Below are 144,179 nucleotides of genomic sequence, written 5' to 3' on the forward strand. Positions count from 1 at the left end.
CAATACACCAAAATATCATAAAACTTCACGGTGTGATGCGGTATTGATTCTATGAAGTGTCAATAAATCTGGGATTTTCTTGACAATGGTCTTCCCTTTTCTTCTCACTAAACAAAGCCAACTCTATATAGTGTATGCATATTATAACATTGTTATTTTAATTATGAGAGACGACTCGTCTGCAGTACAACTAGTATCTTTCAGTACTTAAAGGTGCATTATGTAATAAATCTAAATCAACTGGCCATAAAATCCTCCTAATATGTCACAGATAGTCAGGAATAATGTTCATATAACAAACTGAACTCACCAACAACAACAGTACAGACAAAATATTTGCATTAAAAAAAATATTTTGCAGACTGCAAATCATGTTTATGTTTTGAAATCATGTTTTGGCATGTGGCGCCACCTACCGCCGTCTACCAATCATTGCAGTGAGTAGAGTCTCGGCATGGGTTGCCAGTTATGTCAGAAAACAAAAAACCTAAAAGACCTCTGTATTTTGAATTTGAATGTAGTAACCGTTTTTGGCCACATTCTTACATACGGCACCTTTAAAATACATCCTGTGTATCAGGACATGTGGTGGATTTCCAGATTCTTGCCAATATACAGCCCTAGTTTGCTATAATTTCGAATATTTTCAGAGGTTTGCCATTCTGTCAGACAGACCATCCATCTTCTACCACTGTATCCTCCACATGTGCCAATCTCAGCTGACGTAGGGCAATAGGCGTGATCACACCCTGGACAGGTCGCCAGTCCATCACAGGGACACAAAGAGACAAAAAAACCATCCACTCTCACACTCACATTCAGAAGAGCAGCTGGTTATATCAGGCTTCTGCAGATCTTGATGACGAGCTGACATGCAGGGCAGTTTTCCCTGAGGACCAGGGTTGGAAAAACACTGATTTAGAGTGTCCAATTTACCTAATCCCCATATTGCATGTTTTTGGACTGCGGGGAGGAAGCCAGAGAATCCCAAAAAAAACCCACGCACACACGGGAAGACCCTTTTTTTTTCCGACCGGGTCACAGATCCAGGTCTTCTCGCTGCAAAGGCAAGAGCGTTTGTCAGACGGACCATTTATTACAATTATTTTCCAAATTCTACACAAAGTGCAACACCGTAGAGCATGGGTGTCAAACTCTGGCCCGCGGGCCAAATTTGGCCCGCCGTGTAATTTCATTTGGCCCTTGAGGCAATATCAAATTAACATTAGAGCTGGCCCGCCGGTATTATACAGCGGTATTATAACACTGCATTCACCGCTAATACTACAAATCCCATAATGCTCTGCCGTTGTTTTGTATTCATTGTTATTTTATTTTCAAATTTATTAGCTTGTGGAAAAAGTTAATGTTGATATTTTCCTCAGAAGGCTGCAAATAGAAAAGAGGCATTCAATGTTTTATTTAAATTTTATTTAATATGCCATTGATGTTTTTTCGTTAGTTTTTTGAAAGTTGATTTTGCACTATTAAGTTATATAAGCGTTGCTTGTTCCATATTCAGTGTTAAAGCAAATCAGTGTAGCAAACTGAGCAATAATTAACGTTTTATTCATGCACTTTCTCTTGCTACTTCAAGGCTTGAATGTTTGATTCATTCATTATTGTTATTTTATTTTCAAATGTATTATTAGCCTGTGGAAAAAGTTTATTTTGATATTTACCTCAGAAGGCTGCAAATAGAAAAGAGGCATTAAATTTTTATCCATCCATTATCTACCACTTATCCTGTATTTAAGGTGCATTCAATTTTTATTTAAATTTTATTTGATATGCCATTGATATTTTTTAATTATTATTATTATTATTTGAAACTCGATTTTGCATGTCACTATAAAGTTATATAAGCCTTGTGTGTTCAATATTCAATGCAAAACTTGTTTCGGTCCCTATTAAAAGGTTAATTTGTTGAACCTTGGCCCGCGGCTTTGTTCAGTTTTAAATTTTGGCCCACTCTGTATTTGAGTTTGACACCCCTGCCGTAGAGGCTGTGTTACCATGTGGCAGAGTAGCTGTTTGGGTTATACCTTTAGAGGGCTGGAAAACCACTTAAAGTGCATTATATTACACACTTGACAATAATGTCCCAACCAGTCGACCACTCAAATATTGCAAAAGGTTCTCGTGATCATACTCGGTCTCCCAATCCGTCCATAATAATCAATAAATCATCTAAATTTCTTCTGCATTCTTTTTCTATACTGTATAGTTGCTCAAGCGACAGAGAGGTCAACGCTGTTTTGAACACCACACGTAACTCATGCTTAGAAAGGGGAAGGAAGTCGGTAAGCATTCGTTATTGTATTTTCTCTCCTGACGGGAAACTCGAGGACGAAAAACAGTTACTCAGAGTTTGCTGTTAAATATTAACGCTGCCATTAATGTTGCAGTTGTTCCCCACAAACCTGTGACTTCACCTTTTAACCTTTTCACGAACCTGACAGTTGATCATCTTTACATTCCCCCCCCCCCCCCGACCTCAGAATCCTGCTGGCCTCTCTTTTACCTCCCACCCTTCCATTCCACCCAATATTATCTTACCATCAATGAGTTTAGAAGGGGCGTACTTTGGCGCAGAGAGGGAAAAACATGATGTATTTGGCAGCTGCAGCTACGTTGAGGGGGAGCCTCCCCACAATAAAAACAACCAGCTGAGTTTTGTTCATGATCCCGCATTCCAGCGCATGTACACAGTAATCTTGGCTGGACGGAGGAGCCGAGGGGTGGAGAACCTCAGAGCTGGATAGGAGGGGAGCAGCCTGGGGATTTATATGACGCTCAAGAGAAGCTGTGAAGATTTGAAATACACTGTCGGGGTAACGGGGGCAGACGGGTGGAAAACATAAACGGGTCGATAGAATTGAATAGAAAACTAGGACGTGAAAAGGGCCCTAGCGTCGCCCAAACAGCGGGATTTCTGCATGTTCACTGACCCTCACCGTCTCCATCAACAGCCTTCACTTGTATTTCGTTAATCCCCTCACAAAACATGACCGCAAAGCTGTCAGAATAATACTACTGTACTACGGAATAATAATAACATAAGGGGCAACATAATGTAAGAGGGCACTTGTTGTTTCACGGCTAAATGGCGGGTTAAATTCAAAACGTCCGACTTGCTGTTGGGTCAAGTTTGTCTCCGTAAACGCGCTCAGGGTCGGTCTCTTGTGTCACGTGTGAAGTTTTGTGGCGATCGGTCAATGTATGGCGAAGTTATAGGTGCACTTCCTGTTATTTGTTTTTTTTCTGTGTCAAAATTCCCCAAATTCCCAATGGTCTCCGTGGCCACGCCCTTTTTGAATCCGCGAAACCTTTCGCTAACTTTTTGCCTTTGACGTGTCCAGGGATATTTTTTTTTTTGTTTACGTTGGGACGATAAACACGCTCAGTTTATCGAGTTTGTTCATTTACGAAAGCGTGCGAATGTCCAAGGTGGACGCCAAATTCCAAAACGGCCGACTTCCTGTTGCGTTGAGGTCAAAATGACCGACTTCCTGTTGTGTTGAGGCAGTGGTCCCAATGGACTTTTTTGTCCGTCTTGGGCTGTTACAAGTTCCCTCTAAGTTTCGTAAAATTCAGTCCAACTTACATTTTAGCTCGCAGCATTACGCACGTTAACCCGCTCACTTGTTCCAGGTCCCATTGCGGTCATTTCCACATCCGCGACTTTTCGAGTTATGTTGCGGAGGTCAATAATCTGTAGGATAAAAATAGGTTTCTCGCACAAATTTGTGCCAGGAGCCGGCCCCTGACATTCGTGGCGTATAACATCACCAACAACAACAAAAACCACCAAAAGTTACACACTGTAGCTTTAACTCTCTTCTGACCATCATGATAACTAGGCCACCTGGATTTATTTAGATGTTCTGGCTGTAGAATTGTCAGACTGAGGAGAGGGTTTGAGTAACAGCAGACACTGGACTTGTTCATGTTCTCACATGGGCAGAGTTTGTTGCATTTAATTGAGACACGGAGTTAAAGGTACAATATGTAGTATTTATGGGTTTATATAACCCAAAATCCACTTTTTTTATACATATTATGTGCTCCTGCATTGTCTAGTCGCTGTATAATAGTTTTTGTTTCATTTTCGTAGTGTTTCAAAAAGTCATGTAAAATAACATGGTCGCGGGCCGCGGTTGCATAGCCACTGTTAGCAGCGAGACGCCATGTTTCTACCGGAGCCTGAAAGGACAAACGCGAGAGAACAAAACAAGCGTCTCTTTACTTGTAGCAGAAGTCCCGCCTCCTCTCTCTCCGCTTCGTCTGCTACGGCCGCGGTAGCTCCGCCCTCTCCCTCGCCTCACGAACCTCATCTACTGACACGGAGAAAGACGACGAGGACGACATTTGACCGGCTGCGGATACCGTAGCGCTCAGGGAAGGGAGGGGGTGAGCAGAGGAGCAGTTCTTTGTTGTAAATTTCAGCCTCTCCTCGAGATGGCACTATAAACTACTTACTTCACCTTTAAGTAAAACGATCACGGCACGGATTTACACCCTTTAAACTTCACCAGTCTCAGATCATACACGACGACATTCTGTTCTGTATATTTTGGTCTGCGTTTTACGTGCTTCCCCGTGTTGCCTTTACTGCGGTGGTATAATGTGACAACAGGACAGGACGCACGTTGCTGCTAAAGCGGCCTTGAGGGAATATTTTCCTTCCCAGGGTGTGGAAGGGGACAGAGCAGGGCAGGGTGGGAGTTTTCTCACGGCGCCTGAATTTGTGATGATGGGGCGAAAAAAAATAAATAAAAGGGGTGTGAATAGATGAGAAATAAACTTCCTCTCACTGGCTTGTGCAGTTGGATGGCGACAGACACCGAATTACAAATGATGGATGGAGAGCAGACGCTGGACATGACATGAGCGCTGCCCAAGAACACGTGCGGTTTAGAAAAAAAAAAACAACAGCTGCGGGATCTTTTTCGCTGCCCCACCCCGAAAAAACTGTGAAAGACAAAACAGTGTGAAGTGATGTCATTACTACTGCTTATAGAAACCAGCTGTGTGACCTTAGTAGAACACAGATGTGCGTACAGGTATAGATGTACATACACACATATGCACGACTCTTTCCACTCATATAGGGTGAAAAAAGAAAAAGACGATCCATCTAAGCTTGTTTCCTTTTTTTTTTATTTTTGTTTCATGTTAGATCCAATTTAAACTGCAGAATGAAACACTGGAATGTTAGACATGAAAATATGGAACAAAATTGGAACTGAAAGAAAAAAAAAAAAAAAAACCTCCAACATGAGAAATCTGATTCATCTCTTATCATTAATTTTTCTTTGTTCAAGTTCAACAAAAGTCAAATGCATTTTCTTCTTTTTTTTTTTTTTTCGCGTCACCTCCGCCATGTCAGTAAAAAACCGACTCCGCGTGGACACGCAAACCAAAGTAAAGGAAGAAAAATGATTTCCAACAGTCACAGTCCTTTCCGTATCAAACTCTGTGAACATATTTTAGTACAGCTCAAAATGAACACTGCAAGTGTATGCACGACAATAAGAAACTATATATAAAAAGAAAAAGCCACCATATTATACACACTGCTCAAAAGAATACTGATAGTAAAGAGCTTATAGAGAATATTGAAAAGAGAATAACACTGACAAATGGATGGAGTTTGTGTTGACTTTGGGATTCGTCTCACTTCAGTTCACAGCAGCAGAGAGGGGAACTCCTTACATCACCCCCCCCTCCCCCCCCCCCCTGCTCAAGAAAATGGTGAAACAATGATTCAAACTTCAGTATTCCTTCAAGGTCGTCGCGGGGAACTGACTGTAACTCAGTGAGACGTCACTCGGTCAACGTAACATACACAAAATTCATGGCTAATGTCACATGCACATTCAGACTTATCGCTCAATCAACGTCATAAAAAAAAAAAAATCTCTCACTCAAACCAAACATGCATACAGTACAAACAAAAATAAGCAGAAAAAAAAGCTTTAAACAGTCCATGCACAGTACACGCTAACCCACACATGCAGGATCTGACAGCTACACACACACACACACACACACTCAATAACTCAATCAGACACACAGGATGAGAGCCCAGTGGAGTTTCTCTCTTTCAGAAAATGTGTAAACAGATTTCAAGGCAGTCATTGGTTTCCCCGTCTACCCGTCTGTCGTGTCTTATCGTTAAACCGAGGAACAATTTCATTTTGCGTGCTTACGCGCTACGTTTTTTCTAATCAAAGCTTTGGCAGAGACTTTAAACCTGACGTGGCTGTTGACAGCACACACACACACACACACACACACACACACACACACACACACAGCTGCGACTCCACAAACTGCAGTCGTCACGGGAGCCAGTGCCGACGAGTGCCAGCGAGCGCTCGTCCCCCTCCCTGTCGTCTCCAGCCGTCTGACTGCCGTCAACAACCCGGGGACTAAACCTTCATCATAACCACCCCCGCCACCACCACCAGTTATTGTTGTCGTCAGACTAGCTTTCCTGGTGTTTGCTGAGGCTCGTGGTCAAAAGGAGGAGGCAAAGGGTAAACCATGACAAGAGGAGTGTTGATGTAAGAGACACTTTTAGTCCCTAAAGTGTCCACTGTGCTGTGTGGTCGGGCAACAGAGGATTCAGAAAGCCAGGCGGGTTTTCATCGGCATGTGTGTGTGTGTGAATGGGGGGGCAGGGTGGGTGGTTGGGAGGGGGGGGGGTATGTTTGTGGGGGGTAGTTCCTGGGCTGAAATTTGTTGTTAGACTATTTCACAGCTCTGTGTCTGCTGTCTTGGCAGCGGAGTGGCCATTGTTGGGAGGAGGTGGCTCGGTCTTGGCCGCTTCGGGGGACTCTCCATTTACGCTGGGTTTCTCCTGGGTTTCCGGAGGGGGGTTGAGGGGGGCCTCGGACGCAAGGGTGTTCCCCTGGTTCTCCTGGTCTACTGGGTAGGCCTCCTCTGCCTACAAAACACAGCACACAAATCAATTGAAGTCGTTATCTTAAAAGAACTCATATCATACCCTATTTCTACACATTAACCTAGTTCCCTGGTGTCCTAACGCACATGTCTGTGACATGCTTTGGTCAAAATACCTTAAGGATGAAGCACCACAGCAGTTCAATCACCCTGACAACAGAACGTTTGGTTTTGAGTGCCCGTCTCTTTAAATGCAAAATGAGACACAGGAAACTATTTCAGCGTCACTGAGGCTCCGGCAGCTAACAGCAGTTAGCATTTGGAGAAGCCATCATTGGCCGACTCTAGCCGGCACATTGCCGTCATATACACAATGTAAATCTTGTGAGGCTGGAAGTTTGTGTAGAACTCTGTGCTGCACTGTGCAGACAAGAAGAGAACACTTTGCGGACTTCCGCTCTTCCGGATACCATTACCCTCGCCTGCACTCTCGCATTTTTAGGGACAAAGTGGAGCGCCGCGAGACAACAATTCCAGGAATTTGCACAATGTGACGTCAGATTGAGTGCGGGAGTCAACATCGCGCGTTTTATCTCCTGTACTTAGACTGAGATGGACCACGAAAACATGAGTCAGTCAGAGTCCCAAATATAAGTATTAAAATGCATACAAAGTTGATTTTGCATAATATGTCGCCCTTTAATATCAAGATGAAAAACAACCAGCTGCTTATCAAGATATTTACTGCTCTTACGCAGAGCACAAATGTTGCGATTGCACCAATACAAGAAATGTACACAGCTGTACATTGAGGTGAGACAGAGACACTACATACATACATTTTTGAACGTATGACAACTTTTAAATCAGTCGAAACCGAAAGTTTATGTGCTTGAAGTAGCAGCATGAAGTACTAAGTATGTTTGTTGTCAGCACCAGTATTGATACAAAGCTCTCTCCTACACAACATATCACACGTTAAATTCTCCGTTGCATAATCTCTGATTGGCTTAGTAATAAACGTTTTGTGATATAATTTGATGATCGTCGACACTAGGGATGGGAATTTCACACGTTTTTAGAGTCGATTGTCGAGGTCCACGTGTCGAATTTTTTGTCGACTTTTTTTTTTTTTTTTTTTTACAGCAGCAGTAACAGCAGTAATGCGGGGGTGGAAATTATTCTACAATGTACTGCTTCATTTTAGGCTCAAAAACATGGCTGTAATGTCCATTATTGACCATCAGAACAGCGGCAATAAATATGAGGGGCAAGGTTTTTGAACCTGCGCTCGTTAGGTGTCCACCAGAGTGAAGTACAGTGATCCTGACTGGGTGAGATGCCGTCTTCATTTGTGTAGCGCTCGGGTTACGTCCCCCCACTCCCGTCCTACAACCTCGCAACCTCGTTCGCACTGCACGCACGCACGCACACACGTGCTTGGACGCACACAGCCAGCGAGCGCAGGGAGCCTGGACGGCAGGATCACCTTTTCGTGCACAGCTTCTTTAACCTCCGTGATTGTGAAATTTACGTGTTTGTGACACTTCGACTTTTTGATTTACTTTTCATTTTTTTGTCGAGGTGCGCGCGTGCCGATTGTCGGTCGATTCGTCGACAAAAAAAGTCCCATCCCTAGTCGACACAAAACTCATACGCACATACGTGTCCTCCAACCCCCAAAAACCTTCCCTCTGTTGATATTGTGAATGGTACAGAGAAACAGCTGTGTGTCTGGCGACGACATGAAACGGCAGATGAAACCAGCGGCAGAGAGAAGGGCGTGGGTCTTTGGGATAAAGCACACTCTCTCTTTTTTTTTTTTTTCCCCCTGCGTCTTCCCTCTGATAGCTGTCCAATAACTTTCCCTGATTAAAATGCTGGCAGCAGCTGATTCAAAAGTCAGGAAATGTTTTGATTTAGATGCAATGAGATGTACAGCGTGGCCAAGAATATCTAAAGCACAAACGGTTACACAATCTATTACAACAGCTGTTACACACCCACGACATAAGGCGTAAAAAAAACACCGTATTTAATATTTATGGTATTTCAATAAAACACACCTGCAGATCATGTCAAGGGTCAAAGCAAATCGTCGTGCACTATAAGAAGCTACATCTATGTACTGGCTCTGTGCTGCTGAACGACACCAACTCATTCAAACGTGTGAGCCAGAGGGTCGTAAATCTGCACACACTCTAGTGTGCAACAGAGCAGCCGTGCATTGACAGTTGATTCATAGGAAAAGCAAATGCTCACCAGCCTCACGCCCTTGCTTTGGGGCTTGCGTTGGCATTTCAAGTAACCTATAGTGATTGCGAGGGCGGCGAGCAGACCGGTGACCAGAATTCCGGCAAACACCGAGGAACCTGAAGACGACGGGGTCTCGACCTTTGTGACGCCCAGCTGAAAACAAACAGAAAACACAAACCATGTGATAGTGCTCAAAGGATTTCAGTTGAGCCTCAGTGGAGTCATGTTAGGGCTGGGCGATATATGGACCAAAAGTCATATCCCGATATATTTAGGCTGAATATCGATATATATTTTTCCCCCCTAGCTTTCGAGCTGCTGTTCAGAGGAGTGGCGAGACCTGCTAGTGACGTCACTAGCAAGCACTTTTCAGATCCGCTTCGGAGAGCTCAGGAAAACAATAAAACCCTGCGTTCTCAGCAGTGGCTGAACTGTTTGTTATGAAACTTTGGGGCTTCATCGATGAGGTAACGACGCAGCTACGCACCCAAAAGCAGCGTCAATTGGAACTTCTGGTCTACGTCCCCTTTAATGTCAGGGCAGGGGTGTCAAAACATACGGCCAGTGGGCTCCAGAACCGGCCCGCTAGAGGGTCCAATCCAGCCCGCAGGATGAATTTCACACAATTTAATTGTAATGTGAAATCCTATATTTGTCTTGTTCTTGTCGTCTATAGGTTATTAAGCTATCGTTTTATGGGTCCGGCACACTTGAGATAAAATTGCACTGTATGTGGCCCCTGAACTACGATGTGTTTGACATCCCCCCCGAGTTACCTCCACATAACAATGGAGGTCATCGTCTCTGTCATGGAACAGGGAATCTTTAGCGCTTTGGCGACCATTTCTTCTCGACTCACCTGCATACGTCTAGCTACTTTCTCTGCTTCAGTAGTATACGGGGCTGTTTACATGCAGCGTCTACAAATGCAATGCGCATCACAACTGCGTTGCTCGTGTCGGACACTCTTAATAATGAAAATAATAATGTATTTGTGCAATTGCGTTTGGTGCATTTCTTACCTTGTCTTTCAAACTGTCGCTCTGGAGCGCTTCAGCCAAAGTACCCAACTTAGCTGGAAGGGAAATGGATATTTGAAATTGTATCACTGCACAAGACTTGCATTATCGCCCTTTAAGTGGTGCGAGTTATTACAATGTTCCGTGAATACCCACAATCTCCACTGGCCACGAGCATCGTCTTGTCATCTTGGAAGATTTGTAGACTACAGTTGACTGAGTGGCACCAGAGTGCAGGATTCTCCTGAATGATGACTTTAGTTGCCTCCTGTAAGAAAGGATTGGTATATGAAAGAGATATCTTCAATACAGTGCTACTACGTAAGGGAAATCCATTCCCTGACTGGGGGAAAACAAGTGATTTTTTTTGTGTACAGCTTTGTATAGTGTACAACATGTTTGGGAGGAATAATTAAAATGGGATTTCTTGAACTTTCTCAGCATACCATCAAATCCACATATGCCTCCGTGTGCGCAATGGGGACAAAAAGTTGGAGGGAAATCTCGCCGACCGCACCTTCTTCTCCCACCTTAACCCAGAGCTATGATATCACCTCGTTGCACAACATTACGCTTCGTGCTCTGGGAACACTGTACTGTGGTCCAGACAGCTCTCAGTGCTCCCAGAAGGCCACTGTGAGCAAACCCTAAATCCTCAGTTTAGGTGGGAGTTGGTCCACAGCTGGACTCTGCTGTAGCATCCAGTCGACAATGAGAAAAGGCTGGAAAACCTCTTCGCTTCAACACCTGTCTGTTTCACTTATGAGCCTTAATACTGTACGCTACTCATGTCTCTCTGAGGAATCCTACATCCTCTTGTACTCGTTTGACCTTACTCAGCATCCAATACCGAGGATTTGCATTAAAATTAAGACGTTTTGATCCTCAAAAGGTTTATGAGAATGAGGGAAGATGTGTCTTTTACAGTTTGTCATATTAGACAACGGAATAAAATATCTTTTAATGATGTTATCTGCTTTACTGACTACGGGTATCATCACATTAAAGGTCTTTTGTTATTGTTTTGATTGAGAGTCCCCTTTTTTCGCAGACATTACATACAGTGCATTTAAATTTGTTTCGTTGATGCAGGCCGTTCTTTCTTCAGGTCTTTTACGCCATTCACTCCCTCTTGCCCGCATTTTGAATGAATCAACAGTTGGCTAAAGCCTCTGGCTCCTCTGGAGTCGATGTTTAGATTCAGGCGGAGTTGGACAGATGGCTTCTGCAGCTGGTCTTAGCTCTGATGTTACAGTAACAACCCAAATGGAGGCTAATGTAAGTTTGTGGGCTGGGATCTGACCTGCTGCTCCAGCTACATGCGCCGCCATAATGAGCCGTGTTTGAACATTACATCTTTGTTGGGCTTTAACACATTAACTGTCAACTGGACACATAAATATTAACAATGTGAGAGAAAACTATTATTGTGCGGCAGCACGCCTCCATGTTCCTCTCTTGAGAAAACCTGAAAAGCACCTCTCTGCACATTTTTTTTTTTTATGCCATAAAAAAACCCCCCACAAAACGAAGCCACACCCTTGCAATTCCTCATCTTGCCCTGCGGACCTACGAGCAAAAGAGGAAACATTAGCCGGTCCCCATCATTTATCCTCTGCCAGGAACACAGTCTCGAGATTTACAACACCTGAGGAATGTCTGAGAAAAGATCGGCCTTTATCTGGGGCTGCTTTTACAACTGCAGCACTTAAAAACACATTCGTCTTTTTTCTGCTACATAAAGTGAGCCGCTCGCTCTTGATGCAAGGTGCAGAGGGGGTGGGGATAAAGGTCCTCTTAAAAAGAAGTGTCAGTCGATGAGGTCGGATCATTTTTGGATCAGCGGATCACTTTGGCATGGAGGAGATCAGAGCGAGTAGAAAGGCTGGATCATATTTTCCAACGTACAATTCGTTATCCACCCATTTCCGTGGACGTCCGTATGGGCCCTACATCAATGACTGTGAGCACACTACGTTGATAATAGGATTTTTTCATTCGTTTTAGTGTTTATTAAGTTTTGAGTTTTTGTTTTTAAAGTTAGTTAATTTTAACTAGTTTTAAAGGGACAATGTGTAGTATTTATGGGTTTATATAACCCAAAATCCACTTTTTTATGCGGTTATGCCTGCATTGTCTAGTCTCTGTATAATATTCTTTGTTTCATTTTTGTAGTGTTTCAAAAAGTCATTTAAAATAACATGGTCGGGGGCCGCGGTTGCATAGCCACTGTTAGCAGCGAGACGCCATGTTTCTACCGGAGCCTGTAAGGACAAACGCGAGAGAACAAATCAAGCGTCTCTTTACTTGTAGCGGAAGTCCCGCCTCCTCTCTCTCCGCTTCGTCTGCTACGGCCGCGGTAGCTCGCCCTCTCCCTCGCCTAACGAACCTCATCTGCTGACACGGAGAAAGACGACGAGGACGACATTTGACCAGTTGCGGATACCGTAGCGCTCAGGGAAGGGAGGGGGTGAGCAGAGCAGCAGGTCTTTGTTGTAAATTTCAGCCTCTCCTCTAGATGGCACTATAAACTACTTACTTCCCCTTTAAGAGTTTTTATTTTTTGTAAATGCTTAGTTTTTATTAGTTTTAGTCTTAGTTTTTTGTAATATGGCATATTTCCCAGGTGCAAGATGCAAAGAGTTCATCATAAGTACTGTGTCATAAAAACCCAACAAAAGATGCCATTTTAAAAATGTATTAGGACAAATCCCTGAATCAAGAAATAAGAAATTAGCCTGAAATGCAAAATGTGCACAATACTGCTGAGGTTGGGTGCAGTTAGTGCGAAAGGAAAAAAATCGATAACAGACAAAAGAAACACATGAACATAGCATAATAATAATCAGAAAAGCACTCGGAGAGCACAGACCTCGACCAAGGCAGCTCAGCCCCCCACCCACCCCTCAGCTCTAGACACATCTACTAACTACATAACAAATGTTATCTTTAATTTGCATAGCTTTATGTCCCACATTGTAAACAAAAACAAATGGATTTCATATGAACCCAAAAGGAATATTAATGTATAAAATAAATGTACAAAGACGAAAAACTGAGCACATTTTTGCTACAATTTTAGTTGGTTTTAGTTTTGTAAACACACAATTCAATGTCAGTTATTTTTCTTTTTTTTTTTTCAATTTTAATTTTCGTTATTTTGTTAGTTTTCTTTCACGATTATAACCTTGGGGCACACCTCCAGTTTGAGTCCATGCTGACCGTTACCGATAGTACAACAGTTTACAGTTCAGTCTGAGATGGAGTGAAATGCTAGCCTGACGTAGACCCTCGTCTCTCCATGAGCGCAAAACATGTTAAGTGTGACCCAGTCCCCCAAGATGTTAGTAGTATCTACCGTAGCCCTTGCTGAAGTGCCATTAGGCAGATATGTTTAATATGATAATGCCTTGTACTCACACAATCAACCGTTTTTTCTACCACGGCGGTTACGGCATTGCTTTCTTGGATGTCTTCTTTTCCAACACATACCACTTCAGGCTGTGGAGAGAGTAAGGCAGGTCAGACAGATACATGACGTCAGGAGAAGACAGCATACTGTTAAAAAAAACATTTCCCTTCAAAATAAATCCACAAAAATAATTGAAAAGTTGAAAGAATAGTGACACAAAAGACACACAAATAAAAATGGTACAGGCTGGTACTAACCGCAATTTTTATGGCAGGAGAGTCATCTACAACAGCAGCACCTGCAGCAGCAGTGGTCCCTAAGGCGTCTCCACTAGGGAAATTAACACTAATAATAGTTGCTGGGAACGGGCTATCTCCTGGAGTTGAAGAAGCAGCAGAGCCTGCATCACCGGCAGTCGGAGAGGCTCCGGCATCGGGGGAACCTGTAACACCTGAAGCTGCAGAGTCTGTTGCTAAGAGCAGAGTGCAAGGAGAATGCCGTTATACACACGCACACTGGTAGTATTGTATAGATCGGGTAACTTCATGTGTCCAGATGTTTGTGACACAGCACGATAGATTCTGAGGTGGATACCCTCTTAGAAATAAAAGTGCTAAGTTGAACCATATAAGGGTCTTCGGCTTGTCCTCATAGGAGAACCCATTTTGGCTCCAGTCCTTTTGGAGGGTTCCACCAAGAACCATTTTAAAACCCTTTATTCAGGAAAGGGGTTTTAAATGGTTCTCTGGGTCGAAATGGATCTTACTGGAACCATTAGTGTTAAAAAACCCTTTCTTCGGGAAAAGGTTTTTCAGAAGCAAATGGTTCCAGGCAGAACCTCAGTCCTTGTAGGGGGACCCTTTTGGAACCCTTATTTCTAAGGGTGTATCGCAAAAAAATTAATGTGCAAAAATGTGGAATTGTAATCAGGATCTGGATTCCTACCTGCATCGGCGTCTGCGGCTGGACCGGGAGATGTCGCCACGGGAGCTACTGTTGCATCGTCTTGACATATCACCTCATCTGTAAAAGAATGGAGAGCAAGTGAGTGTGAGAGAAAGTAATGAGTGAAAGGAGTGACAGAGAGAAACACTGATGAATCATCTGATTAATCAATGCTCTTTGATGCTGGAAGGAAAGAAAGCATCTGCTCTGTATACAGTATACATTACAGATGAATTCAGACACTGAGACAAAAGTAGCCCAAAAAATATTGTTTTCCTTCAAGTTTGAGGATAACCACGCTTCATACTTGCTATAACTTTGGCTACAGCATTGGACGCGTGATTTATTTATCCTTTATTTGTTGACAATTAGGCACTTTTACGGTGTACTTATTTGTAAAAGACTATCAATAACTTTGTCTGATACTTCGAAGAGTGTCTGAAGTCTGACGTGTCTTTATTCCATGATTTTCTAAGCCACTGACATTTATTCTCAATGCGCATTGGTGATAAAATAGTCTAGTAAGTCACACGAGGTCAAAATTGTGTCATCTTTATGGGTTTCCTCATGTGACTGAGTTGTGAATGAGTATATCAACTCTAAAATAAGTTGCAGCAACTTGCCCAAGTGACTCAGTTTTAAATCATACCTTTTTCCACTGATCTAATGTTAAAATATATGATATTCTTGGAAGAAGTTTCAAGCACACAATGAGTCAATGAGGTCGGGGCAGAGAGTTGGTTTGAACAGCTTGGCCATGCCCATCCCAAAAATGCCAAATCTATTTGTGCTCTGGGCTCAAAACTAATTAGTAGTCACACATGGGCTAATACTCACTGTCTGCACCTTATGCAAATAAACTGCTCAGTCAAAAGGTCACGGCCTCTCGACTACACATCCGTCCTCTGGGAGAAGAAAAATCTGATTTCTGCAATAACATAGGGATTGAACTGGGTGGTACTTAAACCAAAATAGGAAGTCATTTCCTAAACCCGTGCAAGGTTTCCTGAGATAAATGGAGTGCTAAATTGCCTTGGTTGAATCGGATCGTTCTCGAAAATACTATCTGCTGATTCATCTAACTGGATAATGTGACTGAACTGGTCAAGAACGAGTCTTATTACACTTAAACACAGATATGAACGACTCACAACGGAGTCCATCGGACTTGATCCCACAGCCATGAACATGAGAAGTATGAGTGTGTCTTCAGATCCAATCAGGGATTATCATACAGACCTACCAATCCAAATGAAATCGTTGAACCTTTCATCAATCAGAGGCAAACAAGGACAACAGCGTTGCAAACTACTGCATCCTGCTCCCTCCTCTCTAAACATTCCCCTCGGCATAACAGGAAACCAAAACAGCATGTAAACAGTTTAACATTTCACCAAAACTATGCTGAAATCAGAGGGGGGATGTGTTTAGTGCACCACTATCAACCAGATACAGTGAATTCACATGTTTTAATGTCATGTCCTCCTGCTATGAAGTGTGGACTGAAGCTGGCTTCATTGCCACATTCTGAATTTTAACCGTTAGAACACAGAGCATTTTGGCTGCTTTTTTCCCCATTACTATGTTAAAACATACAGTATATACGGAGGCAATAAGGATGTGCAATATAGAGTGGCTTATATCCTTTTTTCAGCAAACTTTTTTTTTTATTTTCACCAACTCAATAAACACACCTGAGCAGAAAGTACTCAAAAAGTTTAAGTTCACTTTGAAATACAGTCTATTTTGTGACTTCTGCACAATTATTGCGATTAAAAGGTTCACTACTAAAAATGCGACATAAAATGAATAATATCTTTGACTCAACAACACATAAGAAGACCAAAAAAAGCCTGAATATGTGACCTATAAACACACACCACCAGGATGTCCATATAAGGAGTAGTGCATTTTATATATATTATATATATATTATATTATATTCCCGCGGTAATTTACCATAGGTGCACCTGCGGCACAGATCTGTGCCGCGTGAGCACTAAGGCTTAACTGGACATAAACCCAAAAGTCAAAGCAGTTTATTTTATTCAGCCTTTATTTTAGTAGGAAGACAATTTTAATTAATAAGAAGGCAACATTTGTCAGTTAATTAAAACAATTGCAGCTTCACATTATCTTTTTATTCTACATGAATGATGTTTTCTAGGGTTACGATGCATCTCGTCTAAACACATATTACATGCATAGAGTCTGCATACGCACCAATCTAACAAACTGACACAAGCTTGTGTGCACTGTGCGAATAAAACCCAAACCGAACCCCTGTGGACACAGACTCTTCATACAGCCGTGTCAGAAATCCCAGCATCATCTCCGAAGCCTCTGGACCTCTCGTCTCAACACAAACACGGACCAACGACCTTGGGTCTCTCCCTCTGGAGAGAGTGTTTGACGGGTTCAGAAAGCACATGGCCAAGGCAACAGACTGCATGTACAACCTCTGGGTTCAAGTAAATCCTCATTCTTCTACTTTTTTTTCCTCCACTACTGTGCTACATCAAGTGGATTTCCTTCCCAGGCTGTCCTCCTCAAATATCTACACCTGGGTGTTCCAGTCTTTGACGTGTTGTGTGGTGTGAAGCCTGCCAGACCTAAAGAGCTAAATCATAGGTTAAGGAGGAGATATGATACGGGCTCAGGATTGTGAGTAAAAAAATTGCCGCTCAAATGCTGCATTCTTTTACTTGGAGTTCAATGAAGTGGCGACAATTATGAGGCAGGACAAAGGCAGATATTTCACCGGCAAATAACAACTGTACGTGTTCCACGCAGCTCATGGAAAAAGCCTTTTCCTGTCCAGGAAAATTCCACAACAGGTATTAATGAAGTGTTGCTGGAATGTTTTGGAGCTTCTGAGTTGCTGACCCAACTATAGTCCATGTACACGCTTTAATCGATTGTCAAGAATCTTACAACCGACTGTGGAAGACAATATGTATGGAGGAAGGCATTATAAGTCACTGCTGAATTAACAATGCTGTGTACTGCACATTATCATCCTCTGCTTAAATTCCTGAGTATCATATGTGGTGGTCCACACTAAGAATAAATCAAATTTCAAGGCCAAGTGAGACACACTCAGATGTGAGGTTTCCTGGGTTGAGCTCTGCCGCAGGTGGTAAACCATATATTTCCAGATCATTCAGACTAAAGTGGCCTCAGGGGAGAGCAGGAAACGGAGATGATAAGGTGAAGGGGGGGGGGAAACTGGTTCTCATCATCAATTTACATACGGAACTTGTTATGAAAGCCAGAACCTACATTCTACATTCCGTTTCCTTCTAGACAATTTGCTCATAACTCAACTGTCTTCCCCACTGAGGAAAAGCCCGCCAACTCCCTTTATTCACTATCAGACACACCCACACAAGCTCATGAACGCACACACACACACACATACACATACACATACACATACACACAACCCTAACACAGAGCTAGAGAATGTAGACTACAGAAATCTCTCTGGACGGAGAGTATATGATCAGTGAAAGAAGCTGATTCTGAGACAGGGTTTAACATAGACACACATTTGTGAACGCCAGATATCTTAGTGAGGACGCTAGTAGACATAATGCACTCCCTAGGGCCTTACGCTAACCTTAATCATCACAACACATATGAACATGCACACATAGTAGACACGGCCAATAAAAGGCAAAAAAACACACACACAAGCGTTCTAGGAAAATTCCAGAAAAAGGAACATTTAATTTGGCTGATGCTCCAGAGTTCGAGTTTCTAGTTTGATTTCTGCATCTTACGCCGACACATCTCCACTGTTCAACAGCTGCTTTTCCTTTTCTTGGCACATAAAGCACTAGACGTTGCTTAGGGGTCGCTAGAGATCACAAAAACAAAACTTCTTACATCTGCGATTCTTACGATCATCAGACTGCTTTTGTTTCTTGACCTATTGGACTGAGCAAAGTGTTATCATAACCAACTGAGCAAATGGACAAAGCTATAAAAATATGACTTATTTTTCTTCATGTACAGCCGTTAAAAGGATTGTCCATGCCAGGTTCAAGAACTCTGTGGGAGTGGACAACGTATTGATGCACTTTAAGTCAGTAAGCACACCTCCATTTACAGCAGAGGCTTCAGCCATGGCATGTGGAATAACTGCACACAATATTGTGGCCGTCTTTATCACAACCAAACAGGCAGTGTCGGTGTTTATATGTGTGTACTTCAGATACCATCTATGTCATTCATGACTAGCTGCCATTGTAATAGCTTATTCCCGCACTCGAGATTTATGGTATGGAAGCGCGAGGAAAGTGCCGTAAAAAACAAATACTGTCACACCCGATTAAACGGGTGCAGTCAGCGAGTATGAACAGGGGACAACAGTCCTTTAACTTGTGGAATTTAAAGGACGAGGCCTGCTTCCTCTCTGGGGACACGAGGGAGGAGCTCCAAAGAGCTGGAGAGAGCGGGTGCAGCTGCAGCACATCTCCCTTCAGGGAACTCCGTCCCTCCCCGCATGTGTGTGCTCTACTGTCAGGGAGCTGTGAGATCGCTGACATCATGCATAAGTGGAAAAGCATCCACGATGAATCTTGAGACTTGCATGTGACTTCCACCCAGTCCACTGAGACAACAACTTGGCTGTCCTAACGAGTCACGCCCTGCTGTCGTCACTTCCTCTGAACTAGCAGATGTCCACGGACAACTCTAAGGTCTCATCTGAGGTGTCACCTCAGCTCAGATAAAGTCAATAGTTCTTCAGTCCCGCAGACAGAGAAATGGATGTAGTCGACTGCAACACGAGATTTTTCATTATCTATTGTATTCTGTGTAAAAGTGGATTTTCCAAATTCAATTTGCGAAGAGCTGAGAATGCAATTCTTGCTTAAAGCTGCAGTGCTTAACTCCTGGTGATTTTGTTGTTGTTTGTTCTTTGTGGCCAAGTTTGGCGAAGGTATCAGAACGGAGAAAATGTGTGTGTATACAGCGAAGAGGAGCAGGTGGAGGAAAAGAAATGTTAATTTTCCGATGCACTATTTTGTGTTTTCTGTTTGCAGCAGCCGTCTCACTTTACGAGCGCAAGGTGGCTGTTGTCCCCGTCTGCCTCAACATTAAGCAAATAACTTCCTGTGAATAGCACAGCGATGTGACTAAACATTGTCGTGTGGAGCTGATATAATTAATCAACATTGTGTGAACTCATATAATGGTCTGAAAGTAACACGAAGCTCGCTTTATAAATGTAACAAGCATTTCATTTGTTACGCAGTTATAGCTGTAAGACGCTGGGAGCACTACGAGTTTGGCATTTTGACTACTTAATGATTTATCCATTAAATTAATTTACTGGCAACTGACTAATCTGACAGATGACACATGGTCTCCCCTTAAACAAGAAAACCAGTACATAAAGCAATTGCATAAGACCTGGTCTCAGAACATAAGAGAACAAAATCATCAACATTATGTCGTCTGACTTCAGAGGCTATATAAAAAAAATAAAAAAACAACATTACTATAATAAACTGAACCACCAAGTCAAGCCACGGAAAAACAAATACAGGCCACTTTACTACTACTTACTACTCCAGGGACAATCTGGGAAAAAGTAAATCCCACAAATACACCGCTCGGGTCCCTGAACGTGAGAACTATTTTTGTTTCTGTGCAGACGGGTGGTAAAAGTTGACTTATTCCACCCTGCCCACACCCTTGGTGTTTTTTAACAAAACACATGATAGTTTTGAGAAAAAAAAAAGAAAAAGGAATTAACAACAGATTTGGAACGTTATCCATGCACATCCTATAACAGGATGTGGCTGTCAAAGCACACGGCATGCAGTGACCTCTGCTAGCTGCAGAGGTGAACATGCTGGGCGTTGCAGATAACATGCACCAGTATGGGAGATACAATAAAGAAACCGTCCACTGTTTTTTGATGTTTTAACATCTCACAAGGTCATGCAAAGTTAAATTCTTCGGTTTCCTTTAGGTACTCTGATATTGGAACACTTTTGAAAAATCTGTGATGATAGCAGCGACTGACCATTGTTGTTTTTCAACCACTAATTTACCCGTTCAAATAGTTTCAGTAGGGCAGTGAAACCTAAAACCTGTTTCCAAAACAGTCCATCCATTTGGTTAGTGGATTCAAAACTGGAGCTGCTCCCTTCCGTGTGTCAGAACCAGGACTGGACTTTAGTAGGAGATGTGCATGGACTCATCCCAGCTGCTGTTTTAACACGAGTCCTTGTGGGGAGAGGTCGTGAAAAGATGCCCAGACCAAGAGCCAGAAACAATCTGGTTCTGATATGAGTGAAGCTCAGCAGAGTGGGAGAGGAATATTGAGAAATAACACCAATAATCACATCAAAACAGTAATCCTTGTAGATATCTCTAACTCACACCCACATCCACATCCACACACATGCCAGTGAATGTAGTGTCAAAACATTCTTGTGTTTTCAATTAAAAAAGCTTGGCTTCAATGGCATGGGTTATACTAAACAAAATTACCAGGAACAATTATTGTAGCAGTCAAAAGGCCTCAGTCAGGGCTCATTAAGTGCTTTTATTCCACAAAGTGAGCACTATTCTCTTCCAACAAGTAAAGCCCTGCCTGGTTATTCAACATGAACTTGATTTGTGCTTTTTGCATCAAATTCTTTCTAAAAAAAAAAAAAAAATCCTTGGATCAATCAAGGATTGCTGAGTTTGTTGAGGAAGTTTCAGTTCTCAACCAAGTGTGAAAACTTAACGATGAGGTGAAAAGCAAAGGGAGGGAGTTGGACCTGAGCAGGGGCATTTGTAGTTTCTCTGCCTCAGAGAGAGCTGATTATGACGCCAAATTTTTCGGAAAATAAAGGCGAAAGGAGAAGCCCCCCCACCGCCACACTCAACCTCTGCTGGTAAAACCCAGCAGCTGTAAAATTGCAGCAGGGTGCCAGGGGAACAAGGAACAATAAGCTCACCAGAACAGCAGTAATTGGAAAAGAGATTTGAATGCTAGCGCAGTGTCTGCTTTTCATTAAGATTGTTTCGCTAGGTAAATATTGTTGCTAGACGATCCATTTCTCCAAGTTAACTCCTTTTCCTGGATGATTTACTTAGCAGTGACATTGGTGGTGTTTTCTTATCTTTAATATGTTGTCTTTGGAATAGAGTCGGCTTCAGAGGAAGATCTTTCAGACAGAAAAAAAGAAGAAAGACTTCAAATTGTCCTCCACTTAATCACAGTGTTTATGCTGATGAGGGCTGGCAGACGAGGCAACGGTACAATCACTTGTGACGGTCTTTGTTTTTTAGAATGTCTGACTGATTTCAGTTATCGACCGATCTGGATCTCTTCTATGTGTTTAGACAGAACACAGAGTCCAGGTTCAATTAAGAGTGAGGTCTCAAGAGGCACCTCAGCCATAACCTTGGGCCTCAGCGGACACACACCCAAGCTGACATAAGACCACTATCTGCCAAGGCTTACATAAAAGACCCACACCCTCTAGCTGATGACGTGAGTCAGACTTCATCACAACTTGGGAAAGAAAGAATGCTGGTCAATAGCTGAGGGCCTTGAGAGAAAGATTTGCAATATTCTGCTCGTGTTTATGTTGGCAGGAGCAAAAATCGGTCTGAGAATCAAAGCTCTTTACATTTGTCTGCAGGGAGAGACCTGCACTCTGTGAAGACTGTGCTGCCCTTTAGTTCATTTTGTCACATCCCTGAAGGAATCCAGGATTCTCTTACTCCAGGGGGCGGTTGCTGGTCTTTGAAGCTCATTTCAGGCCCAGTTATTTATACATAAACTCTGCAAATGAACAACTACAACAAGGAAAGGCGATGATTACGTAAAACTGAAACACTAGTGTTTTTATTTACATATCACCGAGCAAATAACACAACACAACCAGCTATTTGTCCACAGACAAAATCCACACAGGGGCTGACGCAGCCTCTCCAGTGACCGTTCCTCCAATCATCATGCAGAAGCCGCGCCCACTGCTCCACTGACTCCAAGAGAAGCTGAGCTTCCCTGGAAGCTGTGACCCCCTTTTGCTGCATTTGTTCAATCACCGCCGAGCTCAACGCAGTGGGAAAAAAATATTCTGTGCCTTCCAATCCTTTCATTCAGCCTTCAGGTTTGTAATGTATAAGCAAGGCCACTTACAGATTAAATATGTAACATTTTTATATTTAAAATGACCAAAAATGACAAAAGTTAATGTTATATATTTTGTTGAGTAGTGTACTAACATTAGCCAAACTTTTTACAACACTCTTTGAACCGATATAAGTCAGTTTTTTTTTATCAAGGTAAAGGACTTTTTCATTTTGGTCACCTTTTAATGATGTAATTAATATACAAACGACAATTCCCATGGTCCTATGCTGCTTCCCAACTCAATACAACTAGATATCTTGCCTTGATCGTGAAACCCCTAGCTGCAGAAATGACATACAATGTGTTTCAATGTCTTGTAATCAAAGAGCACATGCATACGCAATTTTGCAATCTCAATCATGAGCAGATCTAGATTGAAAGCAGTTTATTCTAACAGGGATTGTAGTCTGAGGTTTTAACTTAACAGAGGAAAGTCATTGCAGATGACAAGCTGAAGAAGTGAGGGACCAGAGATGTTTTCCCCCTTTCTACAGAGAAGATTTAAAGCTTGGGTTTTCCCCCTCAAATCTGGAGAGCAAGAGAGCGTCTACCGTGCTCCAAGAAAATATCGGATGACATCATCTAACACTGCAGTGCATGCCCATTTCAGCGCTACATTTTTGCGCGATTGCATAACCACTGAAAGACAGCCATGGGAAGTGGGGCCTTAAACTAAATATGTGTATGAATTAGAGTCTGATTGGTTTGCTCATATAAGATAGGGAGGATTGCTCTGATGAACACAATCCCTTGCTGAGTGTATCCAAGGCTTTCACTCACTCTTGCTTTTATTCAGTGGGTTTTTTAACTTTGAATCTGGACTAGAAAGCACTGCAACTGCAAATGTTGATGTTGCACTTTATACTTTAAAGTCACATCACCTTTGGCTTCGCATAATTCTTGATTATTTTTTACATTTGTTCACCAAAAGCAACACATGGAACATTTGCATAAGTAGCAAGTCCTAAAGATATTGAGTTTAGGCTGTGTGATAGAGCAATGCTTATTTTCTTGTGCTCCATACACATAACAAAGGAAGAGAGTGAAAGTGACTCAAATAAGCCAAGACAAAATGAGAAGCTAATATCTAGAAGACTAATTCTGTCACTTTGTCATGTCTGAATCTAAAACATGGACCAGAATACTGCACTTATTCTGCAGGCCGGTCCTGACAACAGAACCAAGAACACAAACAATAATGTCAAGAATCATAACAACGCATCATCGAAGAAATGGGTCCCAAATTGTTTGGGAGTGTTTGCCCAAACTTTTACTTCCCTTTACTGAAAAGGCTTGTTTTCTGGGAAATTTACATGGTCGTTTTTTTAACCTTGTTTACTTTTGCAGCATTAACGTTAAACCCATTTAATCGAGACCGGCTTGACAAAGAGTCTTCTTTATTTTAGCATTCCAGTCATAATGGAGCATGAAACATTACAACTGTTTGTGTCCTTGTTTGAGAATATTGACGTCACCACAGACAGACCTCTGACCCATATACCACCGCAGTCACATAGCTCTATATTGTAAAAAGGGTCAGTGAGGAGACCAAATGTCTCTTGTGACTTGGCTGGAGGTGCAAAATAACCAAAAACAGGAAAAAAAAAACGCCATGGTATGCAGGCCAAAAAACTCAGACTGATAAAACTGGCATGATCTAGATGAAAGAGATGATTACATACTGGGGGTTTTTTCAGAGCAAAATGTGACCATGTCCCTGTAATGCCGTATTGCTCGTTGGACACAAGCGATGACAGTGTTGCTGGATTGTGTCAACTACGGGCCGATTGAGTGGTAAAGAATTGAGAACGGGTCAGCAGATCTGAGACAACAACATACATGACATTCTTCACGTATGAATCAGAAGCAGCATGCTAAAATCCAAAATGGGTGTGACGCTGGTGCCAATGACGGCTCCCACTTCAAACAGGCATGTGAATGTTTCAGAAGGTAATCAGGGAATTGATGTAATAATGTACTAAATGTCTTAATAACAGACTCCTACATGTACACATTTCAAGGCAAACATTTTGCTTTGCTACTACAAGTCTCCCTGGATTCATCTCTTGGTTGGGATTGCCTGAAGTAAAAAGTAATTAGATTTACAAGGAAATCTAATTACTTTTAAGCTGCCGATGCACACAATTATGCACATTGCCTTCATGTTGTGCATACTACAATCTACTTTTCATGGTCTTTTACCCCCTTTGTAGCAAACCTTTGGTTATTTTCATCAGTGTGGAACACTCCTCCGAGTTCTCCCAAGGTCACCCCTAACATTCACCACACCTCTGCCCATGGACGGAGAACCGAAAGCTCTGCAGAAGTCGTTATGCTGGTCCGAACAAGAACCGGTCGGGCTTTTTACAACCAGCAAGGCAGCACTATCCAAGCCATGCATCATCACCCTGCAATTAGCATCGGGCCTCAAACTGATTTGAAGTGCACTGCCCAGTGAGTCCACACACATCCATAAGGTTTTAGACACATAACACACAGACACACCCACACACAGATACACGCACACTGTGTTTTCTATCTGCAGAGAGAAGATCCTGCAGTCACGAGTGCTTGAAGTATCTTTATAACTTGCAGAGACAAACTCATACACATAAGTCCGTGTAATTTATGTAAACATTGTGATCCTAGTCTTAATATATGACTTTTAAAACAATGGTTGGTTTTTGGTCTTATTATTATTACTCTCTTAGGTCTTTTACATGCATTCTACCACATATTAGCTCCACTCTGTTGCACTGCAGGATGTACGTTTCCTCCGCTGCAACTTTCCACTCCTGAACATGCTCTTTGTGTCTGCAGCTGCACCACTGCTAACCATACATGCATCCTCAAAGCCAACCGCCCACAACCAGTGTGTTTCAAGCCACAGTAGATGTTACACATACTGTGAAACTTAAATTTGACAATGATCGTCTTCAAGTTGTGTTGTGAATTAGCTTTAGCCAAAAACACTATGATGCATGCATCAGATGACTGTTCAAAATTGTCTATGATTTTGTATCTGTCCCTATCTAAATAAACCTTAATAATAATAAAAGTTTGTTTAAACAAAAAGGAACTAAAAAAGTCCACATGCAGTTTAAGACACCGTAAAGTGAATATAACAATAACAATAGTGCAAATCAACTATATACAGTGATTGAGAGAGTACTCACTGCTGAGCAACAGGGTGCAGAGCACCAGAACTGCAGCCACCCTTCTCCAGAGCCCATTCATTCTCCACATGGACACAGCCATCATCTTCTCTGGTCACTCAGTGCAGTCGGCGGGACTGTGTGTGGAAACAAAACGTGCGGTAAGTAATGGTGAGCGAGTGTCAGGGCACAGTGTGTTGGTAGTTTGAGCGGGACAGACGCGCAGGATAAAGCCTGGCATGTGTTCTTTTGCTCTTTATATGGCCCCACTCCTTCAGCCTCTCTCTCTCCCTCTCTCTGTCTCTGTCCACACCCCCTTTTCTAACAGCCTGCTGTAAACCCATTTCCCCCCAAAGCTTCCTCCGTTGTCCTTGTGTGCGGACACATCTGGGCACCATGATGAGATAATGAGGTGGTGGTGGTGGTGGTGGTGGGTGAAACGACACATCTGGCTGAGCCTTATCTTCATTGCAGTTTTGCTTCCTGGTGAAACAGTTGGCAGACGTTTTCACAGTTTGTGCTCAACTGCCTCTACATTGTGGGCAACGTGGGTGCACTTCAGGAAGTTTCAAGGGACGCCGTTTTAGACGTGGTACAGATACAGTATAAGGTGTTTCTCCACTATGTTCAAATGCTTAATATGTAAACACACTATTTTAAATGGACAAATGTTACATAAAGTCTTTTAAGTGCATCTACATTAGCCAAAAATGTTTCCAAAGCTCTTGAAATCCATAAAAATCCAAATGAAAACAGGCGGACCATTTATTATAGGTCGCCTTTTAATGATGTCATCCCCTTTACTCTTCTCTTACTCTGCTTTAACCACCAGAGCAAACCCTCTGTAAAGGATCAGAGTGAGGAAGAATATACATATTTGGTACCATTAGTTAGCCATTTGTCAATAATGAATCACGACTATTAATTGCTAAATGAGACAATTCCCACAATCCCTCGTCACTTCCCGTCATCCAACCATCGTTTTTTATTAATTAATTTAATTATTTTGATTGGGAGATACCTAGCTGCAGAAATGACATACTGTACATTCAATTTATTTGTAGAGAGGTGTTGAAAATATAACATAATTGTCATTTCTGTAATCGGTAAGCACGACGCACTGCTCCTGCCTCCTTCATGCTGTGCACGCAGCGGATAGGCTTGTAAAAGCACATGGTGTAACGCACACAAAACTTGGAATCTGTGTTTGTGTGTCCCTGCTGGACAAATGACTAACATATTGGACTGACTCATCCACTGAACCACACAAGTACACACATGCAAGCTTAAAGAGCTGTATACGCCTTTTTTGAAATGCTTTAACAGACACACAAACGCACACAATTACATCATAGTCAAAAACACACGTGCTATTTTGTGACTTGCGGCACATCAGCAGAAAAGTGACAAACCTTTGCCCTGGCGTGAATGCGTTCACGTGCGATATAAGAGTGCGATATTGGGTGTTTCCAAATTCGTGTTTGCACAGCGATACACTCTTCCAGAGATGCAGGCAGACCACATCTGGAAGCACTGCAGTCCCAATGCTGGGTTTTCAAGGACTGCCTAGAGGGTTACTTGTCAAACAATGCAACCATATGAGCGTGAGCTGAGCCAAGAGCAGACTGGTGTCTGGGAACAGGATGCCCCTGCTGGTCACTTTGTGTGTTTTAAAGTTTGTTGAGGGCCACCTGAGGTCAACTTCACAATTAACAAAAGCAGAAATCATAACTTAACAGGACTGAAGTAAGTTTTGAATGCTCAATCTGTGTGAATTACACTATTTGAAAAAAAAAAAATGTGAATCTATAGATACTGCAGGTTTTCGTAGATCAGTACATTATAAATATTTAAAGGTCCAGTGTGTAATAATTACTGACTTCATGATGAGACTGCTCACCCATTCTTTACCAAAGTGTGTCAGGGAACTACAGTGGCCTTCACATATTTAATGTTCTTGATTTGCATAGTAAGCTTGCACTTCAAACACCGTTTGTTTAGGCTGCTGTAGAAATACGGCAAAGCAAGATGAAGGAAGTGTTTTGCCTTAAGTTTTTAGAAAAATAGCAGTTGGGGTTGCTTGAACACCACAGTACAGAGAAAGAGGTCTTAAGAGTGACACACATCCGTTAGGACTGCAGATGCTGGTAAATGCTGCCAGATCTGAATGGAGATCATTATCACCCTCATGATGCTCCTGGATTTTCCGTCACCCTGAGTCTGCATTTCTGGCAACACACTACACTGTTTCCAGTCTAATTTTACATATTTATTTCATGTGGTGTTCCACAGGGATCCATTTTGAGTCTACTTCTTTTCTCTCTCTACATGCTGCCCATGTAACTCGATTACACAAATCGTCCAAGATATTTTGTTGGCTCATGATATTCTTCGGTTAAATGGAGACTCTCTCCTTGTATAAACTTGCCATCTACATGAGACGAGACTCTCAGAACATGAGCGTCACATTTGAAGACAATCAAAGCTTCAGCAGGCAAATCATTTCAGTTTTAAGATCAAATCTCTTCCAACTCCAAACCATCTCCAAGATGAAGCATTTCATATCACCCTCTGATGTCATTCATCATTCTAATATCATCCAGGCAGGCTGGACTGCAACTCCCGCTACGTGGCATTGCTCAGGCCATTAGTTGTAAACAAAAGATTTTGTTAACCATTTCAAATCTTAACCCTCTGTCAGGGACAGATCCACTTTTTTTTTTTCTTTATTTTTATATCAACATCTGTTTTCTTGTCTTTGTGAAGCACTTTTGTGCAAACCCTGATATCTATTTTAACTTAGGTCGTGTATGACTTGATTTGTTTGTTCACAAATGTGAAGCATGTGTCAGTTTAAATCTGAAGAAAATCTTGCTCGTCCTACTCCCTATTTTTGTTTGCACTAGTCCATTTCAACATTTCACCTATTTTGGATTAAAAGCACAAAGAACGTTGTCACAGTGAGAGGGGGGGGGGGTGGGCATCGTCAGAGGACATCACGAGGATCAGCACAAGGCAAGCAGAGAATCTGACCCTCGGGGACTGGGGAGGTTTATCAGTTTTGTGAGTCTTGGAGCCAGCTGGGTGGACTCATCATATGAGCATGACTGATGTGTGACTGTGTTGGCTAAGAGGCATTAATATGCTGGGTAATATTGGGTATGCTATAAAAGCTCATATTTTCCTAAAGTGCATGAATTTGAGAAGACCCGGTGGCTCAGTTGTCACAGATCCCAATATTAGTCTTGCTTGTGGCCTTATTTACCCTCTCCTATCACTCTCTCCAAGGTGCCATCTTTCCTCTATTCTGAGGCACGTCATAAAACCATAGGCAGAATAAAATTTGATAGAAATAAGATTGGTTTTCCAATAAACTGCAGTAAAAATCAAGTTTTTGTGGATGTACTCTTTATTATTTATAGGCAGTCTGCTATTAGTTTAAAACCTTGTGACCAAAGCTTTTCACCATCTCACCCAGCTGAAGAGGTTATGGATTTACTTGTCTCTATGTGCTGTTTTGGTCATTTGTTTATTGAATTAAGTGCGTTCGATCCTCAGCTAAGCTAGTCTACATGCTGATGTGTACCTGGGCGAGACACTTGATGGTGTGAAACGGAAGTGTAAAGCTCTTGTGAGCGGTCATCGAGCATCAAGACGAGAAAAACGCTATATATATATATGTATATAAATACAGACCTTTTATCATTTGAGCAAAAAGCATTGAACTGATTTGTAACAGATTTCTCAGTCAATAAGCAAAAAAACCCAGTCATATTTAGGACTGTTCTGTTTTCAACTGCATGACTTTCTAATTATTGACAATTGAGAGGAAGCTGAAAATGTAATGACACACTGTAAATACAGTTCAGTTTGGGGCAATATAATCAAAGATAATCAAATCTGTTTCAGATAAAGAAGACTCTCTGTTTTCTTTTTCATTAGTGAGACTGGGGGGGGTTGAAAGTGCAGGTTTTCCTGACATTGGAGTCTATGATGATTCGATCGATAAGAGTGGTGGAAACAGTGAGAAATTCCTCTGTCTCTGTGCAACAACACTGCTTCTCAGCTCAGTCTGGTGGGCTCTTCTCCTCTCTTGTCATCCTGTTGACCTACCCATCTATCGGCACTCCTGCATCTAATTTCCTCTTCTGTTTCCTGCCATTTTCCGCGTGCATGACGTGTCCTGAGAGGCAGGCCGTCCATCTGCCCTGCGTGTCCAGGAGTGTGTCGACAGACCCAGAGATGACCCTTAAGCATAAACATGGAAGATGTATTTATATTCAACCTTAACCCCGCAGCCTGTGCTATTTCAATGGCCTGCCGTCCATGTGCGTTACACAAGACCGTGTGAAACGGGACAGACCTGGCCGAGAGTTTCCGCATTATGATGGCGGAGCAGAACCAGAATCCACTTTCTCACCAAAGGGAAACTCTGTGGAAAGAGAATCACAGGAAGACATGAGTGTAACACAACAGCCAGACATCTAGCAAAAAATACTCTGGAGAGCTGATCCCTGTGAAGAGCACACCGGTCTGGGGTAGCTCAAATCACTGGAAATTCAAAACACTGCAGGCTGTAAACATTCGAGTAAAGAAACTCGATCCTCAGCCACCAAGAAACCTAAAGAAAACAAACCAGATAAAACAAACAAACAAAGGCAACTGTCGGGACATGATGACATCAATGTTATCTTGATACCAGCGGTGACAGGTCCCGCTGCGGGGAACAGACTGCCAGAGGAGTCGGAAGCAAACAGGAAATTTAACAGAGGCCTCAATAATGTCTTTTGTTATTACATCATGTTCCGAGAGACTCAAAGAATGCTTCTGTATGACCACGAGCTTCAAAATATTGTTGGACATGTGCTGCAGGAGTAAACACAACATTTGAATATTGTGTAGATAATCTTGTGTGGAGTCACCGAAATTCCCCCCTCTGATTCGTTTAGTTCCGATATGCATGACGTGCTTAGTTAAATGAGAGGGCTGCGTTGTTAAACTGCATTGCCAAAATCCTGCCTTTCCTTCTCTCTCTCCGCCCCCCCCCCACCCCCTTAAATCGCCTTCATTCTCTCCTTTGACTTGATCCCTTACAGATGTTCTTCTTTAGCACTCCCCTTTGGTGGAAGCCTACTCCTATTGTTCATGAAATCAGTCCCATGTCACAGAGCCGCCACAGCCCAATGTGCACAACAGGCATGAACTGTGTTTCAGACTTTCACGAACACTCGGTCTTGAAGGCATAAGATCGAATACCCGCAGCAACGCGATGAAAACAATCAACCTAGCGACCAAAATCCAAGCTCATGTTAACAAAATAGATGTTGTCTGCTCAAACACATAACCCAAATCCCCCACACTTTCCTCCTGACTCTCCTTCTGTCTCTTCACAATTTTGTCCTCTCTGTCCCAGGCTTCCTCTTTTTTGAAAAGGGCAAACTCTACAGGCCTGTTACTATCCCTAATTGGCTCTGATTGGGTGACTCTGCAGACATCTTGAAGTGATTTATTCTCAAGGTTGAGAGGGTGGTGTCGGCTGGTCATGCTTTAAGTCTCTGAGGTATTCACTCACAACTCCTGGAGGATTTGAACCTACGATCAGGCTTTCATTGATTGCATCTATTCTCTTCTATGCATGTTGATGCACAGGGTAGCCCATGCAGAGGTGGAGACCATCACATTTAGTACTACTTTAGTACTTTTTTTTTTGCTATTTCACAATCACAATCCAATAAAGCAATCCTTTATTAGGCTTTACTGTCCAAGTTATGCAACTACTCGTTGCATGAGTTGTTTTGGCCTCAGTGGAGGCTTACAGCAATAACGTAACATACAAACATACGTTTTTAATTTGCTCGGGTATCCATTAGAACCATCATTTTTTTCGTATAAAATGACACAGGAGCTTCGGTGTCCTGAAAGTACAACTGCGTGTGTTCTGGGAGCACATGGCCAGATAAGGTCTGCAGGATTAATTAATTAGCGTGCAGGCTGCCCAGATGGCTCTCATTACATGCATCTCTTCAATTCATCTCTGGAGTACGTTCACATACAGACAAACCGTCAGCGGCAACAGGGGTCTTTCAGTACAACACTTGGTAATTCAAGCCATTTGCAGCCTTTGTTGCCAAAGACTGTATCAACTAATGTTACAGTTTCTTGGGAATCTAATAAAATCTACAAAAGGATCAAGCAAAATTGTTAAACATATTTTATAACTATTTTTCCACAGATATAAGGTTTCAGGAACTTTTTTTTTTTCCCCTATTGTTCAAACAATAAATAATAGCCTTCTAATACAGCTGTATAAAGTGGGTTTGGGCTTCTTTTGGGCGGTGTGTTTTACATTTTACAAGGAAAATCTGTCCACAACATGATTTCACATGTAAACCATGAGATGGCGCTGTAAGACCAGGGTTTGAAAAGAAAAAAAACATTCCATGTCCATCACAAAAGGAAAATTGTTTCCTGAATGACTCAACTCTGCCCTCTTGCGGCAATAGTAGAGACTACAAATCTGTTATTATTTCTCAATGCTTGCCATAGAAAACATGGTGTTGATTGTTGTAAAGCTATGCTGTAAAGCTATAAACATGTCATGTCTCAAAGTCAAAATGAGAGAAAAAAATATGAGAGCAGCTCAGATGCGTGTATAAAAAAAGGAGAAGAGTAAACTTAGGTGTTGCAAAAAAAAAAAAAACAACAGTCATACAAAATAGGATCAGACAACCTCCAGATTTTATGATAGAGACCTTTTCTTTCAGTAACGCGCCAACATAAAACCTTTTTCGGGGCTATGGCGGTGAGTGGATGAGAGCCTGTGTATGTTTTGAAGCGAGGAGCTGCACACCTCACCGCGCTCCTTCTCTGAAGTCTTGCTCTGGGCTCGTCAGGAGACGCTCAGGTCCTGCACATCAAATATTAATTTCACAGAAACTCCTAAGCCTTGAATAATTCTCAAAGAAGTGTGCCGAAAGCAAAGCCTTGCTATCCCAGGCACGTTTCTATCTGGACAATGGATTCAAGGGAGCACGGGAAGAAAGAAAGAAAGAAAGAAGAAGAAGTGTGTGTGTGTGTGTGTGTGGGGGGGGGGGGGCGTGGGCAAGATAGAGAGGCAGCAAGACGGTGAGAATGAATTGGATCTATTGTATTGGCCTTGTAACAGATGGGTTGCTTTAAGAGGTATCATTTGATGTATCGTGTGCAACAGGCAATATTTATTGTCAGCAGATTATATTTACAAGTGAAAAAAACATGTAAAATAATAATAATAAAGATCTTTTTGATAATGACTGATGTATATTCTCTATTGATTGCGTTTACTCGGCTCTAATTAAAAAAAAAAAATATATATACATATATACACACACACGCAGTATATAAAAACCTACTTTCATTTTGCTGAACTGGCCAGGCATTTTTGTCACTCCATGTGCTAACCACCATCACCTGATCTCATCTGATCTGACCCCGCTCTCATCCAATGCCTTTATTACAACCACAATTACACGATACCGGATGGATGATCTCACACTCATTACCCCTCCATATCCAAAGGCCCTGACTGAACGACTCTGTCCCCTCTGGTGAGCATGTGGCAGGTGCTGTGCCGACTTGGCCCCCGCCCTGGTCCTCAGCCCTGGTGTGCTGATAAGAGCTCAGCGTGGAAAATCAGGCACCGGTGCTCTGGCCTTTCAGAAGCAAGCCGGAGAAAATGAGCCATGAAGGAAATCGGTGGTGATTATCTTTATTATCAGCCGGGGGAGTAACCGTGGAAACGGCGACCTGTGGGGGTAAGAGAGCAATGCGCAACCTGTTCCAGCAGCCTGCCGATTGGCCCATACAAGTTCCACTGGTAATTAACATCTGCATATATGCAAATGAATGCTCTAGCTGGGGAAATTTGGCAGGCATTTCTCACCTGCACTCTGCACCTGAAAGCAACAGCGTAGTCAAGTTTGTGTCACTCTGTGTGTGTGTGTGTGTGTGTACACATGATGCACAAAATCACACCAAATCAAATGATTTATAGAGGTTGACTCTGAAGATCTCTGAAAAGAAATTGGGGAACCCGGTGGCCACAAAATGAATAATACACAAAACGTCTCGTCTTAAATCAGCAATTATTAAATAACACTTCAGGTCAGTTTCCCACATCTTCATTTTCTGCCCGCACTGCAGTGCTCATATATATATTAAATAGCAATAACGTATATAGTAGTTCTGTGCTGAAAAAAAAAAAAATCAATACAGCAGAATATTGTCAGGAACACTTTGCCAATGCAAGTATTGATTCAGATTTTACTCAATCGATTCAGCCACCTAAAGCGCAATGTGGTATAAAGCCAATGGGTGGCAGCAGAGGTCAGTTGACACGTTCATTGGCAGCTGTCGTAATAAATTCTGCGTCGATAGGATACGGTCATTTTTAAAAATAATAAAAATAAGTGAGTATCGCAATATGCATTGTACCGTGGCCTCTCTATCATGGTAAGTATCATATCATGAGGATGAAAAAAAACTCAATCAAATGATTAATTAAAATAAAAATTAACCAGTTCATCCGTCTTCTTGCTATTGTCCCAGTGCCTTTGGATAGCTGAAAAATACTTAAACATGCACTTTTTGTTAGCAAGCACAGTTGGTAGGGGTGGACTGGGGGCCACTGGGTCGAATGGATGCCACCCACCTCTACGTTTTTTTTTTGTTGCGCTGTGCTAAAAGAGATAAGGTCACACAACAGGACGCTGACAGCGGTCCTGCTGGGAGTGCATTATTAGCATCTCAGGGAGCAGGGACGAGTCTCATCCACAGAAAGACACTGATTGTCAGCCACTCTTGTCAATGGAGACTCTGGCAGTGTCGCCACAAATGTCAGCGGGAAACGTCTCACACATCTACGCATGGTTAGACACTGCAGATACTGTTTTACATGCACGGATTATCTAGATTATCTGCTGCAATCTATCATGTCTTCTTTTAGACGAGTGCAAAGGAAACAACCAAAATACAGATACGGGTGTTCTTCTTTCTTCTTCTCGCTTTAGGGGTCGCCACAGTAACCCATCCTGTTCTCGTACAGATTTTTAATTACAATACAGATATTTTGTTCGTATCTGCGTAAACATTGGCTGTTTTCCCAAAATATTTTTTTTTCGCCACATAGTCTTGGCTAGAAATCTTCACTTCAGTAGCAACCATGTAACCATGGCAGATATTGATTTTTCCTTTATAGCTGTTGTAGCAGTCGTCAACGATGTATCAAGTGGTAGAGATATTCAAAAACACATTTCACTCTGTAAAAAGGCTCTGTGCCAAGAAAATGAAATACATATTTTGATCCTGCTTCATCCAATGTTCAGATTATTTCCAGAAAAATGAAAATACCGTTTCATTAAAATGTCCTTCAGTGCCTCATTTTCATTTTCATATGACATGTGCAGTATGTAATTTAGGTTTCCATAATGGCCAGCATTCTGGGTTGTGCCTTTTTTCATGCGTGTGTGCGCGTGCATACGTGTGACGTGTGTGCATGTGCGACATGTCTCTGCGAGTGTGCGATTAACACATGCTCCTGAATGACTCTCTAACCTGTGAATTATGCAGAGCACCCACAGACGTAGCCAGCGTGAGTTGTGCTGTGGAGTTCTAATGAGAGAGCGGCTAGCAGGCGCCAGGCGAGAGAGGCTGCAGAGCACGCTGTGAGTGACAGCTCCAACAGCAGGGAGCCACACTATAAATAGAGCCCGTTCCGAGCGCTCATGACACCTGGATTCACATTCATTTGCAATTTTGTCCAGCCAACATCCACCATCTTTTACTTGTGCTTTGCTTAGCTTGAGCACTGCGTCCTGTATCTTATCTTGCATCAGCAGCATTTCTCTTTTCTGTCACACCCTACTGCTCAGATGGTCACCTGTGTTAAATTACATCACCCCTGCTTTCTCAATCATTTCATCCACTACCTCCAGAAAATTCAATTTAAACGCCACGTTAAAGCTCCATTGTGTAGCTCGTATCCCCCCCCGAGGCGAGGTTCCAAACGCACTGAGTAGGTACGATGCGTGACTTCGCCAGACTGCCGGACACTGATTGGCCCGAGTGCGGTCACAGGAAGAGACGTGCGACATAAGAATCGAGCTGAACAGTGCCAACCTGTAGATCTGTTAAAAAGACTCAACAATCCTAAAAAAACGTGGGTCAATCTCCAGCAATTACCAAAGAAACGTCTAAAATCTCAATATTTAACGGCGTATTTAGCAACAACACTGCTGATTAGTCTCCCAGACTCCGTACAGGAATCTTGGAGCTACACGGTGCCGGAACAGCAGCAGCTGTGTTGTGTTTGACACAGACGAGTCAAACATAACACAGTTGTTTCGGAAGTGCTTGATTTGCTTTGTGTATGTGAATCATCGTATATTCACTTTCGCAAGGGGCCAAAAATTGTGATCAAGATTAAAATACAATAGTATTAAAAGTCCATGTTTATTTTAAGCACTATAATGAAAAAAATGTCTTTCTGCTATTTGGTGTTTTCCCACCAAGTGTATGAAGCCATCTTTCTCTACTCGCGATGTGTGCTTCTTTCGACGCACTTCTTCGGTCTTGACGATAAATGCGTCACTCGTGCAGCGAGGGAGTGACACCACAGACGTAAAAAAAACATTTAAAAAAGCTATACTCAAGATCGGTCATTCCCAGAGAGCGGTAAGGTACCACAGATGTCAGCAGAATATTTCTAGCACATGGGCAATATGAAGGTACGCTTTAATTATCAAAACATACTCAGGCCATTACATACTTGATTTATCGTGATACAAAATATACAGTAATCATTATTATCATTTTGAAAATATCAGTCAATATGACTCTTAGCTATTCTAGTATAAAAACTGATATTTAGTGGGGGTTTTTTTTATTTAGTCTTGAGAATGAAGTACAGGAGATCTAGACTAGATTAATGGAGCATGACGGGTGTTTTTGTTTGAGGACAATTTGAGTCTATAAATATAATGAGCGCTTGTCAGCTACAAATGAACAACTCTCCAAATGCAGCTACAGTAAAAAATAACAAACAAAAAAAAGAAGAAGCTAATAATCGCTGACATGGTTAAATAGTGACAGGGTTGACTCACAAATCCCTGATGATGTTGAAAAAACAAGTTAATTGTGGTTTTTAACTTCTCACGTGACATCTCGGGGGGAAAACATTCACAGCTATGTGTTTTTGTGTTTGCTCTAAGGATAAACATTATGTAAATCTATACTGAACATGTATTATATTGATGTTGCTATCAAATGAAAAACAAAAGCCATCAAGAATGAGAAACACAGAGGTCCAACTTTTTGAAATAAATATGACCATTCTCTGAAATGGAGATGAAATCACCCCTGGTATCCTCCTGTAGCCAAAACACATTAATTATTTCAGAATCTGTCTTGTAATCCAGGCTGAGAATCCTACCCTGAACGAATGGGATGTCAGCTTTACTACTTGTAAAGGCATTACAGGGCGTTAAATCCCACGTGAATTTGAATTGGTCCCAGCAGTACAGGATTAGAGGCAGCGGGGATTAGACCTTCCCCAAAGGAAATACAGCAGGGGGGGGGGGGGGGGCAACCAAGGGACTCAAGATATAGAATACCGCTTAATGTACTGATGGCACCAGGAAGTTGAGCAGCGATGTTTCCATCAGTACTCAATCTCAGTAAACACTTCGGGTTGCACGGGGGGGGGGGGGGAACCCCTGTGAATTTCAATAAACTTTCCACTGGAACTTTCATTCAGGAACTTTGAAAATACTCCAAATAGGAAAATCAAGAATGTGCAGGAAATTTTGGATAATTTAAGGAAACTGTGGCATATTATACATTCATTGATTGATTCATTCATCATCTACCACTTTGTCCTCAACGTGAGGGTTGAGTTATCTACTTCTGCAAAAGTTAGATATATGAGATGATATAATATAATCCGATTGTAAACATGTCTTAGATGCATGCTCCACCTGCCTCATTGTTTTGGTAGTGCTGGTAGTGTTGCAGTGCTTCTACTCTGCTTCTTTCCACTGTTTACTCTCTGACAGAAATATAAACAGGTGGATCCAAATGGTGGACAGTTATAAGAAAGTATGGGCACATCTACTTGTGCACCAGTGGTCGTCCACACTCATCCCCAGTGGAATCACTGACCTCAGGGCCATTTCATTCCAGCTAAACTAACTGAGCCAAACCTCCAGTGGCACTAATGTGATTGCAGCGCCTGAGGTAGTGTAGAGAAGCAGAGTCCAGTCTGAACTAATGGACTTGCATGAAGACAAATGAGCACAATTCAGCATGTTACAACAGTGTGCGATTGTATTAGCTGCTGGCCAGGAAGTGAGTGGGAAACGGAGACTCTCAGGATGAACTCTGAGCTACAGTATGCAGGTGAAGAGAGAGAGGACAGTCACGAACCAGTCATTTCAAAAGGAACCTGGAAGATATTTCCAATCCTTTTACTTATTCAGTCATTCATTTTTCCATCCATTTACGCTCCACATGAGGGTCACTGGTGCCAATCCCAGCTGACATAGGGTGAAAGGCGGGGTACAGGTCGCCAGTCCATCACAGGACCACATAGAGACAAACAACCATCCACACTCCCACACAAAAACCTACGGTCAATGTATATCTGCAGTATACCTCTGAGCCACATGAGGGGGCTGATTTATTTTCTACCACAGTCATAGCTTCCGCCATAATAATCCATATGATTCAGCAGACAGCAACAAGAAATGGATGTTAGGCTCATTATCAAAGGCTCAGCTAAAGAAAATACTACAGCTGTGTATGTGAGGTAGACCAACAGGAAGATAGAGGGTAACTACAGTTGGACAATATGGCTCAGTCAATTTTTATTTATTATTAATATTACAATAATTTGAAATAATAACGACATATCCTTGTGTGTGCATGTCACAAACACACTGCGTTTGAAACACAAAATCACTTTTCCCCCAGATTTGTGAAATATTTATAATATATATTCAAAGTTTATTTTTTGTTTTTTTCTTCTCTTTAAAGACGTTTAAAACTACAACTAACTGGTTTACACAACTTTAACTCAGGGGCAAAACGCATACTTAAGTTAATGAAACTACTGTCCAGGCTGCACGGTATTAAAAGTGCTACAATCAAGTGCAAAGTGAGATTGTCTGTTTTTTCTTAAATCATATAAAGTCGAAAGAGAGAATAAGAAAAAGCCGATATACGTGTTCTCTTCTTGTCCACGAGACTGGGATGCAATACTTAAAAGCAAGCAGGACCCCATTAGACAATTGCAGGGTGTGCGTAATATTAAAATGCACAATGCCTCAACAATGAACTATCTTGTTCACTTTGCCCACATTCATTTAATAGTCTCATTTACAAAGTGTGTATCAGCTTTAAATAATACATGCTTAAAATTATCTTTTGAAAAAATCTGGATAAAAAGATGTCTGTTCACTTGTCAGAAACAATATATTATGCACAAATTCCCTTGAGCCATGATTTATTTTAAGAATTAGGTCACAATGTTTTAGTTATTTTTTTTCCATTATTTAAAATGTGGACCCCCACTTTAAAAAGTTTGGGAGGCCCTGTGATAGGAGTTTGAGAATGTGCAAAACATTCACTTTGGGACAGAGGTTTTTAAAATGTAATGTACTCCTCCATGAACATTTTTCAGAGGCCCAAACAAACCTTAAATCATAACTCTAATCATTACGGGATCAAGTATTCCAAGTATAATTGGGACTTTGAAATTAACTTCTGTAAGTAATCGGGCAAATATCTAAAGGCACATGATTAGTTTAGCCTTCTATTAACAACGCACACATTGTCAGCATCAGATCATCATGCTTATGAGAAGCAAAAACACACAAGCTAGATTATTAAAGTACAATTATGAATTCCAACTGAACTTCAATGTTTATTTTTAGCAGTAGAACCCACTCCCTGGTTCCCAACACAGCCATCTCGCTTTTTTTCGCACAGCATAGTTAAAAATAAATAGTGCAAAATGCATAATTATTACGAATGCTCATTTTTTGCAGCCAACTGGTAAATAAAACACACACCTATACTAGGCTTAAATCATCATCGTGTGACCTCATTTGACAATCTGAATGTAGAAGATACTTGTTTATATTTAAAAAGTTATGCACAAGAGCTTTAATTAGCCAACTAAAAATTGAGAAAACTTTCCATTACTTTATTATTCTGACCTGCGACAGGCTTTTTGTGTTCACTGATATGAGGAAAGAATGATAGGCATAAACCCTAAACATATACACATAGTAAAAAAAAAAACAGAAACACTTTTAGTAAACTTATCAACATAGTCAGCACCTGCATCAAAATAACATCATTCAATCAACCCTCCACATACAGACACACACAAAACACGCATTGCAGTATTCACTGTGACTTACATGCTTCATTGGTAGCTTTCTTTCTGATGTCCGCTGCGATGTAAATGTCCATAAATCCGGAAAAAAACCCGGCGCCCAACAAGCTCCACGTCTTGCCTGAAAAACCACAACGTTTTCTTCTCTTGGTTAAAAATCCATGAATAGTTTGCAGCCAGGAAGTGCTAATGGCTAATTCGGCGCCATCTTGGTCGCGCTAGCTTGCGAAAAAGATCCAGAAACGTAGGCTACAAACGAAAAGTTACAGACAAAACGGACTGTTTCTGGTCAGACTTTCAAATCGAGTGGAATGACAATTTAATCTATTACCAAAAGTGTAGCCACTTGCATGTTGTAAACGAAGTATTACTTTGAGTATACCACACACACTGGATTGGCCATGAATCTTACCCACAATTCCTTGCGGCAGGAATGTAAATAAACAGTGTGGCTCATATCTTCCTTATAATTGTTTCCAGTCATCTCTATCTACATGTTTTATTTCATATTACTACCCTATACATTGTTATTCGTCTAATTTTTGTATAAGGGACTAACATTTTAATATTATTGTGCCCCAAATCCATAACTAAAATAAAATAAATCAAATTTTACAAAATTTGGTTGCCACAGGTTTGTGTCTGTGATATTGTTAATTTGCATACAACTGGACCTTTTAATTAATAATTAATGGACCTTGCAATTTTAATATGAAAACTGCTTTTTTCATGCTACACTGTCTTAATTTCTTAAAAACAAACAGTATCAGTTATATTTTCAACCATATGCATTTTGTTTATTTGAGAATGTGTGGTTCTTATTTGGACAGAAAATATATTAAAAAACGTTTGATTACAGGCCGACAGCACATGGTTTGTCAACGCTCATATCTTCCGTCTTCCGAGCACCAGAATTTAATTTTCTCCAGTCCATATTAACTATATTAATTATCCGTCATGTGTTTAAAAGCTAATGTTTCTGACCAACAGTGACAGTGACAGTAACTTCCGTCTTAGTCAAGAAACGCCAACATAAATGGTTTGGTCTCAACAAAAAGACGTGAATCCAGTTTTCATCATTATGCAATTTTTAACCAGCAAAGTTTATTTATATATAACAACAGTACAAAGTGAATCCTTGGCTTGCAAAATAGGTGTGCTTCATATTTACAATAGGTACACAATAATATATTATCATAACAAAACCAAAGCAAATAAAAAGCAAGAGAACAAACCTTTTTTTTAAATACTTTAAGTTTCTTACAATTTTCACAACACTTTTATAAAACAAGAACAGACAGCCATTATTATTATTATCATCATCATCATCATCATCATCATCTTGCCATTAATTACTATTTTACAGAACTCCAGTGTCTACAAAAGGTTTGCTTACAATGTGGATTTAAAATGTAAGGATACTCATTTTATACTTGGTGATATTTTGAGATTATTACATTGATCTGGATTTCAGTTCCTCTGGCTGACGTCATGAATAAAAGAAGCTAATTAAATGTTTTCTTTCATATATGGAATGATGACATGTGCCAGTCAGAACCACAACATCATCTATCTGGCAACACATCACACCAAAAGCAAAAAAAAAAAGTGCACATAACATCTTCCATCTGCAATCAGCTTGAACTGAACTGAGGTTGTGTTTAGGAGCATCTAAACTCACAACTGGTAGTCAAACGGTATTTCTGCGCTGCAGAAAGAGTAAACAAACGGCCCTTTCCTCAGTTCAAACCGAGTTCAAAAGGTTTCCAGAAACAAACTATAAGTAACCAAAACAAAAGTGAACAAACAAAAAATCTCTTTCACAAAAAAAAAAAGGTGCTTTCTGCTGCGATTTAAGACATTTACAAATGGACTTTCAGGAAGCATTGCAGTCAGACTCATGATGGCACAGCTCGACATGGATACATCACACACAACTAAATCGTGAATTAAAACGCATGCAAAACAGTCTCACAAAAAGACAAAAAAGGAAAACCATGTCCTGATAAAAATGATCTTTGAGAGAAAGACCAAAAGACACTCTAGAGGAGGAGCTCATCTAAGAGTTGGGAAGGACTCTAATGAACCTACATTTCATCCCTTGGAACAGGAAAAGGCATTTAGGTCCTGTTAAAAATGACTCAAAAAAAAAAAAAAAAAAGCATTACTCCAAACAAGCAATGTGAGGTATGAAGGAGGATACAATTCTATTTGCTGACATTGGGAAGACACCTTAATCAAAAAGGAAGAAGCTTTATGTTTTGTGTGTGGGATCTGTGTGTGCCATTGTGTACCTAGATGTTAGGGAGTGAAAAGGTGCTTTTTCATATGAGGGAGTAAAGTCTGGCTTACCCGCTTCTGCCCCCACTGGCCCGACTCAGTAATAGCATGTCAAAAATCACCCCATCTTACATTTCTCCTTGCCTTGAATTTCTTCTTTCTTTCTTTCCATCTCCTGATCACACGACCGACTCAGATCAAAGAGGAGCTTCAAAGCTGGAGCAGGGGAAACTAGAGCTAAAGGGGTTTCTTCTCTTTCTACCTCTTCCTTTCTCAACACTTCTCTTCAAACAGCGGCGGCAAACCGAGTGCCGAGGCAGACGGGTGTGTCTGACCGAGTCAGGCCGTGCACCGCTTCACCTTTTCCTCACACTTATCTCACTGCAGAGAGCCTGCAACAGGCATTGCTGAATTAAAAAAAACCAAAAAAAACAAAAGAACTACTGGGCTGCGAAGCACTGAAAGAATTGTGCCCCAGTTGACGACTAATAAGATCAGCAACAGTGAGCAGGTGGGTATGTAAGGCCACGGAGAAAAGAAGCACCTTTCACCCACTCATGGTGTTTATCATCACACACACACACACACACACACACACACACACACTTGTAGTATTCTGTACAAAACGTTAATACGACATATTTTCAAGTACTTGATGTAAACAACAAGCAAATATATATATATATATATATATATATATCTCAGAGGGAAATGAAATCACCTATTCAGAAGATGGAATCTATCATTTGGAGGAGGGGCGGGGGTAGGGTGGGGTGGGTGGGTCCACATCAGCTTTTTAGCCGTGCGACTGTTTGGTTAAAGTCACGAGACGCATTCAAGTAACAAACAAACTATTTCTCTTTTGCTCTTGAATTCTTCCTCCAAATATCCCTTTTCTTCTTCTTCTTCTTCTTCTTCTTCTTCTTCATTTGCTTGCGTTTCGTACCTTTTTGTGATTTCTTTTAAACTCCTTCCAGTTATTCAAGGATCCACTCGAGCAGCTCTACACTCCAAACATGACACCTTTGCTCTCGCTGTAAAGCATAAACCGTTTTTTTTTTGTGTGTGTGACACATTGGCAAAGAATCTGACATGACAGGATTTTTTTTTTTTTTTTTTTTGGCACTAGGTCGAAGTAGACCGACGCAGATTGGCTTCTTATTGTCTGCGTCAACAAGACATGGGTGGCAGTCAGGTAAAAATCTTCCATCAGCTGACTCATTGGCACTTGATAAAATCAAAGATAAGGACCTTAATTAAACGTGTGTGATGTTCGATTGCATGCATGGACACATGAAGTGGATCAAGTTTCCCACAGAGATACAAACGGGTGGGGATATAATCGAGAGTGTTAAGTGTGCGGAAACCGGGTTGTTCTCGCCCCACAAATGCGGACGATACGCACTCTCCCTCTCGTAGAAGAGTGATTCAGGGGTGAATGGTGTTTGGGGAAGTAGCTTGGTGGGCCAGGTGAAATCAGGACACACAAATGCAACCGTTCACTTGACGAAGTGCTGAAAATATCAAAGGGAGCTCAGTTCAACTGAGCCCAGCCTTTTTGTGTTTGCAAAACTCAAATAGACATACATATTTAAAAAAAAAACAAAAAAACAAAAAAAAACATTTTGTACATTCACATACACTGATTGGCAAGTATTGACCAGTACATACACAGATGACTTAACTGCCCCGAAGAAAGACCTTGGACACCAGAGCAGATGCTGATTTAAGGTCTTCTTCTAAATACACGGTAGACTCTCATCTCCGTCACCCTCAGTCTCAGGTGCAAGCATGCTGGCTGAACTGTGAGCATCACGAGCGGACGAGTCCGTTCGACGATGATGATGAGCACAGGTGTCGCGATTCTCCTGTACACGTCTGATCGGATACAGAGCAGACTCTCAGTCCGTGTCATGTGAAGCATTGGTCCGACGAGGAGGCGAGAAGTGAGAGAAGACGAGGACCATGGCTCGTTTCAACGACCGCACCACTCTGCTGTAGCCTTTTACACACCCCTCGTGTCTTTTTATACAGCAACACCTACAGCGCAGCGGGCAGCTATATCAAACGCTGAAACTGATGATATTCAAATGTACAAGTACAAAAATAAAAATCTGAGGAATCTGAATCGCAAACTCAGCAGTCCAACGTGAGATTTGCTCCTGTGCTTCTCGCTTCTCTTTTTTTTCCATCTCACGCTTGGGCGCGAGGTTTTTTCCGAGCAATTGGAGAAAGAATCCGTTTCTTCATTTTGCTCTCTCAAGTCTTTCACAGGAGCCTTCATTTTATAACGAGAAAAAAAAAAACACTCTCAAGCGCACACGCACGCACACACACTCACACACACACAATTTAAAGAAACCAAAAGGAAAATAAATACAAGCCATGTTGCCGTCTTCTCTGCTGATGTTCCTTCCTTATGCTATTGTCCGCTCCAGCTGCAGGGCCCGTGTCTCTGTCTGTGGACCCTCAGCTGATGTTTTCATGAAAGGAAAGAGGGAGTTTTACAAAAGAATTGTAGGTGTATGGGTGTCTGGCTGTGGACAGGTCTGTTTTTGGGGGGGGCCTGTAACCCCCACAATGAGAGGTAAGTGATGCAGGACCATTTCAGGAGGTCCAGTACAGACTATGGTCCTTTCTCTCTCTCTCTCTCTCTCTCTCTCTCTCTCTCTCTCTCTCTCTCTGTCAGCAGGGGTCAGTCTCAGCTCTCGAGGGACATAGCAGAAATGAGTTGGTCCACTTTGTAGGCCAGCCTCTGCTTCCTCGCCTGTTCGTCCTGATCCAGAGCTGCTGTGATCTGTGCAGGAACAGGAGAAAAAAAAAACAAAAAAAAACGGTCAAACACAAATGGAGGAGAGGTATTTTTAGGTTTCCATACACATGAAAGAAAAATAGAAGAATTACATCACTGCTTTGGTCTTCGGAAACACGGGGAAATATTTGTTTATCAGCCTTTGCCGTTTTATCTTCCGAAACCCCCAATCCTGTAAATTTGGCATTTGTCAAACAGGGCGGGAAAGGGATTCAGACATGTCTCTCCTCTTATCTCTGTCACGGAAGCGTCTGCCTCATCAGGGCGAATCTGTGTCAGAGTGACACCAACATGCACGGCGAAGCAAGGGCCTTTAATGTTAAGTGTCTATATCCTTTTTGTAGCAGCCATTATCTAAAATAGACGGTTTACGACTTTATCAGTCGACACGGCAGTGTTTGACTCAATATTTCGTCATTTGAACAACACGATTAAATGGTTGTGCTCATGCACTATGTAATTTAAATTATCACGAGGTGGGGGGGTGGGGGGGGGGGGGGTATGAATGAATATGTATCGTTTTCCTTGTTGGGTAGATTTTTAGATTACAAAAAATGATTTTACTTTCACTTGTTTTAGTCCCCGAAGCCTCTTTTCCACCAAGGAGAACAGTGAAGTTAAGTTTGCCACAGTGTGGGTTAGAAAAGTACACACTGATCACACATAACAAAAGTAAACAAAGGGTGACAATAGAGGACATCCATCGTTTCATGTTTTTGGTGCTTATGATGATTCTCAATGAGCAGAGTCTGTAGGGGCCCTAAGCAAAAATTCCCAGGGGGGCCTTCCAACCAGTGTTCATCACCATTATGTTATAAACAATCTGATACCAACAAAAAATGTATGAGTTCAAAATATTTTTTTTCAAAATGAATGAAATAACATGGCAAAACCTTGTAATTAAAAAGTATGTGAAAATATACATGTAAAGAACAATCAAATACAGTAAAAACGTAAATAGCTTTTAAAAAAACTATATAAACTTAGTAAAAAAAAAGATATGCATTACACTGTAAATAATCCTCTTCATTTTCCAACTTGCAGAACGATAACTTCACACAGGTTAACGTGCGGTGGGGCCCATTTAGGGAGGTTTCCTACTGAGATGTCATTGCAAATTGCTCATTTTTGCTTGAGGGGGACGGGGAGGCGGCTGGTCGCTGCACATTTCAGTAAAAACAGCCCTCAGGCTCCGAGTGTCGGGGGGGCCCCCTATCAGCTCTGGGCCCCAAGCAGTTGCCTGCCTTGCCTGTTCACAAACTGCACCTCTGCCAATGAGTCAACCAATCAATGGACTGCAGTGTGTCGAGCTCTACCTTTTAGGAGCTGGACTACTTTACTTTTTCGTACCGCAGTGTTTAAAGTGCCAAAAAACTATTTTTGTGCTTTCTAACATTTTATGAGGTGTATCAGGTCTAATTTGAGTCTTTCTGTACTGCAGCGAGGCAGTATCAGAATAGAAAGTTGCTTTCTGCCAGGCAGTGATGGCCTCTACCTATTATCCTGTAATTAACAAAGACATTTGTGTCTGGAAAACATCCATCAGCGATGTTCTCGTTGTCTTTTTACACACAAGCCTTTGTTTGCTGCCTGTCCTCGTGCAGAACAACTGCCTACCCACCTACCATCTTCCACTCATCTGCTTAAGTGCTCTTAAAGGCTGGCAGCTACAAGCAGAGCCTTTCCTCCTCCTCATCGGGCCAGATAGCAATCTATTATTAATCTGTAGCATTGTATGCAGGTGCAGCTCCCACTTCCATCACCGAAATCCATTTAAGTCGGCTGCGGCTACGGCCTTCCCGGTTAGCCCCCCCCCCCCCCGACACACGGCCCTTTGTGAAGGGCGGAGTAAGATTGAACAACTGTTAATGGCGCAAGATGAAGTTTTACGCGTTGCGCGCGCGCGTTGACAGGCGGCAAACAACGCAGGAGCGATGAGATCTACATGGAGATTGTATCTGTGCGCGTATATTTCTGTGTGTAAAAGTCACAGAAGCAAGTGTGCGAAACTCACAGAGAGCACAAACAAGCTGAGTGGATAATGGGGGAGAAAAAAGGGCAAGGCAGAGCGAAAGAGAGAGAGACAGACAGAGAGAAAGAGAGAGAGGTCCAATATAAAGGTCAGGCTAATGCTTCTCAAAGGAGGAGCTGACATTCGAAAACAGAATGCTCTCCATGAATGCTCTCTTTCATTCTTTCCTTCCCCATCTGCCTCCCTCCCTCCTTTTTTTTTATGTTTCTTGTGATCTCTCGGTGTGTATTTTTTTTTTTTATTTGTTTGTGTGTTGCTTATGATTCTGCTCATGGGAGGGAGCCCTACAGTATATACCAGGTAGATCACTCTCACTGAGCAGGACTGAGAGCTTGTAGACATCCACTTTCTACTCCACAGATCAGACACACCGCCTTGTTAGGCTCAGGTCTCACTAAACCTCTGGGCTTTTGGGGAAGTCTACGCTGAAAACCTCGCTCACCTTTGCCAGATATTAATCGTCTCCAAACACCACTGGCAAAATATACATACATTAAAGAGTGAGGCTAAATTTGCCGTTTTTTACCCTCCAGGTAAAATCTGCATGCAGTTTGTAGTTCAGACGAGGAACATGTCTGAGATCACCACACACTCAAAAATTAATTATATGTGTGCTGTGTAATGGGTACGGTTCCACAACGGTTTCTCCACAATAAATAATAATAATAAAATAACCTATCTGCAGGAATATATGTTTGCTATGCACCAGGACTTATTACACACGGAAATGATAGAGAGGAAGACAGTCAATAACAAATTGAGATAATAAAGGAGAACGGAGCACAAACAGATATCAGAGGAGCAGGTGGCAGATGGAGACGGAAACAAAAACACCACATTTTCCCTTTGTTTTCGTAATTCAAACACATCCATTCATTCAATTCAAAGCACTCTATCCCCCAGAGAGATGGATCCAATTCCAGCCGACACAGGGCAAAAAGGCAGGGTATACACCGTGGACAAGATCGCCTGTGCATCGCAGGGCCAACGCACAAAGACAAACAACCACTCCCACAATCCCACCTATGGTCATTTAATCTGCGATTAATCCGAGCGTCCACTTAATCTAATCCCCGGTCTGCATTGAGAGAAAACACACACACACACACACACACACACACACACACACACACACACACACACACACGCCCACATGGTAAGAACATGCAAACTCCACACAGAAAGGCCCTCATAATAACAGTCAGATGTTGCAGTTGACAATTATGTTTTCATTATAATACTTATTCTACTTCTGCTGTCTGCGCCTGCTCAGAATGTGTCTTTGTAGATTGTGTGAACCATCATGAGTCCTGCAGAATGCATCCAGACTTAAAAATCCGTGCCATACGAAAGCCCCAAATATGGAGAAACATAGAAACTCTACAGTCTCCAGTTTCGTTTGAAAAATCCAGGGCTGCGTTTTTAGTATGGACGGGAAGATCGAAAGACCTCTGGAAACTTTGATTGGTTTCTTTAAGCCGTGACTCAACTATCAACAAAAGTGAAAGAAACAGCTCTGTTAAATCACTTTCTGCAGAGGAGAGAATCTACTGTGCATGTGCAATCCCATATACTATAGATTGTTGGTGCATTAGGGTGCATTCACACTGGCCCTCCTTAATCAAACCCAAGGTCTTTTGCATGGGTGTGAATATGCAAACAAACTCTGCTAAGCTAACTCTGGTCTGCCTAAAAACATAGGTCTCAAATGCAGATGCAGGAAGTGGACTACAACACAGGGCATTGTGGGTAAACACAACCGAAACATACGGACGAGTCGAACGATAGCCGGGAGAAATGGTCCGTGGTCAGACGTGGAGAGAGAACGAGGTCAGAAATATGGTCAGACGGAAATATATCACAACTGCTAGTAAGCACCCACAGGAACAACAAAGTTTTTAAGCTAATTAGTTCGAGGTTTTGTCTTATGTTGTTAAGTTATCCTGCATTAAAGGTCCCATATTATATCCTATTTCTCCAAGTTAACCTAGTTCCCCGGTGGCCTAAGTAAAACGAAACTTAAGGGACAGGAAATTACATCAGCCGCAGAGGCAACTGGGTGCTAACAGCAGTTAGCATTAGGAAAAGTGATGTAACCACTGGACAGATAAATCCTCTGAGGCTGAAAGTTTGTGTAGAACTCAGTGTGCTGCACTGTGGAGCCAAGAATAGAACTTTCTGCAGACTTCCGCCATTTTTTATGGACGAAGCGGAGCTCAGCGAGACAACATTCCTGAAATTTAGCGCATTGTGGCGTCCCAAGAAGCGTGGAAGTCAACAACGCGTGTTTCATCTCCTATACTTAGACTGAGGAGGACCACAAAAACATGAGTGAGTCATCTTTTTTCACACTTTGGCGACGGGTAGGGCCTCCAGAGTCCCAAAGATAAGGATTTAAATGATTAAAAAGTTAATTTTGCATAATATGGAACCTTTAACCAATAGATGAGTGAGTTTTCTTGTTCACTGTTTGTCTCGTCTTCTCCTTCAGTAATTCTTGATGCAGCGCCATCTCAGACGAGGAGGGGAATATGTTATTCAAAAGGTTTTTTTTACCGTTTTACTTAAGTGCAGCAGTGTGAAAGCAAGCTTGGCCCGTCTGGATATCGAGTCTGTAATCATACTGAGTCTAGCAGACTATTAAGTGTGAAAAGGACCACAGTATGGCAGCAGATCACTTCTGAAACAAGCTAAACTGCTCGTCCGTATAAAGGCAAATTAATAGTATGGATGTAGCCTCAGACTGCTCAATAAAACAGCTGTGTTCGTGTGAGCAAATAATACCACTCACCTCCTCACTGTACTTTCTGACGTAAGAGTAGATCTCATTGAGCGCGCTGAGCATGTTGAACTCTGTGGAGTGGAGTCTGGCCTGTTCTGCCAAATAGGCATTCATGTCCTGGTCACTAATAGATGGCAGCCGGTTGATGTCGGCGTAGTACCTAAGAACAGAGACAAAAGGCAAACGTGTGTCATCGCTGATAAAAATTCAGCACAGTCAGTCACCTTCGCTAACAACGCACGGCTGCCAACAGTCACTCACGAAAAAAGATGTTTTACAGAATCTGTTTCAAAAGTGAAGGCAAGCATTATTAATACATTTCCCCCCCCAAAGATCACAGGTTTTTTATTTTAAAAGGCTTCAAAAAGATGTGGCAGACGGGATCAGACCGGTGCATAAAGTCAATGCGTCATGTCCTACCTTTCTACCCAGCTCTTGTAATTTGGGATATCTTTAGCGTAGAGCAGCTTATTGGACGGGGAGTCCTTGCCGAGACGGTGCTCTGACGTGGAGCAAGAATCCATAAACGTCTGAGCCACCACAGACAGACAGGCGTCTGTGATGCTGCTCTTATGGATGTCGAACACAAACTGTGGGTTTTTGATCACGTTCACCCAGAAACGCAGTGGAAGGCTGGAGGACGGAGACAAAGAGAATGAGTAAGAGACGCAAAGAAGGAGTATGTGTGTGTGTGTGTGTGTGTGTGTGTGTGAGAATTTACTTTTGTGTCTCAAAAGGAAGGTCCCTTACCAGTTGCTTTTCCACGTGTGACGTACGTCCGTGTCGTGAATGGCGTGTTTGTCCGCCTGCTCGTCCAGGAAGTCAAACATGTATTTGATGGCCAAGGGCAGAGAGCTCCCCCTGTGCACTGTGCTGAACAACGTCTCGAATAGATCGTCAACAAATTTTTGCAGTGTACCCTAGGAGGAGAAGAAGAAGAAGAAGCATGCACAGACTGAGAACGAGCACGGAACGGGTAATAACAGTCAAAACATGCCTCCCAAAACAAAGCCGGAATAAAATAATAATGTCATAAATAATGCAAGATAAGTGAGCATTTGCTAATTTGACTAGAAATGTGTCTGATACCACATTTGCACTGTTAAAAACAGTGTTTAAAGTGGTTTTCGACAGTGGAAATGTGTGTGTGTTTTTTTTTTTTTTTTAATAACAGCATCTGTGAGAATACAAGACCCAGGTTAAGATCTCCTTCCTCTGTTTTAATTTAAGCAGCAATGAAAATGACACTTTTTATTTCACCTGACTTCATTTTATTAGCACCTTAAAAGTATTCACTTGTCACTGAGTTTAAAACAACGGAACGCAAGATACAAAACAATAATTGATTTTCATTGAATGTCATTGTATTGTTCCAATCTCGGGCAATTGTCTTTTTCTTGCAAGATTCCCCAGGTTAAAAAAACCCCCAGTTATACCTTAGGGTATATTCTATTCTTATTCAAAATCGATTCTCGGTTCAAAAATTGATACAATGCATAGTGTGTAAAGGCAAATTATGGCATCAAAACAATACAGTTTGTATAAGATAATGGGATTTTTAAATAAACTGATTCTAATGATGTAATCACACAAAGGCAAATGTTAACATTTATTCATTCAAAACAAATAAAAACTTACTTACTGTACAAAAAAATAACTTGAGCATGAATAAAAGCTTAGGTTAGCTGCTTTTTTTCTCCCAGAAGTTACAAAAATAAACTGTACACAAATAACACAAACTGGTGTTTTGTGTAGTTTTTAAAAATAAAAACTTTAAAGAAAAGATTTTTGGAGTTTATGAATCGATTCAGAATTGTGGATGATTAGAATCGCGATTCTTATGTGAACCGATCCCCCCCCCCCCCCCACCCCTCAATACGTGCTCATTACAATGCGAAAAAGAGGTTTGAGAACAGTGACGTACCTTAGTTGCGAGTAGCCTGGTCAGATAAATCTCAGAGACCATTTTGCTTCCACGGTCGCCTTCCTTCTGGTCTCCATGTTCGTGGTTCTTCACCAGGTGCCACACCTTCACGCCACTCTCTAGGTCAGGGGTGATCATGGGAGCACGAGAGCGGAGGCTGTCGGGGCTGCCCGTGTAGCGGAATGAAGAGTCTGTTCAGAACAAAAGGAAAAAAAAATACAATAAAATGACTGCGATTTTAAGAGCTGCTCTTTGTGTAAATTGAGCGTACGCGTAAAAACAGCACACCCACGTAGACGCGCAGCAGCGTACGTGCAGCATACACATTACCTCTTTCCCATTTCCATCTCTCCTTTGTTACTCATTACAAAGCGAAATTGTGCTCTAAGCCAGGCTGTGAGGGAAATTGCAGTGGTGGATAATTTCATAGAACAGCAAAGTAATGAAATGGGAGGGGGAAGCGGAGAGGCCCCTGGCAGTGCATTGATTAGTGATATCCCTCTTGAAATTGCAAAACCTAGGTAATACACAAGATAGATGAAATCCTACATCAAACACTGAGTCCAGGACAGAAGTGTGAATTGTTTATTGTCTGTCATGAATTATCTGACTTTCTTTTTCCACCCCCCCCCCCCCCCCACTCTGCATTCCTTTAATGTGTGTTTCACTGCTTATAAACATCTCTGTCACTGTCACAGACACTGACTGTGTCTGGCTCCTCCTAAAAGCATCCATAATTGGCTGTTCCGTGCAACAATGTGCCAGCACCGTGTTTGAAAATGTCCCCATGACACTCTAAGCGATGCATCAGAAGATTGTTAATTTGTTGGGCTCTGAAGCTGCCCTCCTTCATCCATGTGTACTCCCAGTCTCTGCTCTTGTGTTCCAGGCCTCTTTTTTTGCTCTTCACTCACTCAGAATGATGCTGGTTTCAGTTTTTTCTTTTCTTCCCCTAATTAGCCTGTATCTACTCCTGGCAGCAGGTTTCTCCAGAGATTCAGGATCTGAGGATCCTCGACAAGATTTCTCACCTGGCTTCAAAAGCTGAGCTGCACAACAAAGCTTTTTGCTGCCATTACAGCTACATACACCTTTTCAAATAAGACCGACTCGCACCTCTGGAGTGGCACCTTGGGATCAAGCCCTGAGTGGGGGGGCTTTAAATATGCGGGGCTGTACGCAGCGTGGATTAAGGTCCAAAATCCCATCCTAATCCAGTCACTGGTTTTTTTTTCTTCACTCCATCTTTCATGCACCTCTAGCCGTTTCACAATTTCACTAACACATTGGCCTGCAGCCCTTCTCGCTGCAGTCCCCAGCTCCTGGGCACAGACAGGCAGCAGGGGCTTGTGTGTGTTTGTGTGTGTGTGTGTGTTTAGGCTGATTTTAAAGCTAGAGAGAGAGAGAGAGGGGGGGGGGGGGTTGACGTGGCGTAAATTGAGTCAAGATGCTAAGTGTTGAACGTTAAATTGGTATGAATCCATCAGCAGGTGTCGAGGTGCAGCTGTGCCTGCTGCGTCAGTCTATGATTGATGAGGGACGGCTCATGCCAGCAGAGCTTCTGCTTTCTCCGCCATGCATAACCAACTCCACTGGCTGAGCAACGGCTTAAAAAAGTGGAAAAACAAAAAGTTTTAAAAACATAGGAGAAAAGTGAACTTCTCAGTGGCTCAGTTCACCCAGATGTCCCTCACGCCTGAGATATTTAAAATAATTCCACATAACCTCCAGGTTAAAGCAAACGTGACATTTTATAGCGAATTTAACATCATAATTGCGCCGAACGACAACCATCCCAACCCCCCCCCCCCCTCTGTTTTGTGACACTGGCAGTTATTGCTGTAGCACATCAATAATCTCCATGTCTCTTTCCACAACATGATGGTGTTTTATTTCACAGAGTAACGACTGAGAGCTCTGTGATATTTTAAAGGTCACTGTAGATATTCTTCATCAGCTCGACTGCAAATGTCACTCCACATTATTTGACAGCGCATAAAACGGAGATAAAAATCTTTTCCGCTGAGAGGCCTCGGGTATTTACAGCATTTTTAAATAAGACTACTGACTGCTGAGGAAACGAGTAAAGGATGCTGTTTTCTCTCTTTCTTTTTTTTTTGTTACTGGCAGGCACTTGAAGTCCGAATCGTGATAATTGGCCTTGCCCACTTATCGTTTTGTGTTTGTGTGAAGTATCATTCATAGAGAATAATTAGCAATCACAACTTGCCCGGGTACTGCTGTGTCTGTCTGTCTGGCTTAGGACCAAAGTTGGCACTCAGCAGCACAGACAACAAGCTCATCTGATGCGCTGCTCTGTTCCAGTGACTGCCTATAACGACGGACAATGTGTCTTCATCTTCTACCAAACAATATCCCTGATTTGGTGCACTGTCGTTTTGCACTGATGACATTTGTGGAGCTCAATCAACGGGCTCCAGCCAATCACGATAACTAAGTTTGTATAGCTTCCAATAACCAATTTACACCAAAATATCGAAATACTTGAATTGACTCACATATCAGAATGCATACTTGGGAACTTTGACTAATAATTTTCACCTACGTTGCATCTATTAACAAGGAGGAGTTTGGGTTTTATGTTGATGGTGTCCACTCATATTTGCTATGAGATTTTCCTCTCAATGGGAACATGGTTTACAGAATTGGCATCAAATGAGATGGAAGAAGACGTTAAACTAACGATGGAGATCATTGACTTCTCAGGAGAATGTCCATTGACCATATTAATCAAGTCAAAATTAGATGTATTTTCCCATTGGGAAAAACAACATTTTAACCCTTTAACACCAAAACTTCAAAATGTGTATCTGGACATTTTGACCATAAAACACAAATTTTAACCAATTTTTCAGAATAACCTTCAATATCTGGCAGTTTTACTGCATGTTAAAATAGTGTATTAACACATTTAAAATGAAAATGTGAAAAAGAGAACACTGTAGTCCACCAGATTTTGAAATTTGAACAGTATTAGTATAACACATATTTAAAGGTGCGTTATGTAATAAATATAAATCAACTGGCCATAAAATCCTTCAAATATGTCACAGAGACTCAGGAATAATATTCATATCATAAACTGAACTCACAAACAACAACAGTACAGCCAAACTATTTGATTTAAAAAAATATATATTTTGCAGACTGCAAATCATGTTTATGCTTTGAAATCATGTTTTGGCATCTACCAATCATTGCAGTCAGTAGAGTCTCAGCTGCCAAACGACCACGGGTTGCCAGTTACATCAGAAAACAAAACCCCAAAGACCTCTGTATTTTGAATTTGAATGTAGTAACCGTTTTTGGCCACATTCTTACATATGGCGCCTTTAAAATAACATTTTGTTTGAGTGTCGAAATGTGCAAAAACAGGCCAAAAAATGGAAACTAGTTACAGGTGTTTTTCCAACTCTCTCATCTCTGGTGACAAAGACGCTGATTTGCCCGGCTTCCTGCAACAGCGCGAGTCAAATTACTTTAAAAATTTAAATTAAAAGGGCTTTAACATACCGTCTATGTCTACAACACGGCAAGCCACCACAAGGCAAGCAAGGCACGTTTGCTTCAATTTTCAGAGCTGTCATGACAACCATCTTTACAGTCACTGGTGAAACGACTGCACGAACTGTGTCTCACGCAGAATGAGCATTCATTTCAAATTAACATGTTGTGTCATTCCAACAGAGTTTAAACCTGATGCGTAACGCAAACTGTGGAACGCAGAGAAGCAAAACCGCCCACCATCCTCTGCAGCAAAAAAAGAAGAAGAAGAAGAAGAGCACCTTCTGACCCTTGCCTTGAGAAGAGAGGATTTGGCTTTCATCATAACTGGAAAAAAAACAACCCAGCTGATATAAAAAGCACGATGATGTCTTTGTGCAGCAAAACGAGCAGTGCAGTGAATTAACTGTTGATTACCTGCAGATGAGTCCATCCTTAATTATGGGCCTAATGCGTTTTTTTTCTGCATTTTTGCAATCAATATAATTTGGTGAAAAACAATAGGGGCATTTAAAGAGCAATCAGGTTCTCTCGCTCACCATATCTGCTGATGGAAGTGCGTGATATGCTGGCTGAGGAGGGGATGTTGTACGATGAGGTCTGTTTCGGCACCAAAGCCACGACACAGCGGTCCGACACCTGCGAGAGAAGACAGACACACAACAAATGAATTAGTGAGTATTGCATTACAGCCCAAACCCTTCCTGTCATAGACAGGAGCATGATACCTGTGCTCCATGGGACTGTCACTGTCATATCCCTCAACAACATCAAAACTATGATGCAAGAGTGGATAGTGGAAGGTAAGAGTGTCAGAAAGAGAGAGTTTGAATGCTGGAAGATGTGCACAAGACAATGGTATGGAAGCCCACTTCCGCAAGTGTAAAAAAAAAGTGAATTAGTATCTCAATAGATTGAGATAGTATCTCAATATAGTGACTTAGTATCTCAATATATTGATATTGAGATACTAAGTCACTTTATTGAGATACTATCTCAATATAATGACTTAGTATCTCAATATGAGATAGTATCTCAATATAATGAGATGGTATCTCAATATAATGAGATAGTATATCAATATAGTGACTTAGTTTCTCAATATAATGAGATAGTATCTCAATATATTGACTTAGTATCTCAATATCAATATATTATAGGAAACATGTTCAATTGACTTCACTGATAACAACTGTACAGCCCATTTATTCACAATTTAAATTTCCATTTGCTCTGCGCACACTGTTTATAAAATAATGCAACTCATAGCACATTAACATGCAGGTTGCCAGCTATGGTTTGGAGATGCAGAATGTTAATACAATACAATAAAAAGCCTCACGACCACTCTCAAGCCACTCTCAAGCTTCTCAACCAACGAAGAAAAACGAGTGCAGTGGAGATGAATTAAAATATGGACTGCAGGAAGTGTAGAGGAGGTTGAAGACAGATATGGCAGTGTGGACTTTTCTTCTAGAGAAACCAAGGTTAGCTATCTCTCTTTCTCTGATACACGGTCGATATTTAACAAATATAAAGCCCATTACTGTTATCTTGTCTTCTCCTCTCATCGTGTATCAGCTGCTGCTGCTCACGAAAGACACCTAGCCTGTCACTGACATGAAAAAATGTACTAAAATGAAAAGTTACAGTATGTATGTGTATGTATATGTATATGTGTGTGACACTGTAATGTCAAGTATATGTGAGGCTCAGTGTTTCTGTGTATTAGAAACTTTGGCAACCACACTGCATCATAATTGTATTTGTCACTGCAGTAACCATTTTAAACACTAAAGGTCACTGTTGCACATATTTCACAAATACATCTCGATTAATTAATCATGAAATGAGTACTTGTACTGTTAATACACCAGTGCATCACATTTTATAAAAAACATAAGAAGAAAAATAAACTTTTTTGACAGCCAAAACAAAGCAAACAGCTTGTTGGCTGGCATTTACAACCAGTGAAGGAAAAACCGACGGGCCTCCAGTGGAGAAATAAACCAGACTCCGAAAAGAAAACCACAAAAAAATCTTAAGACAATGACAAGATTCATTTTTTTTTTCATATGCTTTTGCAAGAATGTTTTTTGTCGGAAAATACGCTGCTGGATGTTGTTACACAATTCCTCCTTCCTCGAGAGAGAGAGAGATAATCACCTCTTATTATACCCTAATCTTGTCTTCACTCCTTTCTACCACTCTTCTCAAACCTATCTTGTCTGTGTTTTTTCTTCCCAACCATAACTAAGGTCACCGACCCTTCTCTCTCCTTGCCAATTTTCTCTGCTTTCCAAAACCTAATTTCTATGGCCTCTCCATCATGACAATACACAGACCTACTCTAATACACCAACAATGTGGACTTCCGTGAAGTTTCTATGATACGTTTTTCCTGGAGAGCATGAAATAGCTTCTCCGCTCCTCTTCCCTTTCACACCTCCTCCCTTTCTCTCTCTCTCTCTCTCTCACTCCCTCCATCTCTCTCTCTCTCTCTGCTTTTTATGGCTGACAGTGAGGCTAGAGCAGAGATGGGTCCTTGTGATAGAGTAAATGATTGAAGGCGTGCAGATTCGCCCTTCAGGGATAATCCAGTGTGGGGCTGATAGTAGGCAGGTATGATAACAGCTGTGTGCCCCGTCTGTGATAAACCCTTCCATTAGAAAGTATAGAGCTGACCAGACAGCAGAGTGTGGTCAGTAGTCTCTAGCGTTCATTTCTCAGCCTCACCAACACAAGATACAGCTGGATTCCACTTGGTGTCCCATCTCCCCATGAACTCATGCCTTTCTCTAATCCTGATGCTTATTATACCGGTCAACCCAGTAACTTGGACACTCAACTACTGTCAACAATTTTTTTCCTATAGTGGGAGTCGAAGAAGACTTTTCAGTTGGTAATGCATGATAAGAATCGTAAAGGCTAACATAGCCACACCAGTGGTTGACAGTCACAACAGCTAGCTATGCTAATGCTAATCAATAATGAAAACATTTGCGTTGTGCCTAACGAGGTTGCACTGTTTTTTTATTACGTTAGCCCTACGCTAATGCTAATCGTAGCCTCGCTAGCTTACCTTTGGAAACAGGTTCGCCAAGTTAGCCGCAAAGTAGTAGCATGCTAACGCAAAATAAATATGTGTATTGGTGAATGGTCAACTCTTCGTTTCAGTGCAACACCATGTTCTGCGGTGAACCGTGTGAAAATGTCTCACCCACCGTGTGGACAGCCTCTTCACTACCACCTACTCCCCTCCAGACAGCGCAGCTGCTGCTGATGAGCCGCTGCCTGCCTGATAAATCGGCGAAAAGTTAAAATTACTCCAAAAATGTGTAATTCAAGGATGCACACCATCGGGCCATGCTCAACCCACAGCCAAAGTCTTAGGGCGATCTGACTGACGGTCAGCAAGCTATGTTTATCACAGACAGACAGACACACAGACGCAACTTGCTTTATAGATAGAAGCTATTGCATGTGAATCTGACTCTCTCAGGTGTCAGTATTCATTGGCAGCTACTGAATAAACTACCCATAAGTATTTTGTTTATGAACAAGTGCATAATCACTTTAACAGTTGGCAATCAGAGCCTGCGAATAAGTGTTTTATATGTACTTTTGGCAAGAGTTTCCTTTTAAAGACACTTCCATCCTGCCTGCGCCGCATTTGTCTCCACATATTAGTTCCCTTACAGGCTCGGAAAAAGGGGAACGGGTAAGCGGAGGAGTCCTCTGTTTGTTACAGTCTGCCAACATTAGGTGTCAACAAGCATTACGTACTGGACCTTTAAAGAACAAACGTGTAAAATGAAGAATCTATAAGAGTTCTACAAATACAACAGCTGTTGCCATTGGAATTATGATGCAGGGTGCAGCAACAGTTCAGTTATAATCAAATGTGTCTCTCCTCCTTAATTTCATACTTATTCAGGGAATATTCTTCCATTTAAAGTTACATATGTTATATTTCTGTATATCAACAAACGAAGACAGCAACAGCATTAGATCAATAGTTATATATTCATGTTATCCTTTCTGGCCATTTGAACAAGATATTTTAAAAGTAATGTCTGCAAGGTGGCTCACGGGATCGAGCTGGCAGGCTCTCCTGGTGTAGTCATCGGTGTCTGCTCTGCCTTTTGTTTCTAAAACTGCTCTGTTTTCATGCATTCTCAGGGAAAGTGGAAGCAGCCTGACATTTACTGTGACTAATTTGCAAATTAGACATAATCCTGTAGACAAACACACACACACAGAAGCACACAAACACATGCAGCAAGGGAGCGTCAACAAATTAAAACGGCCACATTACACCTTTTATTTATCAAGCCTCATCAGTGAATGCACTGTGGCTTTTATATTTGTAGGTTGAACCATCATACATATCCAAAACAGTCTGAACACTTCTTATTGCTGCTTATTGCTCTGATAGTATACACAAGGTTAACACAATCACGTTTGAGATGACAGAAAGACCCAAAGTCTGTTCTCTCTCTGTCTCTTATCTATGTAGGAAAGAGCAGGACGGGAGGACGGGAGTTTAGTCCCCAGACTATGAATTAAGATTTTGAATTAAGATTATGAACTTATTTTGAATGTGTGTATTTACGATCTTAATTTGAGGAGGTGGGAAGGTATTTTCATATTCAGCTTATGTAAACCAATTATTTCCCATGTGGCAGGGTAAATAGCCACTGGGGTTTCTTGCTGTGATGGTGTGAGCCACATGAATTTTAATGCCTCTGTCTGAGCACCGTGCCTACAGAATGAGCAAAGACTTCAGGTGATACACAGTCGGATTCTGCAAATTCCAGTCCTTCTTTCAGTGTTTTTGTAACAACTTCGTGTTTTTCCTCCCACTTTGGGCCCTAATGAGCTGTGCTCCCTCGCTGTGATAGACAGCCAGATGTGCTGCTTGAGCTGTCAATGCAAAAACACATGATGTGTGATGCAAACACAGAGGCCAGTGCCAGCTCGCCTAAAAAACAGTAATGATGCACAATGCACACGTGTGACTACGTTGTTTCCGTCTTACTCTCAGCTCTCACTGAACACCAAATGCCTATAATCCCCCCTCGTGCTTCTTCTCTTATTTCCCCCTCTCTGCTCTAAACAGTGCCCTTCAGTGCACCAGCAATCTCCTCTGAAGGTGCACATGTCGGCCTTCTGTTCTTTGCAGGAACCCCTTAGATCCGCGCTCGATCGGAGTCCTCAGATCTGCAATCGAGCGAGTATGTGAAACAGCCACATGCATGTCACCGTGTGCCCAGACTGCAGTGCTTCCCTTGGCTAACGATGGCAGACATATAATGACACAACAAAGATAAAAAAAAAAGAAAAGAAAGAACCTAGTCGCCTGTTTGGATCTGGAAGCAAACACACTCAGGGTGAAGGAAGAAGAACATAGAGAAAGGAGGACAAATATAAAGAAAAGATTAGAGAAAGATGATACAATGAAGGTGACAAACGAAACATGCTGCAGGGTGCCAGCTCCCCCTGTGAAGGACACTACGATGAGTCCTTTCCTCTAATGACTCCTACATCCGCGCAATAATTCTGCTGCAGTGCAGGTGCAGGTGTTCAGACCAACGTCAGGACCTGAGCCACCGCTCAGTCTCATTTTCCCCCTTTTTTTTATGCATTTAAATAGAGCGGCATCTCTTTGGCCCTCGATTTCAAGTGTCGAACCCCAAAACCACAGCCACACCTCCGTTTCAGCCTCAATTCTTTTAGTCCGTAGCCCCCAGAATTGAACCTTGCGCAGTCCGCTGAGCAGATGGCTGACTAATGAGAGCCTGGTGAGCGTGAGCTGCCGAAAGATTCATGACCTGTGTGCCTTTTCTCATTCCTTCTCGCCTATGTCTTACAGTTCCCCTCGTCTTTCTGGCTACCTCGCACTGCGTTTTAGTCTTCTTACAATTTGAACAGCCATAAAGTGTAAAAAAAAGAATAAATAATAATTCAGAGCACCGATTGTTCTCGGTTACCCTTCACTTTGGATCTCGACTTTTCTCTCCGTTTAACAAGGGGCAACGGGTGAACCCACGGGCCCTCAAATTGTGAGGTGTGAATCGAGCAGACAGATGCAGACAGTCACTGTGGGACTTACTGTTATCAGTGTATGAGTCAACGGGGCAGAGAGGGGAGAATGAGAATGAGAGAGAGAGAGAGAGAGATTCTGTCCTCCTGACTCGAGCAGCTTCTTCTCTCCGGGGAGGAGAGAGAAGTGACGGCAAAGATGTTGAGAGTTCATCTCTCCTGCCACCTGCACAGTAATTGTCCTCTATTCTGAGAGTCATTTGGATTATACCAGACATGGACATGCAAATGAGGAGCTGAAAATTGGCTGCCTAAAAGTCAACAGCAGGAAACATCAAAGTTTGGCAGGGTACAGTGTGTCGTGCAATTTCCATAATAAAAGCCACAGAAATTGAACTAAAATGAGCCTCTTTTTAGTATCGTGGGGAAAAAAGAAAGTTTGACAGTTTAGTTTAGAACAACATTTACTTATGTCTTTGTGTGTGTTTACCTGGTAGTGCATGAGAGTGTTGAGCCGCTTCCAGTCATTTTCTATCTTGGTGGTGATGTCTTCATCCTGCAACACCACGCGAGCCATTCGCCCCTGGCGCCACTCTGAGGACACCAATGCACACGATCAGTCTAATCGGCAACTGCCTACTCACATTATTCATTATAGAGAGACACAGAGACGGCCATCTGTCTTGGTCTAAAGCAGGGGTCTCAAACTTTACAATTAATTACAACAAAATTTACATTAATTGTTTGGTTTTAATGTTAAAACTCTGTTCTATTTCTGGGCGTGTTAATGACGGTTAATGGCGTTAACGCATGACGCGTTTCCATGGCGACTGACCGGAAAAAGACGCGCGTGACGTCATGTTTACGTGACTCCGGAATGTTAAAATGACTCTCTAAAGTAGCCCTAAACTTTAAAAACAGAGGCACACATATGCAGTACACAGGTACGCTGGTTATTTGTAGCGCACCTCTTTTCGTTTATTAAACCTTGTCGTGAACTATTATATATACATATATACACAGTGTCTGAAGTGGATAGGTAGCACAGGTAAATATTAATGCTTGTGCACTGTGGTTTATGTGTCTTCACAACTTTGCCGGGCGTTTGTCAACTGTGACGGCATGAGAAAGGCTTTCGTGTTTTCATTGACGGAGCGTCACCATATGCGTTGCACAAATGAGTGGAAAAAAACCAACAGTAAATGTGTTTGCGCTGCTCTCTGCATGACTGCTGCTCTTAACGCGCGGAGACCTTCAAGCTGTGCACCGCAGTTGGTGCTCGTCTCCTATAGACGACATCCCCATTATGCACAGCAGTTGGTCGTCAGGGTCAGGAGGAAAAATCACGACGGAAAATGATCTATGAGAAAATCACCTCCTTTCAAAAGGAAAAGGGATGGGGGGATGGGGGGATGGGGGGGGGTACTAGTGAAGGCAATAAGGCAGTGCTGGTGGATGTTGGAGGCTGATGGCTTGTTGATTGGTAATGAAATGATAATAAGCATGCTGATGAGGGAGTGGACAGCCATTGCGGCTCTCATGCTGGGAGTGATCATTGATTTTCTCCTCTGCTGACTGGGTTTTATTACTTTGTGCCTACGCCAGGTGACCATGTGATGTCCCCGTTTGGCGCAACATCCTCACACGCAGCTCTGCAGCTATTACAACAGAAAAGTAATAAACACACACACACACACACACAAAAGAACTCACACATACAGACTCTCACACAGATCCACACGTTGAATTATTTCCAAGGCAGCAGTGACGGGGTGGAAAAATGAGACAAAGAGAGTGGACCGTTGATGGACAGGGTGCCATATTGTGGCGTGATGGATGATGTGCTGATTTGCAATTAGCAGATGGGTGCTTTTGTTTTTTCCACCCATGTGAGGTGAGAGAAATTAAAGGAAGGGGGCAAAAGGGAGAGGCGAGGTACGGGAAAGGAAAGGATGGACGCGGCAGACTGCGTGGGAGTGGAGCCCAGCATGAGGCTGGAGATCCCGTCTGTCAACTCTTACCTGGGCCAGCCAGCCAGCCAGCCAGCCAGCCGGTCATATCACACACACACACACACACACACACACACACAGAAAGTATGTACTCATGCACACGTCTCTCTCTCAGTCTATTGTGTCTTACTGGCACTAGCGTGTGCAGTGTATGCAGCCAGGCAGAGGGATGCAGCTTGATAGAAGGCCTGGAAGCAGCACAGTGAGGCTGGAACACAACTTTTATCTCTCTAATGCACTGATAATCTGTACACACTGCTGCGATTTTCTCTTACTGACACATTGGGTATGAAGGACCTTACATCTGCCAACTCTGTTTGTACTTCCTGTGAGTATGCATGCATGTACACTACCGGGTCACTTAGAAATGTCCTTATTGAATATAAATCAATCAGAAATACACTCTATACATTGTTAATTTGGTAAACGACTATTCTAGCTGCAAACGTCTGGTTCTTAAAGGGACACTGCGTAGTGTTTATGGGTTTATATGACCCAAAATCCACTTTTTTTTTATACATATTATGTGCTCCTGCATTGTCTAGTCACTGTATAATAGTTTTTGTAGTGTTTCAAAAAGTAGCGCTCAGGGAAGAGAGGGGGTGAGCAGAGGAGCAGTTTGTTGTTGTAAATTTCACGCCTCTCCTCTAGATGTCTACTTAAACTACTTACTTCACTTTTAATGGAATATGTACATAGGTGTATAGAGGCCCATTTCCAGCAACCATCTCTCCAGTGTTCTAATGTATACTGTGTTTGCTAATCACATTAGAAGGCTATTGGATAATGAGAAAACCATTGAAAACCCTTGTGCAATGATGTTAGCACAACTGAAAACAGTTTTGCTGTTTCTTTGGCCAAAGCTGCAAAGTCCTGACTATTCATTTTGCAACTCTTTTCATGAATAAAAGTGTGAGTTTTAACGGAAAACACAAAAAAATTGTATAGGTGATAAGTGTACGTTCGTGCCCATACCGAGGTCCATGTCAACAGCACGCGGCCGCTGAGAATAGGGCATGTTCTTGTAAACGGCGTCCAGTATCTTCTCCTTCACTTGGGTGATGGTGTCACAGTTCAGAACCTTCACGGGAATCTCTGGACTGTTTTCATTGTCCGGGTTCACACAGTTCAGGATCTGGATTGTACAGACGGGAAGTAAAAGAGAGAGAGAAAAAATGAGTGAGCAGAGGAAGAGGATAAAGGCGTCCGGTTTTTGTACGGCTTGAGGCTTCGCTCTCATTAGAGCCTCCAAAGAGCATGGCATGAGCTTTGAGAAACCATTTCCGCTTTCACTGGCATCCCGAAATCTAATTTCACACCTTCGGTGGGATACCAATTTCCAGCTCTGCCAGGGTATTAGTACATAATTAGCCAAATTCCCAGTCAGCGCAATCAGAGCATTTTTCATGTCGCATGCTGGCTTGTGTGACATTTCTATCTCTGTGTCTGTGAGTGAATGTGTAGAAGGGTCTGTTTTGGTGTGTGTTTCAGTCTCCACAGCCACCTACCCTGATGTTGGGCCAACACTTTATTAGTTCACTTCATTAACTAATTCTCTTCCCCCACAGGATGAAAGAAGTCCAGCATAGCAGACTCAGCTTTGTCTTAATAATGGTTTATGGAAACAAAAAAAGAAGGAACAAACAAAGCATCTTCTTCTGCTTTTTAGGAAAATGTAATTTTCTCTCGTCCACCGCTGTGACAATAAATAAAGAGAGAGGACTTTGATATCCACGTGAGGATCTCAGCTTGGCATCTATCAGACTTTTGAGTCTTGAGCTTTTACGTGTGGCACTTGTTGTGTGTCTGTCAAACTCGCGAGCCGCGTGTCATTGAGAGCGACATACCAGGGTTTTGTACTCGATCTGCTGGCGAATGAGTTTGTCTTCACTGAGCGAGTAGCGGGCCTCTCCTGTGATGGCGTCGATGGGCCCCTTTTCCATCTGCTGCTTGATGGCGCAGTACAGCATGAACAGAGGCTCACCAGCACACTCCTGTTTACACACACACACGAGAGGACGTCACACCATGAACAGACTTAAAATCAAAAAAACGTAGTATATTTTCTTTAATTTAGGAACATCCATTAATAAAGATGCGCAAGGTGTATTTATAGTGTAGATTACAGATTTGCTCGGAGCACTAACCTTGAGGAATTTGTGAAGGAGGAAGGCAAACCAGTTCGTGAGCATCTTCTCTGCGACTGACTCTGTCCTGAAATGACAAGGGGAAAAAAAAGAGGAAAACATTAATTAATTTATTTATTTTCTGCCGCTTTATCTTCCACGCGAGGATCGCGGGGAGGCGCTGGTGCCAATCCCAGCGGACATAGGGCAAAAAGTGGGCTACACCCTGGACCGGTTGTCACTCAATCACAGCGTCCAATCTGAAATTTTATCATTTTTGTTCCTGCCAAATAATAAACAAGTTTTAGATAATAATGTAAGACTTCAAGGAAGTTATCGTGCCAGCCTGGGTTGGAACATCTTGCGAGTGGTTTCGCTCGTGTCTGCAGCACAGTGGTCACAGTGAGCGAGCAGAGCACAGCGAGTGCATCTGTGTGTGCGCACGCGTACAAAGAGTGCGTGACTGATTATGCATGCGAGCGTGTCAGCGGCGCGCGTGTGTTTGTATTCATGTGTGGTTGAACACAGCGGGACTCCGTCAGCTGTGACAAGCCTCAGCTGTTGAGAGAGATGAGTGCTGTCGCAGCCAGGTAACGCCTGATCACAGCCAAAACGATCTCCCTCTCATTTCCTCACCGCCTTCCTCCTCCGTTACCTCCTCTCCCTTCCCAGTCAGTCACACATGGAGGTGCAGCCTGCTGCTGGGCTTGGTTGGGCATGAACACACACACACACACACACACACTTGCAATGACCTCATCGTGATTTCCAACATGGCACACAAGAGAACCGCGTATACCTCTTGTTTTTTTTTTATACAATTCCTGCTCATATCTACGGATATGAAGTGACATGAGGAAAAAAAAAAAATGACGAAAAAATCGATAAATTGAAATCTCGAGTTTCCAAAAAATTATGAAAAAAATATATTTTTTTCATATTTTTTTGGAAACTCGAGATTTTTTCAAGAAATGAAGATTCTTTCAAAAAAGTTTTTTCCTCAAAAAGTTTTTTCCAAAAAAAGTTTTTTCCAAAAAAAGTATTTTCCAAAAAAAGTATTTTCCAAAAAAAAGTATTTTCCAAAAAAAGTATTTTCCAAAAAAAAGTTTTTCCAAAAAAAAAGTTTTTTCCAAACAAATGTTTTTCCAAAAAAAATGTGTTTCTAAAAAAAAAGTAAAAAAAACAAAAAAAAACATTAAACATCAAAGCATTTCAAACTCGTGACCTCGACTTTCTAAAAAAATGATGAAAAAAAAATATGATTTTTTTTTGGGAAATAATTTTTTTTCATCATTTTTAGAAACTCGAGACCTCGACTTTGAAACTCGAGATTTACATTTTTTATTTTTCGTCATTTTTTTTTCTTCTCATGTGTCCGCATGGCAGACAAAATATCCCCCATCTGCCCCATTAGCACAATCATGGAACACTGGAGTAACAGAAGTTCAATTCAGAAAAAAAATAAGACAGGAACACCGAACTGCCAGGTGGGCATGGTTAACAAGCATGAAGGACATATGAAAGGGTTAGTTCTGTGTAACCCATGTGGACGAGCACCTGAGGTGAATACAAAACGACACAGACAGCTCTGCTCTTTCACCTCCTCAGTTTGACAACGCATGATTAAAAATGCTACCTGAACGTGACCGGACTGGACATGGGAGTTGTCTACCTGTCAGCTTTTGGTCCACACACTGGCATCACTGTCATTACTCCCACTAGCTCAAACATAATCACAAGTTAACGTGCCTAATGGTGAAGTGCACCATAGTCCGTGCGAGCGTTAGAGCTTTTGCGATTGTCACCTGGCAAATGATTGCTCCCCATCAACTTGTACATTTAAACAGCGATGCATTGAGAAAAGAAAAAAGAAGAAAAAAGAAGACCTTTTTAATGTGGCAGGAAATTACAGTGATTACTCTGGTGGATATGATGGAGAGGCCTTACACTGTGGTGAACCACGGATTAGTCGGAATTGAAGCTGCCAGGTATTAAAGACAAGCTGGAAGGCTTTCGTCTCCTCAGAGCTAAATAGTGCTGGGGATGATTATACCTATTCAGTCTCTGAATGGACCCAAAGGGAGATTATGACTATTATGGAGATAATTGCGTTAAGTCATGTTTGAGGGCTATAAGCAAGAGCCTGGGGCCCGAGGCAGCGGTCCTGGAAGGATTGTGTGAGCCAGAGGAGGGAACAACAGATCGTTTAATCACAGAGGCTGCAAAAAAGTGTTGGTCATTCTTAATACTCCCTTTCTCCTCACACCTGAAAACTGAACTCTGCTTCAAGTGCAAGACAGTAGAAGCTGTATTTTGTTACGACAGGGGGCATTTCAAGCAAAAATGTGATAAGGGATTCTATGCATCCATCTTCTAGGTTCTGCTGAGCCTATCTCAGCTGACATAGGGCGATAGGCGGGGTACACCGTGGACAGTTCGCCAGTCCATCGCAGGGCCACATATAGAGACAAACAACCTAAGGTCAATTTAGAGTGACCAATTCACCTAATCCCCAAATCTGCATGTTTTTTGATTGTGGGAGGAAGCCGGAGAACCTGGAGAAAACCGGCGTCAATGTTAACGCATTAATCGTTTCCATGATGACTGACCGGAAAAAAAGTTAAAATAAGTCTCTAAAGTAACACTAAACTTTAAAAACAGAGGCGAACATACGCAGTACACAAGTACGCTGGTTATTTGTAGTTCTCCAGTTGGACTATAGGTGCGCTAACGGCACTAAAGGAGCTAAAGGAGCTAACGCAGATAACGGAGCTAACCTACCTCCATAAGGTAAATGGAGCCTGGACTCCGGTGCCGCGGCACAAAAACACGACGCCACGCGTGTCTTTTTCCGGTCAGTCGTCATGGCAACGCGTCATGCGTTAATGTTGACGCCGCAAACGCCGTTAGCGTGCCCAGCACTAATTTTTTATTAATGCATTCACTAATTAAACACTGCTCAGTTTTTTATCTTATTAATTTATCCATAAATAATCACTGGTCGACCTTTTTAACGACCAATCTAATAACCAAATGGGCCACACGGTTGGTGTAGTCGTTAGCACTCTTGCCTTTGCAGCAAGACGACTGTGTGCCAGTTTCCTCCACAGTCCAAAAAAAGCAATATTGGGATTGGACACTCTAAATTGACCATAGGTGTGATTGTGGCCCTGTGATGGACTGGCGATCTGTCAAGAGTGTACTCAGCCTATCGCCCTATTTCAGCTGAGATTGTCACAGCTCCCCCCGCAACCCTCACATGGAAAATAAAGGGGTAGAAGATGGATGGATGGATGGATGAAATAACCAAATATTCTTGTCAATTCTTATTATTATGAGTCGTGACAGTGACTCCCATGTCTGGAGCGAGACTGCTGGCCAGTCTATCGGCAGCTCGCTGAGCGGATGGAGAGCTTGGTGACAAGTCAGCGTCAATATTTCAAATGTGATGCGCCAGAAGGGAGAGAAAGACGAGCATTACTTCACCCAGTTTCTGCTCGAGGAAGAGCACGATCCTGAGCATGTGCAACTGGCTACATCCACTGAAGGTGGCGCACAAACACAAACTCTATCCCTCTCTGCTTTATATACAAAGAAACACTTGAGGGTACAAGTAAGGAAGACCCACATGCAGAGTCTTCATTGAAAATCACAATAAAGAGCAACTCTGTGAACTCTTTTCTTGCTGAACAAACCTAAATGTATTTATTGAAGAACAGCCAAAATCTCCCTGTAACTGGCCCCTCTGCTGCCTACCATGTTCCCCTCCCCGTTTGTTTTAGTCTTAAGTGTGTTAGAAGTTAATGGAACCTATTAAGCATTTTAATAAGCTCAGTAAGTCCCAAAGCAGGAAGTCAAATAAAGGCCTTTGTGCGGGGGTGATACTAACTCCCGCATAATATCGCTCCTTTTGAATGTCAGGAGGGGAGGTGCACTTTGTCCTCCTTCTGCTTTCAGTCTTTTCCTCCTCTTCATCGACATCCACTTCCTTTTTTCAATTAATTGAGTTCCATTAATGAACATCAGGATTTCATTATACCACATAGCATTTAATGGGGGCTTCACATCCTCCCCCCCCAGTTTCTGGTCGCCCTAATGGCAGCTCGGGTGTAGGGGAGGCTATATTAGCAGGCAGTGGAATGTCTTTCAATGAGGCTAATGCCAAACACAATTCTCGCTGCCTTATTAATGCTGTACTCTATTGCTCTGCATGGGCGGAAATCTCATTAGAAAAAAACGCTGAGGAGAAAAATAATACAAGATTGAAAAGTCTCAAGGTGGTGGAAGCAATGTTGTGTGATTCCATTAAAAGGATATTATGAAAAGGAAGGAGAAGAAAGAGACAGAGTCAAGACGACGGCTGTGGCTAAACACAAGGAGATAATGAAGAGAATGGAGAACAGTCTCATGTGAAAAAAGTAATAGCGGGCAGCGAGGCATGAGAGGACAATGCTGTGAAGTGACCAGACGTGAATGTGACCAAGAGCATATTTCACTAACGGTGGGAAACGCAATCGTAAAAAAAAACTGTACAGGTACAGCATCGGTTCCACTTTGCAGGCTGGAGAGTGAGGAAATCAAACACGTCGGCCAGAGCTTACGCACTGCTTTCACGGAGCTTCTAGGAGAATGTTAGTGTCTGTAAGCTGAAATCTTCTTATACCAAGAGAAAGAACGTTCCTTGCATCCTTAAATTCCAAGTAGTCCAGAGCGTCTTTTAAACAACATGCCTCAGAGGAGCAAGAGAACACCTCGCACATGTAATTCCAGGAACTTAAGTGATATTGCAGTGTTGAAGTCTAATGTCAGCAAAGACATACACTTGCGTTTATTGCGTTTTTATTACACAACTAGATGGGAAAGCCTCGCTTTTTGAGGCAAAATATTACATTAATGAGCTCTAAATTCTTAGTCTAGTGACTAATATAAGCTAATGTGATAGTAGGACATCAGCAATTTAACAGAAACACAATATTGTTGGGAGATAAGGTGCCACGAGAGAGACAAGGTATGTGTGAAAAGAATATAGAAGAGAGTGTTGCAGACATAGGGATGGAGAGACGCTGGCTCAGATCCAGCGTAAATGTAATCAAAAACTAGTTGACATGCATTTCCCTGCAAAGAGTTTTCAGAATTTCTGTTTAATTTTTTCTGCTAAAAATAGATTTATTTTTTTTAATTGCCATTTTTTTAAATGCCTCCACAAAATTCCTCAATCTGTTTCCCCTCCTGTCTTCCCTTTCCCTCTGCGCTCCGGTTCGTGAAGGCACGGCAGTTCCATCTTCTGACTGGAGCTGAACTCAACAATTAAGGGAGGCCTCGCTTTTGCCGGAACACTGCACTGCTCGTTTGTCAGAACCCCCTTTGCGACCTGGACATCACACTTACTACATACAGCACTTACTCCCTACAACGTTTGGAGGCACTCTTTTCATGGTACACTCGGGCAGTTCAATTGTTGTTTAATGCCAGTCCTTTTATTTAAGTACTTGTCAATCAATCTGAGAAAAATGAACAGGTTTTAATTATTTTAATCCTTTTATATTTACATAATAGACTGATTTTTAAAGTGTTAATATTCTATATGTTTATACTATTAAAGGCCCATAGGACATGTACAATTAAAGGTGCCATATGTAAGAATGTGGCCAAAAACGGTTACTACATTCAAATTCAAAATACAGAGGTCTTTTATGTTTCATATTCTGACGTAACTGGCAACCCGTGGTTGCTCGGCAGCTGAGACTCTACTGACTGCAATTATTGGTAGCCGGCGGTAGGTGGCGCCACATGCCAAAACATGATTTCAAAACATAAACAATATTTGCAGTCTGCAAAAGATTTTTTTTAATGCAAATATTTTGGCTGTACTGTTGTTGTTGGTGAGTTCAGTTTGTTATATGAACATTATTCCTGAGTCTCTGTGACATATTAGGAGGATTTTATGGCCAGTTGCTTTAGATTTATTACATAATGCACCTTTAAAACAAGTATTATCTGAGTAGCCGACAGGCTTAAACAAACAAATACAGGTTCTCCAGTATGAAGTATACATTCCTGGGGTGTAGAATTTCTGAAAAAGGACTGCAAGATTCACTACTGCCTCATTGGTTTTGGTCTTTTCATGGCTTTTGTTGACCATATAAAATGTGTCCGTATCCTTTCCTTAAAGCAACATGACAGATAGGACTATTTCTGTGATGCTTGTATGATTGTGGTTTTCTCTTAGAGCTTGCTGGCTTGTGGAAATAATATCCCCTCTCTAGAAAAAAAGAAAAATTCAGTGACAGTTGAATGGTGGGAAAAGCACAGCTCAAATATGTCTCGAGATGCACTTTCACCCCACTGTAATATAAATGAGGACAGGAAGTAGGTTGGGCGACATGCAGGTCTTCACTGTGTGCTGGCTCTATCCCATACCCATGTATAAACCTTACCCAGAGACTGCAAGCTCACAAATAATTCATTCATACAACAACATTCAGAGTGACAACTACTTCTGCAGTTCTATTACATGCACACTGGATTCAGCTTCAATTAGTATTACATATTCTAGCAAACACAAAAGAGGCACGCCAACAATTGACAACAGTGGGGGTCTTTCGTCAGCATAGTGGCAAGCATTTCAATATCATATTATACTAGTGCAAAGTATTCCTATAGTGGGAGCTGAAGAAGATTCAGTTACGGTAATGCATGATAAGGAATGTAAAGGTTAACGTAATACAAATACTTTGCAACTGGCGTAGCTGACAGTCACAACAGCTAGCTATGCTAAGGCTAATCGAAAATGAAAACATTTGCGTTGTGCCTAATGAGGTTGCACAGTGTTTGTATTATGGTAGCCCTATGCTAATGCTAACTGTAGCCTCGCTAGCTTACCTTTGGAAACAGGTTCGCCAAGTTAGCCGCAAAGTAGTAGCATGCTAATGGTGAACCGTGTGAAAATGTCTCACCCACAGTGAGTACAGCCTCTTCACTACCACCTCCCCGCTCCAGACAGCACAGCTGCTGCTGATGAGCCGCTGCCTGCCTGGTGCAGCGTGATAAATCAGCGAAAAGTTAAAATTCCTCCAAAAACTGTGAAAATCAAGGATGCACACCATCAGGCCATTCTCAACCCATATCCAAAGTCGAAGGGAGATCTGACTAATGGTCAGTGAGATATGCCTGTCACAGACAGACACACAGACGCAACATGCTTTATCGATAGATGACATAAAAGAAAGGAGACAGTAGAATAGAAAAGGCACCTGAAGGTGAACATTTGTGTGTCAAAAATAGAAGAAGAAAAAAAAAAAGCCAAGATAAATCAATAATCCCTTGAATTTTTTTTTTTTTTTTTTAAATGTGTGAAATAAAAAAAACTACAGGACATTTAGCCCTCCAGGCTGCAACGGCAGGACCCAGGATTATGTACCACAGCTCCTAATGAGAGAGAGGATAATGAAAGCTTAGAGGTGACTTGGGGCCTGCTGTCATTTGAAATAACAGCCAAATTTAAGTCCAAGTGTTGCTCTGTAGTCCACATCTATGTCTTAAAGTGGGTTTTTAAACTACAAATGCTGACGGGAACATTCACATCAGAACAGAAGTGTTGTTTTAACTTGTAGCAGCTGCCTTCTCTAACTGACTGAGTCAAAGTCAAGCACAGAGCACTTTTCTTGTTTCTAAGTAAACTTTTTCTATATATAAACAGAGACCAAAGCAGCTGAGGAAACCTGGTGTTTAAAGTTTTAACACATTTTCCCGATTTCCCTGGAAAACAATGTACACCGGAGACACGAAGAGGGGGGCTGAAAAAGTTAAGTTGAACCCGCCGCTTCTGCATGTTTTATAAGGTGCCTGAGCCTGGAGGATAAGTGAGACTGACATTGGCAATGAGAGAGAGCACGAGGGAAAGACACAGTGCGAGAGAGAGAGAGATGGTGGAATTACAGAGAGAGGATTGCTTTTCCTGACATTGAGTGCACAGCATTTACTGTAGATGTTACTGTAGCACTCACTACAAGCCTGAAGTGTCTGCAGAGGAACATGCAGAGAAACACGCAGGGAAATCAGCAACGCATCCACCCACAAGAAGAGAAAAAAGAGGAAGGCGGGGTGTGTGCTTCAAAACACTCCTCGTCCATCTGTCTATATGAATCAAAATCCTCCTACAGCCAGTGTGCTTATTTACATGTTTTTTAAATGAGAGCTGAGTTCTCTGTGTCTCAATAAATATCCTCCGGTCACAGATCACATATCAACAGACACACAGTATCTTGTTATTTCTTTTGATTAAACTCTGTAACATCGCAAACTGTTTTCAAAAGCGCACAGCATGACTGGGAATTAAGGGAATCGTTTTCTGTTCGACGTGTTTCATGTGCTTTTTTCTTTGGAACACTTTTAAAGTCAAAACAGGAGCATTAATTAAAGGTGCATTATGTAATAAATCTAAAGCAACTGGCCAGAAAATCCTCCCAATATGTCACAGAGACTCAGGAATAATGTTCATATAACAAACTGAACTCACCAACAACAACAGTACAGACAAAATATTTGCATTAAAAAAAATCTTTTGCAGACTGCAAATCATGTTTTTGTTTTGAAATCATGTTTTGGCATGTGGCGCCACCTACCGCCATCTACCAATCATTGCAGTCGGTAGACTGCGGAGCAACCACGGGGTTGCCAGTTATGTCAGAAAACGAAACATAAAAGACCTGAATTTGAATGTAGTAACCGTTTTTGGCCACATTCTTACATACGGCACCTTTAATGTTTAACATTGATGCTGAAAGCCAAATGTATTAAATGATTAACCCGTGAAAAGAATGATATCCCCCCCCCCCGCCCCCGAAATCTAATTCACAGTGTTTAATTAATCGAATGCATGGAACCTTTCAGAGTCGTGGCATTGCTACGGGTCATTATCAACATGCTTCGTGGCGAACATGCGTGCCGTTTTTACCTGCGCAGCAGTAACTTGGGGTGGTTTTTGCTCTCCAGGTTGCGGTCAATGAGGTCTGACAGCAGGTGCTTAAGGACGTCGGTGGCGTACTCCAGTCGTCCCTGCAGCGCCGTCATGATAAGTGAGGCCACGTTGCCGCGGTCCCTCATGGAGAAAGAGCGCTGCATTTCCAGCGTGCGGATGAAGGTGAGCAGGAACACTTTGTTGTTGATGAGCTGGCCAAAGAGCTTCAAGGCCTTCTCCACATTCTGCTGGCCATTACCCGACACCTGAAGAAAAATGCATGCTTGCTATGAGAACCTTCCAGCACTTATATTAATAAAAAAAACGAAAAATATACAAAACTAGGAGTGTTTCACTTCTCTTTAGCTTCCACCTGAAGAAAAATGCATGCTTGCTAGGAGATGCTTCCAGCACTAATATTAATAACAAAAACAAAATATACAAAACTAGCAGTGTTTCACTTCTCTTTAGCTTCCACCCTGACCTTGCCTCACACAAAACAAACATTTTTTTTCTTCTTCCCCCGAACGGACCAAAACCCTCGCTCATGTTTCACTTCAGGGAGACAGACGTTCCCACTCATGGTGAGTAATTGAGAAGATCTTAATCAATTATTGACCCAGGTCTTTTTTAAAAAGCACAGTGCTCCGAGTTGGCCGCCATTTCACAACCAAGTCGAATGTCAAACGACTTCTCAGCGTAAGACGATCTCTGAGTTACCAAAAAAGTTTGAAAGACTAATCCTGGTCGGTGACGACAGACTTCGCTTGACCTAACTTTATTTTAAGTTACATTAAATGGGAATTTCTTTTGGCTAATTTGGATTTTACTTTGAATACAAATGCATGTCATGCAAACCTGAAATAACTGACTGAACGATGGCGTAGAAGTGGGGGAGACGTTGCCTTTAGATTAGATTAAATTTGATAGGAAATCCACACTTACCAAATGGTGCATACATGCAACAGTGTAAACAATGTTATGCTATAATTCTCTCTTTGATTTTACTTGATATTGTAAGCGATGGTCACACCTTGCTCATTTCTCAAGTATAAATTAAGGCTGCATGTATGAATATATACATGTATGCATGTATGCATACAATCACATGGATAAATAAATAAATAAATAAATAAATAAAATGCACAAGAAACATGAGCAAACGGCAAACACGCAATGAATCAAAGTCACAACTAATGCGATCTGATACGAGCCGCAATCTTTCTGCCCAATAAAGCAATTCCATCCTCCCTCACAGTCGGTCTTAAAATAGAAAGGCAAACCCTCTCTATCATGATGAATCGCTTTATCCGGGATAGTGGACACCACTCTGTGCATTCCACATAAAATAACCTCATTTTCCAAGCTCTTCCACTCTGCTCTCGTAAAAGATGAGTGAAATGTGTTAACCAGACAGTTTTCCTTTTTTTCCCTCCCTCCCTCCCTCCCTCCCGTGACACAGGGACCTGCAATCCTGACCGAGGACTGGAAAATAATTGTATTCATTAGGCGTCATACTGCAGCCACTGGTGGATGAAAAACCTAGTACTGGAACCCTGTTTTTTTTTTCACAGGCGAGTGTACGAGTGAGGTGTAAAATTTGTGCGCATGAGAGCAAACTGCCTGGCATGACCAACTATATGTGTGCATGTGTGTGAGGCCAGAGGGTAGGAAGGATAAGTGGCACACTGGTATCATTTCCCCCTCAAGCGCTCTGCTGCTTATGGAGGTTGCCTGAGGCAAAGTGTTAAGGGGCAAACAAACTCCACTACTTGCCCCATCTCTCTTTGTTTTGTTGTTTTTACTTCAGTTAGACTTTGCGTTAAATGTGTGTCATTTATATCACATTTATCTTTTTTTCAGTGTCTTTCTTGGTCTCTTGAATTTACCTCCAGCTCTCTGAGGACAGGATGATCCTCTATGCCGGGGAACAGGACTCTCATTGCATAAGTCCGGTAGTCCAGATAGGGGATTCCAGCTCTGTCCAGGTCACTGGTCAGCTCGTTGATGTCCGTCTGTAGCTCAGCAAAGGCTGGGATGAAAGAAAGACAAAGACAGAAGCCAGTTTGAGGTTACACTGAGTAGCACGTTCAGTAAATCTGTATGAGGCTGTTCTTTAATCCCCCCCCCCCCCCCCCCCAAGAACCAAACATGTGAATCCTTCTTATCTTCATGGTCTTCACTACCATTATGATGAAGCTGTCGGCTAAAGCTCAAGATAGTCTTTATGTCAGAGACAACACACGCACACGCGCACTCTTGCCTCTTGTCACTCATTATTTTATCTACCAGACGGTAAATTAGTTGTTACTCCTGCAACCAAAGTGTGTGTGTGTGTCATCTCAGTGTGAGGCTGCAGATGAGCGCTAGTTAATTGGCTCCGTCCTGACCGACTCCTTGCTCAGACTCACAGCTCAGTTGCTCTGCTTCGCTGCCCTTGGGGAGGCTCCCCATCTGCAGCCTATCACAGGAGCAGCAGCAGTCCCCCCTAACACCCGCCTCACAGCTTCGACATCTCAAAACAGTCCTCAGCCCTCGCCTACCGGCCCCCGCTGTGACCACTGAGTTTACCCGGCCAATGCATAAGCTTACAGGCACACGGGTGCTCATCAGGAAGGTACACAGGTAGCATCTAAATCCACCCTGCAGGCCGGTACATTCCTGGTCACTGCTAATGGTTAAAAAAATGTAATCCTCTGCACTCCTGAGGCTGCCTGTGTATGACTCATTCCCCTTCTGTTTCCCTGCTCTGTCTGCCTGTCTGTCATTTAACCACTCTGGAAGTTAGCTGCAATAAGTTGTTTTCCCTGTATGGTAACGCCAGATGAGCCACTCCGGGGTAGCTGGAGGGTTATAAGGTCCTCTATGACTGACAAAATCCCCTGAACTAGCGGCCGACCAATAAGGGATCATTAAAAACTGATAGAAAAAGGATAGCCACCAGAAAAAAAGTCAGTCAATGTTTTCCAAGTGGATTTCACACTTCTCGAAAGACCCAATGACCTAATTAGATGGGCATCCATTACCAAAAAGGTGGCATCAGCAGCAGCAGCAGCAGGTGTTTGTTTGGTGGACTGCAGAAGTGATTACATTTCCAAGGTTCCTTGAATGCATCAAGAGCATCTGTTTTTTGGTTGGTGGAGTGTTTGCAGAAGGAAATTACATTTAAATGGTTCAGTGAACGCACTTTTAAGCTAAACACACTGTGAAATAATTTAAATAACAAGCCACGAGCAACCGTGACTGTGCCTATAGGTCGCAAAATGCCCTATTGGAGCCGATTGGTATACTTGGCTAATTGGCTTCAATGAATCTGTACACTGAACACTGTCAAAAAATAAACCCCACATTTGCTGCCTCAGTGATCAGCAATAATAACCCCCAATTACGACACGAATGGCTAATGCGCAGTTTTTATTTGAAAGTAGTAATACACATATAAAAATGTCGCAGTCTCCGTGAACTGCTGTGTGGTGGAGCAACTTGAGGTCAGCCGGAGGTTATCGGCGGTCCTCCCACCGGGCAGAGGTTCCTGAGGTCAAATCGACTACAGTGCTCTCTGTTAACCCCCGGAGCCACGAGGGAGGAGTGTGCTTCAAACTAGTTGTGTGTCAGATTTTTCTGCTGCAGTGTCATTGGGAACTTGGTGTGTAGTAGCTTGATAGCATTTACTGACCATTTCTACAGGGCTAAAACACAATATATTTCAAGTTAATTCAAGCTTAGCTACTGTCCCTGACTCCCAACTGCAATAAAAATATACCTTTTCTAAGTCATGTAAACATACACATAAACATACACAATGACGGCGGCACAGAACACAGCTCATGAAAGCATATGCATGGAGCGACCACACCAGTTAAGACATGAATAAAATGTCCTAAACATAATGTGCCTTGCTGAGGGTGGTTAACTCTAATGAGAAACTCTGTATTCATCCTTCAGCTCTTCTGCAAGTTTGTGTGGAGCCTGCAAACTAGAAAGCAGCAAGAACTCTGAGGATTCACTGCGTGACCAGACGGGTCACATACTCGGCTAATGGACTAAATCTGTGTGTTGTGGCACAAAAGCGAAAAAATGACTCACTGTCCCAGATTTGGAGGAATTTTCTATGAATTATTAAACACACACAGGCAACCAATAATTTACTGTACAATATGCACAAATAGACATTTTTCCCTTTTTGTATGATTGCAGCCTACACGAGGGAAATGCATTCCCCAGCACCATTTAGCCACATCAGTGCTAGAGCAGCGTCTGAAATGACTATATTCTAAGCAAAACAGACCTGTAATCATCCTCACTCTACAATCTGAAAACAGTAGTTTGATCCGCAGCTGTGTACTGACTTGACTATTCTGCCACTAACCTTCTTTGCACTCCAGGGCCACGCGTGACTCCAGGTTGTCCATTTGCATCTGCAAGCGCTTGAGGGTGAGATCGTTTTCGCGCGACTTCCGCTTGTAGGCGATGAGGACGAGGATGACGATGATGAGGAGAAGGCCTCCCCCTGCGGCGATGCTGACGATGGCGGGAAGGGTCAAAAGGCTGTCGGACATAATGTTGACCGTGCCAGGAGACACGTGGAGACCACCCACTTGAACCTGTGGAAATAGGCAAAAACACACAATTAACATGTGTTATTTCCATTATCCAGCGTTGTTAAAGTAGACATAATTATACCCTTATTCTCCAAGTTAACCTAGTTCCCTGGTGTCCTAACGATCATGTCTGTGACATGCTTTGGTCAAAATACCTTAAGGATGAAGCACCATAGCAGTTCAATCACCCTGCCAAAACAGCCCTGTTCAGAACGCTCACTTTTGAGTGCCTGTCTCTTTAAATGCAAATGAGACACAGGAAACTACGTCAGTGTCACTGAGGCTTCGGTAGCTAACAGCAGTTAGCATTTGGAAAAGCCATCATTTGCCGACTCTAGCTGGCACATTGCAGTCATATATAAAATGCATCCACTGGACAAGTAAATCCTCTGAGGCTGGAGGTTTGTGTAGAACTCTGTGCTGCACTGTGGAGCCAAGAATAGAACACTTCGTCGACTTCCGCTCTTCCGGATACTATTGCCCTCGCCTGCACTCTCGCGTTTTTTTAAATGATTATAAAGTTTATTTTGCATAATATGTCACCTTTAAGGAAATCATACGCTACTCGCTGCTGTAGAAATCTTGTCGGCTGAAATTGATTCTGAGTGCAAACACATGTGGTCACCTACGCTCTGAGGTGGAAAGGAAAATGAATCCGTGGCTTGCACTAAATACCGGAGCAGGCCAGTAAATAAAGTAGTAAAGTAGATCCTGGCAGAACATTTTGTTAGCTGGGGCACGCTCATGCCGTTCCCCCTTTTGACCCCCTTCCTTTGGCTGAATGAACAACAGTGAAGGCATGACTAATGGAGTTCAGGGGTCAACTGTTACCGGGAATAAATCACAAATAAATGGATAGAATGACACAGGGAAAGGGAGAGAAATTGATGGAAGAAGATGGACAATAATGAACATATACTGACCATGACTTTGTATTGTCCAGTGAGGTTGGGTGGCTCACACAGCAGCTGGCTCTCAGACACAGTGACGGAGCAGGGCGTCTCTCCAATCAGTACCGTGTAGTTAAGCTTTACCCCTCCTGATGTTGGGGGAACCAGGTTTCTGCCCTATGGTGGACAGAGGGGGTGTGAAACACTCAAGACTCTTTTTTTTTTTTTTTTTTTCTTAACAAAGCCAATACATCATACAATCATTCATCTTCTACCGCTTTATCCTCCACATGAGGGTTGTAGAGGGCGCCGGTGCCAATCCCAGTTGACCCAGTCCATCACAGGGCCATAGATCATACAATACAATATAAATTACATCCTATAGGCTTGATTTCATACTTTATTTCTACAGAGGCAGTAAATAGGAACAGTGTGAAATGAATAGGGGTTTCAACTGATTAAAAATATTTATTTAATCCGTTCTAAATGTACTTTAAATGGATATACTTCAAGTTTTTATTGGTCTCACCAACATGGGGAGTGGACCAATATGCTTTATGCAAATGATTACTGCTGCTGTGGCTGGGTAAGAGGAACAAATCATTCCCCCTGCCCAACAAACTGTCAAATACATAACACACTTTCACTGTCTAATGATCTCCTCTGCTCCATTTCACTCTGCATGGCTGCGGCATTAACATGGCACAGGCAGGAGGAGTGATTCAGTGACACAAGAGAACCAGCGGAATTATTTCTCACACTCCCTCGGCAGAGCTACAGTACAGCTGCCTTTGTTGTATTTCACTTCCTGACTTCCTGACTAAGTGGTTCATCCTTTTGTATTAAAACTTATACAGTTATATAAGCATCTAGCAATAGATTCAGCTGTTTTTAACTGTGACACTGACTGACAAAACCCCAAATCTACTCTCTCTCTCTGTCACTTGCCTGCAGCAGTCATTATACCATTAAGAAACAGTAAATGGTGAAAAAAAGTTATATATTGTGGATTGCATATAATCAACTAAACATCTCTGATCACTGACTCTATATATACACATCTCTTGATCTCACGAGTCAGCGTCTTTGCCAACGACATCGTGATACGTCTTGTGCGAGGGTTTAAAACCAATATCATCAATATCCGTCATCAATATACCTTGAGAATGATGGGTGAACCTGGTTTTTGCTCCAGGACTCCAGTGTTGCTGAGAGGCTCAAAGTAAGGGTTTGGGTAGTAGACGAGGTTGGTGTTGTTGTAGACCAGCAGCGCCTGGACGTTGTTGAAGATGAACCCGAACTCGTCGGCGTGTTTCACTGTGTCCAAACCCGGGTTGTACTCTGCCACCAGGGAGGGGGCAAAGCAGCTCATACTGGTGGTGTTTAACACTTTACACACCTAAAGAAGACACACAAAAAGAGTACCGTGTGAGATCATGTGGCACACAAAACGGCCTACGATAGCCTCAGCATCCTGCAATGAAACAAGGATTACGATTCAGTTATCCAAGATAAACTCGCACAGCTAAGCGATGCTACAAATTGGTTTTCCCTTCTCTCCGGCTGTAAAATAAGACACAAAGTTTCCCGGCTGATCTGCAGTTAAACCCCCTTTGTTTGTGATTTTAACCACGAACCACGCAAGGGAGCTCAACAGCCTACAACCAACATGATAAAAGTCATCATTCATTTCAGAGAAAAAGGGGATTCATTGTCCGTCATTATTATTGCCATTTTTATTAGAGAGGAAGCCTCGGTAAAATCAAAAATAATTTGCTTTTACTGCTTTACTGAAAAACACTAGAGGACTCGGAGAACGGAGGCATCGCTCCTCTGTTTCCGCGGGTGGAGATTGAGCTACGGTTCTTTTATTACTTCTCTCCAGTTTGCCCAGATGAGAGACCTGTCTTCCATCCATCCTCCCCAGCTCAGCTCTGGAAGGAAGGGGAGTAAGGATTGATTGCTGCACAGATACTCTGCTCAGAGAGGTTTTTATCTCCTTTCACTCCCTCTCAGCTTTCCCTCTCCCTCTCTCTCTCTCTCCTTGGGGAAGAAACTTAATTAGAGGTAAATATCATCAAAGCTGCTGATCGCTACACTACCACACCTCCTACCTGTTGTCTGCTGCTGCTGCTGCTGCTGCTGCAGGAAAAGCCAGAGAGATCGATGCCAACTCATTCTGCACAGAATACGCCAATTGTTTTGCACGAGTGTGGTGCAAGGCGACTGACAGTAAGGGAAGGATGGGTCACCTCCAATGCTTTCACTAATAAAATCTAAATGTGAAGGTATATTTTGAAGAAAGAACAAGGCTACACTATGTTAATATGGAAGTATGTGGTTTTCTGGTTGCAGATTATTATCCAATTATTTCAATTTAAAATTAACTAATTCTTCACTTTTCCCAATACTTCCTGAATCCTGTTTACAATGATAAAGCAGACCTCCACCAAGGCAGCTCAGTGCCTACAAAATACACCCGGCTGGCGCTCCTGGGTCAGACAGGGAGTGTTGTAACCAGTGATAGCGTCTATGGATCAAACCCCAAATGTAATCACTTGTTTCTGGTCCCATTGCGGACATTTCCTGAAAATTTCATCCAAATCCGTCCGTGACTTTTCCAGTTATGTTGCTAACTAACAGACAGAAAAACAAACTCTAAAACCTCCTTGGTGGAGGTTAAAAAACAGAAAAGGCAGTCAATCCTTCTTCTTTTTTTTTTGGGAGAATGTTTTGAGACATGAACCTTCTTCTATTTGTGCTTGAAAAATGACTCCGCAGCAGTATTTCAGTCAAAAGAGATGGTGAGTAATTTCCCAGTAGTTTCCGACTAAACGATTAATCAACAAATCACTTCAGCCGTTTATGTGACTATCAGCGGGGCTGGAAGACAGCCAAAGATCCAGATTTATAGGCATCTGTCACAGCACAATACAGAAATACCACTGTACGCCATGGCTGCAGACAAGGCCCCAATGCTCTGCAGCAGCTTTCCCTGATGTTCAGACATTTGCCTTTCGCAGTGACACAATAAGCACTTTCAAAAAGAGATATCATAACTATGAAGGGCCCCTGACACACTTGCACCAAGTTTAGTTTGTGTGAAATCGCATTAACCTGATTTTTTCCATGGTAAATGGACAACTCCTTATATGGACATCCTGGGGGTGTGAGTTTATATGTAACATATTCAGGCTATAAACGTGTTCTTCATATGTGTTGTTGAGTCAAAGTTATGATTCATTTTATAGCGCATTTTTTAGTATAGTGATATAAAGTAGGAATAATCGTGCAAAAGTCACAAAATTAGACAATTTTTTACCTCCGCCACGGAGTTATGTTTTAGAGTTTGTTTGTCTGTCTGTTAGTTAGCAACATAACTCGAAAAGAGGCATGGATGAAATTTTCAGGAAATGTCCGTAATGGGACCAGGAACAAGTGATTTAAATTTGGGCGTGATCCAAAGAATGGATATCACTGATTACAACACTCGCTGTCTGACCCAGGCGCGCCACCAGGGTGTATTTTGTAGGCACTGAGCTGCCTTGGCGGAGGTCTGCGCTCTCCGAGTGCTTTTCTCGTTCTTTCATTTTTGTTCATAAAAACGAGCCGAGCAAACTTTGAACTGTGACGTATTTCCATATTTCACAAACTCAATCCGATAGTAAACATTTTGAGTACTTTTTGCTCAGGTGTGTTTATATAGTTGGTGAAAATGGAAAAAAAAAACAAGTTTTAATCAGGTTGTCTGGAAAAAAAGGATATAAGACACTCTATATTGCACATTTTTATAGCCTCTGTATATAGTGTACATTTTAACATAGTAATGGAAAAATGGCAAAATGTATACCTGTCAAAAGTATACATCATTTTCTAAAATAATTTCGCACATCCCATATGTTTTTTTCTGATGACACGGGAATAAAAAAAGTGTCATGAATATATACTGTACACTGTTTTCAAGCGAAGTTTAAAATGGCTGCTCTCCTCACTGTTGGCATGATGACACAGTGTAAAGACAGGTCCAGATGCTCCTGCAGCTTCATGACTGTCACGAAGAAGAAACAGCAAGGCATTTGCAAGTCAAGTTCAGTTTGGACCATCTGCTCTGCCTGAAATGGATACTGTGGGGTATATATATATATATATATATACTTTTTTTCCTTCGCTGTCCTTACTTTCTCTCCTTCTCTCTTTCTTATATAAGTCCTCTCTGTCATTGAATCCTGTCAGTAGAGATTATATTTTCATGCATGAGCAAATAGTGATGGGTAAATGAGACACTGTAAAGACAATGGGGGGGGATTTGGGGCAACAAATAGTTCTAAACATAATTTGCAGGGCTTTCGGTAAACGGATATAAAATATTCTCGATAATTCTATGTATAAGTCTTTTTCTCGCACATTAGACAAACAAACTGAAAATTATTTCCAGGGAATCAGAGGGCTTTATGCTGTAAACTTCACAATAAATAAAGTATAATTGTGCAGGTTTAACTGTGACAATTCACAATGTAATTAAATGTTTTAGTGTGTGTTTTATTGTGAAATTACGGTAGCTGTTGCTCTTACGGGAAACCCCTGTGCTGTGATTGTTTTTGTACTATAGTACAGTATTTATACAGGAAAAATCAACAGTAATTCATTATAAAATGATACAATAAGCTACAATGAAAGTACAGAAGGAAATTATATATATATATATATATATATATGGTAATGCACTGTTAAAGTAAGTAATTCACTGTGTAGTGCATCCATTTCTTTAGGGCATGTGGAGAAAAGAAGCTGCACATTGTTCAACATTGATAAAGTGAACTGAAGTCAACAGAGAGAGAGAGAGAAAATAATTGGAATCCTGGCCTCATCTGTCTTCTTTCTCTCGTGTTTGTACAGAACCAGGGTGTTTTAAGGCAGTAACGCTCAAACCCCACTGGCTGAATACATTACCATGATCTACTGCGCTGCTACAGCCCACTCAACCATCCAAAAGGTCTCTGGCCAGGGTAGAGTGTGTGTGTGAGGGAGAATGTCGGAGAGGAATAAAGGAGAGGATGGCCCCCGTCAGTGGAGATGTGTGTGGGAGAAATGGGAGGAGGTCACAGAGTCAGAGGTCATATGACGGCTAACATTCACTGGCTTTGGCTACTGTCCTTGCTTCTCATATACACTTTCCATTTTCCTGCCTGTCTGTCATTCCAAGGCAACTATTAATACTGGCGTTATTTCTTATTCATCCACATACACCCATACGTCCGTGTGGTATACAAGCAAAGTCAGAATATTTAAAGTGTTTTTCCCCCCACAAGATGTGTTTTTTTTTTTTTCCTCCTTCTGACTAATTTCGAACATACTCTCTGAGCACTGCTTGTTCTCCTTTTAAAGTCAAAAGCATGACTACATAACAGCGATGTCAAAGGGGAAATTTCTTCTGCCATCTGTACTGTGGACTCTCAAGATGCCATGGTGATTCACGCTCATGATGCTGACACCACTGAGATAAGATGTACTTCAGATGCATGTAATTGCCGGTCAGATAAATACATCGCTTTCCTCACTTGGTCAAATGAAGAATAAACGTAAAATCATAATGATGCTGCCGTGTTTGTTTAAGTCACATTCTATTCTGTTTCTTCATATCTTTTACTCATGAAACTTGACAGAAACACAGTAAAGAGCAGAGTGGGGCTTTTATTTTCTTTGAAGGGAGTGACTTTGTATCTCAGATCCACTCTCTTATGATCAAATACCACATTTATCTCTGGAAATTAGTAAAAAAAAAAAATAAATAAAAAATTGGGGGGTGAAGTGGCCCTTTAATGAGTAGTGATGGCTCATTAGTACTTTTTTTAATGTCTGATATCGATGCAGACATCACATCCATGAATATTACTGATATCAGTCCACTGGAGTCTTTTTTTACAAAATTAAACTTTTGCACAAGTCCACATAGTTCACAAGATTGCTACATCACATTGTGGACACATAATGGATTGTATCGTATTTTTGTATTGTTCTTTCGCTGACGTCCAATCCAGTCATTTTGACCAGAATCAGACAGACACGATTGATTGTCCATTATCATCACTTATTGCCCTGATCAGCAGACAATCAGCCTGAATTGTCCTTGAATTGATAGGAGCCTGGCACACTGCTGCGGAACACCTTGTATGATAAGCAGCACAGCTGTGACTATGGGCATGATGTGCCAAGGCTGACACTCCAGACCTACGTGCAGTAAATGCACTAAATGGAATCTGTCAGGGACAGGGGGAATGTTATGGAGCTCTAAAATATCCCCTTTTAGCTCTAAAGATTATGATAAATGTTTCAATTTCGACGTGATGACAGATACAGAGCAAATCACAAAGAAAATTGTCTCTCTTCCCCTGTCCCGGGGTTTCTTTGTGAATCAGCGCCGGTGACACAAGGGAAGAAAAGAAGAGAAGCGATTCGGTTTGAGACAGGTGATCATTTGAAGGTTGGCTGACAGACAGCAGCTCTTATTGCTATAGGTTGATCGGCTGCTTGCCTTCCTCCAGTGACAAAAAAGGGGAAACGGTAAAATAAATGAAGGATGGGTAATTGTAACTTTAGCATTTAACTGAAATTCATTCTCCGCGGCTGCGAGAGCAATCAAGACAGTGACACGAGCTTCTTCTGCGAGTGAGATGAAATTACGGCTCAGTAGAGATGAACAAGTCTCTGTCTAGAAGCCATGAATACTGACAAATTAGACAGTACGGCTCCCACACATGAGTCAAATGCCATTTCACCGTGGTCTCCAGCAATCTCTCACTCATGAAGTATTCTTTTTCTCTTCTGCAGAGTTTATTGCGTTACTAGACTTTCATAACTCACAAAGGTCCTTTGGGGGGAAAACTGTGTCGCTATGTATGGAACAGTGTAGCGTGAAAACAAGTTATATAATTTTAGTAACGGTACATTCCCTTAACAGGTGAGACACAGATTGCTAAGGTGGGGAGTTTTATTTCAGAAGGAAACCGAGGAGTTTCTATGTGTGCATCCATTTTTTTTGAGATTCTATGAATGAGATGTGAAATTTAAAGGAGCCATATGTAAGAATGTGGCCAAAAACAATTACTACATTCAAATTCAAAGTACAGAGGTATTTTAGGTTTCATTTTCTGACGTAACTGGCAACCCGTGGATGCTCTGCAGCTGAGACTCTACTGACTGCAATGACTGGTAGACGGCGGTAGGTGGCGCCACATGCCAAAACATGATTTCAAAACATAAACATGATTTGCAGTCTGAAAAAGATTTTTTAATGCAAATATTTTGTCTGTACTGTTGTTGTTGGTGAGTTCAGTTTGTTATATGAACATTATTCTTGAGTCTCTGTGACATATTAGGAGGATTTTACAGCCAGTTGCTTTAGATTTATTACATAATGCACCTGGCCATGTTGTATATAGTTATAAATACACACTTGCATAATAAAAAATAAAAATGTACATTAATGGTGAGTGCATATAATATATACAGTGGGTATACATATGTAAAGTTATCACCCCAATATAAGGTCCAGGGTTGGAGCCAAGAAAACCTAATTTTGTTTTGTATTTCCATATTGTTTATTGCTCTCTAATGTATAATAATATAATACATCGTTTTTATCACAATATGATGTCCTCAGCAGAAAGTAATGCATTTCCAACACTATCCCTCTTTAGCTATTCATCTGCCTTCCCCACCTTTCCCCCAGATCAGTGAGAGGAAATCCAATCGTCTTAATTAAACAAGGATCCCCAGGACATGGGCTCAAAAGCAATTTGTAACGATTTCCCCAGCCAGTGCTCTGATTATACAAGAGCTCCTTATGCTGACCCAAGACTTTTGAATGCAGTAAATCTTCCATTGAAAGCCATTATTCGCCTCCTTGGCCCCGATCATGAACACCTCTGACATTTTGTCAAAAGCCCTTCCTCACACTCCATTGTCCTACAGTAAGCTGCTCTACATCAACAACAACATACACCTACATACGTTGAAAACCCTATTTTCTGTCATAATGTTGTTCCGGGGCTCAGCAGGAGGTGTCTGACCTGGGGAGTTGAGATTTAGCCCCGGAGAAACTTGAGAGTAAACTCTTCATTTAAATACTACATGCAGACCACTCTCGGTACCGGCTGCATTATTCAGACGCTACTTGGAGCGTTTAAGATGACTGGGTTCATGCTGAAGCATACAGAGCTGCAGGGGCTGTTAAGGGAGATAGGCCTTAAGAAACCACACAGCTAAACATTACTTAGCTTCCTTCTTTAGCCGCATTTAATGAGTCAAAGAGGACCTGGGGAGCGTCATACAGTGTGTACTACACTCTTAGAAATAAGGGTTCCAAAAGGGTCCTTCTACAAGGGCTGGGGTTCTACCTGGAACCATTTGCTTCTGAAAAACCTTTTCCCAAAGAAAGGGTTTTTCAAGGGTTCTCGGTGGAACCCTCCAAAAGGGTTCCAGGAGGAAACTTTATAAAAAGGTTCTACCTGGAGCCAAAAAGGGTTCTAGTATGAGGACAAGCCGAAAGAACCTTATATGGTTCTACTTAGCACTTTTATTTCTAAGAGTGTAGGGACAGTTTCTGGTGCATATAACACTGTCAGTTTTTATCCGAAATTTGAATATTCATTCAAACTTAAGGAAAGTCATCTCAAAGCTATACTTTTCTGGATATTGTTTTACGGTATTGCCTAAAAACCTGTTTGTATTGCATTGTGACAAGGGTCAGCTGTGAAAAACACCATCCAAACGTATTGAACGACCTGAATGAATGAATTGGATTGTGATGCATCATTCAAACTGCCATCTATTTGCAGTAGCCAAAGCTAATGCTAGCTTGCTAAATCCAACGAGACAGTTGCAGCAACGCTATGACACAAAAGGTGCCAACAACAGGCGTCGGTTGCAAACAAAATACAGCTTTTGGGAAAGCTACTGCCAAGAAAAAGTCTGATGCAGAGCGATTCAAGACCAGAGTGAACATCGGTGCTGCGTTTGATCGGTGCCCCAGAAAGAGCTGCTAAGGACAGGTGGATTAACTTTATGTTTTTATGATCTTTTGAGAGTATTGGTTGTTTTACGTCACCACGTTGTCGTTTGAACAAGTGTCCAAAAGAGTTACAGATGCTGAGCAGCGCTAGTGAATCCACGTCCTGAGGCGCAGTTTCAGGGGGAAGTCTGAAGTGCGATCTTTGACTTTTGAATTCAAAATGTACCCTGCTCGAATGCTTTTTCCAGGATCTCCAACCGTGTCCAACTGTGTCGTGCAGGTGTAGGACAGAAGGACAGAAAGGAAAGATCTCTGGAAAAAGTGACAGCCCCAGTTCGCGTACAACACCAGTTCTAGTGTAAAGACAATATTATGCTTCTTACGTTGACAGACTCTCGGCCGGCATATTTGACTCGGATCCTGGGCTCCTGGACCACATCCAGATTGGTTCCTGTGACCATCAGAGGGGTGTGGCCACTGCAGGAAAAAAACAAACAAAAAGATTGTTAAATGGATTGTAATTATTTTGTCTAATCTTTGTCTAAGGACAAAAAAAAAAAAGGAATAGATGAGCAATTCTCAACTAAACTTTCAAACCTGAAATTTGCAACATCAATCCAAACAAGAACATGTCAAACTAGCTCTCATCCTCCCTTTCTTTTGGGAGGAAATAGCCTTTGTCGAGGAGAATGATTAGAGACGATGTTAATAGACTTCACTGGCTGCAATCAATTGGCATTTGAAAAACCAAGGCAGCTCAAGCACATGAGGATGCCGTGATGGTTCTTTGGGCTTTAAAACACAGCGGTGCAAACAAAGGACACAAACAATGTGGGAGGGAAACTGCGGCATGTGTGGCTCTCTGGGAAGTCGTTTGGGTTGATGTTGATGTTTATGGTTTTTTTTTTCCATTGTTGTGCCAGACAATGTGGTGTGCTGCATTCAGAGACAAGGCTGGGACTGTTGGATGTTCATGTTGTGGAGAATGTGGCCACTGTAGATGGAGCGTGCACCCTCTATGGTCCTATGCTGCAGGCTCATTAAATTATATAATCAGCCAGCTGTGGAGATAAGACTTAAACAGTGACTGCTCTTCCTTTTATTCTCTTTTGTTAATATTGTAAAATGTTTTCCGTTCAATCTTTATGGATCTATTTAAAACCAATTGAATGCAAAGCTTTGAGTCGCAGCAGAATGTAAAAATCAACAATCTGGCACATATTTCACACATATACCAAGATAAAGATAAACGACTTATGAAATACATAGAGGATAGACGGTAACGGGAGCATTCATCACAGAGAATACTATTTAACATAGTCAGTAAAAAGCCAACTTAACTTTTTACCACTTTTGTTCATATATTGGGTTTTTCAGCATCATAATCCAAGGGTCTAAACCTACATGATAGTTCATTAAGGATGACGTTATCAAATTAAAGGGAAAACAGTGTTTTCTTTAGGCGGTAATTGACATCCACCTATACGTTCCCACAGAGAATACAATGCTGGATTGTGAAGCAGTCACAAGTAATCGATGTCAGCGAGTTGTGACACACACAGCGTCACTGAGCCTGAAGGTTTAGCAGCATGCATGTAAATCACATCAGCATCGTCAACCACTGAGGCAAATTATGAAATCTAATTTTGAAAGAGTTAACTTCTGAGTTAGTTCTTCAACATTCAACACATTCATTTAATTTAATTTAATATAACCGGATATGGAGGTGGCCACTCTTTCTGTATTATCGATATCGTACCAGTAAATAATTATAATTGGAGCTATAAAGTTTTGTGTCATGCTTTGTGGTCTTTTTTTCTCCTCTACATAGTGTGGGAAGATAATTAGAAAACTGTTCCATTGAAGATCAAAAACTAGTGACATTAAATTGAATGGAATGGAAAATGGTTACTGACAACATGTGAGAAATAGGCTAATTTTCTTCAATTCTAATGCTCTTTTTGCAACCACGACATCACTTTCTTATGTACAATCAATGACGCTGACAACTGTGCCATCATAAAAATAATTGATGTAAATCCATCCATCCATCTTCTACCTAAAGGTGGTGTACACCCTTGACAGGTCGCCAGTCCATCCCACACACATAGAGACAAACAACCATCTACGCTCACGATCAATGTAGAATGTCCAATTTTCAAAATCCCCCCTAACAATTTTGGAATGTCGGAGGAAACCACAGAACCCGGAGAAAAGCCACTCACAGGCGGAAAGAACATGCAAACTCTATGCAGAATGGCCATCTTCTTGCTGCAAAGGCAAGAGCGCTAACCGCTACACCCACCTTGTGGCCTGAGCACAGGTCATTAAGACATACAGTACTATTGGGCCCGATAACAATCATTTTTAACTTCAAGGAAACCAGACTGATGACCATCTGCAACTGCAACAGTGGGATAGCTTTTTTGTTGTTGTTGTCAAAATCAACTAATCTGGATTTATCTTCTTTATAAGAAGAGCAGGTGTAAAAAAGAAAAGAGACAAATCAAAGGCGGATGACTAATATGATGTGTCCTTTCGTATCCGCCTCCCTTCATTTTCCATCCTCTTATTCCTCTGTGCAATCACACTTCTGCAGCAGTGTCCCCTGCACTCCCGTCTCCGAAGCCCACGCCATCTGCTGTGGACTCACACCTCTGATAGCACATTGTTCTACTAAGCCGCTATTTCGTTTTCATCCCTCTCCTGCTTTTAATTAGTCGCGAGTGGTGTATTTGTATCCGTGTGCCAAAGATGTTCAACAGATGGATCAGTGCCGGCGTATGATAGGCGGAACGGGAAAAAAAAAATCGTAATCTCAGCGGCGACCATATCCTCGCCGCTCTTTGTAGCTGCGGCAGTTCTATCAGATACAGCCTAATTAGAGGAGCGCTGAGCAGTAATTGAAAGTGCAATATTGACTTGTGTTTGGTTATTTCCACTGGCCTGGACAGTCTGGTTTTAATGCTCTGGATGGTGGAGAGGGGAGGTGGGGATAAGGGCTGTGACCTTACATGTTCGGTCAGTGAGTGCTTTTGTATCCGGTGCCGTGTGCTTCCAGTGCAACGACAGGTGTCTAAATGACTTTACCTTGCAATGCTCCAGTCCGGCTCGATACGCTGGACAGTGGGGTCCTCGATGTACTCAAAGGCGAGGCTCTCCCTGATTTGGGCGTGATCCACGCTCACGCCGATCTGCACCGCACCGACGCCGGACAGCGAAGGAGCAGAGTAGCACACGATCTCCGTCATGGTCCGTCTGGAATTGAAGCACAGAATGGCCATATTAGATCTGCCCGCAACACACGGGAACGGCTGCCTCTGCGAGAAAGCGGGATCGCAGAGAGTATCTGTTGCGGCGATTTCCGATTATCAGGTGAGACGACCAACGACGGAACCTCTGGAGTCAGCGATGAGTTAAGTTGACAGATTTTATTGAAGGCAGCTCAGATCCGAGGAGAACTGAGACTTATGAGACAGTTGTGTTTTCCATTAAAAGTTACACTTTTATTCATCAAAAGAGTTGCAAAATGAATAAAGAATATAGTCAAGACATTGACAAGATTAGAAATAAAGATTTTTATTCCAAATAATAATTTTGCCCTTTCGTCAAAGAACCAGCAAAACTGTTTTCAGCTGTGCTAACATCATTGCACAAGGGTTTTCAAGGGTTTTCTAATCATCCAATAGCCTTCTAACGCCATTAGCAAACACAATGTACCATTAGACGACTGGAGAGATGGTTGCTGGAAATGGGCCTCTATACACCTATGTACATATTCCATTAAAAAACAGACGTTTGCAGCTAGAATAGTCGTTTACCACATTAACAATGTATAGAGTGTATTTATGATTCATTTAATGTTATATTCATTGAAAAAAAGTGATTTTCCTTCAAAACTAAGGAGATTCCTAAGTGACCACAAACTTTTGAACAGTAGTGTACTTAGTAAGCCTTGAGATAGTGTATCCAGTCTAGATCCGTGGCACCTTGGTAACCTTGAAAGGTGACCTAGTTAGTCTAATCCCAAGTTATGGCTGTTAATTTTGTACACCAGCTCTGGTTATAAGAACATGTGCGTAATTAAACCTAAAGTTGGCTGAAGATTAGAATTTTCTCTCACAGTATCGACAATAATTAGTTAATTTAATGTGTAGAGATGTTTGTCTGAGTATAAAACACCCCCTACCGTACAGTATAATGGACAAGTGTTCCATGTTGTACTTCTAATCCAGAGCAGCACAAACAAGCCTGTTTTTTCCCCATAATTAAAACGAATAAAAGCCCTTATGACGTGTAATGCACGCATGGCATTTGCACTTAATTCTGAAGACATTTTTAGAATAAGGTGCGTTCTACATTCTGCATCTTTCTGCATGGTCTCATGTTATACCTACCCCCCCCCCCCCCCACCCCTACCCCTTCCAATGCCAGGAATTCAGTGGAGAAACACAAGCCAGTAATTAGCCCCATATCTCATTAAAACTGGCTTGACTCCTCAGCCTCGCAACATTAGCGTGGCAGGACTGAAAAAAAAAAAAAGATGCCGACACGAGCGGAGAGAAGATGGAGGGTTGTGTGAGAGCAACTGAGTGAAGTAAGAAGGGATGGTGAAATTAAATAAAGGAAAACTCGTGGGGGGGGGGGGGGGGGTGATATGAAAACAAAACAAGCGCCTTGGAATAGATAAACTGATTGATGGAGAGAACGTGGATGGAAAAAGATGAAAGATTCATAGATGGGTTTTCCTGGAAGCTATTATTACAAGATTTGATGCAGTGGGTCATCAAAACCTTATTAAGATTTACACACGGTTTTTTTTTCTGACGCGGGAAAGAGAGCGAGGCTTTCCCTCAGAGGGAGTTTTTTTCAGTAATGTCAAGGGAAAAAAACACAAGAAAGCCATGAAATATAGCAGCTTATTTAACGGGAATAATTCACACCCTCCTGGGAAAAAAAAGAACGCTTGTTTTTTTTCTTCCTCACATGCTCACAGCGTGCTATATATCTAACGTTTTCTGACAGTGATGTATGTAAGGATAGGATCAAAAAAAAAAAAAAACTTTGTGATGTACAAGCACACATACATTTTGGCATTGTAAAAAAAGATAATCTAATATATAAGGACATGACAAAAGGAAAGACGTTACAAAAACAAATTGACTGTGAAATATGTCTTCTTTTTTTTTGGTTTTCACACTTGTTTAATCACTTAAAGGTGCCATATGTAAGAATGTGGCCAAAAACGGTTACTACATTCAAATTCAAAATACCGAGGTTTTTAAGGTTTTTCGTTTTCTGACGTAACTGGCAACCTGTGGTTGCTCGGCAGCTGAGACTCTACTGACTGCGATGATTGGTAGACTGCAGTAGGTGGCGCCACATGCCAAAACACGATTTGAAAGCATAAATATGATTTGCAGTCTGCAAAATATTTTAATGCGAATATTTTGGCTGTACTGTTGTTGTTTGTTGTGAGTTCAGTTTGTTTTATAGATATTATTCATGAGTCTCTGCGACATATTAGGAGGATTTTATGGCCAGTTGCTTTAGATTTATTACATAATGCACCTTTAATGTAGGTGGCGACGTTCAACCTTCATAGGAAGCAGATCAGTTTCTCTGTCTCTAATAGCCACATTACACAGTAATATCGAAACTGTACAACTGTGAACTTCAAATTTGTCTCTCATTTGCACTTCATTGAGTTTATATGATCATTTCACTTTCCACTTCACATTAGTGTGCAAGTACAATAAAAATACTTCTTTTTTTTTTTTTTTTCCATGAATGAGCTGCGTTAAACAAAATGTGTCCAACCATCCGTGGCGTTTTAGGAAATTAGATTTTAAGGGCTCATATTTCACACTAAGCACATCTTTCTTTGCCATTATATTTCATGATAACTGTATATAGCTATCTGTTATCTGGTAATATTTTGTTTTGATAATCTTTTCTAGTACTGAGTGTAACTTCATTTCAAACGGAGCAAATGTAATGCATCCAGGTGCCGCCTCAGATTAATTCAGATTATGAAGGGAAACTCGTAACATTGATAGAATGAATGGGTAAAAGAGGGAAAACTCACCCAAAGAACTCGCACGTCTGGTTTCCAAACTGAACGCTGACACTGCTGCCGGCGCCCAGATTTTCTCCCATGATGGTCACTTTGGTGCCTCCGGACTCTGGACCTCTGCTCGGAGACAGACCTGTGACCGTGGGAGTCTGCGAAACAGAACGGGGGGCAGAGAAGGACGTGTTGAACTATGAGAGCAGATTAAAGCGAGGTGTCGGAGCAGAGAGAGAGGACAGAAACCATAGATCCAAAAAGCAGGACTAAAACATAGCTATTTTCTGGCGGTAGATGGCACAGTATCTTTCTAGTATCTCTTGAAAGCTTCACGTATAATCACAGATCCCCAGTAAATTATTATTTAGATTATAAATAATCTATCTATCTATCTATCTATCTATCTATCTATCTATCTATCTATCTATCTATCTATCTATCTATCTATCTATCTATCTATCTATCTATCTATCTATCTATCTAGCTAGCTTGACCTACAGCTAGCTATTTTTAATCTAGCTAGCTATGTTTTTTCTTTCTATCTATCTATCTATCTATCTATCTATCTATCTATCTATCTATCTATCTATCTATCTATCTATCTATCTATCTATCTATCTATCTATCTATCTATCTATCTATCTTGACCTACAGCTAGCTATTTTTAATCTAGCTAGCTATGTTTTTTCTATCTATCTATCTATCTATCTATCTATCTATCTATCTATCTATCTATCTATCTATCTATCTATCTATCTATCTATCTATCTATCTATCTATCTATCTATCTATCTATCTATCTATCTATCTATCTATCTAGCTTGACCTACAGCTGACCATGTTCCCCTGTCACATACAAAGTGGGGAACATAGGACCTTTTTTTTGGAAAAACGGGGAACATAGGACCCGGGGAACATAGGTACGACCCCCTTCCAACCTAGCTATCTAGCTAGCTTGACCTACAGCTAGCTATTTTTTTTTATTTTCATGGTTTTTTTTGGAGTCATTTAAATTTTCGCCGATTTCACGCTGCACTTACGCCAATTTATCACGCTACACCAGGCACGGGTGCCGTCAGGATTGTCAGGAGTGTCAACGACGGGTAGGCAGCGGACCTGGCGAACCAGTGTCCAACGGTAAGCTAGCGAGGCTATGATTAGCATTAGCGTAGCTAGCTGTTTTTTGCGACCGTCAGCCACGCCGGAATCTCTTTACGAGGCGTATTTGATTTGCGCTGTGCCCAATGAGGTCGCACAGTGTTTGTATTATGTTATCCTTTACGATCCTTATCACGCTATCATGCTTCATACACATGCATGTCAGAGAAATCACCCATAAACCTTTATGTGCACAAAAATAAAAACAACAATTCACTATTCAACTAAAATGCACACACTGCCATTTACAACTACCCCATTTTGCCAAGAGCTTCACTGTTGCTGGCTCGCAGCATGTGTGTCTGGTTGGGATTTTTTTTTTTTTTTTTTCATCGGTGGCCTGTAAAACAAGGGAATAGCAAGTGGTGCCAATTCTAGGCTCTGCGAAGATTTCTCAGAGGAATTCCACTGCTTCTCAGAGTAGCAGCTGTAACGCTGCACTGGAGGTGGAGGAAGAAGTAGCAAGGGATTCACTTGCAGAGCCACCGAGCATCACTCTGACAAAACTCCAACCTCTCAACCAAGTGCGACTTCCGCGGGACGCAGGCTAAAGCAGGTACGAAGAGAGGTAATTACTGGGTGTTGTTAATTGTTGAGGGATCATTAATTGCGGAGGTGTGAGAAAGTGCAAATGGAAAAGGAAATTATCTGTTAGCTGCAGGCTGTGAGACAAGGAAATGTACGCGTACATGTGTGGGAACAGCAGCGCGTTTGTGTGTGTGTGTGTTTTACCTGCCGTGGGAAAAGCTTTCCATAGCATGTTTAACTTTCTCTTTATCTCTCTTTTTTACGACTCTTTTATGGTGTTTTATGTGCTTTTTACTTTTGCAGCTTTGTAGGAGCATTTGTTTACCGCATTTAAAATGCTTAAAAACAAACGTAAGAGCTCTCACAAATGCTATAACACGTTTTTCTAATTATTGTAATCTTAACGAAGAGGAAAAACACTCCCAAGTAAAATCCATGAATCTACATTAACTTAACATCATTATGTTGTATTTGTTTTTGTATTTTGGCTCCTTTGCTAACGGAAGATTCAAACATGGAAAACTTCACAGCGTTTCTGGAAACCTCCCAAAGTCTTTCACACTGGACAAAAATGATTGGATTCACCCATTAAACCAGGACAAAATTTGAATTTTGCGTCATCTTGCTGAAATATAATCAAACAAACAAAAAAACAACTGTTGGGGGAAGTAATAACAAGCAAGAGCCTAATGCAGAGCCTGATTCCACCGCAGGCACGGTTACTTGCACATCATTATTGACCTCTGGCGAATTAGAATTGTTATATTATATACTTTAACGTAGCTTTTATTTGTGCACCTTGTAAGCTCTGCACATCAGATGAGCATATATAAACATATATGAATAAAAGCAGACGTACCACAAAGGAGTAGAGTTGTGAGGAGCGAGCTCTGAGTTCTGGTCTGCACTCTGCTACGCACAGCTGGACTGGACCGGGTCTGCTGTCAATGGGGGCTGCGTCCATCTCACACACAATCCTAGAGACAAAAAAGAATTCATCAAAATGATATTTATATATATGTATGTATGTATGTATATATATATATGTATGTATGTATGTATATATATATATATATATATAAAGAGAGAGCGAAAGTTGGAATAATTGAGCCAACTTGGGAGAAAGTAATCAAAACACTTTGCTACCTGATATTGATTTATCGTCCCCCCCTAAATGCAATCTTTCTCTTGTTGTCTAGTCCATTTCATTACAGAGACACATTCAGACATCGACCAGGACCCCCCTCAATGACAAGTCTTTAAAACGAGACCAGTGCTTCTTCACCCCTCGGCACCCGGGCACTAAATTTTCCCACCAACCACCCAGGCTACCGACAGCGCCGTACTGGTGCCAATATGCCAGGTGTGACGCGTCTGATGTAAATCATGCGTCGGGGATCGATGGGAGCTTTATCATACGGTGTGATCAGGTGTCAGCCGGCGCTGCAGGTGACTACATCAAATTGCATAATAAAAGGAGGGACGTCTATTGATTGGTGGAGTAATAAAGCACAAGGTGCGATCACGGAGAGGAAAGAAGGGACAGAATATGTGTGGTGAGGCTGATGACAAGAGGCAGACAGGAGTGGAGCAGATGAAGAAAAGCAGGTGTATTGTTTCTCCGGTGTTGATCACCTGAATTACAATTATTGTAGGAACTGACGGAGCTAATATGTTCTTCTCACTACAGTCCTCCAAGGACCGACGTAACCACCTGACGTCCTACTGTGCTCGTCATAACGTCAGGCTGAAAACTTATGGAAATACGAAAGTCAACGTTGAATTCTTTCTTTGTCTCAACAAAGAGGCTTAGTCTGTCCAAAAAAAGACTGACAAAAGAGACACAAAAGGGACTTTTTTTTTTTTTTTTTGCTTTCACACACTTCTCTGAAGTAGTAACATAAAAGACACATAAATAATATTTTGCCCAATCCTGTCAAGTCCATCACAGGATGTCTATATAGAAGCTAAAAGATAGAAGATAAGGAAAGAAATAAGCCAATAGTCTCTAAATGAAAGTGCACTTTTGAAGACTTTAACCTTTTAATTCCCTCACACATAAACAGGTCACCATTTTTTTGTCTTTTTTTTTTTTTTTTTTTACCTGCTATACAAATGAATTCCCTCGCTTGTCCCCAAATAGATTGAACTGCTGTCAGATCAGTGCCCTACTGACAATGACACATAGTGAATTTGAATTACAACTGCCCAGTAAAGAAAGTAAGTGGGACCACCAACACAATTTGTGAACTGTTTGCTTTTCAAAATTCACCAAAAGTGACTTCTTTATGATGAAAAAACTTGTAAAAAGACAAAAGTACAACGGCGGTGCTCTGCTGAGCTGTTCTCTTTCTGTGGGGGCAAAAGTAGGCCACGACTAAGAATTAGGGTTAAAGGCTCCTCTGAGAGCCACGACTTTGACAGCCTGTGCGACGATGGTACAGCTATACATTTAAAACTTTACTGTATTCTCTAACTGACTAGGTCAGGGGCAATCGGGCACACTGAGCTAAGCTACTGGTTTGATCAGTGCTTCTAAAATGACTCCAGCCTTGGGAAGCGTATTTATTCAGCCGTTCGGCCGTGACTGAATTTTATGAACCACTCAATTTGAACAAAACATAGTGCAGCGATACATTATACCTTTATGCTAGGGCTGGGTGAGATGGTGCAACATTCATATGCCGTTATTTTTTAGTGCCGAGTGGTGATATACAATGATTATATTGGTATTTTAAACTAAATGCGCTAAACATTAAAGGTCCCATATTATAGCCTATTTCTCCAAGTTGACCTAGTTCCCTGGTGTCCTAATGAACATGTCTGTGACATGCTTTGGTCAAAATACCATAAGGATTGAAGCACCATAGCAGTTCAATCACCCTGCCAAAACAGCCCTGTTCAGAACGCTCTGATTAGTATCGCTTAAAAAAATAAAATAAAAAAATATATCAGCCACAGAGGCTACTGGGAGCTAACAGCAGTTAGCATTTTGAATAAGTGATCATTTGCAGGCTCTAGCAGGCACATTGTATCCACTGGACAGATAAATCCTCTGAGGCTGGAAGTTTGTGTAGAACTCTGTGCTGCACTGTGGAGCTAAGAATAGAATATACTGACACAAAGAAAAACTCTCGAGTCTGACGACCCACTAGTTTCGCCCCGCAACTCAATTTTGGGTCACGACCCACCATTTGAGAAACAGCATCTTAGATATTGGATATTATTGGATATCTTACAATAAAGTGTCTGAGGTTATTGTGTGACCTGGGGTATTAGTAACACAATGTTATTGTGGCGTTGTTTACTAATTCTATATATTTTCTTTCATGATAACATATTGCATTTTCACGTTGTAATTATCTTACAAGTATAGCTGCATAATAAGCATCTTTCCACTGGCATCAATCTTTGAATTTCAATAAATAATTTGTTTTTCCTCCACCAGTGAAGCTCAGTGCCCAAAGCCTTTTCAAATTAATCCTAATCCAAAAATAAATTTTGTTTAGTGAAAAATATGTTAAGTAGGATGTGTGTGTGTGTGTGTGTACACACTCCCCTTTCTCTTGTGGGCCCTGCATCACCTGAGGAGGTAAGAGAACCCATTGGAAAACCCGGGTTTTATTTTTGACACAAGTCGTGCGTGACTAGCCGAGGGGGGGGAGACGGGCAAGTAGTGAAGCATGGGCTGCATTTCATTAGTTCAGGGTGAAAAGGACAGCATTTAACGTAATGTATGCACAGCATGGGACAATTAGGGAGGTAAACACTAGTAAACACACACAGCTGTTGTGGGATTGTTGCTGACTAGATGAGCTACGCTGAGAGAGAAGTGTGCTAGTGTGCTGCTGCAGGGGGAGAACAGCAATGTCACGGCCAGACTATCTGGACCTGCTCCAGTCTTCATTAAGGCAGAGGTAGAGCATCTTTTTCTCGCAGTACACATAATGTAGTGTATATTGAGGAGATTTGGAAGAGATTATAACCCAAACATAACACGGTACATCAATATTCCACTTTATTATCATCATTATGAAGTGATTTCTCGGTCCCTATCGGAAGGTTTCAGTAGAAAGTTGTATTGCTTATAATAAAAAGAAAATGAAGGATAATTAGCAAAGCATTGCGTTGCAAAAAATATATAGCAAATCCTCTCCCAATAACTTTAATTTAAAGGTCCAGCGCATAAAATGTAAGTGCACGTTCACATGATTATATGAGTTGTTTTTTACACACTGTACGCTTCAACATAATACACGTTAAACTGCATTAAAATGCCATAGTGTTTCCTATGTGTGTGACTTACTGTTCAGCTATGATGTAGCCCTCCTCTACAGGCGTACACCTCACTCCCGCCACCTCCACGTTGCCCACCATGTCCGCAAAGGCCAGCCCGAGGTTTGTGCCATGGATGGTCACCCGTGTGCCTCCTTCCGGGGGTCCGGCCACTGGGGTCACCTATAGTTTTTCAACAAAGAACCAAAGTCAGGGAGAAAAGTGGAAGCAGGTTTGCGAAAAGTGACGTTGAAGGATTTATTTTTTATTTTTTTCCCTTCAGTTATGAACCTGTCGTACTGAGATTATAAATGCACACAGTTTTCTGCGGATGCTCAAGGGTAAAATGTGCTCTTACAGTCAAGGTGGCTGTAAAAGCAATTAAGAACACTCCCCATGTCTGCATCCAAGGATGTTAGAACACGCCACGCGTAACTGTGCCAAGAGCATGCTTTACTCACAACGGTAGCCAATGTAGCACCGTCTTTTATGGCTCTTTCAAACACACTCAATCAAACATGAAGATCAGACTTATCTTCCTAAAATTCCTTCCTCTCGTCTATTCAACTGTAAATGGGATGAAAAAAAAACCCAAAAAAAACATCTCAATAAAAAGCTTTTTTAACATTCTAATTTTGCCTGCCCCAAATCTACTGCTGTTGCCATGGATAATAAATCTAACAAGGGGCCACATTAATGCTAAGTGCAGACCCCTTATTCATAAAATACAATATGGCTGCCCAGCATGACCTTGGCACAGGGTGGCACACTGCCTTCTGTGCTGCAGAACCCTGTTGAGCCTCCCAACTTGGCCATCATCCAGCCCTTTAACAGAGGAGAAGAGCAGTAGGATGATGATGATGAGGAGGAGGAGGAGGAGGAGGAGGAGGAGGAGGAGGAAAACAGTGAGTGGGAGCAGAAAGTTTGAGGCAAAAATATGAGCAGGGAGATAAAGATCAAGAGTGTGGTGTTTGGTGGACAGAGACACAGAGGAGACTCAGGGAGAGGAGGGTAAAAAGGAGGCGAGGACTGTCACTTTGCTTTGTGGGGCTGCAATGTAAACAATCAATACACTATCACTGGCCAATGCAAGCGGAGGGGGCCAACACCAACAGTTAGTTGTGCCCGCTTACTGAGCTGCAAAGCGCCATGTGATAGTAACCCCTTTGATAGGTGCTGCACACTGCAGCGTCCCTGTGGGACACTGACATTGTAATCTAGATTCAGTGGACATTAATTGCTCTGGATGTAAAGTAAGTGTGTCACTGCACCGCCTGAAGGATCTGAATACATGAATCTTTTAGCACTGCTTGGGCATGCATGGTATGGGGAGGTTGGGGGGCAAAAAACATAATGGCTAAATATATCCATGTCAGGCATTGGCAGCAGCTATCTGAGGAGACTTGGTCATGGTTACATAAGCAATGCGAGAGAACAGGAGACGGGAGGAGGAGGAGGAGGAGGAGGAGGAGGAGGAGGGGATTGGGGACCATAACTGCTAGAGGAAAAATAGCGAGAAGATAAAAAAGTAAAAAGAGCAGGGCAGAAAAAGATTGGGATGAGCAGCAGAGGGGATGCGGACGCCACTCTGATCATTCCTATCAGCCATGATGGATGACAGGTGAAGCAGTGGTGGTGACAGGACAGTGATGCTGTATCACAGATGGGTCCACTAAAAGCCTTGGAAGACCTCCTCTCTCTGCCCTTGAGGCTGAGACGGAACCCTTCCCACAGTGGACTGAGCACAGGGAAGACGGTCTAATCCATGCATGAACCACATTTGACTGAGCTCCCCACTGGCAGTTGATTCATGAGTGGACCACAGAAGAAAGAAAAAAAAAAAAAAACGGCACTTCAAAGGCTCACACCACTGAAGTCTGTCGGCTGTGGAAACAGAGTAGGTGTAAGAGAAGTGCTGCTCTTTGTCTCTGTGACTGTGTTTCTTACACAAACAAAAGGCGTAAATCTACGACTGTGTGTAAACCAGATCCTAATGACTTTAAGTTACTGCAGTCATGCAACCTTTAAAGCGGAGCCTAGAAGTTTCAAAACAAACAGTTCAGCCATTGCTGAGAACGCTGTGTTTTATTGTAATCTCGGGCTCAGCTAGATCTCTGAAAAAAACCCGGTCCGGTTACGCAAACTGCGGTTCTCCAGAAACAGCAGATCGTCCTGCTCCGGGCACTAGTCCGGGTACATCCGGTTGCGTACATTGAACCGCAGAAGAAGAATAACGTCCGTTGTGGAGGTGTTTCACGAGCGACAGTGTCTTCTGACTCTGGGTCAAAGTCATAAAAGGGACTGTGGCGGGGAGTCGTGATGAAGCTATTTTTAAACACTGTTAAAACAATGTTTTGATAATGAGTAGCAGTACATTCACCGCTCCAGAGGGGGGAGCTGTGCTTCTGAGAGTGGGTGTGCTGAATATGTCACTTCCGGGTATTGGCCAATCACAAGACAGTTGGGAAGGGCTCTACGCTGGCTGGCCAATCACAACACACTCTGTCTTCTGGGTGTGAGATTTCAGTCTGAAATATCGCAGCTCAGCACAGCGTCAGAAAAGAAGGATTTCTATCAGCTCGTTTACAGCAACTAGGAGGTTTTTGACCATAAAAACAAGTTAATGTATTTAAGTAGACCTCCATAACTAACATATATGTGCAACAGGACCACTCTATGTGAGCTTTAAAGTGTTGGAGCATGTCTTTATGATACACTCGCACACTCTCTGCTCCCACTTCCGAAACTCTCTCCGGTATAATCTATCACTCTGCAGCTCTCTCTGGATCTGAGTATCGGCCATTTGCCGCCGAAGTTTTCCTTACACGTTCTATAGGATTAGGCAATGACACTGAAATATTTTTTTTTTTTAAAAAGGGAGCGATAACTTCATTTGAGTCGAGAGACACTTTAATCCAAAGTTCCAGAAAAAAAAAAAAGATAAGATGAGAACAATGTGCAAGTCTGAGCAAAAAGAAAAATGGTGGAGAATGTATTGTGTGAACAGCCCGGGGAAGTCACAGTGTGGAGTAAATGGCGGAGAAAGTTATGTTGATGCAGCCGTGGATGAACTCAGAGAGCAATATTCTGCCAGTGTTGCCTTCAGGCTGTGCAACCCTAACATGCCACTGTAACTACAGTAGCTGACTGAGCTCAATGGCATTATTCGGGACAACTGAGCAACAAATAAACCACACAACATCAACATTTATACAGTCTATCCTTCATCCTAAAACCTTAATATACTCATTCATTAGAGGAAGATGTCTTTATCACCGTGACACGGCCGGGAATTGCTCTGCACAGTCGATGCGCTTCTCGCCACCGCCAGATATTTTTGCTTTTGAAATTAAAAAGCCCTTGATACAAATTATGAGCTTGCTGCTAATCTCTTTGTCTCTGGACTCTGCTCACACTAATTTGAGCATGTCACATTCAATTGTGAGCAGCAATTAATGGCCTTGATAAAAGCCCCCACTGATCACTTGTTCCTGCACAAACCACATCCTAAATACTTTATGGAGTCTTAAACGCCTTGTAGCTGGGAAAGAGATATGGGTTGTGATGAGAAGGAGGGTTTTAGCGCATAAAACGAGGGGAGGGGGGGGGGGGGCGCGGAAAAAAAACGTAGTGACGGGGTAAATTTGTGGAGCATGTACTCTCACATGGGTATACTACATGATGCTGTGTGTTTGAATGGGCCATTTCAAGGTAAAACAGAAGTCCCTAGAGACTCTGGTGGTGAAAGAAGTGTAATGTCCCTCAAGGTTCTTCACAACATTCCTGCATTCCGGTGTTTGTTCATTCATTCATTCATTCATTCATTCATTCATTCATTAATCTTCTATCACTTTATCCTCCTCATAAGGGTCATGAGGGTCACAGAGCCACAAACAACTTCTCACTCTCACACCTACAGTCAAGCCCAATTCATACTCCTGCGTAAAGTGCCATTTTTGTATTAAAAGTATCTGTGTTTCAATGTTATTCCGCTGCGACAACAACAAAAAGTGTCTCTCTCCCTCGGACGCCATTGCTCACTGTAGCCAGAAGCACAACAACCTTGCGTAGCCGCCCCCTACTGATCGGGGCGGGAAATTGCAGTGCGTATCCGGCACCACAACGGAGAACTATGAAGGCTCGAGGGGTCTCCGTGGTCACGCAGTTGGATAACGCGTTACGCAGTTGTAGAAGTATACTGTGGCCTTTAATTTAGAGCGTCCACTTTGCCTAATCCCCAAATCTGCCTGTTTTATGGACTGAGGGAAGAAACCGGAGAACCCAGAGGGAACACACGCAACACGCCAATTCAATGCAGAAAGTGTATTGATACGTATCATTAATAATGCAAAAATATTAATATTAGTATTGGTAAAATTCATTGATGCCCATCCCTAGTAAAACCCAGACCGGCATTACACAATCCCCACAGTGTTCAAATGATCAACAATGAGCTTTGCGTCCATGTTGAGAGGGAAAGAAGAAGAAGAAGAATCCTACATTTTCTCTTCCCTTAAGCAACAGCCAGATCTTTGTATTAACTGTCAGCGTCACTCTTTGCCGTACTGCAAACTCATACACAAGCCACAGCCAAAGCCTATTGAGGAGATTCCTTTCATGTGCTCATGCTTTCTCATCCAACTCCCAGCTTCATTTGATGTTGTTCCCTCTGCTGTTAGCAGGGGCTTACATCTCTTCAATATTAATGGCCGATTGGTGGGAGGCACCATGGTACTTAATAGAAAAACATTCATTATTCAATAGGCCTATCTTTGGGAAGGCACAACTACTAATGTGCTAGTATGTATACAAATCAACTCGTGATGGGGGGCTTTTGGTGATACAATCAAATCCGAATGTATTCATAAATTCCAGCCCACCACTGGGAAGTCTGCTTCTTAAAGAAAATGTAATCACTGAGAAAAGAAGGGGAGGGGAGGGTGCGGCACAAAGAAGCTCTCACTTAACTGGAAATGAAGAGGAGAAACATTTGTGTGTCATTGTGTGATGTTAGTACTCACTATGTGAAGCGTCTAAATAAATCCAGAGTTTTTTTTTTTTTTTATATATATATATCCATCTCTGGCTGTAAACAGGCCTGAGTGCAGACAGTCCACAGCACAGGGTGCTCCATTCCTCTTTTCCTCTTCTTCACATCTTTCGTTCTTTCCACCGCTTCATGGTTCAGTTCCTCTCTGCTCTGTTCTTTGTTCTCTCTCTTTTACCTCACTTCACCTCACTCAAACTCTCCGTACTCTCCACCATAACTTTTTTTTTTTTTAACTGTCATTCTTAAAGGGACAATGTGTAGTATTTATGGGTTTATATGACCCAAAATCCACTTTTTTATAAATATTATGTGCTCCTGCATTGTCTAGTCGCTGTATAATAGTTTTTGTTTCATTTTCGTAGTGTTTCAAAAAGTCATGTAAAATAACATGGTCGCGGACCGCGGTTGCATAGCCACTGTTAGCAGTGAGACGCCATGTTTCTACCGGAGCCTGTAAGGACAAACGCGAGAGAACAAATCAATCGTCTCTTTACTTGTAGCGGAAGTCCCGCCTCCTCTCTCTCCGCTTCGTCTGCTACGGCCGCGGTAGCTCGCCCTCTCCCTCGCCTCACGAACCTCATCTGCTGACACGGAGAAAGACGACGAGGACGACATTTGACCGGCTGAGGACACCGTAGCGCTCAGGGAAGGGAGGGGGTGAGCAGAGCAGCAGGTCTTTGTTGTAAATTCCAGCCTCTCCTCTAGATGGCACTATAAACTACTTACTTCCCCTTTAAAGAAAAGATTAATCCTGCGACACCGGCTCTTCGATATATCATTATACGTCACTGTTGTTTTACGTACCGTATTTTACGGTTAATTTCTAAAGCCAGTGGGTAAATTCCTTTCCTACAGGTTTTTTTTCTGCATTTCCCAGAATGCCTTTTGCCATTTTGGAGTATCGTATCAGCTCATCCCTGGTTGTAATGGAACATTTCCATTCACTTACCCTAAAACACAAATAATGACCAGCACTTTCACATACTCATAAGTATTATGCAGAATTTAAGTGTTTACCTGAATAACACCCCCCCCCCCCCAACCCCATCCCCACTTTGTTTTGCCTCCTCATGCTTGTATGGAGGCAGGTCTTCAGGCTGCCTCACTACAAACATTAATGGGAACTGGTGGGCTGGTGGTAGCCTTGGCAATCACATACAGTAATCATAAGAAAGATTGGAAGCGCTATGTCCTTGTGGATGGGCCATTTCATGTCCCATAAAATGACAAACTTACAGTATAATGGACTTGATGAGTCAGACAGTGATATATATATATATATGTATAGGAGTAGGGTTATAAGATAGAGAACTATAGAGTTATATACTATAGAGGCAAATGTGGAAGAGCCGCATCTTATTCCAGCTTATTTGAGCACAGTAAGGCGAAACAATTAACCAAGTTGTTAACTTCACTTTTTTAATTGGCTGGAGTCGGATGCGTGTATGTGGTAGAGGAGTAGAAGGGTCTGGTTGGTTAGCCACAATGCACTGGTGCGTTGCCAGGCCTAATTAAATCGTATGTCCCCCCCCCCCATGTGACAGCAAGTGCACCAGGCCAGAACAGAAGAAAAAGCCCGAATAAGCAAAGGTCCACTTATGGAACAGCAAATAAACATGTCCAGGTCATGACCCTGGCGCTGCTGAGGACCTCATGCTTTGGAGTGTGTTGCCGTACTGACCGTGAAGACTCCGACGAGAGTGGGATGAAAGACAAAAGGACACACTACACACACACACACACACATACACACACCACCTTTGTTTCTATGAAAAGCAAGATATTGAAAAGCTCTGACTGAGCTACAATATGCACATCCTACATCCTCTTACGTATTCAAACAGGTTTTTGTTGACTGCCAGTGCTGTGTTATACAGTTTCTCTTTGCGGAATTTATTGCTCGCAAAATGTCTTCCAAAATGCTGGCGTCACCTTGTAAAACAGACAAACAGACACAAAGACAACACAGGCTTTGAGCAGCAGTGCATACTGCACACACTGCAGCGGAGAGAGGACGTCTTTAAAGCCTAAATACGTCTGTGTCCTGTGTAGAGGTGTGGATATGTGGGTATTTTGAGGCCCCTTGCCATTGTATACACTCTAAATATGACAATAATTCAGATTAATGTGCACATCTGAGCCCAAAACATACAGCGATACAAGTGCATAAACAACTTTATCCTCCACTGGAGCGTCGCAGGGGGTGCTGTCCTATCTCATATTATCTAAATTAGGGGGAAAAAAATAGAACGAAAGACTGATGGTGAAATACTGAACGTCAACACATCTACATGCAATAGTGAGCTTAGGATCCTGAGGTCAACGTTTCCATAGCTTTCAATGCAAATTAGACTTTTCACTGTTACAGCTTCTATAGATTTTTTTGCATGTTTTTAAATTACACGAAGCAAGATTGATCTGAGATCAGTGCTATAAAGAAAACACTTCATGTCTTCAACAACGTCATTTGCTGCATGTAATGAACTGCCGAACAACCACCACCACCCATGGCAACTCATCAACCCGTTAGCTGTTTTTTTTTTTTTTTTTTTTCATCTCAAGTACAGTCCTTCAGACTAGAATCGACCAGATGTCGCACGATCCAGAAACCTGACGCTGAAAAACCCAGGATGAAAAAAAAGCTGCAGCAAGGTAGCTCATTATTGCACATTGATTGGAACTGTGTGGGCAGGAAGGAAGGAAGGAAGGAAGAAGGGACGGAAGGAAGAAGAAAAAAAAAACACCAGAGGATTATGGGTACTGACCTCTGTTATGCGTGGGTTGGTGCACTTGACATTCTTGCTGGACAGGTTCAGCCAGCGGGTGGTGTAAGGGTTGATGAGAGGGCAGTGGTGCCGCAACGTACACCTTCCCTCTCCACTGCACCAGCCGCACTGGAACTTCCTCTGCGCCTTCAGACACATGCCGCAGCTGTCTCGCTGCGCCGCACACTTGTAAAGGTGCACTGTGGGGAGGTAATAATACAGGAAGTGCTTTGACTATCATTTTAGTCACAAACCTACCTGTGTACAGTATAGGGTGAGAACTTTTTATTTAATTAAAACCGCTTGTGGGTCTACAGTGAGTGAAATATCCCCTCAGGCTATTACGTCTTTTAATATTTAAATAAATATTTTTAGACACCCGTAATTAAGACACGATATATAAATAGACGCAGACGCGCTGTCTCAAACTCTGCTGCTGAGAGAAAAACAATATCTGTGTGCAAAAATAGTTTAGAAAGTGATTCATTTATTCAATCTGTAATCCTGTTTTCCAGCTGTGAGCAGCATCTCTTGTTTTTTTTACCTTGAATATTCTCCGGGTTATCAATAATGAAGTTGCCATTCCAGACCACTGAGAAATCTACTGGCAGCTCACTGATCTTCATTCCCTCGTACAGATACTGGAGGGAGAGGGGAGAAAAAAAAAAAAAAAATAGCGTGAGCGAAGGGAAAAGATGGAGAGATGGCGGTGAAGGTGGAAATGAGAGCAAAAGAGAGGACAGATTTAATGGGAGGTCTGGGGATTATAATCCCCGCAAGACCTTGTGGATACAGTACGACGTCCTTCCAGTGTTACTGCAAACTTACATCATCTCATCATCAGAGCGCTGACAAAGTGGGAAACCACAAGAAATTCGGAGAGACGGGCAGAGGCTTGAACTTCCCTTATAGTCTGTAGAGATTCTATCCTTAGTTGCCTCCTGTGCCCTTAATTCCAGCCTCAACTTTCATTGTGTGAGTTTGTGGCTATGTGTGTGTGTGTGTGTGTGTGTGACACACACACAGAGAGAGAGAGAAATAGAGTCAAAATGTGAAAATGTGTTTGTGGGTTCCGCTGAGAATATACTACAGAAGTCGGTGCATGCTTGACTGGAGGGCAGAGCTCTGCTGCTGCAGTCTTCTCCAGTGTAATTACCTCAACTGCATCTGCTGTGTCTCCACCGACGAAAATGACACATATATACGCGTATACATACAAACACACAACTACAAACGCTGAGTGGCAACGTGTCGCAAAGTATGATGCTTTCACCCTTCAGACTGTAATAGAAGCAATTGAATTACAGCCATGGAGCTTTTCCTAAATGTGCAATGGCTAATAATCAAATAATAAATGACTGACATAAAAACTAGGGCTGTCAAAAGATTAAAATTTTTAATCAGATTAATCACAGGGTAGCTGTGGATTAATCACGATTAATCACGATTTATTACCATTCGTAAATATGCCAAAAAAAATAAAATTTTCTCTTTATATTGTTGTAGGAACGGAGAGATAAATAAAGTATGTGAGAATATAAATGTAAAGACCAATAAAATACTATAAATAACTTATAAAAACCTATACAAACTTAGTAAAAAATAAACATTACATTGTAAAAAAAAAAAACACATTATAAGACAATATAAATAAATAGAAAAAATAAAATGCTGTAAATAACTTTAAAAAACCTATACATTGCACTGTAAATAACTCACATTATAAACAAAATATAAAGTATAGAAGTTAAATAGTTTTCTTACTAAACCCACAGCAGGAAATTCCTCATCAGCACCTTTGAAGCACTGCTTCTACTAGTTAGCGTTAGCGTTAGCGTCAGCTAGCATTCTGGCGCTAACGTTAGCTGCTGTCTGTGTCTCCGTTAGTTGGACAGTGACTGTTATTGTTATGATTATATCATTATCTGCGCCAGTAGCGCCACTTACAACTGTGTGTCTTTCTTTCTTTTTTCTTCCTCCTCTCTTTTTTCTTCCTCTTCTAACTTCCTGATTGATAACTCCTCTTCATTTTCCTTCAGCTTCACACAGGTTAACGTGAGGAGACGTGGGGCCCCTTTAGGGGGGGTTTCCTACTGAGATGTCATTGTTGTTTAAGGGGGACGGAGGATGCAGCTGGTCACTGATGCATTTAGGCTCCGACTGTCGGGAGCCCCCCCCCTATCGGCTCGGGGCCCTAAGCGGTTGCCCGCCGCCTTGCCTGTTCATAAACTGCACGTCTACCCGTAGCGCGATGAAAGTGAGAAAGTGCGTTAATGCGTTAAAAAAATTAACACGTTAATTCCACAAAGTTAATTCCGCGTTAATTTTGACAGCCCTAATAAAAACGTTATATATATATATATACACACAAAGAAACCAATTACAACAAACCTACCGAGCTGTTCTGACACTGCACACTTGAGCTGTTGAAGCGCAGGGCAGTCACTCTGTGGCTGACCCCCTGGATGTGGAGGACACACTCGTAGCCTCTCTGGCCGGACTGAGGCTGTGGCAGGTTCTTGGCCTTCAGCGTGATCGGCTTCACCTCTCCTGCTGGGATCAGAATCTCCTCAGATCGCACCAGCTGGGGACAATCCTGGAGGAAACGGGGCACGGAGAGCAAGCACACGTCAGCGCCGACAACTCTGGCAAATACTCTTTGCGCTTTGAGGGCGAGGAGCCGCGATTCCACGACAGTACAGAAAAAGCGCTAAAATATTGTAGTCAAGTAAAAGTACCAATACTTTGATGAAATATTACTCAAGTAGAAGTAAAAAGTAGTTCATTTGAAATGTACTTTAAGTAAAAGTTACTTGGTTACTTTGCGTTGGGTGTGAGGGTAGTAGAAATATGACCAGGGGTCAGAAATTAGAGCTGCAACTAACGATTATTTTCGTAATCGATTAATCTTTCGATTTTTTTTTTCCGATGAATCGGTTGGTCCATAAAATGTCAGAAAATGTAAAAAAAGAAAACATTGATCAGTGTTTGTCAAACCTGGAAATGACGATGTTCTTGAATGTCTTGTTTTGTCCACAAACCAAAATGGTTCAGTTTTAATGATTTCTTTGTTTATTATCAAAATAGTTGGCGATTAATTTAGTAATCGATTAATAATCGATTCATCGATTAATCGTTTCAGCTCTATCAGAAATCCAAAACTATTTTGGAGCACAGGATATTACGTCACTTTTGGCGCCTCTATGTTCACGCGCCAGTGCTGGTGCTAATCACGTCATCATTCGTCTGGTTCTGGTGTATATTTTTCCCCCTGTAGGTCTTCATTGTGCTGAATTTGTATTTTTACTCAGTAACGGATAGGATTTATAAAGTAACTAAGTACAATACTTGAGTCAAAATCCTGATTTGTACTTAAAAAACACAAAATACACAAAACAAGTATTCAACACAGTAACTTGAGTAAATGTATTTCATTACATTCCACCTCTGCTCCACGATGAACGAGAATGGTAGAAATAGAGATGAAACACACACACACACACACACACATCATCAAGTGATGATGTTTTAGCAATTCACAAGTGACTCTCGTGACCTTGCGACGCTCTGAGCTGTTGAGCAACTCACTAGACTCGGAATGATTAAAATTTAATTTGATTTAACTCCATTCTAATTCCGTAACACTAAACCGGAACGCACTATACATGACCTCGGTGCGCTAAAACCAAGACCGAAACAATATTATAGTGAGACATAACCGGTCTCACTGTGAGCAATCGCTTGGCAACAGCCGAGTGAAAAAAATCTCAGTCGGGGTTGAAAAGAAATGGGTCAATTCTCTTCCCAATGTAATGTGAAAGCAATATTGGCATCAAGAGAGCTATTACAGCAACATCACCTCGAATGGCCTTTCCCATCAATAAGTCCTGTCAGATGGATAATTTTAAGTGCTTATTGACATGGTGGGACATACATATGTTGAGGTAAATCTAATTATCAAGTTGCATCAAGGAATAGACCGATGTGATTCTGTTTGGAAGTAAACGTGCAATCAAATATCCAAGTACGGTCTGTGTTTTTAGTCAGAGAAACAGGAAAAACCTACACACGGGCACGACATTTACAGCTATTTGTATTTAGTGCACTTGATAGACTCGGTCAGAGTGATCCGACGTCATAGTTAAAACACAGTAAGCCCCAGTAACTTCTGAGAGAAATGCCACTTTGGAAACAGAGGAGTTTCGATGGCTGTCTTTCTCAAGACATGCCCTGAGGCGTACACCGTGGTGCTCTGGAACACAGAGCAGGATGAGCACGGTGACGTATATATATATATAAAAAAACAGAGGAAAAGGAAATATTAGGGGGAGATGGGATGGAAAAAGAAAGTTTTGCAGGTATAAAACTTGTTGACAGGCGTACGTGTGCGTGTGTGTGTGTTTGTGTGTGTTTGTTCTTCCCCACCTCCGAAGCGTTGACCCGTCCCTCCTGGAAGGAACAGCTGGAAGGGTCGTGGGTGCACAAGTTGCGGTACTTGCACCAGTGACATCGGAAGGCGCTGTTCACACATGACAGACACCTGCAGAGCGAGAGAGAGAGAGAGAGTAAGGGGAAAAAAAGGCAGCGCGGTCAAGGAGGGGACAGCAAGACTGCCAAAGTGTGTGTGTGTGTGTGGGGGGGGGGGGGGGCACGAAGGAAATGGGCTCAGCTCCCAAAAGGGAACCTGCTGTTGTTGGCAAAACCTCTAACAGTTCGCGGGCCAAATGCTCCCCGCAAATATTTTGTAGCGCTATATATTAACGCCGTGTGCCGCGTGTGAACAAGAGAATACATTATTTGCACGGATAACCAGAATCAGATAGAGGACAAGACTGAGGCAAACTTGTAGAGGATGCATTTTTGATTCATAAGGACAAATAGGACATTGGCACAGTTTGATCCATTAGCCGTGCATTGTTTGTGTGTCACCGTAAATGACCATCTGTTAGGTGTCGTGTGTGTTTGTGTCAACATATTTATATTTATTACCTCTTTCAGGACCTTTTCTTGCATCCTCATGGAGACCAAAAACCTGGTCCTCAAGAGGCAGAACCTAATTTCTGATTTCTTGTGGTTCGGTTAAGACACTTATTTCACTTGTTTAGGTCTGTTCAAATGAATGAAAGTCAATGCAGTGTCCTAAAAAGAATAGTTGAACAAACCTGTGTGTGTGTGAGAGAGGGGGGGGGATGCGCTTGTTTGTTTGTAAGCATTCATGAACAGTTGTTTCTTGGTCTCACTTGTCTCCTCCTTGCCCTTCCTCTCTTTGAATTAAGAGTGGGTCACGCGCACACTCACTGAAGTTAAATATTCACTGGTGCAGAAGCCTGGGTGAGGTCTATGACAAGTACACAGGCTCAGAAAAGTGGGACTGATTCACCTTCAGAAAAAATGTTGCACACACCGAATCAAATCCAATCTCATTTTATTTGTATAACAACGAATCAAAACACACATTATCTCAAGGCAAACAACTTGTAATATTATAAAGAGAGAGGAGAGAAACTTCCCTTTAACAGGAAGAAACCAAACTTGTACAGTCACACTCTTAGAAATAAAAGTGTAGTCGAACCATATAAGATTATTTGAGAACCCTTTTTGGCTCCATGTAGAACCTTTTTATAAAGGTTCCACCTGGAAACCTTTTAAAACCCTTTATTCAGGAAAGGGGTTTTAAAGGGTTCTCTGGATCAAAATGGTTCTTACTGGAACCATTAGTGTTACCAAGAACCCTGTCTTTGGGAAAGGGTTTTTCAGAAGCAAATGGTTCCAGGTAGAACCTCAGCCCCTGTAGAAGGACCCTTTTGGAACCCTTATTTCTAAGAGTGCATCTGCCATGGCCAGTTGGAGCGAAATTTGTGTATCTGCTGTCATGTTTGTTTGTGTCTGTCCACCTGCATGTGTGTGTGTATGCGTGAATACTTATATTTGTAATCTCTTTAGGACCTTCTTCTGGCACAAACACTGACCTTGTGAGGATCAGTAGTCCTTATGGAGACCAAAATCTGGTCCCAGAACCTAACCCGAGGAACTGGTCGAGGCTTAGATTTGAATTGCGGTTCAGTTAAGGTCAGGGTTAGACATTAACTGGTTATGATAAAGGTTCAGAGATACAGCTTTTGTTGCAATACAGTGAGATGCAATATTGCCTGCCTGTGTCTGAAAGTAATGAAACAATAGATGTTTTCATATCGAGGAGGGATAGCGCCTGAATAGCATGGCGCGCAACCATTTCTGCATCCCCCCCCCCACGCTGCTAAAGTCCCCGTCGTGCTACCTTTTCACTCCCGCTCTCCATTCAGTCATTTCCTAAATCGACGAGGTCTTTGGATCTCAGACAAACAGAATTTGCCTCGCTGGGAATGATGAAAGCGGGAGCAAAAAAAGCAGCTGCAGCTGTCACTGGAAATCCACCAATCCAGGGATTCGGTTCAACACATCGCTCGACCAGGGTGCAAACACGTGAAGAGAGAGAACGAGCACTAAATCCCCGACGATTACCTGAACGACGTTGCTTTGTGCTGCAGAACGTTTGAGAAGCGGGGAACTTCCTGTTGTGGTGCTCGGGGAGCCGTCGGCGATCGCATTACATTACTCTTCACAGAGGATATTTTTAGGGGACGGGGGGGCAGATGAGGTTAAGGGCAAACGATAACTAATTCCCAGAACATTGATTTGGTGTTTTTGTGCAGCAGCTCTTGAGGCATTGTTTTTGTTAATTAAAACAGAATGGATGGACTCAGAGCGAGAGAGAGATACTTACAGTTGGTGGACGCTGCAGTTGTAAAACTTGACCTCTGTGCTGATAAGCATCTGACCAGTCTCCTTAGAATTGAGTCTTAATTCAACACCCGACCAATCTGAAAGAGAGGAGTCGTTTATTAGACACTTTTTTTTTTTTTTCATTCTTACAGCAATCTCCCCTATCTTGACATCACTAGCATTTATTGCACCATATTACACTGGGTGCAGTGCATGCAAACCAAATTACAAAGAGGATTACTTGTGGAAAATAATGGGTGAAAAAAACATTTGCAATTTCCAGCCTCGCAAACAATCATTACATCTGATCAAATTTTGTTTTTTGTTTTTTTTCCTGCATTTTGCAGAACAGATCTGGCTGTGCTTCTGTTCTCTGTGAAAACAACCTCTTATCTCCCGCCCAAGGGAATACAGACTCCATAAATATGTGTGGTGTAGTGTACGTGTGTGTGTGTGTGTGTGTATGCGTGTGTGTAGAGCAGCCTGGATTTTTCGTTGACATTCAGTGTGTAGGAGGTTTGAATGACCCTCCGTGACCCGTTCTCTCAACAGCACCTGTTGGGAATCCGGCTCTGTTTCAAAAAAAAAAAAACAACAAAAAAAAAAAAACTCTGTATATATGCGGCTCATGGCTGACTTCTACCACTGCACATTTGTCTCACAAGAGCTGGCAAACAAAGTGGTGCAGAGTTCCTTCCCGCACAAAAACCCAGGATCTCAGAGAAGAGAGTGTCAGCCATTTTTTCTTTAATTTCAAACTCTACGTCAGTCTAGTGCCCTCAGAGTTTTATCTCAACCTTTAACTACCTCTCCTCCCCTCTCCTCTCCTCTCTGCTGCACAATAAGTGTTGATGTGCAACAGATAGAATGGCTTGGGAGACGGAGAAGGATTGTTGGGAGGTCAGGAGGAAGTGGCCCCCCCTGGGGGAATGGACGCGGAGTAAAATTGGAGGTATAAAAACAGCACGGAGAGGCAGGATAGAGGAACAAGGAAGACGGCCAATAAGGGGGAGGAGGGGAAGAGCGATAGATGGACGGATGGATGGATGGATGGATGGGCAGCGAGATGGATGGAGGAAAGGCTTACAGGGGGGATTGGTTGACATTTGCCTGGGGGAGAACATTCATATTAGCGCCTGATGCACCACACCCCATGGGAGCTCTGGGCAAACAGGACTGTCATTTACTCAGAGGGAGGAGGATTTACCAAACCCCCAAAACACACACAGTCATTTCCACACACGGCACATAATATATTATTCAGGATGTTTGTCTTTGTCACCCTGCAGCCATCTTGGCTGGCAAACAACAGGTATTTATTGTCAAGCGAACGGTGTTAGTGTGCATAATGATGTTTATGTTTGCAAATAAACGAATGTCGTGCAGAAATCGCTGTGGTGCATCATAACGGAAATAGATGGAGGCAACGCTCGAAAGGTCACGAGATTTTTATGAATACTATATTTGAGGCGATTAGCATATGTGTTGTGTTGTGTTGTGTTTTCAAACAGTGAACACAAAAGTTTGACTCAACGATGGATATGCAGAGTTATTAACCTAGATTAATAATTGGTGCCCCTAGTGGGCTGTGTAGGTATTGTAGGTGGGCAAGAAGACATAATAAAAAAATAAAAATAAAAAATGGATAAATTTGGATTTATTGATCACTTATATTGACGATACTGATCATTTTTATAGTCTTTGTTTGGTGCCATGAACTCTGATAAACCATCCTTGGTTTTCATGTTGTAAAAATTAAAATAAAATGTAGGTTAATTCAATCACATCTTCAGGAAAGGGGGTTTTAAAGGGTTCTCTGGATCAAAATGGCTCTTACTGGAACCATTAGTGTTACCAAGAACCCTTCAGGAAAGGGTTTTTCGGAAGCAAATGGTTCCAGGTAGAACCTCAGCCCTTGTAGAAGGACCCTTTTGGAACCCTTATTACACTCTTAGAAATAAGGGAAGAAAGGGATTTTCAAGGGTTCTTGGTAACACTAATGGTTCCTGTAAGTAAACATTTTGATCCAGAGAACCCTTTAAAACCCCTTTTCTGAATAAAAGGTTTTAAAAGGGTCCTTGGTGGAACACGCCAAAAGGGTTCCAGGTGGAACCTTTATAAAAAGGTTCTACCTGGAGCCAAAAAGGGTTCTCCTATGAGGACAAGCTGAAGAACCTTGGAACCATGGTTCTATTTAGCACTCTTATTTCTAAGAGTGTATATGGCTGGTTACTACAGTCAAAGACAACTTCATTTTCCCCCTGTGTGTTTATCATGGAGAGCATTATCAAACTGAGCACCACTTCCATGTGCCTCGACTACGCACGGACACTAACCCAGCTGATTGAACCTGCATGTTAGACCATCACCTGGTCCAATATCAGGGCAGTAATGTAGTGAACTGCGGCTCAGCCACAGGCCCGGGCCACCACAATCTAATCATCCATCAGCTCTAATGGGGCCCGGCCCTGTGCGGAGCACACTTTGCAGCCGCAGCTGATTCAGTGCATCAGCGGGGGCTTGTTGTGTAGATGGCGGCTGCTTAAATTAGAAGTGTTGAATCAATAAAGATGTTTTAGAGTGTGCACGAACAGCTAGCTCAGAGTAAAGGTCCATTCGAGCTGCCACGATCTGATTAGTCGACGCTACAAATAATTCTTTTTTTGTGTATGTGACAGTCTGTTGGCTGCAGGTACCTTGGTCGGTGGGGATGAGGGGGACGTCCTTGGCAGCAGGAGACACACAGAGAATCTGGTTGCCATTGACCTGGCCGTCCACCTCCGTCAGGTTGCCAAAGGAGCAGGTGATGCCCGCAGAAAGGTCCGGAACATCGCTCACCTTCACCAGCAGCTGGACATGGGGCGAGGAACACAGCCATAGTTTGTAAGACACAGCAGTTGGAACATGGATTAAAATGGGAAGCAGGGATTAAACATATGCCTAATTTAAAAAGACACATTACAGGTAAATGTGGAATTGGCCAGTAATGTGTAACTCATTTGTTATATAAAGTAAAGTAAATGTAGGATTCTTGGCTCAGCGCAGAACATACAGTGAAACTACAATATAACTATTTACAAACCAAGTAAAATACACAACATTTTGCATGAAAGTACATAAGCATTAAGCGTCAGAGTGCACGCGTGAGTGTTATTAATTCATTATTGATGGTCTAAAGTGGTTATGGCGGGCGGGAATGAAGGCGTTGCATTACGTGTTTGGTGTTAAGTGATGCTTTACTTTACATAAGTAAAGAAACTAGAGGTAAAAATCTTAATGTAAAAATGTAGCACTTGCAGCAGAGAGAGAGAGAGAGAGAAGGAAAAAGCTCAAACTAGAAAGAAGAAAAGAACATCGCTGCAGGCGAGGCTGTCTATCCAAATGTTGCTGTGTCTTAAAAATTGTTATCAGCAGCGTAATAAGACCATGCTTGGATCTTAATATGACAATGTTAAAGACAGACAATGATTCAGTCAGTGGTTAATATATGGTGCAAAGCTGCATAAGCAAAGGAAATGACAAACCACTTGGGAAATTCTATTACATATAAAAACACAAAGCACTCCTGCTCTCTCACTAATTCACACACGACGTGCAGAATATATGCATTTATACCACACACGCAGACACACACACACAGAAAGAGGCGTTTGAAGTCATTCTCCGGAGAGTCGGTGACACCGGGGCTGAAGCATTCAGCTGTTCTGCCTATAAATAAATGCATTCAGCGCACACAGGGTGTGTGATGTGGCTCTCCAGCCAAGTGAGGCAGCCTGGATAATTATCACCATGGCATTTCACAGCCTTGTTCCATTAGCTGTTATTTTTGGGCCAGCGCCGTTTGAAGTTTCTCTTTGTTTTATCTGCCTCTCACTAAACACCGCGGGGCTACTGGGACAGGCGAGGCAGCGGAGTAGCTTAAACGTAGGCCTCCTTTTTCAAGAGATGCCGACTGTCTCAGTAGATGACTGCGCTGCCTCCCTCGTTAGCCGACGGTACATCCATCGAGAAGACGGATGATTTAGCTCCTCTCCTCTCTGCTGAGGACACTCTCGGCTTTTCGCTGTTTTAGTTTCTCCGTGTTTGTGTTGATTCTCTCTCTGAGGCGTGTCACAGAGGTTCTTGATTACAACAATCACAGCAATCAATGTCTTTTGTTCCCGGAATTCCCAGAGTAAACTGTCATATTAATTACACACGGACGCGCGCGCGCACACACACACACCGGTTTACACAGCTCTTCTTATGAGGACACTTCCATTCATATGGAAAGCCTTAAAGGTGCATTATGTAATAAATCTAAAGCAACTGTGGCCTAGTGGTTAGGGCTTCAAGCTTGAGACCGGAGGGTAGCCCGTTCGAACCCCGACTTGTCCGCAGCTAACCCCCTTTTTTTCAGTTTTAACCCCCGAGCACCGCTGATTGGGTTGAATCTGGGTTAGCATGTACTTCACCTCACTGTGTGCTGTGTGTGTTTACTAACTCACGGATGGGTTAAAATACAGAAATTGTAAATTTCCCCACTGCGGGACTAATAAGGGAATCTTAATCTTAATCTTAATCTTAAAATCCTCCTAATATGTCCCAGAGACTCAGGAATAATGTTCACTCACCAACAACAACAGTACAGACAAAATATTTTCATTAAAAAAATCTTTTGCAGACTGCAAATCATGTTTATGTTTTGAAATCATGTTTTGGCATGTGGCGCCACCTACTGCCGTCTACCAATCATTGCAGTAAGTAGAGTCTCAGCTGTCGAGCAACCCACTGGTTGCCAGTTACGTCAAAAAAACGAAACCTAAAAGACCTCGGTATTTTCAGTTTGAATGTAGTAACCGTTTACGGCCACATTCTTACATATGGCACCTTTAATTAAGCTTCACCGAACCACAGTTCAAATCCTGGTCCCAAACTTATTCAGAAATGAAGTTCTGCATCATTAGGACCAGGTTTTGCTCTCAACGAGGGCTACTGGTCCTGACAGGGTCAATGTTTATAACAGAAAAGGTCCTAAAGAGTTAACAAATACGCTTACACACTTGACTACGTTGTAACCGGGCTGCTCTTTTTGTTCTCCAGTGATGATGATGATGATGATGATGACAGTAGTGACTATATTTGCTGGTCTAATTAGTGTCAAAGGAGTTTTAACAAAGGTGATTAATGATTATTTCCTCTGCATTTCCTGTGTCTCACAGTGGCCATACGAAAAGGCTGCGTTGTCATAGCGATAACCGTCTTCCTCTGTGGAATGCGAGGACGGTTCAATGAGATGACCTTATTGCTTTTATGGCTGACCTGGAAATAAACGATCTGCAAAAACACATTCGACAGATAAGCTGCTGTTTTTAAAATCTGACAATAGGGCGAGTCACTGCCACAGCTTCAGTCACACAGTCTTACTTATTATTGTTTTTCCATGATCAACAGTTAGTGCTTTCAATTATTGTGATGAGCTATAATATCAAAAGATGACATGGTCAATAAATACAGCGTATGTGTCGTGGACTTAATTGTCATGCAGTTTAATGGGAATACTGTGAATACTGTGAACACAGCAATTAAGCATTAGTGGTTAGCGTGACCTATGTATAAAAAAACAGCAGTTCAGTTGTACGACTATTTAAAATACAAAAAAGTATTAAACCCATCACTCTGGAAAGAACGAAAAAGTCCATTTTATCTTTTGTTTTTTGGACGAGCCAAGTCGAGTCCACACATCCACATGTGTGCAGCACGGTAGCAGACCTCGGACAGGCAGGCAGGGCCTTTCACTTGTCTGCCAGTTCTCGCTCAGTCTATGTGGAAAATGCAGCGCTGTACTCAGCTGCACTTGGACAACTTTAACACCTACACCTCCGCCCACTCAAACATGTCTTGGCACACACATTAACTGCTCTGCATCAAGTGAGCATATGCACACTGAAACGCCCACGCAAAGCTCTTATGAACCTTCCCATCCAATGTTTATGCATCAACCACAATCAAGACTAACAAACTGCTGTGTGAGATCATTTGGAATGTTCTGCCTCTGCACGTGGGTAGGGAATATGCAGATTTTTTTTCCGGGGCCTGTTATGGAGATCATCTTCCGCGGTGAGTTTGCAGGAGTTGCAGGCATTTTGTGTGTGAGAACAGTGTTTTTCGCGATCGCGCGCGCGTGTATCTGTGCAAAACTTACAGGTACGCTGGGTTCCGACACCGCAATGCTGTCTGGGTACACCGTGGCCTTCACACACTGGTTGAGGGAAGCGGCGAAACGGTACGGCTCATCTGCACGCTCACACCGGTTCCTCTGAGAGCAGCTGAGCAGAAAGGAGAAGGGGGGGGGGGGAGAGAAGAGACAGAAAGAGGGTTACTGATATTTGTTTTCCACCTAAAAATAAAACAGAGGCTACCAAAGCTTTTACAGCACTTAGGGAGGGGGGGGGGGAGCTTTTAAAAGGAAGTTCTGATAAAGTGTAACAGGAGAAAACTGCATGGGTGAATGTGAAGATAAAAGTTATTATGGAATGGAATTGGAATTTTTTATGTCTGAGCATAGCATAGCAGATAATTAAAATGAACAGACTTTTCTTATTGAATAACATAAAACATAATGTGAAAAAAGTTTTACTGTATTGTTGGATTGCTCAAAAACATAAATTCGTACATTTTGCATTTGTGTACACTCTCTCCAGCTGCCTTCTAGCAAATGTAAGTTACATAAACATGTAAGGAATTACGTCCTCTGGGGAAACTGTACTCCCCGGAAAACCACAGAAAAGCAAAGTGGTGGCAAATGCAGCGGAACCGTTGCCTCCGGTGGGAGACGCACCGGGCTAACCATGAAGCCACAGGCCTGAGCACCACATACACCCTAATCGACATATAATCGACATAACTGGTACAAATTATAAAACCATATACTCATCAGAGAAGCTAATAGTCGAATGGCGCATCAAGTGCCCGGCAACACCCCCCCACAATCCACAACATCCTTCATTACAACTCATCTGCTTATAAAAACTGTGTGTTCCCGACATCCCATTACACCACAGGCACTCTGCCCTTACGCAACCCAGAAGTGCAAGCTAACTAGCTGTCTGGTCATAGCAGCTCTAATTGGACACTGATGGGTCAGTTGCTCTCCATGGTGCTGATGTGCCACTGCAAGCTCTGCTGCCATTCTCCCTTGGCTGCCGCTAACTGCACATGCTTGTGTGTGTGTGTATGTGTCTGTGTGTTCTTGTACTTGCAGCATACTGAGGACCAGTGAGGGTTTTTAACCAACAAAGTGAGGTCATTTAGGCCGGTCCTCACTTTGAAATCACTTCCTTAGGTTGCTATAACATGCTATACTCAATTTGTCAGAACATTTTGGACGACATAGTATAGTATGACGTTTTTGTCAAATTTTGGACCAACATTTTTTGGTCAAATTTTGGACCAACATTTTTTGGTCAAATTTTGGACCAACATTTTTTGGTCAAATTTTGGACCAAAAATTTTGGGTAATTTTTTTTTTTTCAAATTTTGGACAACATAGCTTAGTATGACGTTTTTGTCAAATTTTGGGCGAAAATTTTTGGGTCAAATTTTGGACGAAAATTTTTGGGTCAAATTTTGGACGAAATATTTTGGGTCAAATTTTTTTTTCCATTTTGGACGACATAGTATAGTATGCCGTTTTTGTCAAATTTTTGACGAAAAATTTTGGGTCAAATTTTGGACAAAAAATGTTGGGTCAAACTTTGGACAAAAAATTTTGGGTCAAATTTTGGACAAACAATTTTGGGTCAAATTTTGGACAAAAAATTTTGGGTCAAATTTTGGACGAACAATTTTGGGTCAAATTTTGGACGAACAATTTTGGGTCAAATTTTGGCCAAAATATTTTGGGTCAAAATTTTTTTTTCAAATGTTGGATGACATAGTATAGTATGCCATTTTTGTCAGATTTTGGGCCAAAAAATTTTGTTCACATTTTTTTTTCAAATTTTGGTTGACATAGTATAGTATAACGTTTTTGTAAAATTTTGGACCAAAAAAAAAAAAAAAAAAATGGTACTGCAACCAGTAATTCTTTGTAGATGTCATTCATGAAGTAGATATTTGTAATTGTGTTGATTTATAAAGTGGAAATGCTGGTCCTCACTTTGTCAGCAACCCAGTCCTCAGTATGCAGCAAGTACAAGAATGTGTGTGTGTGTGTGTGTGTGTGTGTGTGTGGTATAAGCACTGTCCTCAGTCGAAAAACCTGGTCCTAATGAGGCAGAAACTCATGTCTGATGATCTGGTTAAAATTAGGGTTTGAATTGTGGTTGGGATTAGGCAATAACAGGTTCTGGCTAAGGTTAGGGACAACACTTTGTTTAGGCTGTCCAAATAATTGGAAGAAGAATGGCTGTGCAAACCTGTGTGTGTGTGTGTGTGTTCGGGCCCACATCGTGTCTCTTTTACCACACACTCTCACACATACTGACTTGAAGTTACATCTTCATCCACAGACTCTCTGTGTGTAATTATGCTGTCTGAAGTTAAAGCCATATCTGACAGCCTCACATGAAGAGGCGGATGCGCGCACACACACACACACAAGTGCTCCCTGGGGATTTTTAAGAGCATGAAGGTGTGGAATTAATGTAGTAGTATGAGTCTCCCACTGGGAGAAGCGGGTGGGCGGGCAGTGCAGAGGTACTTTTTTTTTTTTCCATTTCTAAAAAATTATCACCTGGTTTCCTCATTCAACACTCTGGGAGCTGTACTAAATTTGACATGTGCAATTTTTACCCCAGATATCAATTATTTTCATTGTATGTATTTGACGCTATCACTTGGGCATATGCCACATTTTTCTTCCTCGTTCTGTTCATGTCTTTTCTACTTTTGTCGCTCATTTTTTCACAAGTTAAAATTAGTACAACCTTATGAGCCAAGGTGGAATTCCACCTTGGCTTAGAAACTCAATGCTTCCATTCACGTCCACATTTGTCGCCGAAAATTATACTTAATGTGCTTTCAGGTGTGGGCTACTATGACACAATGTTTTATGCATGTCTCTGAACCGTACAGGCACGGATACAAAAACCCCGCCTGGTCATTAACTGACAAAAAGCCCTGCATTGATTTTCTTCACTGGGATTTTTTTTTCTTCTTTCTAAATAAAATTAATTTCAGCGGGGGAAGTAAAAAAAAAATGAAGGCGCAGCAATTGGGTGAGGCAGCGGGGTGGGAGGAGTGTAGGATGGCTGCTGTTGCCATGGTTCCAAGAGATGGCCATTATCTCTGTGTAGTTAGAAGCTGACCCCTTGCCTCTCTCATTAGCTGAAGTGCATGCCACTGGCTGTTGACTAGAATCCTGCCTCCCTCATATTCCACCTCCTAATCTCCTCCTCTGTGCACCACCCCACCACCCTCCCCCCCTCCATCCTCCTGTCTGGCCTCGACCTGTCACTCAATGGCTTCACATGCTTAGAGCTCCATCATTGAAATTCCTGTGTGGAGTGAGCAGGAGGGTGGGTGGGTGGTTGGGTGGGTGGTGGGGGGGGGGACGACTAACACGAAAAAATAAGGTGTTAAAGGAAGTGATAGGCGGAATGAATTTCTTTGTAACAAAAGAGAAACACACAAACAAGCTTCCGTGCATATGCACAGACTGACAGTACAAACACATTCAGTCATTTCTGCCCGTCTCCCGTAATAAGCAGCAGCTCATATCTGTTTTCCCTCGAGCGGCTGCTGGAGGCAGTCGGCCTGGGTGTTGTGCTCTTTAAGCCCTGTCCATGGTGCTGAAATATCTGCATGCGCCTCCATCATTACTCCTCACTGTCATGTGCAGCTCCACCGCAGGGTAAGGAAAAGGAAGTCACATTTCATGCCCTCGTAAAAAAATGTAAAAAAAATAAAAAGGTTGGAGGGTAAACAAAAAATCATGCACATAAAAAAATAACGCAAAGTTTTCCTCCTGTGGCAGTTTGTTTGTCAGCTCAGAGGCTCACACACAAACACACGTGTCCTCTCACGCAGTAACCGACAGTAAATGTAAAATTATGTGTGATTTCTGGTGTCGATGGAGGACGATGGTAGTATGGAGGTCACCACCACCCCCCCCCACCCCCCGTGGGTCTGCTCACCCCCAGTGCCTGCTTCTGATTCTAAGCGAGTTCGGTGTCGTCTCTGCCGTGCCAAGCTTTTGATAGACACTCAGCCATATGAATACACACATTTATTCACACACAAGACACATTGTCCCCTGTAGACATGGACCACAGCCATGGCAAAAAAAAAAAAAAAAAAAGAAAGTGTGTCTCACTCCACACAAATGAGTACAAAGACGTTTAAAAAAAAAAAAATACGCACAATAAAATACAATCCCTCACACTTAATCCTTCACACATTTATACACACACACACACACACACACATATATAAATCCTGGCCTTGACAGTGGAGAAAGAGAGGCAGGCGACAGGGGGAGGATTTCTTCTTCTTTTCTCTCTCTCTCTCCGCCTGTTGCCTTACTGCATCTTTGGACTTCAGAGAAAGTGCAAAGGTCTTTCTGATTGCAGCTCTTGCTCTTGTGAGCACTGTGTTTAAACACAGGAGAGAGAGACATTTAAAAAAAAAAAATCACCTCCCTTCTTTCACTACACTGCCAGACCATGGAACGGCACACAAGGAAGGAAAATGAGAGCAGAGCAGAGATCCTTATGGTGACACAGAGGGGAGGAGCAGGGTGGAAAGATGTAGGCAGCAGAGCTAAACTACATATATATATATATATATATGTTGAATATTTGATGGAACCTTCCTGGTCTTAATTGTTAACCAGTTATGTTGGGGGAATCGCTGGCGTGTGGCTCGGCATTCCTTATAACACACACGTTAATGTAAACATGTATGAAGAGTGACTGCACTGGGACTTTGGGCTCCCCGACATGAAAAGAGGAATGATTATGTGAGCAGTGATGTGCAGGCGGCTTCACACACACACACACACACACTCACACACACACACACACTCACACACATGCAAACGCTGCCTCCACCCATCAGTGTTTTTATCCTAGTGAGTGATTCAGGGCATTTGTTTCTTGCTGCCGTATCCCTAAAGTGTAAGAGTATGCAGACCACAGGAGGCAAAACAAAAATGGAAGAGGAATAAATAAAAGGAAACAAAGTAAAAAATAAACCACCACGGAGATTGTGATCTGCAGAAACCTAAGTTGCAGTGAGGGCTTAAAGGGATAGTTCGGAATTTTGGACATAAGACCTATTTTCCAACTCAGCCGGTGTGATGGAGACGTCTGGATACGTTTTCAAGAAATTTCATTCAGTTCTTCTAGTTGCAGAGTTCGCTGGTGCTATGGCTAGCGCGAGTCAATGATACAAGTTAGCATGGCATTAGAAACACTCATACCGACTGCACAGTGCACCTGAGGCAAATCGATTGTAACGGCAGACTATCGATGTACATATCTGTGTTGATAGAATAATATTTGAAACAAAACTAACGTCGCATCGCATGAATTTTTGAGGGACTACTTTCTCAGCACTATACTTCCGGCAGCGGAATCAGTCCGCCGCTGCCGGAAGTATGATGCTGCTGCTGCTGAGACATAAATCCTTCAAATTGCAAGGTTAGTTTTATTTCAAACATTCTATCAACACAGATATGTACATCGATAGTCTGCCGTTACAATCGATTTGCCTCGGGTGCACTGTGGAGTCGGTATGAGTGTTTTTAATGACATGCTAACTTGTATCATTGACCTGCGCTAGCCATAGCATCAGCGAACTCGGCAACTAAAAGAACTGAATGAAATTTCTTGGAAACGTATCCAGACGTCTCCATCACACCGGCTGAGTTGGAAAATAGGTCTTATGTCCAATATTCCGAACTATCACTTTAACACAATCTGAAACCAAGGGTCAAAGTTGCCAAAGGACAGTTTTTGCAGAACCACAGTATCTGTGGCCTCACAGCATCAAAAACATTTCAAAGTCAATCATTAATGGCGATTTCCAAAGGCAAACCCTGCGTAAAAAACACTGCAAAGATGCAAACTAAAACACATACGCTTGCTATCTTCCATTGAAATGTGTATTTATAGGGATTCAAATAGTGTTTGGCTCATGTAAGTGCACTACTCAAAGAATATAGTGTACTGTATATAACTGAAGCCAAAGTATTAAAGACAGCATTGCTCTTCCGTGCTCTGCAGCTTCACTTGTGTGGGCTGAGCAGAGAAAAAGCAGAGAGAGTTTTGTGATCATTAACTGCTTTATATGCAGCCTGCTCTTTTCCACTGTACATGCCGTATTTCAGCCGCCGTGTTACCAACCTGCGCTGGATTTAAGAATCCATGGAAATATTGATAGACCTGCGTGTACGTGATCGATATCTCATTAGGCACAATTGGGGGAAGATGGATGCAGCTTTCCCCTCTGACTGCTAACTGTGGCTGATGAGTACGCCATTAGACACACAGTCTGACATCCACAATAGGCCGAAGCAGCCACTTTCATTGCTGCCCTAATTGTTGTTGACACTGGTACATTAGTGGAGATTTTATGGGCAGTGTTTCGACATCCTTGCACATCACGCACGCTAACCGCCTAAACAAGAGATTGAGTCCACTTTTAATTTGAGAGAGAGAGAGAGAGAACTTCAACACACAAGACATGCAGCAAAATCAATCACTGTGACCCATCTTGAAATTCCTACCAATCCCATGCCCGAAACTCGTGACTTTTCTGAAGTGTATAAGCTCATTGTGCTCGCCACAACCGATGAAAAGACTGCTGGGGGCCCACGGTTGGTGTGGTGGTTAGCGCGCTCGCCTTTGCAGCAAGAAGATCCGAGTTCCTAGGTTCGAGCCCCGGTTGGAACGAGGGCCGTTCTTGCAAGAAGTTTGCATGCTCTCCCCATGTGTGTGCGCGGGTTTTCTCTGGGTTCTCGGGATGCGAGAGTGTGAGTGAATGGTTGTTTGTCTCTATATGTGGCCCTGCGATGGACTGGCGAACTGTCCAGGGTGTAACCCCGCCTATCGCCCTATGTCAGCTGAGATAGGCACAGCCGCCGCCGCCCCCCCCGCCCCCCCGCCCCCCGCGCGACCCTTCGGTGGAAGATAAAGCGGTAGACGATGGATGAATGGACGGAAAAGACTGCTGTGCCATTCACGCTGGACCGTGTGTTGTTATTGATACAGCAGCAGTTCACACTGATAGCACAACAACGCACTATCAAAGTGTAGTCGTGATACGCTGCTTCGCTCTCTGCTGGGGCTCCTACTCCAACAATAAACCCGAGCTGTCATCCACACGAAAAAAACGAGCACTCATTTCACAGTTTCTGCTGCATATGGACGATATAAGAAAAACATATCATCGCCTTATAATATATACTGTAGCGCTGTTCCCCCGAAGGAGCTCGCTGCATTGGTTAGCCGACGTCCTCGTTACTCAACTCTTGGACAAAAGTCAGACTTGTGACTAATCCTGATAAATCTCAGCAAAAAAAAAAAACCCCAGCCAGTCCTCTCCTGGAATGTAGGAACAAGGCGAGCGGATGGAGGGCGGGAGAACAAAGCGGGTGTGGGACATTTTAAGACGGGAAAAGCCTCTTTTGTGCGTGATTGGAGAGCTAATCTACACGACGAGTTGAGGAACGAGGTGAGCGCGAGAGCGAGAGGGATAGACAAAGTATCAGCGCAGATCCGTGTTTTTGGATTGTGGTCAGATGAAGGCTGAGCTCCTCTTTCACAGGACTGTGACTGAAAAGCACTCAAGATGATGAGCCTCCTTTGAGCCGCAATCAAAAAAACGCTGCTTGGTTTTGTGGGCCTGCGAAACGCGAGGCATCAAACACCCTCTGTCCCTCTCTCTCGTTCTCTTCCCTTCATTCTTATCCCCCTCTCATTTCTTTCTCGCCTCCTTTTCTCATTCTTCGTGCATTCAGCGGATACCTAGCAGCTGCTGGTAATTAAAGGACTTTAGAATCTCTCAACACACTGAATCAGAGGGAGAAGAAAAGAGACTAGAATATACAGAGACGACACTCCTGGCCAGCTCAGCACCTCTCTCCCTGTGTCGCATTCTCTCATCATCACAAACCCCGGCTAATGCACCTCTGTGTTGCTAATTAGCCGCCTTAGAAAGCATGCACTTCAACGTGCATACGTACACACATAAAGAAAAAGAGAAGGGGGACACTATTAGTGATGGGATCGGCAGTTCATTTGAGTGTACTGAATCACCAGAATCCGTTCAAAAGATTCGTTCACCGAATCGTTCAGTGCTTAGCAGGAGCCCAGTGCCCTGCTACGTGACTCACCTCCTCCCTGAGTGCAGTACGTTCGCGCCCGCGGGTCATAGAGTGAGTGACAGAGCGAACGAGATTCATGCCACAGTTCTCCAGTTCTCCAGTTCTCTGTGTGTCAGTTCGTTCCTCAGCCACAGTTCACCAGTTCTCTGTGTGTCAGTTCGTTCGCGACGCGAATGAGATTCACGTCCACAGCCACAGTTCTCTGTGTGTCAGTTCATTCCTCAGCCACAGTTCACCAGTTCTCTGTGTCAGTTCATTCCTCAGCCACAGTTCTCCAGTTCTCTGTGTCAGTTCGTTCCTCAGCCACAGTTCACCAGTTCTCTGTGTGTCAGTTCGTTCGTGACGCGAATGAGATTCACGTCCACAGCCACAGTTCACCAGTTCTCTGTGTGTCAGTTCGTTCGCGCCGCGAATGAGATTCACGTCCACAGCCACAGTTCACCAGTTCTCTGTGTGTCAGTTCGTTCGCGACGTGAATGAGATTCACGTCCACAGCCACAGTTCACCAGTTCTCTGTGTGTCAGTTCGTTCGCGCCGCGAATGAGATTCACGTCCACAGCCACAGTTCACCAGTTCTCTGTGTGTCAGTTTGTTCGCGACGCGAATGAGATTCACGTCCACAGCCACAGTTCACCGGTTCTCTGTGTGTCAGTTCGTTCGCGACGCGAATGAGATTCCCGTCCAAAGCCACAGTTCACCAGTTCTCTGTGTGTCAGTTCGTTCGCGATGCGAACGAGATTCGCGTCCACAGCCACGGTTCCCTAGTTCTCTGTGTGTCAGTTCGTGCGCGACGTGAACGAGATTCACGTCCACAGCCACGGTTCACCAGTTCTCTGTGTGTCAGTTCTTTCGCGAATCATGAGTGACTGACAGCGCGAACGAATCACAGCAGCACGGCAGACAGTTATTTCTTACTCGTCACTCCCTCCCCGCTCGACGCACGTTGGCTGGCGTCGTTTGCCGAAAGTTCATGAGTGAGTGACGGCGCCGGCGAACGACTTCACGAGTGATTCACAGAACGCGGCAGTTCCACACCCGGCCGCCACGATCGCTGCTGAGCTCAACTGAACTAAGAAAGACACAAATCAGTTCATGAAGTGATCCCAGTCAGTTCGTTCACTCAAATGATTCGTTCTTTCGAATGAATCATTACTAGACACTATATTTGAAGGAGGAAAAAACAGGACGGATATTGTAGATGGCAGCTGGATAAGAAGGGAGAGGGTGTGCGTGTGTGTGTGTGTGTAGAGAGAGTGTTTATGTGTGGCAAGGCAGCCACCTCTGGAGTGTTGCAGAGCTGATTCCAGAGGGCAGAGTGTCTAAATGGGAGCCGGCACAGTAGTGAAGTGTGATGAGCAGAGAGGAGACGAGTGGTAAAGCTCAGTTGCTGTGAGGCCAGTGGGGGGAGGTGCGCACAAACACAGAGAAGAGGGGAAAAAAAAAAGATCATTTTCACTAAATCAACAATGGCTTAGGGATGGATGATAGAGAACTGGAGATATAGATGGGAAAAGGGGGCTGAAGGAAGCAGGAGTAATCACAGCTGTGGACGGCACCACGGCTGGCACCAAATTTAATTCTGGCTGTGTGGGATGAGTGGAGCTCTTCACCAGAAGGGTGCAGCTGCTTTTTTTACCTCCAGCACATACTTCTTTCCACTCTCGGTTTCATGGTCTTCAAGATAACAAAAAAAACCCGCGTCACAAATGTATTCACGGATTTCATTATTTATTAAGATGCAGATTTATTTTTGTTGTGTCACGACTCGTGTTTAACTGATCACGAGTCAAGATTTGATCAGATCTCAGAATTAATTGAGCACCTCTTGGATAATCATCAACATTTCACTGCTGCTACTCGGAGGAGACGGCGTTAAATATTTTTTATATTTATTTTTTTGGCCATCAAGTGTTTTTATCGGCCACTTTGGTGACAGAGAGGTTGGTGTCAAGCACCATGGGCCACGGGATTTTCGTTCACAGGGACATGAAATTCAGATAAGAGGCACGACTTTAATGTTTTTATGTGGCGCGGAAGAAGCTGAGTCAGGCACTGTGGAGTGAAGATGTATTCAAATAATCCGTTTTCGATCAGGCTTCACTGCATCCTTTCTTTCCAATATGCCAACTTTTTCCGCCTCAGCAAAACGTAGATTGTGTGAGTGTTTTGGCATTTCTACTGCTTCACATCTACATGCTGATACTTACTTCACATAGACCTCGAAACACAAGTGGGCAAGAATAGAGATCAGTGTCCGTCCGGGAACTTCTTCTATTCTTGGGATTAACTCGGCGAGATCTGACAAGGGTCTTGCCACACTCGCCGCAGGGTCATGACAGAAAAAGGGCGATTAGGACGAGGCACAGGTGGTACCAAGGTGCTCAGTGTTGGGAGAACAGATGGCTGATCTGACATGAATCGGGAACGCTGACCTTTTTCTCCCCCACAGTATATAGTACAGAGGCTCGCGCGATTGTTTTGCGCATGCACGAGGAAAAACTTGAGCCCACACAGATGCACTCTCAATTCGAGATAGTATTTACACACCAAACAGCTGTTTTCCTCCTCACATCTGCTTTAAAAAAAAAAAAAGCCTCTAACCTTTTTGACCTCTCACATGTTACGGAGCGGAATTCTTAACAGGCTAAATTATTCCATTGCCACCAACACACTTTACACAAAAGCGCATGATTAACTGTCGAGCACGACGGCTAACGCTGTGGTAAATGATCTCTGTGTGAAGGCACGCAGACCGCGAGGAGAACGCCAGCCGCTTTAGTCCGCTCCTCCCATGCTGCCGCGAGACACATGCAGAATTACCTTGTCGCTAGGCAATTATTTGTCCTGTCCCAGCTTTGGAGTGATGTAAATTACTTAAAGTGCACTTTTGCAGGGGCCGCCATCAAGATAATGATGATGGCGGCAAGCGCTCTGGTACACATAAATATGCAGCTATACCTTAAAAGAGAGGGTGTGCGTTCGGTAAGGGCTTTAAGTGGGGACTCAAGATGTAGCAGCGAAGAAGAAGAAGAAGAAGAAGAAGAAGAAGCCCAGACTGATGTGCGCTTAAGGAAAAAAAAGTGAGACAGAGCTTCTTGCTTTTTTTTCCCCGTATTGTGCTGTATTCATCTTCTGTCTCCAGAATCCTCCAACCATCATTTCTTCAAACGACTGTCACTTCAGCTCCATTTACAGACGACTACTGTCATGAAAGACGATTACCCAGAATATAAAAATGTATTTTTTTCCTCATGTGCTTTTATTTTTCTGTCAGTTTTTTCCCACCCCCCCTCTCTTGTGTCAGGGTCCGTTCTGCTGCAGTAACTATTCAGCTCCAGCAGGTGTCACTCATGGAGTCTGTGCTGATTTTTTATGGCTGTTACAGTGTGAACTAACTTAACACACAACAAATGCATTATTGCGGCCATTAAACGTGCAAATTAATGACTAATGAGTCTCTTTTCAGTCCTTTCAGAGTCACACACACACACACACACACACACACACACACACACACACACACACACACACACACACACACACACACACACACACACACACACCGACTGAATGGTCTCGTTTCCTGTTTGGATCACGTCACATGTCAGAACAGAGCAGCAGTCACCGTGACTGTGCCTCCGAGTCCTCAGAGGCACAACTATCCATTTCCAAGTCAGACACTGTCGCCGGCTCTTCAAATTCTATTTGATCTTCGAGATAAACATAATGGAAAATGAAAGCCCTGTCTGCACAGTGAAACCGAGGGTCACATTGGGAGATGTCTTTAAGAAAATCAGTGTGAAAAAAAAAAAAAAAAAAGAGGGATACTCACATGTTATGCAGGACACACCAGCCACAGTGTGGATCCCCGGAGCTCAGGCATTCTCCACAAGTCCCGTACTGCTCGCATGACTCGATGGGAACTTGGGTCACCTGGAAGTATGATGAAAAGGGTTAGGGTCAAGGTCACGGACAGAGAAAACATCACAAGATGCACAAAGAACATTTTTTATAAAAGTTGGAACCCTTTTGGAGGGTAACACCAAGAACTCTTTTAAAACCCTTTATTCAGGAAAGGAGTTTTAAAGGGTTCTCTGGATAATGGTTCTTGACAAACTCTTTCTTCAGGAAAGGGTTTTTCAGAATCAAATGGTTCCAGGTAGAACCTCAGCCCTTGAAGAAGGACCATTTTGGAACCCTTATTTCTAAGAGTATATCACACCGACCACAAAATGTATATGTTTGTGGTGCACTACACCCCTGTACAGTGCGTCACCGGGTGAGACGTCAACTGCGCGGGGGGGGGGGGGGGGGGGGGTGAACGTTGCAACTGTTAAGCCAGAGAAACAGTATCGTGAGCAGCTGGGATCAGTTGGCCAGAGAAGGTTGTTTCTCTGCCATCAATGGTGCTTTTGTATGAACCGTGGCATCTGTCCACTGAGGTAGAGCCTGTAAAAACACACCTGCACGCGAGCGGCGGCGGCGGCGGCGACAGACGCTTTTCTCAAGAGCATTTGCTAACGCCGCGCTTTTATGACAAAACTGTAAAAAGCGCCACAGTGAAAAGTAATTAGTAGGTTTTACGGGGGGCAATTTTTTTTAAACCGGCTCGTATCATCAACTTACAGACGGACAATAAAAACTAGTGAATTAGTTGGGTGCAAAGATCAGACCTATATGAAACAAGCATTTATTTCAAAAAAGTTCGATGAAGTTAAAAAGGCGACCGCAGGGTCACTCGTGCATAGAGATACAGAATGAGGAGGATGCTCTGTCGTGTTACTGTGAAAACAGAATTAAGGCAAACGGCACAGAATAAAGAATAAGTCACGATTAAAGGGTTTTTCTACGGCCTTTCATGCAGGGAAGTAAGTGGTTTACAAAGTGACACAAAGCTGATCACCGCCAACAACGTCGCTGCCAAACTATAAATACGTCATATCTTAATACACACACCACACGTTTAGATTCTAAATGGCTAATTTCTCGCCTCAAATGATCTTAAAACTGTGTTCCAAGACACAGAAAAATATTTATTTCAGGTGATCAACGGCCACTGTTTCAATGTTATTCAGCTGCAGCAACAACAACAACAGTCTTTCTCTCTCGGACGCCATTGCTCACTGTAGCAAGAAGCACAACAACCTTGCGTAGCGACCCCTACTGATCTGATTTTTATTGCTTATTTTAACCATAAAAGGGACAGAACATGTCCAGTGAGTAAGTGCTTTCGCCCATTTGTCCAGAATAACTTAACTTACAATATCTAGCAGTTATTTACAATTTACTACATGTTAAAAATAGTGAAAAATAATTAACAATTAAAGAAAAACAAAAAAACACTGTAGTTGTACTTGAACACCAGGTTTTGTGTGTTAAATTTGAAATTTGAAGAGTATAAAACATATTTAAAGTTACATTTGTTCTCGTCTCAATGTCCAAAAACAGGCGCTTTTCCCAACTCTTTCCTCTCTGGTGACTAAGACGCTTTGACGCCAGCTTTCAGAAACCATTATTTCCAATAGCACAAACCGTCGAGTAATTCAAGTCAATGCAAAGTGCGCTTGTGCAAAAGTGTCACCTGCGACACGCTCGGTGTTAAAAGCTGCCGAGTAAGTCACTCTTGGAAAATACGAGCGACCGGACAATGACGTCAACGCAGAACAAGTTTTAAATGTCAACAGCAGAGTCTTTCAAAAACCGCTTCCAGTGAAAAACAAACAAACGACTCCACACCCAGGAATCTACACTAATCCACACACCGTTTATACTACAGTCACCTGAGGAAAGACACAACATCTGTGTGCTTCGTTGACATGGACAAATATAGGGTTTGTACATGTAAATGTACATTTCAACCAACCAGAAATAGACCAGAGGAAGCACAGGAATCAAACATCTCTCCATCTTAGATAACTTCTGAGATGGTGAGTCAGCTGAGCTGTGTGACACACACACACACACACACACAGACTGGGCCTGTTCTCAGCTGCTAAAAAACATGCACTCATCCCTCTGTCAGCAGAGTGTGTGTGTGTGTAGTGTGTAGTGTGTAGTGTGTGTGTGAATCTAGCCACTTGTCTGTCTGTCTCTCTGTCTGTGTCTGTCTGCCAAGCAAGGTTCTGTTCAGCCACATGGCCCTCAGTCTGTTTGTGCAGCACAGCAGTCTGTATGATCCGGGGGTCAGTGCACAGCAGTGTGTGTGTGTGTGTGTGTGTGTTTGTGTGTAGGCGTGTGTAGGCGTGCGTGTGTAGGCGTGTGTGTGTATGTGTGTGTGTGTGTCTTTAAGTGCCCCATGGGGCTGCCTTGCTTTCATACCTGCAGCTCACGTCATGTTGGTGGGAGTAAATATTACACACTGACAGAAACGGCAGCAACACAAACACCATGATTGCACGGCAAATGAAACGGAGCGAGGAGAAAAACAAAGGGCAGAAAAAAAGAGAAAAAAAAAGCGAATTTCAATCCCTGACATGGATTCATTTTTTTTTTTTTCCCAGTTCTGTCCGTCTATCAATTTCCTGGCAATTGCCTGCTTGGGTAATGACAGCAGACGCGTCTGACAGTGAGCATGTTCTCTTGTCCAGCTCTGAACCTCAGGCTCAGATCGATGCCTAATAAGTGGCTCCTCTGCAAAAACGCGTGGGAGCGAATATAGGGTGCAAACAAACACCTTTTGCATGTTTTTCAAACACTCCTACAAGGCGGCGAAATGAATCGCCGTAATCGCGACAGGGGCCGGAACGAACTGTCAGCTAGGAAGAGATAACAGCTGGGTGGATTTTTCTATATTTTAATGTATATAGTACAACAAATATTACCACTTATTGCAGCTACAGTGACAAAAAAAGTGGTGAGAGCTGTGTGTTCCAGATCTACTTCTTTTGTTTTGTCTCCTTCTCAAAAGCTCAATAACCCTACAACTGTCTGCCTGGTCCTAAACCCTGCAGCAACAGAAAGACAGGCTCGTGGGGGGGGGGGGGGGGGACAAAGAAAGCCATTGACACGGCGGGACGTTGATAGTCCCCGCACTGTGTGGCAGCTCCGCCACGGACACTCCTGTTAGATTAACCCCCTGTCACCTTAACACCACTCTATTCGTGTGTGTGTGTGTGTGTCCTGCCTTGCTTCGGGACAAACAGGTGGCACGCTGTAATGAGCTGCGGTTGGGGTCACATCAACAGCAGAAGCTGCTGCTGCTGCTGCTGCTGCTGCTGCTGCTGCTGCTGCTGCTTGCTGCTGCCGCTGCTGCTGCTGCGGCCGACGACAAACAAGCCCACCAGGAGCGAGTCAGCAACTCGCTCCGTATCACTGTGCGCGTACGTCCACGTCTGCGGGTCCCCTCTTAACCCTTCAAATCCTTCAGATCTCGCACACAATAACGTGCAAGGCCGAGTTGGGGAAACTTTACAGTATCACGTTTACGGAGAGCTCCATGAAAGGGTTACAGTGTGGAGACAGCTGTCAGCAGTGGTAAAGTCAAGGAGTAGTGGGGGGCGGGGGGCGGGGGGGGGGGGGGGGGATGTGGGCGTCCCTTATGGAGCAGTGTCTACAGACAGACAAACACAGCCTGCTGTGCTGTCAGCTGATACAGACAGGGATAATAAAAAGGTTCGACGGGGTAATATGGAAGGAGAGTGAGGGAAATAGGAAAAAAAATAACCCCGGGAGGAAGAGCAGGTGAGAAAATGCACAGAATAATAAGAAAAAAAAGTGTATTTATTTATTTATTAACCCTTAGGATCCCCATTAAGTTCGCCCTTAAAGGTACAGTGTCTTGCAGCTGAAAATCCCTTCCCTTCCAAGCATGAAGGAAAAACTATATGGTAGTATTTAGGTGATTGTACATGTATTACAGTTATGTTATGTTCACATTCTGCCAAATGGAAACACTATATCATCACAACCGAAGGGGAAAATAGTCTTCCTGGGAAATGTTTTAAATCATACGGTACGAAAAAGTAAATAAAACCTGATATCTGAAATAATACGTCCATGACAGACCAAAGAGTAATAATAATAATAATAATAAAAAAAAACTAAGACAACACCAAGATAATCGCAATGAAGCTGAAGTACAGATGTTTCCATGTAGATACAGTTCCATACAGAACCATTTGCCTCATACAATTAGTGGCTAACGTACTGTATTATCAACTCACCAGGACCGAATTCCTGCATATTGTTCCACATAAAACAATTGCATGAATAAACGTTCATCCCATCTCCAGATAGGGTTTTTCGTGCACGGTATATTGCGTATATACTGTATGTCTGTGTCTGTATTGACTGTATTGACGTTTTTCACCTATGTGGGCCAGGAGTGGAGATGAGGAAGAGGAGGATGAAGGGGTGAAAGAGGGTAGTGGGGGGATCACAGCAGCTGTTGCCCAGCACACGCTACAGTCACTCAACACAGCAGGGCTGCACAATGAAGCCCCTTCTCCCACTGCGTGCATGTGCACACACACACGTGTGTGTGTCTGTGTGTGTGTGTGTGTGTGTGTGTGTGTGTGTGTGCCATAACGGATGTGCAGGCTGTAGTTCCTCTGTTTTTCCATGGAAGACAAAGAAGCGCTGCATGTGATCTGATATTGCCTCCAACTTTCTCTCCTCTCTCTCTCCAAAGAACACACTCACCCCCACAGCTGACCTGAGGTAGACCGAGTGATGTCAGCGAGGAAGAGCTGCTCTCTGGTAAATGAATGCTAATCCAATTCCAGCTTAAGATGACCTCAGCGGGGGGGTTTTCAGCAAGAGCGGCGAGAGTGAAGTTCCACACGGCAGCAACCTGGGTGACTGACTCACAGCCGAGGGGTTAAAACAACAGCTTCCTCTCCTTCACAGGCTCATCCTGAATAGCCTTCAGCGTCTATTGTTATTGCTATTATTATTGCCTCCTCTAATGCACTAGTGTCAAGTCTGTTACTGAAACCTATAGCTCTGGATTTGGGGTTTTCTAAGAAGTCAGTATAAGCTGCAACGTAACTTTCGGTTGCTTCTTTTGTTGTTGTAGCTGTTATAATTCTGTTTGGTCTGTGAACAGGGCTCTGTCAAGCAATACTATCAGACCTGACTGGGGGAGTGTTTGCGTGTATGCAGCAGCAGTGCAGGGGCGGGTGGGAGCAACAAGCTTTTATCCCATCCCAAACTGCTGAACAACTGGGTCAGTCATACTCTAAGCTGTTTTGCCTCCATCGGTCTCGACTTAAAGGTGAAGTAAGTAGTTTATAGTGCCATCAAGAGGAGAGGCTGAAATTTACAACAAAGACCTGCTGCTCTGCTCACCCCCTCCCTTCCCTGAGCGCTACGGTATCCTCAGCCAGTCAAATGTCGTCCTCGTCGTCTTTCTCCGTGTCAGCAGATCAGGTTCGTGAGGCGAGGGAGAGGGCGAGCTTCCACGGCCGTAGCAGACGAAGCGGAGAGAGAGGAGGCGGGACTTCAGCTACAAGTAAAGAGACGCTTGATTTGTTCTCTCGCGTTTGTCCTTACAGGCTCCCGTAGAAACATGGCGTCTCGCTGCTAACAGTGGCTATGCAACCGCGGCCCGCGACCATGTTTTTTACATGACTTTTTGAAACACTACGAAAATGAAACAAAAACTATTATACAGCGACTAGACAATGCAGGAGCACATAATATGTATAAAAAAGTGTATTTTGGGTTATATAAACCCATAAATACTACACAGTGTCCCTTTAAAACTAATCACCTTCTGCTCCCTGGACGACACAAGATCGAACCACCTCTACACTGAGGAGCACAGGTAGTGCTATCAGACAGGACGCGGTTGCGGTTCTGGCTCTGGCTCCGTTCGGGGGGGTCTCAGAACCCTGGTGCTTTCTGACGAACCAGCCCACGTTCACACCAGTTTAAGAGGAACCAAAGTGGAACTTAACACAACACTGGCACTTTTTCTTCCATACTTTGCTCGTCTTCACGATCGAGATTAATGGTGCGTTCCAGAGCCCATCCAAACAAATGGGATGTGGGACTTACCCTACCTGAATTGTACTAGTTCCTACTTCAAAGCGTTACAGCAATTGAAGTCAAATGTTAGAAAACAAGGACGATCGCGGCGCTTTCGCTTTAAGTTTAAAGAGGCATTTTGACCGTCAGCAATTCAGTCTACTTACATACGCAAGCGAGCCGTATATATGTAAAATCGATACATATCGATATGTAACGTCGCCCTACATATCTTCATGCTGACAGATAACAACGACGACATAATTTCACGACATGAAAAACAAGTTGTGATAAAAATTGCTGTGTCTAAAACAACTCTACACGCAGAAAAATACAGTTTATAGCCTTATCATGTGACTCCATGGGCGCCGCCATTATTCTCCGACGTCATTTTGGTGAAGTGGGGGGTAGGTCCATCAGCCCCGACTTCGCGAGCAGGAGGTCCCACTTCGACAGGCATTCCGGTGCACTTTTTCTAGTTGGAGGTAGGATAAGTCCCACGTCCAACTGGTTTGGATGGGGCTCTGGAACGCAGCGTATGACACGCCCACTGATGATGTCACGGTTAATGGCGTAGGACCAACTATTTTTGGGTTCAACCAACTTTTCAGGTTAATTTTTTTTACGTGCCAGCTGGTTTAAAATTAGATTTTGGAACTGGCATGGAGTCCTGCCAGCGTGAAAGGGCTAAGAGAGAGTTGTTTGGGGTTGAACAGTGCGTAAACTAATTTGACAATGTTTTGATTGTATTTAGCTTTAAAGGTGAAGTAAGTAGTTTATAGTGCCATCTAGAAGAGAGGCTGAAATTTACAACAAAGAACTGCTGCTCTGCTCACCCCCTCCCTTCCCTGAGCGCTACGGTGTCCTCAGCTGGTCAAATGTCGTCCTCGTCGTCTTTCTCCGTGTCAGCAGATGAGGTTCGTGAGGCGAGGGAGAGGGCGGAGCTACCGCGGCCGTATCAGACGAAGCGGAGAGAGAGTGGAGGCGGGACTTCAGCTACAAGTAAAGAGACGCTTGATTTGTTCTCTCGCGTTTGTCCTTACAGGCTCCCGTAGAAACATGGCGTCTCGCTGCTAACAGTGGCTATGCAACCGCGGCCCGCGACCATGTTATTTTACATAACTTTTTGAAACACTACGAAAATGAAACAAAAACTATTATACAGCGACTAGACAATAGAGGGGCACATAATATGTATAAAAAAGCGGATTTTGGGTTATATAAACCCATAAATACTACACATTGTCCCTTTAATACACTATCTATACTTGACATTTCAAGACATTTATATAGATATGTATATAAAACCTAATATCTCTTGCCACCTAACATGTGTCCTATGTAATAAAGACTCCTAATTGCAATCTCTAACTGCCATGTGGTACGACCATAGTATTTTTTTCATAGGATTTGGCTTATTCATGTTGCAGTCCTAAGAAAAAAAAATACACCAAAACAAAAGCAGACGTGACAACATATGTTTTGCCACCTGTGAAGACAGCGTCTGCTTCTCATTCCCAATTTCATTGTAAATGCAGGGGCACGTAACAGAGGATTGAAGCGTTTGGGCTCTGGCAACCGGCGAGCGGCTGACAATATATATGTACATTTGAGAGCATCAGAACTTTCATCCGGTAGTATGTCTTCGTAGCCGAGGATAAATGGTAGCTCCCTTACAGCTCCTCTGCCCTGCTGCCCAGAGACCGAGCAATGATCGCTGCCTCCGTGTGATGGATGGGGGCACACGGGGGCAGAATAGGAAAAGAAAAGACCGAAAGGAAGGAAAAGCCGGAGAAAAAAAAACAAAACCCGGGGATGAAGGAGGACAGAGGAGAGAGAAAATGGCCCCGTTGCTTTGTGTTCTGATGAGATCTGGTCTCTGCGGTACCAGATGTGCTTCACCATGCCGAGTGAGAGAGAGAGAGAGAGAGAAAGCAACAAAAAGAGAAGAAGAAAAAAAAAAAATCCCACCGTTACCGTTAATGCAGAGGAAGCTCTTTTGCAAGTTGTTGCCAAGGCAACAGGCTTGGCTCTGACCCCAGGAACAGCCCCGCGCATCCACCACAATCATCACGACTTCTCCCCCAACTTCGAGCAAACGCACGGTAAACAGCTGGCACCTCTGGGACTTCCTGCCAACTATATGGCTTTTTAAAAAACGAATACAGGCGCGCGCACATGCACACACACACACACACACACACATACACACACGCTGGTGATTCCTCTAAACACTATCCATTTTTAATGAGAATTAGCCAGGCGACCACGTCACTGGAATGCGACACATCGATCATGAACACAATACCTATTCCTGCAGAGGGAGAGGGGTAGGTTCGGGGGGGGGGGGGGGCGCACACACACACACACACACACACACACACACACACACACACACAAAAGCTGAGCAAATACTTGCTGCTGAATGAATGAAAAGCAATAAAAAAATCCACAGGCCCCAGATTCTCTTCAGCTACACACACACACACTAACACTCTTTTAGTTTTAAAAACACATCACTTTTGCTGATGTGCTGCTTGTTTACACCGTGGTTGCATTTCTAGTCCAAACAGACAGAAACCAAGACGTTTGTGGAAAAAGATGACGCGGCCTGTGATGCTCGGAATCAGCAAGAGACCAGAGGACCCTGACCCGGCCTGGTGCCCAGGCTTAAAGGTGAAGTAAGTAGTTTATAGTGCCATCTAGAGGAGAGTCTGAAATTTACAACAAAGAACTGCTCCTCTGCTCACCCCCTCCCTTCCCTGAGCGCTACGGTGTCCTCCGCTGGTCAAATGTCGTCCTCGTTGTCTTTCTCCGTGTCAGCAGATGAGGTTCGTGAGGTGAGGGAGAGGGCGGAGCTACCGCGGCCGTAGCAGATGAAGCGGAGAGAGAGGAGGCGGGACTTCCGCTACAAGTAAAGGGACGCTTGATTTGTTCTTTCGCGTTTGTCCTTACAGGCTCCGGTAGAAACATGGCGTCTCGCTGCTAACAGTGGCTATGCAACCGCGGCCTGCGACCATGTTATTTTACATGACTTTTTGAAACACTACGAAAATGAAACAAAAACTATTATACAGCGACGAGACAATGCAGGAGCACATAATATGTATAAAAAAGTGGATTTTGGGTCATATAAACCCATAAATACTACACAGTGTCCCTTTAAATCACATCCCTGATGCCTGGGGGTCCTGCAGGTGCTGGGTCCACGGGGTGATGGTTCCACGTAATTTCTTCAGGCCGTGCTAGTAAGGGGCCAAAAAAAACCCAGAAAATAATCGAAAACGCTTTTGTTTTAGAGGTGGATTTTAAAGATATAAATTGAGAGTGTATTGCATTCGCAGGTGTTTTTTTTTTTTTTTACAGCATGAGCGTGAGGGTCAGGCAGCGGTTCAACCGAATCATCAATAATCACGGTAAGCTTGGCCGAGAAACTCTGAGAACAAAGGTGAGGGGTTCTGCCGAAGTGTTGTGTCTAGTCCGAGGATAATCAGGCCGCGGGACTCGCACCAATTATACACCCAGCTTGATTAAGGACAGAAACGGGGCCGCGTGCATGGTTGTTGGGGGGGGGGGGGGTCGCTGATCCCTTGGAGGCTTTAAGTTGACGGTGCTAAGACACCACACCAACAGCTGGGTGGTTAAAACCACATTGTGGACACAAACGCGAACAAGTAATTAATTGCAGCCACATGTATTCATTACGACAACACATAAAAAAAAATCCTCCCATCACGTACATTAAAAAGCTGCAGCCTCTGTCCCGAAGCTTCAGGGTCGTTATCGGCTGCTCGGTTCTCCGCCGACAGCCTCTGCTTTGTGAATCCTGTTTTTATTTTAGTCGCCGTTGTTACATCTCAGAGGTTCTCCTGACAAGCTGTTTGAGAACATTGTTTTTTCCTCAACTGTATACCATTTCATTGAAGAACAAAGCCGGTAGAGCCTGAATAAATTGAAGACGGACACAGAATTAACTGGAAGACACAGTGCCATTTCGTACGGTTGCTC

The 144,179-nt window shown here is 42.6% G+C and overlaps 2 protein-coding genes across 2 annotated transcripts; both read right to left on the reverse strand.

The window, feature by feature from the left end:
- Window positions 1-5,745: 5,745 nt before the first annotated feature.
- cd34 (CD34 molecule) lies at window positions 5,746-26,056 on the reverse strand. Its single transcript, XM_083894540.1, has 8 exons — window positions 25,873-26,056; window positions 14,545-14,622; window positions 13,857-14,071; window positions 13,608-13,688; window positions 10,344-10,455; window positions 10,191-10,243; window positions 9,175-9,321; window positions 5,746-6,955 (listed from the first exon to the last, which is right to left on the reverse strand). Exons 1-8 carry the CDS (start codon window positions 25,955-25,957, stop codon window positions 6,764-6,766), a joined length of 963 nt encoding a protein of 320 aa, XP_083750666.1. The 5' UTR covers window positions 25,958-26,056; the 3' UTR covers window positions 5,746-6,763.
- Window positions 26,057-45,266: 19,210 nt separating this feature from the next.
- Window positions 45,267-115,942, reverse strand: LOC310932081 (plexin-A2-like; the record flags this gene model as incomplete). Its single annotated transcript, XM_083895354.1, has 25 exons — window positions 45,267-45,362; window positions 50,201-50,351; window positions 50,612-50,824; window positions 50,942-51,111; window positions 52,116-52,306; window positions 56,180-56,279; window positions 62,176-62,279; window positions 64,673-64,832; window positions 65,545-65,691; window positions 65,845-65,911; window positions 74,780-75,048; window positions 76,672-76,814; window positions 79,152-79,386; window positions 80,307-80,450; window positions 81,433-81,672; window positions 89,667-89,760; window positions 92,374-92,541; window positions 95,372-95,508; window positions 97,899-98,016; window positions 101,346-101,497; window positions 109,130-109,329; window positions 109,674-109,770; window positions 111,525-111,725; window positions 113,555-113,669; window positions 115,893-115,942. The coding sequence occupies 25 exons, from the start codon at window positions 115,940-115,942 to the stop codon at window positions 45,267-45,269; spliced, it is 3,762 nt and encodes a 1,253-aa protein (XP_083751480.1).
- Window positions 115,943-144,179: the final 28,237 nt, after the last annotated feature.

The sequence above is a fragment of the Microchirus variegatus genome, assembly GCF_963457635.1.
Source record: "Microchirus variegatus genome assembly, chromosome: 9".
In the NCBI taxonomy this organism is placed as follows: domain Eukaryota; kingdom Metazoa; phylum Chordata; class Actinopteri; order Pleuronectiformes; family Soleidae; genus Microchirus; species Microchirus variegatus.

What these genes read in the sequence shown, in the direction of transcription:
- cd34 (XM_083894540.1), bottom strand. Translation starts at nt 25,957, where the DNA reads ATGATGGCTGTGTCCATGTGGAGAATGAATGGGCTCTGGAGAAGGGTG. An exon ending in TAGAAAAAACGGTTGATTGT is followed by an intron (nt 10,456 to 13,607) that starts GTGAGTACAAGG and finishes CCTTTCTTACAG; the next exon opens with GAGGCAACTAAAGTCATCAT. An exon ending in GCTCGTGGCCAGTGGAGATT is followed by an intron (nt 10,244 to 10,343) that starts GTGGGTATTCAC and finishes TTTCCCTTCCAG; the next exon opens with CTAAGTTGGGTACTTTGGCT.